The sequence below is a fragment of the Alligator mississippiensis genome, chromosome 1 (genome assembly GCF_030867095.1).
Source record: "Alligator mississippiensis isolate rAllMis1 chromosome 1, rAllMis1, whole genome shotgun sequence".
In the NCBI taxonomy this organism is placed as follows: Eukaryota; Metazoa; Chordata; order Crocodylia; family Alligatoridae; genus Alligator; species Alligator mississippiensis.
The window spans coordinates 408,725,541-408,869,719 of record NC_081824.1 but is presented as its reverse complement, the minus strand read 5'-3'; the positions used below and the strand labels follow the sequence as shown (position 1 = coordinate 408,869,719).

The window sequence follows — 144,179 nt, the reverse complement described above, 5'->3', positions numbered from 1 at the left end:
CTGCAAGTATCATAATAGTTGGTGTTTTTCCTGAAGTCCCTATTGCTTAAATCAGATTGCTATCTAAGACTCTCAGCTTTCATTTAAAATGGTATGTTATGTAGCCTTCACAAATGTAGAAGAGGTTGGAGGGGAAATAGCTGGCAAATGTGAATATTAAATGTTCCAATAAAGGAAAAATAAGTAAAAAATTAAAAAAAAATACAAACAAGTAAAAATACATTACTTTGTAAATCTCATCATTTTTATGAGTCTCCCAACTTGCCCAGGAATGACTCATGAGTTTCATATGCTTGGAATTGGCAAACTTACTACTATTTGTAACTAATAATTTTACTTATGAGCCTGGAAATTTGTGGTTTACAGTCCCATGATATGTCCTAAGATATGTGGCCCCTGTTACATACAGCTTGCTTTACCTCAAAAATGTGTCCTGGATATTGCTTTTTTAATATCATTGGGAACTTGTACACATGATGAAAAGTGCCCATTTTTGCGGTTTAATTGTGTCACACTTTACATGTACAGGGTTTTTTTTGCAATTTAAATGAGTTTGTTACATTGAAAATTAACCACATCCCCATGTAGTTTAGTTCACAATGTAGCTATTTATAACATTGCATCCTTTCATCTGACAGTTTGCACTGCGCTGCCCCCTTCCCCCCCCACACCCCCCCCCCGGGCTGTGGGAGAGGTGGGCAAAAGGCAGAAGTGGCAAGGGACCTGATCCTTTTATTTTTGTGGAGCCTACCCACTTCTCTTGAGGCTGGGAGGTGAGCTGCTGGCAGGCCGAGCAGCCCCTGAGCAGGGAGGTACCCCAGTCCTTCCCTTCTTGGTGGCTGTGCCCCCCAGGGCCATGTGGGTAGACAGCTAGCAGGCCAGGGGCTACCCCAGCTTGGAGGCAGCACCCACAGGATCCAACTCTTTCCTGAGCCCACCAGGGCTTCCAGCACATCATGCACCACCACTGTTGCCTTCTCCAGCTGCCAGCACACCCAGCCGCCCTTCTGTCATTTCCCTACACTGACCCAGGAGCAAGCAAGCCTGTTCCTGGGTGGTCCCAGGCACGGGCAACTGGTGCCTTCTGGGTCTTGGGAGGCACCAGATGACTGATGGGGGAGGGTCCCCCAGTGGCCAAAGTGTACTTATGGTTTCATGGCTGGTACTTCCAGGGGGTGCACATGCCAATGGTCCCAGGCAGCAGGAAGGTGGCAGGGGCAATGCATGAAGCACTGGAAGCCCTAGTGGGCTCAGGAAAGAGTTGGATCTGGCAGGTGCTGCCTCCAATCTGGGGCAGCCTCCAACCCACTAGCTGCCTACCCAAGTAGCCCCAGGGGGCGCTGCTGCTGCAGAGGAAAGGACCAGGGCTCCCCACCCCACCCCCCCCCCACCGCAGCTCAGGGGCTGCTCTGCCAGGGGAAAAGAAAAAAAAAAAAAAAAAAGAGCGGTAAGAGGCCCAAATCCTTGGTTTTGGTTTGGTTTTTCTTTGTGGAGCCTGCCCGTGGCCAGGAAGCAAGCTGCCAGAAGGCCCTGAGCTGTGGGGGGAGCCAAGTCCTTCCCGTCACAGCAGTGGTGCTCCCCAGAACCACCCGGCCAGGCTGCTAGAGGGCCAGGGGCTGCCCAGCTCAGAAGCAGCACCCAGCTTGATCCAACTGTTCCCTGAGCCCAAGCTGGGGCAGCTCCTGGCCCACTAGCAGCCCACCTGTGCAGCCTGGGCAGCTCCCCCCCAAGCTGCAGGAGAGGTGGGCAGGCTTTGTGGAAGGGGGGAAGGATTGGGACCCTTGCTGTAACAGTGATGGAAGCTCCTAAATTGAAACAGTGGGCTTTTAGTCACCACAGTTAAAAACCCACCATTTCAATTTAGAGGACTAAACCCCCATGATGTGTACAAGCACACAGATATTCCAACATTTAGACCATATTTGATATTCCTTATGATAAGTAATTCACCTTTGTTACCTATGGAAATTCTAACTTATATTTAATAAATACTTTAAAACAGAACCAGATACTCTGTCTCTTTCTTAAATTATATTTTTATATCTATGCGAGGGGTCAGAAACCTTTAAAAATATCAGGCTGTTACTTGTAACCAGGCCGCTGCCATATCCTCCATTAAGTGTCAACAGTGGCTGGCAGCAAAAGTAAGCAGAGGTTGTCAGGGTAAAGGATCAGCCCTCCGCAAAGAGCAGAGAGGGCTGGTGTGCTATAAAAGTAATCCGCAGCAATTGGCAGAGGAATGGCAAGATGTATGGCAGCTGCTGATACTCCCATTGTGGGCTACTGCAGACTAGATACATGGGCTGGATCTATAGCCGTACATTGCTGACCCCCATCTTATGCTAGCATTATAGACTCCTTGAATTGTTCTCTTGGGCCACATCTACACAATAAACTAGCAATATCCACCAGTAATAACCTCCAGCACTCTAAATTAACTGTGCAGCACTGCAGACAGGCTAATTAGCACTGTTCAGTGATATAGCAAGTTAGTCTTCATGCCAATTGGCTAAACATAGTTATACTGCTTCCAGTTTAAGAGACAAATGGAGCAGTGTAATTTGCTTGAAGGTATTGCTTCTTAGCACAGTAAATTTACTATGTAGTCAACTACCTATTTCCAGTAAAGCCAAGTAGTTAGTTACCTGATATCCAGATCCTTAAATGACTCAGAGCTGGGGGAGAAACCACACAGAATATGTCTGGTAACTATAGATACAATTTCAAAGCAGCCAAGTGATGCAGGTTCTCTGTTAAGAGCCTAAATTTCATTGATTTTCTATGCAACTTATAGCCACATTTTTAAACATTTTGGGGCAGCTAAGGATGCAGAGAAGAGCTTATGGGAATTTCCAAATTGCCTAGTCATTTAGGGCTTTTTTATACATGCAAGTGCTGCAGCACCAGGTACTTTGAAAAGCACCCAGCGCTATGGTGCATGCGGTTGTATAAGTGGCAAAATGCACGTCAGTATGAAGAAAATGGCAGGGGTGCACTTTTGAACTAAAACACCTCAAAGGTGCTTTTGTTCAAAAGCACACCACTGCCGTTTTCTGTGCGCTGATGCACATTTTGCCACTTACACAACTGCACATGGCATAGCGCAGTGCACGTCAGCTCACATGTGGAGCAGAGTCAATTAAGCGAGTCTGCTCCATAGCAGATCTCCGGCACATAGTGGGACAAAACGGTACATGTATAAATGCCCTTAACTTCCATTGGAATAAATGAACAAAGGACCTCTAGAAGCATTTAAATCCCCCAACAGACACTCATCTCCAACTTTAAGCATCCAGTTTTGTTTATGAAAACAAGCCTTATAAGCCTAAATCATTTTTCAAAATAGAACTTAGATACCAAATCAGTAAAGCATGTCTGAAAACTTTCACTCCAAAGATACAGAGCTGATTATCAACTGAATCAAGAAAGGGACTTTTGCTGTCGTCTAAGAGCAGCCAAAATGTTACAAAGGGAACAAGAGAGGAAGGGAAAAAAAAACTATCTTGGATGTGGTTCTAATAAAAGATATTGGATTCACCCAAAGAATCTTGCCTATTTTGGACATAGCATTTTCCCTCCTTGCTCAGAACTGAGCCAAAGAAATCAAAAGCCCATAGGAGAACCAGTCAAAACAGGTCCCATCTACATTGAAATTCACAGTATGAACTTCTGTCTGACCCCAGCTCCTCTCAGACAATCCTGCTGTGCTGTCTGGGGAAGATGAAGATCCACACATTCAGCTGGGGTGGGGTGGGGAGGGGACAAGGATCCTGGAGTGCTGTGTCTCCTCCCTCCTCTCCCCCATAAAGAGGTTTTATGCTATCTTCATCAGACAGCAGATTATTCTTAACACCAGATAGCACTAGAGCAAGTGTGGTAAATCTCTTACCATCTGTATGACTTCAGAAATTGCCCCCCTCCCCTGCCCTTCCCTAATATTATCAAATGCCTGCTCTGTATCACCCCAAAAATTCAGTAGAACCCCACTAATGGCCATTACTGACAGGGACACACATTACAGAATAGTAATTTAAAAAAAAAATTGACGAGTAAAAACAATATTGCAAAATTAACTTGTTTTGCATTTACTTTGACTTTTATAATTCTATAATATACAGGACATAATTCTATTTGCTTTAATTTTAGTGTAATTCCCCTTATAAAACATACAGGCTGCTTGTACACATGATGGGGGTTTAGTGCCCCTAAACCGAAACAGTGGGATTTGAATTGGTGGGTTTGTAATTGTGAAGGTTAAAAACCCACTGTTTCAGTTTAGGGGCTTCTGTCACTCTTATGACAAAGGGCCCAATCCTTTTTATATTTCTGGCAGTCTGCCTGCGACTGGGGTGAGGGGGAAGAGCAGACCCAGAGCTGCGGGGGGGCCTGGTCCTTCCCTCCACTGCGGCAGTACCCCTGGGCCTCCCAGGCAGGCTGCCAGTGGGTCTGGTGCTTCCCCACCCAGAGGGAAGGGCCAGGCCCCCCTGCAGCTCAAAAGCTGCTCGGCCCACTGGCAGCTTGCCCACCAGCTGCAGGCAGACTCCGCCAGGAAAAAAAAGGATCAGGCCCCTCACTGCTTTTTTTTTTTTTTCTTTGCTGGGGCTTCCACCACCCCATGCACCGTCCCCACCGTCTTCTCACCACCTGGGATCACCCAGGAACAGGGTGGCTTGCCCCTGGGGTGGGGCAGGAAGGTGGCAGGAGGGCAGCTGGGTGTGCTGGCAGCTGGAGGTGGTGGTGGGGATGGTGCACAGGGCACTGGAAGCCCACCAAGCCCGAGCTTCCTTCAGCCTGTCCATGCTTCCAGCACCTCATGCACCATCCCTGCCACCTTCTCCAGCTGCCAGCACACCTAGCTGCCCTCCTGCTGCCTCAGGGGCAAGTTGGGTGTGCTGACGGCTGGAGAAAGCAGGGGGGATGGTGCACAGGATGCTGGAATCCCGGGAGGGCTCAGGGATGGATGTATTGTTGCAATTTGTTAGGTAGCAAACTAAAACACATCGGGATGTGTTTTAGTTTGCTGCATTGCAAAGTCATTTACATCACAACATGCTGCCATATGTGTACAGTGTGATGAAATTAAATCATGATACACCGCCACTTGTGTAACATGTGATGCAATTAAACTGCTAAAAAGGGCGATTTTGGCACATTTACAAGTACCCATAGACCACTTCATGTTTAGCACCTTATACCTGATGGTTCTTGGTTTTTAATCCCTGTTTCAGTAATGAGAATTGATTACTAAGTATTTTTAGTGCAGACTGTACTATGCATGATAGGGTATAGGAGAGCCATTGAAACGAGAACTTGAACTTTGGTAGCTAGGTCAGCACAGGAGCCAAAATGGTCTTCAACTTAGCATTATGCAATGGGTGGAAGGATTTGACTGACTATGTCTGGGAATGTGCTAGGGGTACAAGTTGAAGCCGTGTTGGTCTAAGGCTATTCACTCTGCCTATACACGAATCAGAGAAATGTGAATGGATATCAAATTCTTTTGTACATTAGAAGAATCTTAGTCTTTTAAAATGAAAGTTTTCAGATTTGCTGCTGGAAAGAAGCAGAAATTGCTGGGACATTTGCCTGAAAGTTGTACTAATCTGCAAAAATGTTGCTGAACCCACTGTTTGTTAAGCAGAGTCCATCTGACTGACACCAGCAGTGCTGCAGAGATGGGACATAGCAATTGAAACTAAAATGTTTTCATAAGCTAGAGCTCTCCGAATTCATCATGTTACACCAACCTGTTGAAGTAACACAACTAAAAGTCTATTGGCTCAGAACTTCAAAGAAAATAATCCAGCACTTTTCTTTCTGTTCTAAAGCATTTCACTTACTGAACAGTCATTTATGTCCTGAAAGCACAATCCATTTTGATTTGTGTGATATATTGGCAGTTACCTCTCACAGCTATAGGCACAATTGTGGCAAGATTATTTTTGAAAAACTTGCCTGTTATCAGCTTTATGTTGATTGTTTTCAGAGAGGAGCCAAGAGACCTGTGTGACTGGGGCCTCTGCTTTTCTCTCCAAAAACAGTGATGTATATGGTTCTTTGGCTTCATATTCATGAGGTTACTGGCAGTTCAGATTTATTTAGTCAAAATATGCAGATATCTCTCTGCAGACTCAGCATTATATATCATTCATTTCACAGCAGAGCTGCCCGATTTCTTTTTGTTACACTTGGAATAAGCAGCAGTCTACTGTTTAGCACTTTCAACCATTTCCCTAGCTCCACTGTGTCCTGCTCTGGTAGACTGCCTTCTGATTGGACACTCACCAGAACCAGGATGCTCTTAAAGTTTACCTTGGCCTCGGGAAAGGATCCAGAAGTGTTGTGATGGTGCAGTTATGCCCCCCCCCACACACACACACACCCCTTGCAGGGTATGCTGTGGGAGCAGTGGGTGACTTTTTTAAATCCCTGAAGCAGATACGAATGCCCTCTACACCTGATTTCATCCCCTCCCCTTCTTTCACATTCCCCTCTCCCCCTGCCTGCTACTTCAGCTGCTGCCAGCTGCCCTAGAGTTTGGGAAGCTCCAGAGCTGCTCCTGCCACAGTCCAGAGAGGCTCCACTGTCTTTGCCTGGTCTCCCCCACTGGCCTGGACACAGGTGCAGGGAAGGGAAACCTGCTCATCACCACCAATGTTGCTGGCCAAGCCCAGCTGCTCATTGCAACCCCAGTAGTGGTGGTATTTGGGTTTCCTCTTGCTGCACCCAGAGGCATAAGTAGAGGGCAGGGATGAGGAAACGGTGGGGAGAGGAGGAGAAGGTGAGGATTGTTGGAATTCTTACCTGACTCAGGGACTTGTTTAAAGTCCCTGCTGCTGCTCCCACAGTATGGGCTGTCAGCTCCAGGAAGGAAGGGGAGGCTGGGAGCAAGTGATGCAGCCACCCTTGTAGCACCGATCACTGCTCGCGCACCCCCCCTTTTTTTTTTTTAATCCTGGATCTGTCTATGCTTGCTCTGATCAGGCTGAACCACGCTCCTTTCCCCCAGAGGTGCTTCTGGCATACTTCCTGGGTACAGGACCCCTGTCTGTTACCACTTCATAAGACATGACCCATTAGTCCAGATGTACCAAGTCGCAAGGACCCCATTCTGGCACCCTAAATTCCCTAAATTATTAATCAAAGCCAACATTGTTCAGAGCTCCAGTGATGTAGTCACTTGGGGCATGACAGTAAAGGCAAAGAAACATATAGACCATACCAAGATTTCTAAACCTAATTGTTTTTTGGATCTATGCATCTTGTGTATTACCTAAACACAAAGTAATAAAGCAGTTGCCTGCCTCAGTTTCCTCGCCATTCTAGAGCATTATCTGGTTTTTGCTAAAAGTCTTCTGAGATGTCCAGAATCCTCCACCTGAGTCACGTTCAGATGTGCTCTCTGTCTCTTTCTAGTCAGCTTCCTTTGATCTTTGCTGATCTCAAAGACAGACCAAAGCCCCTCTGCCAAGAAAGCACAGCCTTCCTTTTCTCTTGTGCCTAAGCTTCCTGAAAAATGGGAAATTTTAATCAGATTTTAGGAAGTCCTTTATCTACAAGAGCGGTCAAGCACTGCAACAGATTACCTAGAGAGGTTGTCCATCTTGTTGGAAGTTTGTAAATTGAGACTAACATTTGTGTGGTATGGTTCAGCATTTGCGATGGTTCAGGGCCTGGGACATGGGTTAGACTAGATAACATCTTGAGGTCCCTTTCAATCCTAGCTTTCTAGTAGAGGCATAGCAGGGCAACTCTGCACCCTGGGCAGCCACAGTGCCTGGGTGAGAGCTGGATGCTGTGATACTGATGATGGTGGTGAAATCAGCTTCCACTTCAGCCACTGCACCTTCCTCCCACAAATGTAGTGCCCAGGTCATCCCCCACCTCAGTTACACTACTGTTTTCTAGGATTCCTGTCTCAAAATTTTCCCTCCCCAGCCCTACAGACAAATGTGGTTGGTCAAATGGGTGTCTATATTGTCCTAATAAACTCACATTTGAAGGGGAGTCATCAAGATTTAATGATTTTCCAATGCTCCTACTCTACATTTAACACAGCCCAGACAGCAAATTGTGGATTTTGCACACTTTGAGGCATTCAACGTACAGTAATATCATTAACATCTATGAGTATTAATAAATTGTACGTACACAGATTCTTGGAATCATAACCTTCTGCTTCTCTGTTATTCCAGTAATATGGCCTCTTCTGTACCATACACCTACAAGCATACCAGACTATTTTTGCTGCTTGTGTTTGTAGATAAGATAATGGCCTTCCCTATACCTCATTTGCATGTTCTCTCTATTCTCTCCTCTAACATTAACCAGTAGAAGTCTCAGAAGATAAATGATACTCAGAACTGAAACTCACACCTGATTTACTTTGCGCATGTCAGAATTTTGTGCTCTCCTCTACATAGCTGGGTAAGCATGTGTTTTCTTTTGAATCTAGAATTGAGAGTCACATTCTTGGTCATAAAATGTATTACGAAACAAATGTGATATCCTTCTGTAATCAGGAACTGCTGGTCTTACTGAGATGGAGAGAAAGAGGGAGATGAATGGGTTTTAAGACAAAGCATGGGTTTCAGAGGTGTGCTTTGCATCCAGTAGTAAATTAAGTTTTACTATAATTGCTAAAAAGAGGATGGTAAAAGGAAGCACATAAGTATGTAGAGTCAAAAAGACAAGCACATGGATCATCTGTAGATCAAAGCTATACCATCTTTTCCCTAAACCCCGTTCATAAGAGTAGGATGGTCTCATCTGCACATCTTTGTGGGAAAAAAACAAAATGAAAACACTTGTAGCAGCACATGAAAAATAAGAGATATGACTGAAGCTATGAAAAACGTGCTCAGATAAAGGAATCCAACTAGGATCTTCCTTAAAAAGCCACCATTGTCTATCATACACAATCACTGTATCTTTAAGATACAAAAGAACTGTAGCAATTTTTCCTTGCATGTCCAAGAAAAGAAAGAGTATGCAAACTATTCTATACTTATACTGGAGCCTCTGGTCAAAGACAAGGCAGCACTGTTGCAAAGCCCACTGAAGCTGATGGGAAGGTGTTTGGGTCCTACATGTGCACCGAAGGAAGGTCAGACAATGTTCATACATTAACGAACTTCAGTCGCCTAGGGGCAAAAGCTGAAGTAAATGCTTCCAATTGGTCTTGTAAGAAGAATATGGGTTGCAAAAAGGGTTCCTGAACTTCTTGTCATGTACTCTGTACTGAGTGAAAGCTCTGGCCAGCATTGCAAGACAATCTGAAATGAAGTAAGGGAAATTGCTATTTGCAGAGCTGAGATGTTGGTGGAGGTCTGGGAAGCAGGGAGGCTTGGGGAACCTGTTAGCATTTTGTAATAGGAATAAAAGATGCATAACAATGAATATTCCTGTGGATCATGTTAGTGAAAGACTAAAGCGCTACTACTGTGTTATTTAGCTCATAGTTACTGTATATTCTGTCTGTGTTACAACTGCCAGCCTTATAACTAAAAACCAGAAAATAGTAAGTGCATTGCTGTTCTATGGTCCAGGAAGAGCACACACCAACTGCTGAAACTTCCTTAGCCTGACAAAGGGTTTTTGAACCTGAAAGCTTGCTTAATAACTATTCTCCAACCATTTGGGTTGGTCTAATAAAAGATATCAAATTCACCCAAGGAACCTTGTCTTGCTGTTCTATTAACATTTGTTTTGGGGCAATTATAATCTCCACTATATTTTAGAGACCTTATAATACAGTGTTCACTTCATTTCAGTTACAGCATGTCCTGAATCTTGACAGACATTTGACAGTGTTACAACTTCAGAGATCACCAGCAAACAAAGACAAATCAAGACAATGTGAAAAAGGGAAATTTTTTTGACATCAGCTTATGTTCCCTGACTGATATTTAGACCTTGCCAGCAATACTCAAACTGGGAGTAACAGGGTCTGTAGGCAGCAGCTTAATTATATGAGTTAAAAAGCAGCTTTCCCTCTGGTCTCCATCAGCAGCTGATGATAGCTCTGACAACACGACACAAGGGATTCAGCTTGAGCTTTAACTGTGCTGATGTGCAAGGCATTTTAAGCTTTCCTGCAAAAAGGAAAAAAAAGAAAAAAATCAGTTACAACTTGACAGGTGTTTTATACCTGTCAGCTGACCTGGATTAACACAATTTCCTCTCACTTTGTCCTACTGTGAAAACAGTCAGTCAAAATCAATTAAAAACATTTCATCTGCCCTAAAACTGCCAATGCCTCAAGATTCAATTCCCCTGAAACAGAAGGAAAACCATTTTTGAAAGAGCTCAGCTCCTATTTAAAAAGCTATTTGGGGGAGGGCAGGGCTTGTTTTTTTAAAACTACCCATTCATAAATTAAATAACCCTAAGTAGGCTTACGTAGCCCTGGTGTAAATAGATGCCTATATACGTCAGGGATTAATTTGTTCAAGCTACAATTCAGAAATTAGCAACAGATATTTCCTTCCAGCCAGTGCCTCAAGGTAACTGGCTTTGTCCATGTTTACACCACATTCTGGTGCAGCTGATGCTCTTCTTGGTGTTGTTTTGGGGTGGTTGGTTTTTTTTTTAAGGAAGAGATGTAAGCCATGAACTGCATGGTTTCAGAAAGAAAACACTGAACCAACTGCTTAGGACAACATGCTTGGAGTTGACAGGAGGTGATCTGTAGCATTTCCTTCTGACAAAATGCCAGATGACTGTGCATCAGAGGGCGGAAAATGGTAACAGGAGACATAGGGAGGATGTCATGTACCGCAGACAGGGCACAGAGTTCTAGTGGTTAAGATGACAGCAAAGGCACACCTCTGTCATCAATTCGTAGTACAAAATGACCAGCAAAGACCACTGAAAGCCATATCCATGAGGAAATTCAAAGAAACCAAAAAGGTCCTCAAAAATAACTGAGGTTTGTTTTTGAATAATGATATTGTACTAAGGAAAGCCATTATCCTATTTATGGTTTGTTGTTCAGTGACAGTGTCAACAGAGTATGGTATACTGTGGATATATACATTCTAATGATGTAACGGGTCGGGGCAGAGCTATTATGTATTATTTTGTCAGCCAGTCCTGCATGGCATATTTTAACCAGGGTTTATTCAAAAAGCATGAGAGGCATTTGCTACTTTAACAGATTCCAAGTCAATGCCCACAGGCATTGCAGTAACATTTCGTAAAATGGTCATAGGAAATGAATTCAGAATTTTAGAGAATTTGGGTTAAAGTTGTGTGGCGTTTTTGTTATGCTATCTTAAAGATGAAAGCAGAAAGTTGATTTTTTTTTTTACTCAGTGACTTGGGGTGAAAGAATCTGACCAAAAGGGGTGATTGAAGTGAGCTTTGCATGGTATCGCTACATTTTTCAACAACTATATCACTGGTGCAGGCAGTCAAACAACAATAATCCATAACATTGGTAAAATATTTCAAACCTTCAAAACAGAAATCCTGAGCGCCAGATGCATTTTATAGTCACCTGTTTCACATTATCTGCTGTTTGCTTGTTTTTATGGATCAGGAAACAGATGGGGGAGATTAAAACCCAGATTTTACAAGGTGGAACAGCATTTGGGTGGCTTAATTCTTGCAAGAGCCAGGAAAAGTTTACAGAAGTTGGAGTACCTGCATTGCCCTGCAATGCTGTTCAGAGTTGCTCAGCTCTCCTTTGAACATTCAGCCATTCATGAGCCCTCCCCACCACCCCCTCAAATATTTATGCACCGATTATAAACGTAATGTTTCAAAACAAGCCTAAGTGAATAGTCCAGGGCCGCATGGCTAAACATTGATACAGCTAGGATTAGAAAGGAGGTGTGAGGTTATAACTATATAAAGAGGTTTTCTATAAATAAAAGATGTATTTGTAGTATTTGGGGGCTAGTTCTATGAAGGGATTAGAGAGCTGCAACACCTAAATTGTAAGGATCCTGCTGTCCTGTGCAGCTCACAGCCCTGCATTAAGCTTCCATACAATACAAAAGGCAGTCCCAGGCCATCTAAACTTACCTTTTCTCCTCACCATTTCCTGAGAGATACTTCTCTCTACTAGAAATTTCAGCCAGGAACACTCTTCCGGAGCTAGGAACCCAAGGCAGGTCAATCTTTTTCCTGAACACAGAAAGAGTCCAAAGTACCTTGACTTGGAAGTGAGAGATCATTATCACTCAGTCTTATTTGGAGCAGAGATTTAACCCCAGGTCTTCCACATCCTAGGAAGGGTTTCTAACTAGCAAGCTACTAGATAATCTGGGGTAATAAATCTCATTCCCTCATGTTGGAGCTTTTCTACTTTTTAATAAATAGTGAAATATTAATTAGAACAGGGATTTGTACCTTGGTCTCCACAAATTCCAGGCAGGTGTCCTGACCAGCAGGCTACAGCAGTAGTGTCAAAGATATAGCCTGCAAGCCAGATCCAGCCCAGAGAGCCCTATCATCCAGCTTGCAGTGCTGCCTGAGGGCCTCGGACCAGCACACTGCCTACAAACCAGCCCCAAGTGCTGGAGGTAGAGCACAGGACTGGCCTAGTGCAGGACTGGCCCCAGGCACTGCATGCTGTGCTTTTGCAGCCAGGTTTTGGAGGAGGCAAGACCCCAACCTCAATGGGCTTGGAAAGGGGCGGTGAAAGGGCTACCAAACAATGTTGGCATTCTCTTCAATGCTGTCAGTTACAATACTGGACTGATTTCTTAGAATAATAGGCCTGAATGATGATACCAAGGATTATTAAATGTCAAATAATGGAGGCTTATTATTGATAAGCCACTTAGAATAAACAGGAAGAACAATAAGCAGTGAGACAAAACAGGAATGTTAAGGGATAATATGAACAATACATTACCAACTTTATATCACCCCACTGAAAGTCCGATGAGATGAAACAACTTTGGATGATTAGTCAGATAGGCAGATTGTGCCAATCCTAGTAAGATGAATTGCTCCTTAGCTCTCTTATCTTAGTTATTTTTACACAACTAAATTCTACACAAGACTCTGCTGAAGTCACAAACTCCACTAGGAAGGTTCTTCTGAGGGGTGCTCCTTCTCAAGGAGTCCTTCTCCTCCCTAAACCAAAGCTCACTAAGATCCACTCCTTGGATTCAGATCCCAATCCCCAGCGCTCCACATCCTTGGATCCCTTACAGGAGGTCACCACAATCCTGAACTCAGTGCACTGGAAACCCTAAGAAGCCTTTTTCACTCCCTTTTATTCTTCCCCATTGCACCACTTCTGCTTGTCCAATGATCTTCAGCCTTGTGTCCATCAGTCATACTTTCTTCCAATCATTTCTCACATATTTAACTACATTCTGTCATTCCAATCTGTCACTCACACATGTTATTCACCATCTGCTCAAAACTTTCTGCTCTTCTTAAGCTCTTTACTGAGTATGCTTGCCCAGGCCAAGGATCCAAAAGGTGAACCTTTCTGAAAGGTTCTTGAACTTAGTGGTTATTGTACATGTATCAGTACCAAACTGAAGTTTTCCCTCTACAGTGCCCAGCCATCACATGTTGCACACAGCACAGGAGGCTGCTGTGGGGCACATGCTGCACGTGGTGCCTATGCCAGACTGGCCATACAAGCTGGATCCAACACCAGTCCAGAGTGGGCCCATAGACCAGCCCCATGTGCCAATGCCTGTTTACTGGTCCAGCACAGGCAGCACACACAGCATGTACTCCAGACCAATCCCACACACCGTATGGTGCGTGCCCTGGAGAGGTCCCATGCCCAGTGAGCCGTGTACCCCAGAGAGGTCCCACATGCAGTGAGCCATGGATGGGGCTAGGGCCAGCATTTGCTGCAAGCAGCATGCAGTGCTGGAGCCAGTACATCCACTGCAGGCAGCACCCAGGGCCCACCCAGGCACATGCTGCATGCAGCACCTAATTTGGACCAGCCCTGCCAGCTGGCTTCAACATTGGAACTGGTCTGTGGGCCTAATCGAGCCCACAGATGGGCACCACACCCTTCATGGGTGTGGGGCAAAATGAGTTTGACGCATGAGCTACAGAATCACATTCTCAGTTTCTACAGAATTAAATGCTCCTTGGGCCCAAGTGGAACAGGTTCAACAGAGGAGACTGAAAGAAAGCAATTGCAAATAAGCCTTACAGCTTGGTACTTGGTGGTTAGCCTGTGGGAAGCCAGAAACTAAGAGCAAGTTTCCTGCTCCAAATCAGGCAGAGGAGGTCTCAAATGCAGCACTCTTATCTTAGCACCCTCATCATAATGACTGGCTTATTTGGCATAAAGGCACAGCAAACCTGCTCCAAAAGTCTTGATCCCCAGCTGTACAGGTGATACATGCTTCTTAGTGCATCTACAGAACCAGATTCCCTAAGGAGAATGAAAGAGCTTGAGAATCCTACCAGGGCTTGGACATGAGGTAAGGCAGACAGCTGCATCAGAATTTGGAGGTTTTCTACATGTCCAGCAGCAAATATCTAGGCGATGATGGAATAAAGGAACTTACATTGTCAGACAAGGGTTTTGCAAATGCCAGAGGTATCTAAATACTGGACTTCTGCCTCAGTCCCTTTATGGACCTAGCCCTTTGTGAATACAACCAGCTAGTTCAGATGATCTATGGGGTTTATTGATTTTTTTTCCCACACTATTCAATAGCCACTGCATATTCATGAAGATGATAAATAACATTAAACTCATTTGTGCCAGAATGGTTAAATCTGGAAATTTGTATCATCCTCAATGTATAGCTAAAATGTTTCCTATTTTTGGGGAGAGGGGAGAAACCCCATCATGCACGAACACACATGTACACACCCATGTGAGTTAAGTGACCAATATATGTCATTAATAGGCAACAGGAATCATTTTTAGACCATCCATAAAGGTGAGATCTCACAAATATGATTTAGTGAATACTACAAAGAGAGCTGATCAAAAATCAATTTTTCTGTCTTGTGGGAAGTTCTAAAGTCTGCTCAACCCCTGGCCCAAAGGCCAGATCTGGCCCAAAGTGCCATGTCATCCAGTCCTCAGGGACCTGGAAATTTGGCAGCAAAGAAGTGGTGGCAATTAACACTGCCACCACTCCCCCATCACCAAATTCCCTAGGCCTGCATGACTGCATCAGGCCTATGGACTGGATCTGGTCTGAGAACCAACCTGGCACTATTCATGTGGACCACAGAGTGAAAACGTTGGGCACCACTGTTTTTATGGAATGAAAATTTTCAAAAAGTTTGACTGACGAATGTTGTTAGATTATCTTTCAGGCAGGAAAATGCAGATTAAATTCAAACCCAAAGAACTCTGGTGCCTAACGTGAGTTCTAGTTCAGCAACATCCATCCTATATGTTCTCCCTTATTAGCCAGTTCTTCTGAACAGACTGCATCTCCCATGAAGCACTACAATATTGAAACTGCATGATGCAGCTCAACAGCTCAAAGTATAAACCACAATGCATTGTGGGAGGGACTGGACATATTCAAATCACTGGGACCAGAGGGACTACACCCACGGGTAATGAAGGAATTAGCGATGGTCATAGTTTATCCACTGGCAAGGATATATGAGCGTTCATGGTGCTCAGGTCAGGTCCTGGAGGATTGGGACAACATTAGCCCTCTTCCAATCTTTAAGAAGGGGAGGAAGGAGGACCTGGGGAACTATAGACCGGTCAGCCTTACCACTATCCCTGGGAAAATCCTAGAAAAAATTATCAAGGAACACATCTGTGGGAGCCCCCTGGTTAATGTGATGCGGAGGGGTAACCAACATGGGTTTTTAGCAGGCAGGTCCTGCCTGACTAACCTAGTTTCCTTTTACGACAAGGCCACCAAATGTTTAGATGCAGGAGTTGAGGTGGATGTTATCTATCTGGACTTCAAGAAGGCCTTTGACAAGGTATCCCATACCATCCTTATAAATAAACTGAGGGGATTTGCCTTGGATGATTACACAGTAGACTGGGTAGCGAATTGGCTCAAGGGTCACACTCAGAGGATGGTAGTGGATGGGTTGGTGTCAACCTGGAAAGATGTGGGCAGTGGAGTCCCTCAGGGCTCAGATCTGGGGCCGGTGCTGTTCAACATCTTCATCAGTGATCTGGATGAGGGGGTAAGAAGCACCCTTTCCAAATTCACAGACAACACAAAATTATGGGGTGCAGCTAACACCCTGGAGAGGAGGAACCACTGGTCAGATCACAGCTAGGGTACTGTGTCTAGTTCTGGATGCCGCAGTTCAAGCGGGATGCGGACAACCTGGAGAGGGTCCAAAGAAGAGCCACTCGTCTGATTGAAGGCCTGAAGGGAAGGCCCTATGAGGAAAGGCTAAGGGATCTTAACCTCTTCAGCCTCTCCAAGAGAAGGCTGAGAGGGGACCTTACGGCAGCGTACAAATTCATAAGGGGAGAGCAACATGAAGTAGGCGACGATCTGTTCACCAGGGCACCCCCTGGAACAACAAGGAACAATGGCCATAAGATACTGGAAAGAAGGTTCTTCACGGTCAAGGTTGCCAGAATCTGGAATGGGCTCCCAAGGGAGGTGGTGCTTGTCCCATCCTTGGGGGTCTTCAAGAAGAGACTGAACAGGCACCTGGCTGGGATCACATGACCCCAGGTTTGCTGTTTCTTTTCTTGCCTGCCAGGGGCAGGGGGTCAGACTAGATGGCCCACTGAGGTCCCTTCTGACTCTCTGAATCTATATCATAGGATCATTGGAAAGCAGGGCTGGTAGGGACCTCTGGAGATCATCTAGTCCAACCCTCTGCCTGAGGCAGGCTCATTTTTATCCAAACCATTCTATACAAATCCATAATATAACCTCTTAGTAAAACAGCATTTAACCGTGATATAAGACCTAACACCCTAATTTACCACAGGTAAAGCAAGGGGACCACAGTAGCCAGTGCCCTGTTTGTGTAAAAAGTTGTTAACATACTCAGGAGATCCCAGGTAGAGACAAACCCCCCAGAGTCCATACCAAAGGTCTGGAAACAGACAGAGACACAGAGAGAGACAGAGAGCGAGCCCAGACTTTAAAAAAATAGAAGGGCCTATTAAGCACACAATTATAACTCCCTTGAGTTTCTGCAGGTACTAAGGCAGTTTCTCTGATGGAAAATTTAAGATATTTGGTAAACACAACATTTTTTTGTGGCCAATCATGATGTTGACAGAAACCATAAAAAGAAGAAGTGTCCAAGCACTCCTAATTATGAACAATTTTATAGAATTAGACACTGTTCAAGTGTTACACTTAAACTATAATCAGGTTGATCTAAATATCCACTCATGCAGGCATTCAGAGGGTTTAATAATCGGCCAAAAAATGGCATGTCCGATCTAACCTAGTTCACCTGAGGAGGTGCACTTAGATCAAGAGTGTTAGCCCAGTCTAGGTAGATGTAAACCCAATCTAGCAAACACCTGCACACATTCACAGCACAGTTCCAGGGTTGGGAAACCCCAGGCACTTGCCCCAACCCCTGAGGTTAAGCTATTTTTATACCCCCTCCCCTCCACAACCCTGACTGGGCTATTTTTAGCCTCCTCATCTGCCTGGGGACCCACCAAACCCTTCCCATCATAGATCCACCAGCTCCTCTCTCCACCCCAAGTTACTTACCTTGGGTTGCCTATACTATTCCTGGCAGCAGCAAACATCTGCACACATTGCTCCTGGTCTTAGTTTATGCAGCTTAAAGTAACCTACCTAAACCTAGACCGGGTGCAGCAAACATTTGTTCTCACCTAATGATCTGCAAACCAAAAAAAAAAGTCAGATGCTCAAAATATTCTCTGATATGTTGCAAACTCTTATGGTATTTGGTGTTTTCCCTAAAGCTCCAATTGCTTGAACCAGGCAATTACTTCTGAAAAAGGAAAGGTTCATAACTACCCTTCAGGGCTGCCAGATGGGAAAAAGGGAGTTGGGGGTGAGTTTGAAAACGTGAACACTCAAACATCAGAAACCAACTACAAACATTCCAAAATGTATAACTTGGAGAACCTCAACAAAATGAAGCCAATTTCCTGGTTTGTTGGGGGCCCGACTTGTGAGCTCTGAATGTTTGGGGTTGGCAACGCTGCTGATGTTTGTAATTGATAATTTGATTGGTCACCCTGAGGAGGCTGCGGTATAGACACATGCTAAGCCTCCTAGGGTGGGTGGTCAATGTACCCCACAGCCTTTATATATGAAATAAAAAAGCCCTTTCACTGAAACCAGTGTCAATATTCTTGTCAAATAAAAAATCACTTCATTACCTCCAACAATTCTAAGCTGTATTTTGCAATACTTTAGAAATACCAACTATGTAGTTGGAAAAAAAAGAAAGGGGGGTTTTTTCTTTGTTTTTACAGACTGCTATTGCTAGAGAATATTTGTTCTCTCAGTGGAAGTCAAGTGAATTAGCTGGACTTCTCTGGTATCCGAACACTGATCTGATTCTCACAGTTAGGTTGGGGACCTATGGGTCTCCCCCACCCATCTCAACCTGTCTTGACATATCAGAGGAAAGGTTTTGTCCCATAGATATAACTGGAGGAGGGATGCCCTAGGCTGCAGTGTCTGTTTTTCCTCCCCCCTCAAAGGTGGTTTATGATGTCTTCACCACGAGGCAAACCAAATTACATGAGTGATAAATATCTACTATCATTAACTTCAGAAGGCATCTCCCCATGGTCTAATCCTCTTCTCAATCCCACCAAAATATGGGAGAATCCCACTAATTGACACTACTGACAGGAACACACATTGTGAACTATCAAGTGGAAAAACTAATTATATAAAAAGAACATCAGAAAATTAATGTGACTTGCATGTGATGACTTGAATGTATTTTCATAATTTTGTAGAATACTGCTGCTCAGCGGCAGAGGGGCCCGGTGCTTCATTCTAGCTCTGGCTTGCCTGCATATCTGTTTGAAATGCCTCGAGGATCTATAACAATACCACAATTATTCTGTCTGTCCAGAGCACTCTGATCAGTTGTTTCAGTAAGCATTGTGATTGGCTGCCGAGACAACCAATCAGAGTGCTCTGAACAGACAGAATAAGCCTATTATTAATTATTATTATTATTATTATAAATATTCATGTTTTAGTAGAACTTTAATCTGAGCTTCAGTGTCTCATCTAAATGAAACCATGGCTCCTTGCATTTTGACTGGCAAAATCCAGTCCCTCTCATTGATTTTACTGGATTCTACTGTATATAACATTTTCTGATATGTTGTCAGCTGCATGCCCTTGAAGTGTTTGTGTTTGGGATGTGCAGCCCCTGGCAAAATGGTTCCTCTTGTTACAATTAAAACAGCTTTCCAGAAGCAGCACAATGTTTTGGGCCATGCTGTCTTCCACACTTGCTGCATGTCAGCCTTTTTGCTTTCTCTCTATTAGCATTCTCCTTGTATAAACAATTCCACTTTGAGGTGGCTTTTTCTGGCCATGTTCTTTTATGCCTACTGCGTGGATCATCTCTTCACCAGTGCCTGTGTACATATTGGCTCTGAAAGATGTGGCAAACAATAAAACTTACCGGGTAAGTTGGCTAGAACGTTCAGGACAAATGGCCATTCTGTGGAAGAATTGATTAAGAATATAATGAGAAGTGGTAGATGGTTTGTTAAAAAAAAAAGTTCTTCAAAGTTCTGTGTCAGAAGTAGAGTTTCAATTTTGTAACTTCAACAGGCCCATTTATAATTTAATTGGAAACAACAGTTAGTAGATTAAGTGTTTCAAAGAGCTTGTTTATGTATTGAGTAAAACCTTATTTTTAATTCCTGTATATTACTTAACAACCAATGAGTTAAGTAAAACTTTTTTAGAGAAGAGTGTATCTGTGCACCTGAGTGCCACAGTGGATTGAATGACTTATGCTTAGATGTACTGGGCCAGATTCTGTCACCCACTACATAACATGAGGCCAACATGCAGCAAGTATAGAAGACAACATGGCCCAAAACATGTTTGTTTTTTTTCCCCTGAAGCCTGCCCACCTCTCCTGCGAGCAGGGGAAAGCGGGGGGGGGAGAACACTGCCAGGGGCCCCAGTGCTTCTCTCTACGGTGGCGGTGCCCCTGAGTGATGAACGTTATCCAGGGGGAGGGAAGCACTAGGATCCCCTGCAGCTCAGGGACTGCACGACCCACCAGGAGCTCGGTCTCCAGCCATGGGGAAGACAGGCAGGCTTCAGGAGGGAAAAAAAATATCAGGCCACTTGCCACTTTTTTCTTTTCCTTGGTGCAGCCTGCCTGCACAAGCTGCTGCTGGGTCACACAGCCCCTGAGCTGCAGGGGGGCCTGGTGCATCCCCCCACAACAACAGTGCATAGAACAGATTCATAGAAGCTAGGGTCAGAAGGGACCTCAACAGATCATCAAGTCCAACTCCCTGCCCTGGGCAGGAAAGAGTGCTGGGGTCAGATGACCCCAGCCAGATGCCTATCCAGCCTTCTCTTAAAGACCCCCAAGGTAGGGGAGAGCACCACCTCCCTTGGAAGCCCATTCCAAGTTTTGGCTATCTTTACCGTGAAGTTTTTCCTAATGTCTAGCTTAAATCTGCTCTCTGTCAATTTATGACCATTGCTCCTTGTTACCCTAAGAAGCACCCTGGTGAACAGAGCATCTCTGGTTCCTTTCTGCGCCCCCCTAATGAATTTGTAGGCGGCCACAAGATCACCTCTCAGCCTTCTCTTGTGGAGGCTGAAAAGGTCCAGGTACCTTAGTCTCTCCTCATAGGGCTTGGACTGTAAACCCTTAACTATATGAGTGGCCCTCCTCTGGACCCTCTCAAGGTTATCTACATCCTTCTTAAAGTACAGTGCCAGAACTGGACTCACTTTAAAGTAAAATGCTTGTAATCTCTCCTCTGTAGTTGGGTGTTAATGGAATTTTGTGTTAATTGATTTTTGTAATCATCATTAAGAGAAAAGATGTAGTGATAGAAGTTATAATTCAGAGAGACTCCCTTAGAACACCACAGAAGTTGGGAATTGGGACATGGTCCTTCAATTAGGGAAGTTTGAGAGAAAGCAAGGGTCTGCAGAGGTTGCCTACTGCTCCACAAGAAAAGTTCATTGTTTAGTTCTTTTCATTCACATATGCCTGTGTTTATTCTGTTTGGTGATCACTACACCAACATTAACCTGTGGGGAAGTAATCAAAGTATTTCCCATTGAGGCCCATTCTATAGGAATCCACACAGCATCCTTATTTGTCAAACTCAGTTTCTATCTTAAAATTGGATTTTAAGTGAGGCATCCACAAGGCTAACAAACTAACACCTTCATTCTAACACTGCTGTGCTTGGCTGACAGGTAAATTGGCAGCATTTGACAACAAAGAAATACCCCTTATGGAGAAGATAACCCCCAAAACAAAATAAAACCAAAATAAAACCCCATTGTGTACATTATCTGTAGTACCTACTGAAATTGATTTCTTTAGAGAAGTCAAAATTTTTGTAAAAGAAAAATACCTCCTTTCTTTGCACCTGAAATGGCATTAACATTTCAAAGGAAGTGACTTATGAACACAGCCTATCTGGAGTCTACTATAATGGCAGGCATGCAAGTTACAATACTACAAACAATGAACTAAAACCACAGAGCAAAATTATATACTTAATTCTTGCACACTACCACAGTGTCAATAACAAGCAGGTATTTATAGCCTGACTGAACAAGAACCTGTGGAAATAGCTTATTGAGAGTCTAAATAGATTGAATACATATACATAAGACAGGCTTACAGATGTAAGCAAAACTGTAAAAGACCATCTTTGAAACCCCATCCCCATATCTTCTTTATATTGACCATTTTTGTGAGGAATTGAATTCAGTTTTGTCTGGAGCTAAAAATAGTGATGTGCGTCATATATTTGCTTGTATGGTCCTTGTGTTACCGGAAGCTTATAGTTATTAGTCAAAATATGTGCACGTTTCTCTCTGAAAATTCATTATCCATCATTTAAATCACTTACAACATCATACCTTTACCTTTAAAACATTACCTTTTCTTTCATTATTCTTTGGCAGAGATGTATTATTTACTTGTGTGCAGTTGCATACATTTCCCAAATCCCACTGCCTTTGTTTTTCTAGTAATATTGGCCTTCTGTGTGAACCACATAAACCATATCTCTGCAATCATACTGAAGCATGCGTACTGCATGTGTTTGTAGATAAGATGATGCCTTTCCATACCCCTCATTTGTGTTCATTTCCCTACTTTCTACTGAAGCATTAACCAGTAGGGAAAGCCCAAGAAGATAAAGGATGGTCAAAACTGAACCTCTCACACAATTTATTTTACCCATGTGGAATTTTGTTCTCTCATCTATGCATCTGGGGAAATGTGTGTTTTCTCTCAGGAATCTAGCATTGAAATCGCACCTTTAGTCATTCAATTTATCACTAAATACCAAACAAATGTAAAAACTTATAATCAGGAACTGCTGCTGATGCAGGCAGAATGGGAGAAGCATGGGTTTTAAGACCAAAAAAGGATATTTCAGAGGTAGGCTTTATATTCAGTGGCAAACCAAAGTTTTCCTGTCATTTCTAAGAAGATGGTAAAAATGAAACATGTAAATACGTAAAGAGTCACACGCACACACACACAAAGCAAAGTCACATTCCCTAGTTCCTAAATCCTGCTTTTAGGAATAGATGTTGCTCAAGAGACTTGTACTAATTTCTTTTGTAAAAAACACCAGTTGCAGTGCAACTGATTAAAGGGCATGAACAAGGAGATTTCTAGAAGTCCTCAATGGAACAGATGTGGAACAGATGTAAGAGGAATATTCCTTAAAGATACAGACCTGTTCAGACTTGAGGAAAGGCACTAGATGCCTTATCCAACAGGTCTCCCAACTATACTGTTGGTCCAATAAAAGATAACACAAAAATCCTTGCCTTAAAGATATAATTAATGTATTTTTGATATTTGCTTCAACAATATACGGCAGGCTTGCCGGTGGCAGTCCATCATGCTGGCTTCAAAGAAGCTCCAAGCGATTGGTGGGCATTTCCCCCTACCCCAAGGCGAGACAAAGAGCTGGACCTGAAAGGGGACTAGCACCCCCCCTCTCTGATTCGTTTCCGATCCAGAGGCGGAGCCTCAGAAGGGAATAAAAAGGCAGTGTGCCCGGCACATGGGTGGCTTTGACGAGGGATGGCAAAGAGGCCTAAGAGCTGGCTGAGCTGACCAGTGGGGCGGAGCAGTTGCCCCAGAAAAGCCCAGAAGACGCCTCGCTGGACAGGGAGCAGCAACTTCTCCCCATGAAAGAACATGGTGATATTGCACCGATCAGCGCACAGAGGGTCCAGGAGGGACCAAGACCCAGGCCCAGTTGCATGCGGCAGCTCAGGTTCCCCAACCCCAGCACAAGGCCAGGTACGCGGTGCACAGATCAGTGCACGGAGGGTCTGAGAGCAGACCAAAACCCAGGAGCTGCACGCGGCAGCTCAAGTCTCTAACCCTGGCACAAGGCTGGGCACACGGTATACAGGTCAGGAGGGTCTAGGAGCAGACCAAAACCTCGGTGTTGCACAAGGCAGCTCGTGTCTCCAACCCCACCCATCACACAAGGCAGGGTTGTCAGTGCACGGGACAATGCACAAGGCCATGAGCAAGCCAGGAGGCTGAGAGCCCAACACAGCTGAGGCCCTCCACAGGAGGAGGAGGAGATGACTTGCACGGGAGATGGGTGCCATGTCATCAGTGCCCGGAGGAGTCATGAGCCACCCAGGGGATGGGGATTCCCACAGGGAAGGGAGGCCTACCCCTTCCCAGCATCCCCAGCTGGTGAGATGCCCCAAAGAGAAGGGCTCTCGGGTCAGGGCCTGACCAGCTTGGTGAGTTGGGCAGAGCTATGATAGCCCCTTAAGGCCTCAGGGTACCCATACTTTCTTTTTCTTGCCTTCCTTTATCTACAGGGGTAGTTTCTTTTGGGACTCCACAGTTACTCTAGGGCAGAGTGTTAACCTTGGTCTTAGGTATAACCTGTGCCCCAAGCTACATGTTGCTCTATGAACCCCTTGTTTTGACCTCCTCACCCCCCATCTGTATATAAAGTATTTTCTTAGATCTGTAAATATCTATCTCTATAGTTCCCCTATATGTATATATTTTTATATTTAGATTTAATATGATCGTTATATTTTATTAAATCTGTATATAGTGAAGTCTCAACAAGTGTTCTGGCTTTGCTCTATAGGGAGGGGAAGGAAAGCTGGACACAGCTGGGCAGCTTCTCTTCCCACATGTACAACCATTAACATCCCTTCATTTAAAGAGGGGGTATATACCCAAGTACCACCCAGGTTACAAATACAAAATAATCAGGTCTTTGATCTGCACTGTAATTATAGTTTGTTTTTTTATGGCAGATAGTGTGTCTAGGAAAAGCACATGTAAAATATCCTATATTTTATTGCTGTGCATTGGAAGTGGAAGCTGAGTACTGGGCAAATTTCCAAGTGTTTCTATAGCATTTTAGGGCTCCAAATTGTGATTAATCAATTCCCCCAAATACATCTTGAAATTATCAATTACTAGTCTAGTGAAACCAGACAACTGGTATAAAACCACACCCAAGTTAAGTTTCTAGAAAAAATGAAAAATGGAAAACACAGTAGTAGAAATTAGACCGGATGCAGTCAGTCATCACTAGATGTGGTAAATGATTAATCTCTTGTCCTCATTGTAAATATGAAGACAGGAAATCCACAAAAATCTCAGAAAGGTATGTAATGGTATAATGGTCAGAGTTGTAGCTAATAAATTATGACTAATTTATAACCATGTCCCTCTGCCCTCCCCCCCCCAATTCTGCCCCCAGAAAAAAACCCCCATCAACTACAGTAGCCATTCTGTATTTACATTTTGGCATATCCTAAGAAAATTGTTGTAATTTTCTAATTTATAAGTCTTTAGCAACAACAAAATAGGTATAACGAGTGATAGGAATTCTTACTTTCAGCAGTTGGATGAGAATTAACCAATTAGACCAACATGCTGAATCTGGCATTCAAAGACTGCGTCAGGGCAGGGGATTTTGAAAGGGCTGTTATATGAATAAAGTTATTCATCTTAAAGATGTTTATGAAATACAGAATAGACTGTCTATCTGGTGTAATTCTAACCACAAAAACAGAGCTGGTGTCACAAACAGGTTGTGGTGGCATTACCTGGAGTTAGAGCACAAGCCTGGCTGCATTTTAAATTAAACCAATTACCAGCACAACTACAGCTTGGGAAGTATGGCTGACATCCGATTGTGGGCCACCCACTGCTGTTTAGCAAACCACCATCAACAGAGTGGTTATGATATTTTTTAAAAATTATTTCTGTGGGACTTTAAGCAGGTAATATTTATAAGATGAGTAGCAAACCCCATGATGATCTGACCTACCTACCAAGATCGTTACTTATTTGTACTCCAAAGTTCTAATCAACAAGCAGGACTCGTTTTTTTTATCAGACATTATGTAAAAAGAGGAAGAGATAGTCTTTACCAGAGGAGCTGGCCTTTACAATCCTGTAGGGAAAAAAGTAAGTAAAAAATAACTAGATTACGAATCTGAAGTGCATAATACAGCGCTTCATACAATAGGCTACAGAATTTAATTCTGCGCATGTATTTTTCAAAAAAGTGTCTTGTGTTACTTCCATAATATAACTTAAGTAGCATTTTATATCCTCAGTCTATGCTGGATGATCCTTGATAGATAGAAGAGGACTGATACAAATTAACAAGGTAGACTCCTTGGGTTACTGGAAGGAAACTCAAATGGAAGTAACACAAGACACTTTTTTGAAAAATACATGCACAGAATTAAATTCTGTAGCCTATTTTATGAAGTGCTGTATTATGTACTTCAGATTCGTAATCTAGTTATTAGATCCCCAAAACAGACACCATCATAAATAGCAATACTATCCTACTTTACCAAACACTCATAAACTTGGTTACACTGGAAGTGACCTACAACAACAGCTGTGTTAATACAGTACATACTTTGCTGCAGAAAAAGTGAAGTAACTGGTGCTTATATATTAGACTACACATTATTACATTCTGAAAATGGGATGTTGTTCCAAGAAGGATTGCTAGGAAGAGATAGGATCCACCTGACGAAAGGGAAGAGCATCTTTGCAGACAGGCTCCCTAACCTAGTGAGGAGGGCTTTAAACTAGGTGCGCAGGAGGATGGAGAACAAAGCTCTGAGGTAAGTGGGGAAGCGGGAGACCTAGAGGAAGCAGAAGGTTACCTAGAAAGATGTTGGAATCCCCATCCTTGGAGGTTTTAAAGGCTCAGCTCAAATGATCTAGTTGGGGATGGTCCTGTTTTGAGCAGGGGTTTGGGACTAGATGACCTCCTGAGGTCTCTTCTGATCCTAATTTTCTATGACTCTATTATTCTATGTTTCACCCATACATGTGGGTGGGAGCGAGGTGGCCTTGGCTCTACCAACACATTGGACATGAGAAGCATGTCAACACTATGGGAAGGGGATTTACATTGAAGTCTGTCAATACCTGGCACAGCATCCTTCCCTTTGGGCAGCAGTGTACTGCCTGCTACTCATAACAAAGCCATGTGATAGCTCTACATCATCTGGGATGGCCAACCTCTGGCACACACGGCCTAAGTGGCACAGGCAGTCTATACATAGAGTATGTGGCACATCAGGGAAAAAACAGGGAATATAGCAGTTGATGGGGCAAAGAACAAAAAGCTGAGCAGCAAGTTAGGCAGGGAGCACAAAGCAAAACAACAGATCAGGCAAGAGAGGAGGTTCAGAGTGGCACTTGGGGAAGGTGCTGGGCTTAGTTTGTGGCGTGCCTGCCGAAAAAGCTGCCCCCACTGCTCGGTATGATCCCGTCACAAATATGTCTGTAAACCTCTAAGGGGTAAATAAGATTTATAAAATACAAAAAATTAAAATATGGTTATAAATGGATGAATTTAGCATTTTGAAAAGGGGGTGCACATGGTGAGGTGTATTATCATATATAAAACCACACATTTTTCTCCAGTTAAACATCAACAAGAGTTTTGCTAATATGCTTGGGGCCTCGGGATGTATTATTCAATTTAAGATGGAAGCAAATGCACCTATAACTTCATTGGAATGAGTTAAAAAACAATCTGCAGGGCTGTGAAATAGGAGCTTCATTGGCAGGAGCAGTTAACAGTAGAATTGCAGAACAAAGGAGAGCTTGACTGGTGAGACATCAAAGCCATTAGATAGAAGAAAGGGCCATTAACACCTGTGGAGTGAAGAATTTAAAATGAATCCAGTAGATTATAATAATGAACTATGAAGTCAATTGACTACTTCAGCACTGCCTAACTAGAAATGCTGCTGCCATTACCAGGCAGTTGGTTTTAAACTTTGGGTGGAACAGGAATTAAAGGGGGCTGCAAGTGCACCAATGGACTCCCCCACCCCCCGCCCAAACACACACACCAATACACCCCTGTGATTACAAACGTATTTTAAACTATGAAAATGAAATGTGCTATGCCCGCTTTATTACTGGGTAAGCAGTTGTCGCTGATTAAATTTCATTGATCTCATGCAATTGTAGGAACCAACACACAACCAAGACCATGTATATTTTGGCATAACAAGCATTAGCACTCACAATGCATGTCCAGGATTCTCTTCTGCATACCATTTCCATATATGAAAGTTGACAAGTGACTTTTATCTAACTCCTATTCCAAATAAATACCTGATGATCATAAAGCAGTGTACAGACATTAATCATGTCATCTTGAGAACTACTGTAAGCATTACCCAACTTCACAAATGGAGAAACTGTGGCTTAGCATATTGGTGAGACAGAACATTCAGGATGTAAGTAGCACAGCTGGGTATGAAGCTATGCTACTGGATACCAGGCCCGTGATTTAGATTACAGGAGGTTCTATTATCTGCCATGGACTGGATATAATGCAAAGAAATACTGTGCCCTTACAAGAATAATGCATGCTGGGGAAGGGTCGTATAAAAACTCAGCTTTTTCCAAAATTCCTTAGGACTTTAGAGTGTGCAGCAGCTGCTGGAGCTATGATAATGAAAACCACATACTGAATAGATTAAAGGAGGAAATACGTCTGCCCAGTACTGCCAAACAAGTGCCCCAAAATTATAGGTCAAGTCCCTTCTAAATGTCACAAGATTGGTTTTACAAACCATCAAATTTTACAAATAATAAATTTGGGGTTTTTCTTTCTTTGCTTCCTTGTTTTTAGATTTCTTGGTTCATGTTTTCAAGCTTTTCTTCGCATGGAGAAAACATGGATTTGTCTAGGATAACATAGATAGGGATGATCTGCTTTGAGCAGGGTATATGACTAGGTGACCTCCTGAAATCCATTCCAGCCCTAATTTTCTTTGATATATATATATATATTTTTTTATTTAAATGAGAGGTGTGGTTATCTTCTATTTATTTAAACACAAGAGTTAAGATCATAGAATAACATCAGATATTATATGGGTCTCAGAAAAGTTGACAACAACATGTCTACTTCCATGTATCATAATTCTCATCTTTAGATGTCAAAGCACTTCACAAGAAATCAGTAATATTTCCATTTTACAGATGGGAAGATGGAGGCATAGGAAAGAAGTGACTTGTCCAAGGCAAGCTATAAAGGCACTGACAGCACCCAGGCACACCAAAAATAAAGCATTTCTCAAGCCCCAAACACACCTTGCCCAAACACTACCCAGGAAAGCAGAGAGTTTCTATGCCTGAAGAAGGGTGACTGTGCCCAAAAGCTCGCTCAGAACCTTTTTCCAACTACTCAGTTGACCTAATAAAAGATATCACGTATGCTCAAAGAACCTTGCCTGCCTATGTCCTTAGACCAACACAACTACAACCAAAAACTGAGCAACTCAGTAATCCAGATTTTTATAGGGGTGCACCGATTTAAGATTTTTTTGGCCCATGCCAATGGCTGATTATGAACCAGCCATATCAGCTGATACTGATCCAAGAGCTGATATGCAGGCCAGCAGCTTGGAGAAGCGTCCAGTTGGTAAGTCTGTGGGCAGGAAGGGGCGTGTGGACAGATCAGGACCCCCACAGTGAGGAAGTGGGACTGGGGCAGGCGCTGCCCACTTGGGGCAGAGTGGGGCACAGGATGGAGCCGCAGGTGGCTTGTCGGGGGGGGGGGGGGGGGGAGCTCACTGCCAATGTGCACACTCCCAAGGGAGGCTTGGGGGTTTGTGCCCCCCCAGATTTGTGCACATGGCAGGGGCAGACTGCCCACTGCAAACTTGGGACTGGGTACTGCGACAGCCACTTCCTGGCAGGGGTCTGGGCCGGGGCTGTGCTCAGGGTGGGCAGCGGTGCTGGGTGAGGGGTTATGGGGTGGGGCTACGGGGTAGGCTACAGACACCGCAAAATTCCACCCTTGCCCCATGGACAAATCCAGGCGCACATGTCCCCATGCCTCCATCCAGGGTACGAAGATCTGTCCCACCTATGCCCCTTCTCTCCCCCATAGACTTACCAGCCCAACACTGCTCTCCAAGCTTCCAGGCTGCATTCCTGGCCACATGTATGCTGCAGCTTCATATTAGCTACACCGGCCAATTGCTGATAATGTCAATTTTCCTTTTATCAGTGCCAATCTAATATGGATCGATATACTGGTGCACCTCTGATTAAAATAAATTTATACTTCTCTCAAACCATTCTCCCCCATGCAATCCAAGTAAGGGAGGCCTATTACAAAAGTGTGAAAATGTTTTTTACCATATATTGAGAGAAACTCAGCCACGCTCTGAAGTGGGGGGCCCAACAGCTGAAAGAAAAATCTCTATTTTTGGGTACCCACCAGTAGTCAGCATCTTTAGAAAGCATGAAGGTACACAACACTCATTTCTTCCGTTTATGGAGATCCCTCACATTGCATATACCTGCTGAATTATTACATGACTACATGCTTGAGTATAGAAGTTGCAAGTATAATCCTTCCCTTTTTCGTGTCCCTGTGACAAGGTATTTAACAGAATTTCAAGATCGTCTTGGAATCTGACAGACTGCACCATGAGCATTTCTGCTATGACCTCAAATTCGCAACCTCTGTGCCATCAACCCTGCACCTTAGCATCCATACCACCCACACCTTGTTAGGAAACAAATGTACATCTAAAATCAACTGAGCTGCCAGGGTCATGAGGGTGTTATGAGTACATCTCTTTTTCTCACTCTCTATTAATTAGGTGTATATTATATACATTTTAAATATGCTAAGATTTTGATTAACCTAGCTATGAAAGCTGTTTTTAAGGTTTTGAGAGAATTAAAAAAAAAAAAAGATGTTTCCAAATAGCCCTAGCTTTGCTAACATTTAAGTATTCAAAACCATGAATTATTGCACATTTCATCTACAATACCAGAGCAGGATGTTTTCAAGTTAGCTAGGGTAGGACTCATTCCTTTCTTCACATTATTGGTATTGAGGGAAAATTTAAAGCAATTTGAATATTCAGGAACTACACGGTAAACAGGTACAACAAACAGTACATTCCAAGACTTTAAGGAGAGAAAAACACTTACAAAACCATCTTAGCCAAAAGTGATCATTAGTCCTTCTCTGAAGTGATCTAAGGAGCTTTACTGACAACTTCTCAAAAGCTCTTTGATCACACTGATGAGGCCCTCCAGACTCCTTAGGGAATTTCCAACACCCACCTCTATTTTCCCAGGCAGTCACAGGGAAAAAGAGGTTTTCTTGAAAATGCCAACATTTATTAGGCTAGTCAGGATGTCCCAGATTAACCCCTTCCACTCCTCCAACCACCCTGGAGCCAGAATAACTGAATACTGCACTGCAGATTACTTCTGAGAGATCTGGAGGAGTCAGCTCATGACTCCACATCTGAAATACAGTCTTTTGTTCCTACAATCTGAGATGTTCGTGCATTACAGTCCTGCAGCACCTAACTAAGAACTTGTGCTACAGAAAGGCATCTTTAAACTCAGCTGCATTTATTACATGAAAATTCACAGGTAACTGCTATACTCTATTTAAATAACTAATTCATAGAATGCAAAATACTACATTCAAAGAGTTCACTTTAACATGACAGATAACATGGGACCATATCTTTGAAAACATTTGCCTGAGTTATAAGACAATTCCTTTCCTCCTCAGTTTGTCATGGAGAATTTCTTGCTTGATCATTTGTATTATATTCCATCCTTCAAAGGAGACATTATTTATCTCCTGTGGATCTAGGGTTTCCAGTGACAAGATGGTCAGTTAGCTTTTTCCTGTATTACTGTTCATATTACACTAACATTCTTGAAGCAGCAGGAAAAGTATGACTGGTTTTGTGTGGTTAACCAACACGGGTGTAATGTCTGCTGAGAGCACAATATTATGAGGCGATAAACGTGAAAACAGATCCTTTTCAGAAACGGAAATCAAAAATCATGCCTACTGTTTGTTATTAAACAGTAGGGAGAGAACTGAGACCTGATGTAAGTGGGTGCAACTCTACCGCTTTCACTGGAGCTGAGCCTGCTTACACCGCCCTGTGGCCATACAGCATAGCAAATGTTTTGTCTGTGCAAACAACACAGTATGGTAAATTGACATTATTTGATATCAATAGTTTTTTGGTCAGCATAAAACATTAAATTTAAAAAATAATTAAATAGATTCCAAGCCTAAGCAACCACAGATGACTGAGTGAAATATCAAACCAAAATTAACCTTGGGTCTTCTGCTTTCTGCCTGATGATTTCTGGGAGGCAGCCCAGCCTCTACCCATTGCCTACTCTCCCAAATGTGTAGTCTTCCCTCTCCCCCATTTTTTTTTCTTTATACCACTTCTGCTGGTCAAAATCTGCAGGCCAGAAGCCACATCAGAACAACAGGCTGGGGCCAGGAAACAACCAGTGTGAAGACAGCAGTGCTATTAAAGGGCCAGTAGGAACCAGGACCTTTCCCTAGTAGATGAGAGGTGCTGCAACCACAAGGCAGTTGTAAGTCTGAAGAGATACAGCTCTGTGTGGTGGTGTGTGGCTTTTTTGATTTTTTTCTACCACCAAGAGGTAAACCTGTTTTGGAGATGGATGGAAGAAGCACCATACCCCATTAGCAATGCTCTATTCTACCTAGAGTATTTGTATGTCATAGGCATCACCATAGCCAGGCATTTTGGCATGCAGTGCAGGTCATGGGCAGAGCACCTCCCTATGTGCTACTAGGTAACATTACCGTAGTTTGATTTTAGTATCCCCCCCATGGGAGGCACCTGGTGCCAGTTCACTGCTGGCATTGCCCTTGCTATGGTACTGGTAAATCCAAGCACCTAAAACAAGTATATAGTCTGTATCAGGTGAGCTATATCTGGTGATCTCTACCCCCTTTTGAGAAACAAGTACAAGTATTTTTTTTTTAAACAGTGGTGAAAAGATTAGTTTATACTTTCATTTTCCCCCACAAAGACTCTGGTTCATAGATATTCTTAACTGCTATGGAAAGGCACTGTGTGGTCACAGACTAGTCACCAAAAAGCTCTCCTTATCACTCAGACTATTGTCACACTTGTCACTTGACAGTTCTCTTGTCCCTGAAGATAACACCCCTGGTGGCTTGCCTTGACTGTGAGGGAAGAGGTGAGATGACAGCCTTAAACTTAAATCAGGCATTTGATGGCCAGGGAAGGTAGTAATCAGGGCATTCTTCTTCAACCTCAGCATGAGTTTCCCTGGCCACCTCTCAATCTGATCCTCAGAGTGGTGATCAGTATGCCAGTCACTCGCAATTGAAAGCCTGGGCTGTAGACTAGGAAGAAGTTAGCTAGCAAAGAATATATAGCCTAAAAGGGATAAAGACAGGAAACAAGATATGCATTGTGAAAAAAAAGAGTAGGGAATAACTAAAAACACCCCACACCGGTGTTAAACAGACATTGCTAATGTGACAGGAAATACTTGCGAAGCTGAGCAAACTGAGGAAGAACCGGAATCTGCTATAAAAAAGAAACACCTGGAAGAAAGGAAAAAAAACTGCAAATAAATAGCTCCTCCTTTCCCTTCACCAAATTTACCATGGGGGGGGGGGGTTTGTTTTTGTTTTTTTTACCATGCAACATATACGACATATACTGAATTTTGAGTTTTCCACGAGACTGAATACTGAGATACTATTCACAGACATAAAGGTCCCCCCCACCAAACTGGATTTCTTAGTAAAGGCTGAGGGACTGCATCCTGTGTTCCTGTGCCCTCCCACAGCTGGGAGCTGGGATCCCATGTACTCCCATAGCTGGAAACTCCAGTCAGCTGACTGAGGATCCAAGCTGCAGGACTGTAGAGGAGCCAAGCTTATTTGCCGGTGCTGGAGGAGCCCAGGATCATGATCACAGGCTCCCCCTGCACTAGCAATACAGCACAGTTGGGATCTGATCTCTCATTGTGCCCCCTGTAATACACATGTGGCACGGCAAAGGGCACAATTGTTGGGATCACACATCAGATCTCACCATATGTTTAACATCTGTCAGCAGCCTGTTAGATTACATTGCCAAAGAAAGAAAAAATGAACAATTCATTTTCCAGTTTTAAGACCCATTCTCTATTTAGGAAGCCTTTGGAATCAGAACTGTTTAATTACTTTGATGTAATCCTGCTTGGCTTTAAACTAACACAGATAATTACTCACTGGGCATGTCTACATTGGACACTTAATGCACAGTAGCCTAATAACACTGCACAATACAATCCCAGGCAAAAACAGTGCTAATACCTTACTGCACAGTAGTATTAGGCTACTGCACAATAAGTGTTATTAAAAACCCATCTCCTGGCACTACTGCACAGTAACTTTAGTTACTGCGCATTTAGTTAGTACTTCATTAAGCAAGTACTAAATTAAATGTGCAGTAACTACTATGCATTAATGAATGTGTAGACAAGCCCTCTGTTCACAATAAAGCCATTAATTTTTATCTGGTAAGTTAAGTAGGCTAGATGTAGGTCATATAACACAAAATCAACTAATGATTTTAATAGACACATTTATATAATGCATGCATACATTTTGGCCAACCTACCTTTTAACATTTTTCCTGGAGACTCCACAGCTGCTTTTCAACTTGAACATTTCCCAAGCATTGCATCACATATACATGAATTCTCTCTCAAGATTGATATACCTACGCTTTGGAGAAAACACTAAGCACACAACTTTATGTAATCACTTAAGACAAGAGGCACAAAGTAGTCAGAAAGGCTGGATGTAATGTCCTTCTTAGAATTAAGAAGAAACCAGGACTAACTTCTATACTGTCCTCCAAAAAGCCATGGGACTTTTGAAATGGTCAGAACTTTGGTTTTTATGTTTCACACCAAGGTAACCACAATGGTTTTCTAACTCCTGCTAAGACAATGATTTGGTATTAGCTCTGGGTGCAGACAAACAACATTTGAGATGCTTCCAAGCGTAACAGGCTTGGAAATATTTAAAATGTTATAAGCCTTTAACCGCACATACGGTCCTTGAAAGCACTTCCCAGCTGGAGTGCATAAAAACTGGGGTGCTAAAAGATGCTGTGGTAACTTGTTCTCCCTGAGCGTGACAAATCTACGATACCTGGCCTATGCCATGCTCCTCCCTCCACCCTGCTGGCACTGGAGAGGTACCCAGGGATTGGAGTGCTAGGAGAAGCTGGGAGAAGTTGAGGGCCCCAGGAGCACTTCAACTGCTGGGAGTCCCAGCACTGTGGGCACTGCTGATCCTAGCACTGAGGGGAAAGGGGGGCTAGTAAGGGACATACTTGGCTCTGCAGGTCTGGGGACTACACCCCATGACTCTGGGCACTACTGCTCAGCATGGGGTAAGGGTTTACCCAGCTCTGGCCAGGAGAGTGCCCCGTCTGCTCCATTCTCTCTCCTTCTCCTTGGGTGTGTGGGGATGGGCGGAGACAGAAGAGGAGAGCACTGTTGGATGCTGGAGCACCCAGACATCCCCGTCATGCTTCCTACAGTATACACATATGCAAAAGAGTGAAGTGCTTCAAAAACAGCAGTGGTATTTTTCAGTATTTCAGCTGCTTTTGGGATGTTTCAAAGGGCACATAGGTTTGTGCAGCTGGCTCTCTGACACATTTCAAAGGCGTCTGAAATGTTTCAGTTGTTACTTCTGTCTTCACTGTCTGTTAACACCCATCTACTGTAAAGCAACAGCACTATTTACCATACCATCCTCCAAACTTTCACCCAAGGACTTAACAAAACCAACTCTACTTGTTGTGAGAGCTGTGGGGAAAAAAAGAAAAAGAAAATACAGAAAATATAGAACAAATGACAGTTTGCTTAAAACTATTACAACACATGGGATTTGTTTATTTGAAGCCACTGCTAAAACCAGGACAAATTTAGTGCAACCCAACTGGTAACCGAATATATTGTTAAATTACAAAAATGGCAAAAGATGTCACCATTATACAGTACAAGACCTTCATATAGAATTCACTTAGTACAGTTACATAAACATTTATAAACTGCTTTTGTTATACAGTTGAACCACTAACTGGGCTGTGAATTGCTATAACACTGCACAAGTAAGAAGCAGTTCCAGCTAATAATGTTTAGTCTTAATTATTCAGAAGCAACAACAGAACAATGACCCTCTAAAACTACAACTCCAGCTATACAATAGGAATGTACAAAGATGATACAAAATAAAGTGACTACAGTGGCCAGGCACTGTACTCTCAAAGCTCAAGTACAGTGCCGGCTTGACAGTAGTGGCTCTTTCTGAAAGGCTAGAATTCTGAAACTAAAAATAAATCATTTCCGAAACCTGAATTTTCCTCTGCAAATCATTTCAGTAAACAGCTATGCAAATACTAGCTCTTCTTGTTCTGGTGACAGTGTTTACTACTTAGTGCATTCGCACCTCCCATTGTACGAGTAGCTCTTTACAGAAAAGGTCCCATATAGTTATATTAGAAACATGTAACATTTAAAATCCAATACATTTTTGAGAGACACCATTAGTACCAGAACAGAAAGTTTCTGGGAACATATATTTTATGCAAATCACATTTAAATAAGGTTTAGGCGTGAGTTATTACTTCATGTTTTCACACTAAAATATTAGAACTTGCCTGTGGTTTAATTCTACCATATGGTTACATTAGACATTTAAAAAAAATACTTAGTCTTAAAAGCTGTTGATGATTTTTTTTTTTAAACAGATTTATAGAGGAATTTGTGTATTAAATATTCTCATATTTCACTTCTATTTTATTCAGGGGTCCTTCTCAAAAGTGCTTTATTTATAGAAACTTTAAAAATATATCAAAATATTAGTAACCAATTTCCAATATAACAAAAATCTATTTAAAGTTTGGTTGATAAAGCATGTTCTTCTGGAACACCTGAAGCCCATTGCACGTATTTCCCTCAACCTAAGACAAAGTCAGGTTTCCTTTCTTTTAGCATCCCACTATATATATATATATATATATATATACACATACACACACACACACACACACACACAATATGCCTAACGAAAAAAAATCCTGCTCTATTTCACTTGCCTAAAATCCAGATTTATTCTAATTTAAGAGATCAGAATTTGGCTCACTGTTATTCACAGTGAATTTGCATTTCCACACTTGCATTCAGGAGGGAATGGATTAAATAAGTTTGTTAGTGGCGTAAGTACAGATTCAATTCAGCACAGAACACAACTTTCTTCAGTAACACAATATGTCATTGAGATGTAATAAAGATCCCCACTAAATTTAATAATGATATATATCTTTAATATGATATATCTAAGTAAATCAGTAATTTGTATTTTATGATTAATATCCAACAGGTAACTCAAAACAGTCTTGAAGCCAGATGCCAATGCCTGAAGAAAATGAGTTGAAAGTCCATTTATAAAAAAACTACAAGTTTTAGTTAAAAATGAAGTATTTTTCAACAAAAACATTCTTTACATGTAGGACTTGGAAACTATGCTATATTACTGAGAGAAAAAAAATAGGTAAAACTAGTCTCTAATATAATGCCATTTAATGGAACTACATCAGAGATGTTCTTTCACCTAGAGTCTCCAAATAGAAGTCTATGTAAAAATTAAAAAACTATCACTTCAGTATAAATTGAGTTGAATGCCTGCTTAACTACTGTTTAGACCTTTATACATATCAGAGTTTGCACCTTCTATTTTTTGTAGGAAAGAACTTTATAAAAACAGAATAATCTGTTAACCAATTTTTTAATAATCAATCATATGATACAAGAATGTTAAAAATAGTTGAGCCTGCATGGAAATTTTTGAAAGTCTTCTATTAACAGATGTCTGTATATTTACATTTTGTTTTGTAAATGTACACTTTTTTTTGTAAATTTCTTAATTTGAGATTCAGATGGAGACATGTAAACCCTGAACCAGAATTCTACCTCTATGTTCAACCCTTGAAATGTTATTAAAGTGAATATAGTTTTAGGGGATTCAATCAGAAAAGAATTTAGCCAGATCTTGTTTTTAAGAGCCACTTGTTTCTGTTAATTATTTTTCACTTAAAATCAAATTGTTGTTTGTGATCATTTTACTGATTGCTCTGGGAAACAGGAGATCACAAATAGCCCTAATTTGAAACTGCACTAAGTAGAAAGAGTGTGTTCTTAAAAAAAAAAAAAAAAATACCCTAAAGATACATCGGGGGAGGGGGGGAGGGGAACCCCCTTAGTTATTTAGTTTTGGAACACTATACAAAAATGATTCATCACTTTAGTCCCATTTTAATGATGGAATCAGTTAAGCAGTTTCCTATAGACCACACAGAATCAGTAGCAAAACTAGGATTAGAACCAATGAGTTCCTACCTCCTAGTGTTAACTATTAAATCAACAGGACTACTTGACCCATATAAAAATCAAAAACTGTCACAATTAAAAAAAAAACCAAAACTTTGCCACAAGACATTATGGAATCTTTCAATTAATGAGGTAATACAGGAACACAATATTAAGATGAGGTAACAATATTTGACAATACTTAAGGAACTGTGGAATTTTGAAGTGGTGACAGATCTACATTATATACACTTGTATCTTGAAAACAGATCTTCCATAAAAATAAATAACTTTTCAATTTGTTTATTTTTTAAAAAAAGACCAATATCTTTACCCTGTCTTAAGGCAGGTGTGTATGTTTCCTTTTAAAATCCACGTTACTATATAAGCACAAGAAGATCCTTTAAGAAGAATGCCCTAATGAGTACTGGAATGCTCCTTTAAGGCACAATGGCACTACAAGGAGAAAGCAACTGGACTCACTGCTGTATACCGAGAATCTCTGTAACTAGGGGTGCTTACAGACGTGGAAACAAATAAACAAAACCCCAGTGCTTTACTTTCACCTCAGTGCGCCCCCACACTGAGCACAGCGCATGCCCAGAAGACGAATCGTGTCAGTTTTACCTGGCTCCCCAGCATCTGCATACCTCGTGTGTTTCACCAGAGCTTTCTGGCGCTTATCTAATAGCTGACTGAATGAGCTATTGGGTAAAAATGCCAAAAAAAACCCTCCTGAAGTGCATGAGCTATACAGATGCTGGGGAGCCAGGTCAAACTGATGTGATTCCTCTTCCAGTAAAGTGCTGTTTTGTTTTGTTCTGTTTTTCCATGGCTGTCAACACCCTAAGGCTAAAATCCTGAGAATGGCTCTGTACATGCAATTTCTGCTGAAACATTCAACCTCTCAGGACCTGGTCCCAAGTTTGGGAATATAAACACCACCACTATCTACAGTATTAGCAAGAGGACTATTTCAATGTCTATATCCCAGCAAAACAAATGAGCCCCCATGATTCTTTTGCAGTGATGTCAGTAAGGTGACAATCTCACATTCAGGGCCCCCTTCCCCTTACACACACAAAAGGATCTGTAGAACAAAACAAGAAACTAACAATACTTCCAAACCACTTGATATCTAAAGACAGAGGGACAAAAACCAAGTGCAGGACATGTTGACAGCACTGGAAAGTAACCTATGAGTTCCATCTGACAAAAGATTTGATTAAAAGGCTTCTTTTACAACAATCTAGTTAAGAAAAAAATGACAACTAAATTTGTAGCAACTTTCCTCCATATGTTTTAATTAATTTTATGATTTTAAAGTGCTCATTGTGGCACAAAATGATCTCCTGAATAAATAGACTTTTATGGAGAATGAGAGAGAATGCACTGTACTGGTCAAAAGATGGCAACACTGCATGAGGAAAACATTCAATTTTTTTGCTGTTGTTAAGAGGGAAGCATAAGGTGATTCTTCAAATCAAAGAATGTCTTTAAAAAGGTCAGAACTAAAAAGTTTGGTTTTGTGGGGTATTTTTTAGCAATTCAAACTTAAAATCATGCAATTAATAAGGTATCGATATAGGAGGAATCCTCTAACTCCCATTTTAGACTGTCATCTGTCAACTACTGTCATAGATCAGATTTTTCTTCAAATAATAATTCAATCATCTGAACATAGCAGTAATACAAGTGTGCATGGATGAAAAATACTCTGATACAGATTATGAAAATATGCACTGGATAAACATACTGGATACATGGTGTCACAAAGCACTTACAGCACAGCTATATTGACTTTCACCCCAAAAAGCCTCATAAAATGCTGACTACTAATGGAACATTCATCAGCTAAACTTTAAACTAAATATCTGGGTTCTCCTCTCCTTTTAAAAGAGGAATGAAGTGAAGAATAGTGAATCTTTGGATTTTTTCAGACATTTTCCCGAAGCCAACCAAACAAAGGTTTATTGAAACCTCTCTCTCCATCAGAAGCCTTCTCCATCATTTCACAGTATTTCTGCACTGCTTGCAAAAGATCTCCCACCTTCCAATCTCTTTCACGCAGTCTTTTTGAAAGCTAAAGGGGAAAAAAAAATTATTAGCTTAAAGAAGTAAATGGTTTGACTGATTGACATTTATAAAAATTCTCTGTGAAACATCAGGTCATATTAGAAGACCAGCTGTGAAGAGTTAAACATTAATCCACAGCTATAAAAACAAAACTTCCTCAATGATCATGCATTTTTCCCTAAGCTAGCTTCCATAAAAATTTCTTCTCCATGGAGTGAGAATTTTCAAGTGATACAGTCCCACAGCTATGTATTCTGTGGTTCAAAGCTGTAGGAAACAGGAAATTCTGAACGCAATATTAATACATTTGCCACCACCCCCAAAAATACACATGTAATAGACAAAAATCAGACTTAATAGAAGGATGTGGATTTTCCTTACACAATATATATAGTGTGGTTTGGTTGGTATATGCACTACTCTACCCTCAACGGAAATGCTGAACTCCATAGCTAGAAAATTTCAGTTTCTTAAAAAAAAGTATTCATTAAACCTCCACGTACAAGCAGAAGCTAGTGTGGTTGGAAGCAACTTTTTCCCTTAGTAGGTCACAGCAAGGAAATTTCCTCATCTATTACTCTGAGTTATATACAGTGGAGGCCCATCAGTACCCTGAGACAGTTAAAATTCATACCATTATCACCGAGTATAAGAACCTTTCAGTTTTACACCTTTTGATTCTATTCTTTCATTATGCCAGTTGTTTTCTGCCCATTTAGCACATCCATACTTGCTTGAGTATTGAAGGCTGTTGATTCCAGCTTGAATCCCCTACCCAACAAATATTCTAAGTTTGGATTAAGAGGACATTAATACAAAAGAAACACATCTAAGTAGGGAGAACATTCTTTAATGCACTGAAGTCAGTGAATTCTATTACGTAACATTTTTACAGAATTTCAAAAGAAACCAATCCAATAAGGTTCTATAGAAATTATTCTTAAAACCAAAAGAACTTTACCACTTTTATAGTCTTATTATAGCCTATCCTATAGATTTCCTACTGCTGGGATGTACCTTTCTATTTAATACTATAACATTGCCAGAGTTATTGTATTCAATTTTATTCCTATTAAAAACTCTGCAGGATATTTCTGTAAGGCATGTTGCACTTTTGAAAGTACTTTTGAAAATGAAGACTAGCATGCTGGAGGATGGTTTCACTGTTTTCAGTCAGAAAGGCATACAACCTGAAGCAAGGCAGTGATGGGGCTACTTGCTATGTAAGATAGCAATTTACATGTACGACTACATACAGAGTATGTACAGATAAACAGTAACCATATTGCTTCTCTTACGGAAGAATCCCGGAAGCGACTTCAGGTGGTCAACTAGTCCAAGCCCCACCCCTGTTTAGTCTAGGAATTTCTCTGTTTAAACTCAGTCAAATGTTTGCCTAACCTGAACTTGAAAACTTACAATGACGGTGACTGCACAGCCTAACTAGTTAATCTGTTCCAGTGCTTAACTGTCTTCACTATTAAAAAGTTCTTCTTAACCAAATTAAAATCTCCCTCACTGCTATTTAAGCCCATTATTTCTTGTTGTTCCCTGTGGACAGCAAATAACTACAATCCTCTTTTTGCAATCCCTTTTTTTATCTGATGACTTATCAAACCCTCCTCAGTCTTATTTTCTTTAAAGTAAATAACAATATTTCTTTCAATTTTAGGTCATCTTTTCTAGATCCATAATATTTTTTGTTTCTATCCTTTGGACTCTTTCCAGTTTGAGGTGCCCTAACCTGGACGCAATTCTCCAGCTGTGATTCTACCAGTGTGGAACTGTACTGTCACCACTCCCTGTGCTTCCATGTAACAACCTATTAATATATCCAAAGATGCTATTGGGTTTTGTTTTTTTTGCAAAATGCACTGTACACTCATATTCACTGTATACTCCACTATAACCCTCCGGTCCTTTCCTGCAGTACTATAGCCTAACCAATCATTGCTTAATTTGTATTTTGTATTTGATTTGGAATCATGATAATTTTGAACCCTAATACTGTCCTCCAAAGGGTCTTAGGCTTGGGTGACATCTGCAGATTTAACTGAACACAATTCTATTCTTGAAATCACTGCACAGTTATATGACAACCTAATACTAGGCTACTTTTCAGCAAAAAATACATGTGTTATGTTAGCACAAGCAGAAACACCCACAAATATGTGTCAGTAAACATAGACTGAGCTATACAAATTATTCAGGCATCAGCTATAAACAAACCCAGGTTTAAAACAATGTATAAACATTTCATAAAAATTCTAGAAATAAGGATGCTTATTTCTCTTAATCTAAATATGTTTTGCTGATGTCCTTTAACTCAAATATTTTTTACTGCTTAAATTAAATATACTCTAAACTCTTGTCAGTTTCTGTAAATCAGAAAGTGGAAAAAGTCAAAATATAATCATACAAAGATGTGCAACCATGGCATCTGGCTCTTTTGGTCTCATGTCAGTTCAGGGTTCAAAGACCAATCCCATAATTTCTTCATCAGACTAGTCCATTTCCTACTGCCAGAAGACTAATATTTGAGTTTACTCAAATAGAAACTTAAATGTTTTAAATGGCCAGATGGAAGCCAAGACGCCTACAGTAGCTAGTTGGCTCAGTTTTGTTCCTTTGAGTCAGCAGCTATAATTAATTTTCTCTTATAAAATACCTGTCATCTTTTAAGAACTATTTACATTGCTTTATTGCTGCTCATAACTCCAACTACGCTATTTTTTAAAAATCCTGTACTCTTCAGACATCTCATGCTTGTTTCTGCATTTGAAAAGAAAAATCAGCAGCAAGAAGACAGATTATTTACTGAGTTTACAGAAAAGGGAATATATAATAGTTGTATCAAGTGTGCATGAACAGGAAGAGGCAATCGTGTTAACATCAAGCGTTTCATTAGAGCTATGACAAGACATGGGTTTAGTGTCTTACCAGGCCTAAAGGCCTTTCCCATTTAAGTGCAAACAACGTCTTTGATAATTTTGACCAGTGATGAGAACTTTGACTTGAATGTCTGGTCTTCACTAGATGAACTAGCATTAAGTTAAGAAGGTGCATCTCTTGTGGACTAATGATAATTTCTAACACTAGTTCAAATTAAGACCTAATGTAATTTTTTTAATTAGTACTGTTTTTCTCCAACCATTCATATCCATCCAATCAGGCTTCATAATGGAGTTGTTCTGTCCTCTTGATGTCAAGAATTTTCAATTCCAATACCAATATACTGGCCTCAACTCCAATATATGTGGCTGTTATTTCACAGATATTTCATTTTATATACAAGGATTCAAATTACGGTCAGTTTGAGAGTACCGAGTGCTTTTCAAGATCAAAAAAATTATATGCCTGAATAATGATTTGGAAGCGTAATTTCATTAACTCATTTTTGAAAATTTGGGTTTGTATGCCTACAATATCAATCCCCTAAATAACAGCTTGTAAAAAACAAACTTACATTGCACATTGTCCTACTAAGAAAGTACATTTCAAATAATGTATTTTTAAGTAATTTTTTGAAAAAAAACCCACATTATCCAAAACAAACTCTTCGAGTGACTAGCAACTGTTTATTTTGTTTATACAGTATCTATGGGGTGGGGCCTGGTTCCTTGACAGGCCTACAAATTAGATAACTTAAATGCAAGTGAATTGTAACATTTTGTAAGTTAGATGGCTTTTTACTTTACTGAAACAATTGAGTTACTACAGGAGTGAATCAGGTCTTCCAGTAAGAATAATGGGGTCAATTCCAGAACCTGACTTGTATACCAGTTAGACACACACTCATTTTCTGAATTTATTCACAGCCAGTTTGCACCCACTTATTCTAGTGTCAACATTACCCTTATGTTTAAATATCTCATCTCCCTCCTCTTGATATATTTTTAGAACTATTATAATATACTAAACTTGTAGTTTATGAAGCTAAGCAAGCTCAGTTCTCTTACTCTCCTCTAAGACAAGTTCTCCATTGAGGAATTTCTCTATACCAGTTCTGGTCTGAATTCACTTTCTGGAACATGAGACAACAGAACTGTAAATAAAGTCCATGATGCTTTATCAGTGTAAAATGACATTCACACTATCACTACTGGTATTAGCGCACCTGATATACCCAAGATTTGTATTTGCCTTTTGCATAGCCACATTTTACTGGTCACACACCAGGTCTTTCTCCTTCGTCATATTTAGATTTCAGTTTCTGCTAAAAATTGTGTTATGACTTTGATCTTGTTAGACCTTGCACTTGTTAGTAGTAAAGACCATTTCATTTCTGTTATTTCAATCTTCAGTCATCCAATTCAAAACAAGCAAATTCTTAAGAGATTGGGAAAACTGTTGATTCTCTAAAATTTTACTCTGGTGATAATTTTCAATCCTAGTTCATGGATTACAAAATCTATAAACAGAAATATCTCTTGAGTACTTTCTGGTCTATACCATATTATTCAAACTGCAACAGAATACTCCGAAAATTATGCTACCTAGCTTCAGGCCACAGGAAAATGGGGAGTTCCTGAGCCTGATGACATAATTATTATAGCTGTGGTTTGATGATTAAGTATAAACCTCACAAGATACAGGAAAAAGGTTGCAAATTTATGACAGATGGTCCGCATTGCTTTTCTGTTTCTTCCCTGTATCTGACTTCCGTTTTTTACTTCATTTGATTTTACTCAACATGTTACTATACATATACAACATCTTTTTACCTTTCACAGTTCAAAAAGGAAGAAAAACAGTATTTCCACCCAATTCAAAATAATATACCAGAAAAGCTTAATCAATACACAATATCCCGTTTCATCAGTCAGTTCATATTTTAATGCTTTTTAGACTGTGATCACATGGATAAGTCAATGACTTTTTACTTTTTAGATTAAGACACTAATACAAAACAAACATTCTCCAATCTACCCAGGAATAATTCCTGTGTTCTGGACTCCTCTGAAATGGTACATATGGATTTATCCCACTAAAACTTTAGAAAATGTGTTCTTTCCCTCACTTGCATATTCTGGAATAATAGAGAACCGCTTTGACTATTTTAAAATTCCAAAATACTCAATGACTCACTATCTCATATTTCTCCTAGAAACTGAAAAGAGGCTTATGCTTTCTCAGATTATGATATGTACCCTCTCACAAACTATGTTGCCATTAACATTCGTCTTACCAAAATCTTAAAAGGCAATAACTTCTCTCTTATATGGCAAGATCTAAACTAGAACACATGGCAAACCATCCTTCTTACTAGCCTCACCACCTAGAAACAAAAACACCCACGCTTCTTTTTAATCAGCATCTTTTTAGCACAGTAATTTAAGATTGTAGTTGCACTTCCCAAACTTGATAAAAAGCACTATATCCCAAAGCAGTAAAAAGGTTATGCAAATGTATTTTAAAGTATAATCTGCTGTTTTATTCAGGAAGAGGAATGATTTTACTAATTTTTCTGAATGCAGGGATGGAAAGTTTTAATTCTTATTTTGACACCACCTCTCCATGCTGCAGCTCTGGCAGAAGAGGTTTTGCCAGCGTAATGATCAGGTGTTTCTAGTTTACAATTATATCTAAGTACTTACATCCTTTCAAACATATAGACTATTAATATAATATCCTTAGTTACCAAATATTCAAGAGAGAGTCTCTCATTTATTCTCTTCAAGGGTGACAAATACCAGTATCTGACAAGGCTCCTTCCCAATGTTTTACTTACTACTGGCTTTCCCCTTTGAAATAAAAACTGCAATTGTTTATGGGTGGGTCTCAGCTCATGCATGTGTGACACCCTCTTTGGTGTGATATACAGTCATTGCACAAACAAATTTTTAAAGATTACCTTCCTTCTAGCCAAGCAGCTTCTCTGAGATGTGAAATGTCTCTGTGGCTGTGTCCAGACAAGCGAGCACGTGCCTGTTGCAGCATCTCAAAGCAGTTTGAAATGCCGCAAGAGGCACACTAGGAATTTAAAAATGTTCCCCACACTGCGGCGCGGAGTCTAAATTTGATACCGGGAAATCTCGATATAAAAAAAAAAAAAAAACCACAGGAAAAAAGTGGCACAAGGCGCACTCCTGAAGCGTACCCAGAGGCAACTGGAGGCTGGGTCCTCCAAGGCGACACTGGCACCCATATGGCTGCCCCGTACTCCTGCTACTTCAGCATGCTGCCTCAGTGTGCTGGGGCAAATAGGAGCAAGGCAAGGCTGCAGCAGCGGCTTGGACCCCAGCTCTGTCCCCAGTAAGCGGGGACATGGGGGGGGAGGGGGAACGGAACTGTGGGGGTGGAAGGGACTGCTCAGGAGGGGTGGGCCCCCCACCCCACCCCCAGCAGCAGCAGCAGCCATTGTGGTGTTCTTGGCCCACTGTTGGCAGAGACCCCCAGCTGTGTCACGTGGTACTGGCCCAGCTGCTGGTGTGCACCGTCAAACACCACCAGGCTGGCCTGGCCCAAAGGCACGTGGGGCACAGGAGGCAGGATCCAACCTAGATCGAGGGCATGTGGCCCCTGCGTACAGTGCCAAGAGCCGCAGGTGATACATAGATTTCATAGACATTAGGGCTGGAAGGGACCTTGGAAGATCATCGAGTCCAGCCCCCTGCCCAAAGGGCAGGAAGTCAGCTGGGGTCATAGGATCTCAGCAAGATAAGCATCCAGTTTGATCTTGAAGGTGTTCAATGTAGGCACTTGAACCACCTCCGGTGGCAGGCTGTTCCAGACCTTGGGGGCTCGGACAGTAAAGAAATTCTTCCTTATGTCCAGCCTGAAACGGTTTTGTAGTAGTTTATGACCGTTCGACCTAGTCGTCATCCCTTGGGGCGCTCTGGTGAACAAACATTCCCCCAGATACTGGTGGTCACCCCTGATAAACTTATAGGTGGCCATCAGATCACCCCTGAGCCCCATGGCTCTCAGCCTGTCATCGTAGGGTCTGCTTCCCTGACTTCTGATCATGCGCGTGGCTCTTCTCTGGACTCTCAAGCTTCTCCACATCCTTTTTGAATTGTAGGGCCCAAAACTGGATGCAGTACTCCAGCTACGGCCTCACCAAGGCCGAGTACAAGGGGAGAATGACGTCACGGGATTTGCTTGAGAAGCATCTATGGATGCAAGCCAGCGTTTTGGTCGCTTTACTAGCCGCAGCATCGCTTTGCAGGCTCGTGTTCATCTTGTGGTCAATGATGACCCCCAAGTCTCTTTCTTCCATAGTGCTAGCCAGCATAGCACTGCCGAGCCTAGAAGGATGCTGCAGGTTTTTCTTTCCAAGGTGGAGAACCTTGCATTTATCAGCGTTGAACACCATCAGATTCTCATCCGCCCACTTGCTGAGCCTGTCCAGGTCAGCCTGGATCACCCGCCTGTCTTCTGGTGTGGATGCTTTGCCCCAAAGTTTGGTGTCATCGGCGAACTTGGCCAGTCTGCTTCTGACTCCAGTGTCCACATCATTAATGAAGATGTTGAACAATATGGGTCCAAGGACAGAGCCTTGGGGGACACCACTGGTCACAGGACACCATGAGTGACTTCCATCAATTACTACCCTCTGGGTCTGACCACGGAGCCAATTTTCCAGCCAGTGGATCGCGGTGGACCCAAGGCAACAATTGGCCAGTTTCACCAAGAGGTCATCATGGGATACCAGATCGAAGGCTTTTTTGAAGTCAAGATATATGACATCAATCTCTTCTCCCTTGTCCAGGTGACAGGTCACCTGGTCGTAGAAGGAAATGAGATTGGTCAAGCAAGACCTACCCGTGACAAACCCATGCTGGCTATCCCTTAAAATGTTGGCGCCGGCCAGTCCATTAAGGATGGCCTCTTTAATAAACTTTTCTAAGATCTTCCGCAGGATAGAAGTCAGGCTGATGGGCCTAGTTAGCCAGATCCATTTTCCTCCCTTTCTTGAAGATAGGCACCACATTGGCCTTCTTCCAGTCTTCGGGCAGTACACCAGAGCACCAAGAGTTTTCAAAGATCCATGCTAGAAGCTGGGATATGATGCTCGCCAGCTCCTTGAGTACCCTGGGGTGTAGATTGTCAGGGCCAGCTGACTTGAAGGTATCCAGCTTCTCAAGATGTTCCCTCATGAGGTCAGCATTAATGGAGGGCAGGGGATCACCTTCACCCGGACTTCCCCTGATACAAGAGCAGCCCGATTCTGCCCAAGCGGCCGGGCCAGTGCCATGTGCCGGTGCTAGGTGTGAGGCGGCACTGTGCTGCCAGGGGTCTCTATCAACAGCGGGCCACGAACGCCCTGACAGCCACTGCTGTTGCTGTGGGGGAGCTGTGTGCTGTGCAGGGGGTGTGCAGGGGACCCACCCTGCTTGAAGAGTTCCTCTACCCCAAGACAGTCCTTCTACACCCACAACTCCCCATCACAATCCACCCACAAACCACACCCCCCCAAAACCTCTGCACAAGTACCCCCTCCAAACCACTCACATCCCTTCTCCCCCAAACCACACATCCCACCCAAATCTCACACCATGCGTGCCCACCCACCAGATGGGACAGGACCTGCTGGCAGGAGCCACAGAAACAGGAGCAACTGCCACACTGCAGCCCTGCCCCGTGCCCACACCAGTGCTGGGATATGTGGCCCCAGCCTGGGGTGGCTCCTGGTCCCAGGAACCACTTGGTGGGTGTGATGGGCTGGGGGGAGGGAGGGTGGTGGCAGAAGGGATGTATGTGCGAGAGAGAGAGACAAGAGACAGAGACAGGGGTCAAGGATGGGGGAGCGCTCTGTGTAGGAGAGGCCACCAAAGCCAGGGTAAGAGCCCCCCTGCCCCCTAGAGCAGCCTGTGTAGGGGGAGGCTGGCCTGGAAGGGAAGGGGCTTGCCCAACCCAGTCCCTGGGCCCCGGAAATGGCACAGGGATTGCTGGGGCCTGGACACAGGCACAGGAAGCAGAACAGTAACGGCTGGCACTGCTCAGAGCCACAAAGAAACTGGTGGGAGAGCTGCAGTTTGACTCATGTCCTGGTGCTGGGACAGAGTTGCAGCTAAGAGCTAGTTGGGGCAGACAGGGGGTGCAGGTCAGGAGTGAAGGGCTGTGGGTCGAGAGTGAGGGGCAAGGGTAGGGGTAGGGTACCAGCAGATCAGTGCTGCTTAGCAACCCACATCCTAGTGAGAGAAGGGGGCAGGGGCAGCTCTGATTTTTCTATGATAAAAAAACCAAAAGCAAACACCAAAGTGTATAGATATTTAGAATTCATTTTATTATGATGATAGAGGCACTGGTAGGCTTCGAAATTGCTTTAAAATTCTAAATATATCAATAAAACATTGCCCAACTAATCTATCTATATATAGTGGCATTTCATTTTAAACATGGAAGAACACGTTACCAGGGCAAGTGACAGGACCCACGCAGAGAAGCCTACCCAGGGCCAACACTGGGGACCCAGCTGGAGGGCAGATGAAGTGGCTGACATCCTGGCCATTTGGGGCCAGGAGGACATGCTTTGACAGTTCAAAGCGGGCCACCGCAACAAGCACATCTTCTGGGCGATAGCTGCCCAGATGGCAGAGTAGAGACACCAGAAGACAACAGCAGTGCTGCCCAAAGGCCAACTGTGCAGCTACAGTCCACTAGCAGCTGGCCCAGAGGCTCTGCTGTAGTGCCCATACCACAGCCCCAGGCAGCTGTGTGGTCTCTACCTGGGTCTGGCAGGTACGCAGCCATGGCCCACAGGTTCAAGGGGGCGGATGCTGTCGCAAATGGCAGCAGGCCCCATTCAGCCAGCAGCCCCCACTGCCAGACTACTGCAATGGGTAGAGGGTACAAGAGCCATTCTAGGTTAGGGCTGCTTCAGTAGTCCAGCTGGCACAAGGGCTAGTGTCCCCAGATACCAACTAGCTCCTGAGGGCAAAGTAGCTCTGAGCTGCTTGCCAGAGCAGATTTTTATACTGCTGGGGACAGCACAGGTTTTTATACCGCTGGGACTAGCCTCTAGCTCCCCCTGACTGCAGATCCGGGAGGAGCCTGGCAGGGTCAGTTTGCCCCAAATGGCACAACTTGCCCCACACCAAAGTGCATGTTCAGGCACATGTGCCGAAGACAAATCTCCGGCACAAATTTGTGCTGCTGCTATTTTTGAGCTGCTGCAACTGCACGTGCACTGTCTGTCCAGATGACAAATTAGCAATTACTTGACTAGCTAATAGCAGTCTGATTATAAAATACAAACCTACATTCACATCAAGTATCAGGGGTTTTATAAACAAAAATGGTAAGACTGAATATAGCTTAATATTGTCTGTAAACAGAGACAAAACACTACAGTAATAAATCTAATACAGGCCATATCTATGTACAACACCCTACAAAACCCCAGCCCCATGCCTGCTTCTCCATGGATTCATAAGAGCTGTCCACAGTGGAAGGATCTCCAGAACAATCTCCATTACAATAATTTAACACAACCCAAAAAAAATATTAAAATCATCTAAAGTTACTTAGGCTCCTTTCCAATTTTTTTTTTTCATTCTTTGCAACTACCTAATGCATAATGTAAAAACACAGAATCAAAAAACAGTTTAGATCAGAATAATCTATTTCATTATTACTATTTCCTATTCAATCTATTTCCTTTATACTATTGTCTGCAATTCTGTCTGGAATGAAAATACACATAAATATCAAGTTTAATTATAAGTTTGTTTGTTTTTTACAGCAAATCTTCATATATTAGTGTAGTAAAACATGTAGAAGAATTACATTAACATAGGGGTTCTCAAACTGTGGTTTGTGACCCCCCCAGGGGGTCATGAGCAACTTAAAAGGGGGCTGCAAACTTTCCAGGGGGTATGTGTGGTGGTCTGGAGAAGCAGCATGTGGCAGCAGCTGCTGTGTGTGAGCTCCCCATTCCCCGCCGCCGCCATCCAGCACTCAGGGTTGTAGTATCCCGAAGTTTGAGAACCCCTGAATTAACTAGTTAAACTTATCATGTGAATAACTGCAATGCAAGTTTACTTGTGTGGCCAAGATATTGGTTATTATAATGGTTAATTTACTGTTAAGTGTGAAGAGTAAAACTTAAAATAGTTTCTTCACTGGAAGGTGTCAGCTTCTTTGATACAGCCTAAGAAAACAGCATGAGAAGAAGTCATTAAAATATATGGATAACTGGGTTTAGAACAGCCAGGCACATAGCATTTAATGCCATTATTTTTACGTTACATACAGAAACTAAGAGACTGTTTTGTTTTATTTTCTGTAGGGTTATAATAATGATGAAGTAACATTGCTCAATACCACATATTTTACCATTAATATATAAGGCAAACAGCAGAAATACCTGTTAGACATCAGAATGAATTTAATCACACTTTATAGCTTTATACTCACAAACATGAGCTCCTTCATAGCAGTATCATGAAAATGAAGTTCAGCCACCCCTGCTTCAGAAGCTGCCAGCCACTGAAGTGCCATTCTGAGCTGTGGGTCCACCACACTTGGTTCCATGTCAGTGTTCACTATTAGCAATGTCTTTCCTACATCCTCCAAACCTAATATTAAAAATTAAAATGTAAAACAATGGATTCCTAACTTTTTCAAAAGAATTATTGTAGCTCACTTAATATTTGAGAAAATTACACAATAATGAACATTATTCATTTTAAGAAAATTTAGGAATTAGAAAATACACTGTTCTGAAATCTTCTATCTTTCTATACAGGTCGAGGGAAAAGGGCACCAATAGCTAAACAGCTTGTGGCTGAACAGAAGCATATCTGAATAGAGGGATCTTTAATCTGAATTTAAAAATTCCAAGTGATAGAGAACTTACTACATCCCTTGTTAAATCCCTGAGTAATTAACCCTATTTAAAACTTTACATTTTATTTCCAGTGTGAATTAACTTCAATTTCCAACCACTAGCTATTGTTATAACTTTGTTTCATAAAATAACTCTGCTCATATAACCTCTGCCTGTTCAGGTTGAAGACTATGATCAAGCTTCCTCCTAATCTTTTATTCAAAATGGTAATTAGGTTAAGCCACTTTCATTTCTCTAAGGCATGCATTTCCAGACCTCAAATCATACTAGTAACTGATTTTCAATATTCTTTCTAAAGAACAGATACGAGAAGTGGGCAAAGTATGTCAAGCAATGGTTATACTAACACCAGTTGGAGAAACCAACATTTTTTTTTCCGCCCCCCCCTATGGATTTTATTTTCCCCCACATGGATTCCCCCCCAAGATTTTGCCCACAAAAGTGGGCAATGCCAGATTTCACAAAATCCATGAAATCTGCAAAACTGTGATTTTGGTTGGTCCCTACCTGTGCTAAGTATTCACTGAGGAAATTGCAGACCCAGAAATCCTGTTGCTGAAAGAGTGCCTAAGGCTAAATTAACTCAGACAAGACTAACAACATGATATACAGTGTTTAATGTAAGATAATGAATGGTCTGCAGGGCAGGGATAATGTCTACTGTGTCTGCACAGTGCTATTGCACAAAGTATCTCACCCCTGACCATGGCCTTTGGGTGGTAATGCAATGCAAGCAATAAACTAAGAAATAACAGTCCTCTGCACTGAATGAGTGGATGACGTGGCTAAATAGAAGTGGCGATACAAGAGTAAAAAAGGCCATGGTAAAGTAGAGAATAATATTTAAATTATGGGATATATTTTGTACCTGTGGAGGGTTAGGTGGCAATGTGGTGAGATTACTCATGGTGGGGCAGTTCCTATAAAATACCACAATGTTACAAGCTCCAGAGACAGGAGAGTATAGGGCACCTCAAAAGCCTAGCCCCCACTGCCTTGTGGGTACTCCTTAGTTGGAGGAAGGCTAAGGGACATCACCCTGCCAGAGAAACACTCTTACTGAGGTGTTAGGCAGTGGGCAGCAGCTCTAATCTGCTGCTGTCTGGCAGAAGCTACAACCATTGAAGCGCTGAATGTCTGAACTCGGTCTGGCCTTTGGATCGTCTCTTGATAGTCTAAAGCGGGGATGATATGTCTAAGGCAGCCTCCAATCCTCCATACTCTTGTCTAGGCATATGTGCTGAAGGTCTTGGTATTATGCTTGCATAACCTCTTGCACATACACCACGATCCAGAGGATCAACAGTTGTCAAGATGCGTTTCCCCACATCAATTCTGTCTGAAAACTTCCAGCTAAATCCCTGCTTTGGAGACAAACACTTAACTATGAGCTTCTCTTCTACACTTCCAAAACCTTCCGTCTACAAGCTCCTTTTGTCTCATCTAAAATTTTATCACAATACAAGGGAAAGTACAGTTGGCACAGAAATGTTATATATCAGCTCACATTCTTAGGGGTAGGGAGGGGTTATGGACATCTCAGTGTGTATTTTGGCCACCTTCATTCAATGTAAGCCTTTAGCAGCTCATACCTAAACCACAGTGACTCTAGTCACCCTGAGCTATAAAAAGACTCCCTTGCAGCCTTCATTCTAAGCTGCACTAAAAAGGAACAAAACACAGCAAGCAACTTAAGCCTATGTTTTTCATTTGTTTTTTCTGAAGAAAACTTGCACCAAGCCACAGTAAAATGAAAGAACTTCATAGTAATTTCTCCAGCATCCAACAGTTCTGTAGAAATCTGTACTAAAATGTTTTTTTTCACATTCATCTGATTTTTCATGTCCAGTGAAGTGACTTCAGTAGTTCATATTATTAAATGTTCATGTTGTCTGAACAACCAAAGTAATTGCTATTTCTCAAACACTGTAGATGAAAGGATGTCGAAAAGTATGCAAGTGGTTTTATCCTTTGACACTTACTTGATATGCATTAGGTAAACAACCTATGTATAATAGGAGTCTCACTTTGCTCTCTAACTTATGTAATTTAGAGACGACAGCTACAGCAACCCCTCCTGGAACAGTCATTACCTTCTACAGTATCCTTGGGCTCTTCCTCTTTATCTTCAGTTCCATCACTGGATTTTAAAAATAAGAGAGCAAAATATTAAACACAAACCCAGTAGGCTAATAATGGATGCATTCAAACTGATGACTGGGCGATGAAGGTTAAAGAGAAAAAAGAACAAATTTATAAAAGAATCAGGAAATGACCATGAAAAAGAAGCTTTGCTTCTCACACCATTTCATGTTATAAATTAATTTGTTAACAAATTACTATGTTTACAAAATAAAGAGATCCTAACTGAATATGAAAATGTGGTGGCAGTGTTTTTTTTGGTTTGTTCATTTGCTTGGTTTTTTTTAGGAGAAAACTTGTTTTGTTACCTTTAAGTAAGCAGGAAAGTTTTATTTTCAGTTTGATACAAGACATGAGGATTTAGCATTCTTTAATCATATATTATTTATGCAGAAGACCCCTCTATAAAGCAATTTAATAGTTTTCATAAGCTAAAGCAAAAGGAGAAAAACAGAAATCCTGTAGGAAGCAAGCTCTCTTGTTTGCATGAAAAAGTAATTGAAAGACTTATGGACTAGCAAGCAAACCATGCACAAAAGATCATTTTTATTTTGCGCCTAAAGGACATTCACAAATTTAGCACAGCAGAATTTATCCATTCAGTATGAATTCATTAAAGAAAATCAAATGATTAGGTGAGAAGCGTGTTGATAATATATCAGATTACAAAAATGCATTGTATCCCTCATCTGCAAAAAATGATTACTACATGCATTAATTATGAGGAACTCATCTCTTTATATTTCTGGACTCGACCAACCTGTCTGATGTTGGAAAGGATAAATTCTCCTCATATATATCTCCTTCTAAACCAAGACTGCTCCAGCTACTGCTGTTACCATTACTGCCAGGGGAAGAAGAGAACAGAGCACAACTAGAAAAAAAAAACAAACAGTAGCTCAACCTAGAACCTTCATTTTCCTCAGAGCTGATTTGTCAAAACATCTGATGCAAAACCAGTGCAACTTCTTAAAAAGGCTTGCCTGGACCAGAGTACAAAAGTGACAGTCTGTGCTGTTCAGAATAGTAAATAGCAAAATAATGCCAGATTTTGATATGCACTGTAAACAGGTAAAAAAAAAAAATTGTACTTGTATTATTTTTCTAAATCACTGCTTACAGTAATTCTGTTCTTGGACCCAAGGAGATATATATATCTCCACGGGTCCAAGAACAGATATAGACAGACAGACAGAGGAGATAGATAGATAGATCGATCCTTTTTGTGTCAGCAGTATCATTGGTTTCAACAGGACTATTCACAGGAGTATGGGTCCCAATTTGTTATTCATATTAATATTAGTCAAGACTTTATACAATTATGAACTTTATATTTTTCAGAGTGAAAAATCTTTCAGTAAATCTAATGCCAAAAACCCAGCAGTCAACTACTAGAGTTGGATTAGCAGGAAATGTTTGGAACTGAGAAAAAGACAGGTATGTATAAAATAATTTTAGAACATCAGATCCATTATTCTTTACAAGTGACTTTTTAAAAACTGCTCCTTGTAACTTTTCTAAATGTATAACTATTTATTCTGTAGCAAAATTTTAATTCCCTGGTAACTGGGATTCTGTTCCACAGATGAGCTGTATTTATTTCACATTCATATATAGGTCAAGATTTAAAGCAGGTAAAGTAACACAGCTCTGTAACAATAAAATGAACACTTAAAACACAAATACCTGGAGCCTGCAAGCATAAGACAAAACAAAGTTGCAGAGCTCCAATTTTGCCAGTTCATTTCAGTATAACACAGAATGTATGCATTTTAGTATGTCTATTCCTCTCTCAAATGAAGATATAAACAAAAAGTAGCAATTTGTAAAAAGTCTCCAGAGAAAGCAATTAAAATCTAAAATTGCAGCAAATCAACAAAATTGCCACAGCTTTAAAAAAAATTAAAAGCAGTTTCCCAAACATTTTGGACATGCAAACAACAGATAACTACTATGCTACACAGCTAAATATGCAGGCAGTTGTGAAAAATTTCTCAAGCAAAGCTGCACTATATAATATATGAAAATTTTAATGTTTACTTAATCTTAATTCAGAATTACAAATATATCATCTGACAGCACATCCATTAATTATAGTTTATTAGTACCATCATTGTGTACTTGCATATAGAATCTTTCATTTTGACATATTTTTGACACAATCAAACCTAAAGGGCAGAAGAAAGAAGTGCCCTGATTCTCAATCAGATTGTAAAAGGGAAAGAAAGACAAAAAGTATTGTGTTCAGAATCAAACCATACTTATAATGTGATTGTGCTTATATTTTATGGGAGAAGCTAACCATCATTAAGGTTTGAATTCATCACATGGCTAAACTGCATCGTGATAATAAGTCTAGGGGTTTTTTATAGTTAATTTTTGTCTGTTGACAACTTGGATCAGGATCACTGAAGACTGAAGTCCCCTACAGAACAGGCTGTGAATTGAAGGAGGCACTATTAGTTTCTTCAAAGCATTAAAAACGTGTACCCCCGGCAGCTGGGGGAGCACGGAAATGATGGGAGCATGGCAGCAATAAGCAGGGTTGCTCCCGCAGGCCTCTCTGGCCCTGTTGGTGGCTGGCGGGTGGGAGTGGGGTGGCAGCAAGCGCAGACCAGAGGTCGGCGACCACCCACAGATGGCACCAGCAGTGTCAGCAGCAGGGGTGGGAAATGGCAACCGTTTTTCATAGGGGGTACACTGCCATGCTCAGGGGGTGCACATGCACCCCCTACACATTGCCACTGCTTCAAAGTGCTCTGAAACACAATGGAGATGGAAGAGGTAGAAAAATAAATGTTGCTGCCCTATCAATAACTGAAACTGCTGTCTTGTGTAACATGTATGCGTGTCTGTTAGACCCTGAATTACCAAGCAACTTAATATAAGGTCATAAAAAAATAACTGCATTCAAATTATCATCCTTGAGATCACCTTCAGTACAATAAATTAGATATGAAGGATCTATAACTATTCTCTGAAGTAGCCTGTACTCTTAAGATGTGGTTCACTAATATAAAAAATAAGCAGAATCTTCCCTCCTGCACTTTCAGATTAGCTTAATACATAACATCTCTTCTTTATCCAAAACAAACCACTTCTAAAAGTTGATTAATTCAAGTACAAATGTTATCAGTAAAAGTTGATTTTACCATGAAACATATTCTCTTCTCATGGAACAAAAACAAGAACAGGGAAGCAAGTCACACAGGGTTAGACTGCAGCTGGTTGAACTGCACAAGTTTTTTTCCTGGGGAATTTATTTTATATTCCAGAATCTAAGCTAGTAAAAAAATCTTCATAACTAGAACAGCTAGTGCTATGATAATCTTCAAAATCTGAACTAAATGTGATCTGTGCATCGTTTGCCCAATTCTACAAACAGCTTTTTTCTTCCCCAACAAAGGGTAAATTTGATCTTCTAACTCCACTTTCAATTCATAACTAAGTAAGTGTATGTGTAACTGAAATCCAATCAGAAGTCATTAAATCAAACCTGTAAACCAGTCTGCTGAGTGGATAAAAACTTTTGGCAGTAGTGGACCATTTAGAAACCCCAGAAGAAAAACAACTGTAAGCACAGTAGTGGATAGATGGCCAAGCAGAACCATAAACAGAGACTTTCTAAAAAATGTTTATCATGCTCAGGTCTATCATTTCTTATTGAAACAAATTATAAAATCTCTTAGTTTAGTGTCCTTTTAAATTCTGAAGAGAACTAAGGCTACTAAACACCACTGTATCATAACTGCAGATAGAAATTTGTTTTTAAATACCCATAATGCTAAAGATGGTATCAACAAGATTCCCAGTTTCCTTAATGATGTGTAAACATACTGATTTAAGAAGTAACTATAAAGAAAATGGAGCTACTTAGCAGTAGACCTGAATACTCTTAACTGATGTGGTCTTTATATGACCAATAAAAAAAAGTGTTTTAATGAGTGATTTTGATAGCAAAACAGACAAAAGCTTAAATTGTTGAGCAGGTAAAATAGATCATGCTAGCCAAATTTCTATGTTATTAGTAAGAGTCAAGAACCTGGAAGACTGAAAAAGAGGACTACAGGATGCTGCTTTCAACAAGGGTGCTTATGATAGAGATTGTATAAAAATAATAATAGCCCTAGCCAACTCACCTGACTGCTCTAAGCGGAGAAAGAAAGGATGAATACATATAAGGAAACATATTCATATCAAGGAAAAGTTGCTTATACTTGAGACATTTAGAGATGATAGGACATGCTTTAGTTGACTGATTGAGGGATGTCTCCATACACATGAGCTTAGAAGCAAGACAGGAGTAGAACTGGAACAAAATCTGGTTAGTAAAACTAGCACTATTACTACAAAACCTATTATGCATGATGAAAGCACCCTCTACTGTTGAAAGTCATCTTTTCTGTTTTAATACAAAGAAATCAGGAGCAAAACAATAATATAAAGATGAAGCATTCAGTTTCATGTTAAGCTTCATGCTAAATAATTTAATTCCCTAGTCAGAACAATATGATAAACTATAAAAACATGGGCGTTATATACGTTTTGTCATCATGAGGTCAAATGACATTTCTCTACTTTTCAGTATTTTTTTTCACTTCTTATTCAGTGCTAAGGAGTATTAAAAGAAAAAAGGAAAATGAAGTAGCAGTTAAAGTACATGGTAAAAAATGAGAAAAATAAGTAATTCTACATTACCAATTCTTGAATTTGTTATGCAGGCTCTTAATAGCGTTTTAAAAATACATTAAGATATAAGCATGCCTATTTGAAAAGTGCATTAAAAATTCACATTGTAACTGCAACGACTAAGTGTCTCTGCTCATTTAAAATAATGAAGTTAAGCTCATTTCTATGCTATGAGAAATTATTAGAAATAACCATTCATCGATAGTTCAATAAAAAATATTGCCCCTCTGTTTCCATGCTAACTGAACACTGACTACAGAAAACAATTATAAATAATCAGTCATTGCAACTGTGGATTGCAGGCTACTAATTTCCTTAAAATATGCCTTAGCTTTTTATTTCCAACTTCTTGAATATTTCTGTGCATTTACTTCATACGCTTCCACTGAAGATCTGCTTTGCACTCCATCCAGTATTGCATTATTATAATCAATTCTGTAAGATTTCTACCCTTAATACTTTATCATTGATCCAGCTGCATAACTGTAAAATGTTTTATTGAATATATTTTCAGATTTAAATAAATGACATTTTTATTACAAAATTTGAATTACACATCAGTAGCAAATACTATTTATTAACAAACATATAAACATGGATCCCACAATTTCTTGATGTGTGTAATTTGCGTTATAACAAACGAGCACGTTACCAAAAATAAATCCAATTCTATTCTTCCATTATTTTTGAGTTGTAAGGAAAAAATATATTTCCTATTTTTCCTATATTTCAGCATATACAGGTACAAGCAGCATGATACCGAAGTCATTATACGATAGACAACTCAATCTTTTTGTTTGAAGAACCGTCTCCAAACTATTGTTTGCAAAAGTTAGAGTAACTAACACCAACACGATGATCACTAACAGGAAATCAATATTATCATGTAATGTTTTCTATTTCCTTCGACTTCTACTACCCTACAGTATGGTAAGGATAACAGCCAACAATGTACCCAGAAGGCCGCTTTCAATGTTATATGATCTTAGGAACCTTTTCAAAATACCAAAAAGTGGGAAACCACATCTCTAAGAAAACATAGTTACTTATATTTTTCTGGGAAGGATTTGGTAATTATCAGTTTGGTGTTCTAATGTGCTATAATTTTTAGACAAGTCTTTAAAACAAGTTATGAAAGCAATTATATTCATACTAGAAACTAATACAATGTGTGTACTGTAAATCCGCATCCGAGATCTGTCACAGTGAAAATTACAGCTAACTTTAAACAGTAACTTTAATTATAACCTGTTTTTCAAATGTTCACAACTTTCCAAAATATTTTTCCCCTGAGAATAGTCTCAATATGCTAACAGATTCTGTTTTAAAGGAAAATATGACAAAAAACTGTCCTTGGTCATAAGCTGGAAAGCTACAAAAAGCACACTTTCTTCCATTTTAAGTAGTCAGATATGTTTTTCCTTGGAAAACTCAATGTAAAAATACACTTTAAAATGTTTATGTTGACCATTCTTGGTAAGGATGATGGCCTTCTGTTATTTAAAAAAAAACCCTACATTTAAATAGTGCAAATTGTTTTACTAATGTTGGGTGCTAATTTACTTAACTGATGTTCAGCTGCTAACAAGCATGCATGCAAGTTTTATGAAGAACACTTATACTGCAGAAAACCTCTTAATAGGACAAAAATGGATTCTATACCAAAATCTAAAATTTTCCAGAGGAGTAAGTGCACTCTGCCTAAGGGAACCCATTTCCTGAAGAGCTTGATATATCACTATAAAGAAAAGCCTTACAGAGCTTATAAACTCTCCAAATTCAACTTCAGCTGAAAGGGCTTACAAATGTCAACCTGCAAATCCAGCTCCTTAAGTCTGATATGGTTCAATTTTTTCTGTTAAAAGTTTTTTGTAAAAACAGAAAAGTTAAAATAGAAAATCTGGATAAAATAACTTAAACCATAAACATTTTAAAAGTTACAATGTTCTTGTTCTTGCATATAAAGTCTTCAATTTTTAATTGGTAAATGTTGATAAACATTTATTTCACTTCCCCCTCACAGACAGATGAAAAAAGGGGACATAAGAAAAATGATGACTGATAGTGTTGGATGACAGGGAGCAGTCCTACAGAACCATGCTGACTGTAGTTTGGACTCCAACTCCCAAAAACCCCAAGCGACTGGGAACAAAGGGTGAGCAAAGCCAGGACTGATAGCGGCTCTGCTGCTCAGCTGGCAGCAGCCCTACAGTAGTTATGGGCATCATGGTGGGCAGTTAAACTGCACCAGAATAACAGTACAGTCATTAATAAATTGTCTACTAAATTAGAGTGCACCACTAATTTAAGGCAGACAAGGTTCCTTGGGTGAATTTGATATCTTTTATTAGACCAACCCAAATAGTTGGAGAATATTTATTAAGCAAGCTTTCAGGTTCAAAAACCCTTTGTCAGGCTAAGGAAGTTTCAGCAGTTGGTGTGTGCTCTTCCAGGAAGACCAACACAGCTACAACCTAAACCCTGCCACTAATTTAATGCACTCCAGGAAGATAAATAGATAAAAATTAAATAAATACTTAAAAAAAAAAATCAATGAATATTGATATTATCAGTCACAGTTATTAAAAACATGAATCAAATTCTGTCAAACCTATAATTTGCATTTTAGCACTGCTATTAAAGTGTGTTCATTAATATATTAAAATTTGTTGTTAAATATGCACATCAAAATATACAGATTTTTATGCATGAATGTGCTATGCTAACATACTGTGAAAACTAACTCATGCCAGGAAATTGTTAAAACCCATACCCTAATTTTTAATGCACATATTTGTGTGTGAATGTAAACATGCATGATAAAAATCCCCTTCTGAAGGGAAATGTTAATTTAAACATAATTCTAGAGCCAAATTTCACTGAAAACACTTTCCTGTTAAATGGGAAATAAAGCTCTTCTCCGAAAGAGAAAGCTAAACCACATCAATACATCATGAGGTTATTCTGTATCTATATTAGCATGTCTTCATAGTTACCTGTCACTGAGATGAAGAAAACTGCTGCTCTCATCAGCATGCTCATCTTCAAAACTTAAATTGGACCAGCTGCCGGTGCTATCCTCGCCAATACTCAGACTCATCTGTTGGCTAACAATAGATTCAGCAGAGTGGACTCCGTCTCTTCCCACAGAACTAAACAAAATTAAAAGTACAGAACACCTCTATAGTGTTGCATTTCATGCTGCTCCAAAAAAGTTCAGGTAGCCAGTTTAATGACACTGCAGAGAGATATTAAGTCTCATGCAAAGCACGGGACATGAGTGAAATCACACAACTACTCCAAAACTAGGTAATCAATCATTTTGAGGTGGTTTTTATAATACATACATACACAAATTAGACTTCTACAAAATGACTCAAGCCTGGGGGCACCATTCAGAATCTTCTTCCATCAAGCACAAAGCATCACTGGGAAGACTCATTCATAGCATACTGGTACTTGGTATTTAAGTCCTATAGACTTTATATTAATTAAAATGTATACAGCTACACAGGGGAGGTTCTAGCATATTTTGACTTATCCACAACGCAACATTTTGTAGGGGTGTGCGAAAAAGGCCGTATTCAATTCTGATTCGACCCAATTCAGGGGACAGTGATTCAATTCTGATTTGGAGAATCAGTGATTCAGCCATAGACACAGCTTTAAAATGTTTTTTCTACATACCTTGAGGTACAAGGCATGGCTTGTGAACACTGAGATGGTGGGGTGAATTAAGTGTCCTACAGGAACGCAGGGGAGGGCCCAGAAGTGCTTCCGGTCCACTTCAGAGTCCGCTGCCAAGCACACGGAGGACCCCCTCTGTGGCCGCCCCACGTGGAAGTGCTTCTGGTCCACTTCCGGGTCCACTGCCAAGTGTGCAGGGGACCCCCCTTCACTCTTGTGGGACACTCCATCCACCCCACCATCTCAGCATTCACTAGCAGCCTGGTACCTCAAGGTATGTAGAAAAAACATTTAAAGCTGTGTCTATGTCCAAATTGTTGAATCTCTCCGAATGGATTAGAGAAATTAAAGGGTCTCCTGATTCAATACGGATTCAGAGATTCGGCTGCCAAATCAGGCCAAATCTCCGCCAAATGGAATCAGCGACCGAAGCTTCATATAGCCCTAACATTTTGGCTAATTTTTCCTCACTTGCTATGGTCAGTCTTGCTCAACCAGTCATATGGTTAGTCTAGACAAAATGCTGACAGAAACAAGCATGTTTAGCACTCATACACATACAATTAGACAACAAACGATTTTTTAAAATAAAAAAGTAGATATAGGTTTATTTTTCCTGTTTCAAGGTGGTGAGACAACCAAGTTTACTTTATAGACTCTTCTCTTTTGTATAAGTAACATCAGAAACCTGAATTTGCATGAAAACCTTGAACAAAATGAGCTCATTTAATTTTTATACTGTATTTCCCCACATACCACACATCCCCAAATAAGATGTGCACCTTATTTTTAGGAAGACACAATGAAGAGACTTTTTCTGGAACTAATCACCAAGAATAAGAACAAAGCCTAACCTTCAGCTCACTCATTCTCTTTCTTACTCAGGAAAAAGCTAGTTTTAACTCTTTGACAGCTGAATGGTCAGTAGATCTTGGGTGCTCAGCCCAAAGCTTAAACTGTAGCTGCTGCTGAAGACTGAACTCCACTGACTAACTTAGGATTTTCAAAAGAGTTAAAAACAGGTCTGTAGAACTGTGAAATAGGATGACAGAGACCATTCTTCTATTCTGGGCAGAAAAAGGAAAGTCACTACCCTGCTTAAGCCATGCACCCTGATTTTGGAAGGCTAATTTTTAGGAGAAAGGTGCATGTGTGTTATACAAGTAAATATGGTAATAAAATTAGCTATAAATGCTTCATAACATTCAATTGATTAACTTTTTAAAAAACTGTAGTCATTTTTTTAAAAGGCTAAATTTGAAAACGTACAGGGTAGGAACAAATGAAACGTAACCTTAAAGGCAAACTCTGGCAGTCCATATACCAGTTGGTTAGAGCAGGGGCATAAATATTCAGGTCATGGAACTCCTAAAGGCACTGGGAATTCAGGGGCAGGGTGAGTAGAAACAGCATTAATCTGTGGCTCCCTGAATCACAGGTTAATGCTCTCCAACTCAGGCTCCTGTGGCAATTTCCACCACTGCGAGACAACCTGCCAGAAGTGGGTCTGAATCCAGCCAATGAGGAACCACATGGTCTGGATCCAGGGTGTACAGCAGGGAGGAGCAAAGATGTTTGACATCCCTGGGTTAGAGAATGTGTTTTCCTGTCCCCTCCACAACCTTGCAAAGAAACAGGTCACAAATATACCACACAGCAAGTGTAACTGCTAAACATGTTTTCCAGGCAACTTCCATATTCTCTGTCTTCTTAGAATCACAATACCTCCCTCTGTCATGCTAGGATAATGCACAGCTGTCCTTTTGTCCCCTGCCTAACATTTCATTGGCTCTTAGTACCATAATTTAGCTTGAAACTTTCATTAAAACCTCTTCTTGAAAAGTGACATCTACATAACAATTCAACATTAGCCTTTGTGAATCAAACACTTGCATTTAAAAAGTTACACATGCTCCGAATAAGGATTTCAAACAACATGTATACAGGGCCACAACATAAAAATGTAATAGTGTTCAATTTTATGTGTTCGAGGCCATCAAGATGAAGAGATGGAGTTCTGTACATTTTGCCTCCAACTGTTGTGTGAGAAAATGGAAGACCTATTGTCATGGCGGAGTCCTACAGGAGGGCCGTGGTCTCCTAAGGCCCTCTCTCCGTGCCAATTCGGCCCAAGGGCACCCTCTATTTCTCACCCACCACGTCTTTGATGTTCAGTAGGTTCGGGAGGCTGCCTTGCATCTCCTTGGGCACGTAAACTCCTGGACCCCTCATGGGTCTTATCCTGCAACCATGGGTGCCCTGGGGCACCCTAGCCTTATGGGCTACGCGTGGCTCCTACCACCCCTAATACCACGCCCCAAGCCTCGCAGATGGAATAGACGTTGTCCGGTCACAACACACCTATGCCTACTCTTGGGCCTTCTCTACAATGGGCTAGTCCCCTCTGGGACGTCCTCTCTGGCCACCGGTCTTTTGGGCCCACCGCACTACTACCCTCTCTGGTATGGGCTCACCGCGCTGCTATCCCCTTTTACCAGGGACAACCGCAGCACCTTGCCCTTCTCCTGGGGCGTCGTGCCACTAACCCCTTCCGTTGGGGCCCACCACGGCACCATGCCCCTGTCCTGGGTTTTCCTGCAGTGCAGGCCTATCACCGGGTCTGCCATGCCCGTCCTGGGCTTCTTAAATATCGCCCCTCTCGGGCTCCTCAATATCGCCCCGCTCTAGGGCTCAGTATGGCCCCTCTCAGGCTCCTCAGTAATCGCCCCTCCCTGGGGCTGGGGTCTATGCACCCCGCAAGTGATGCCCTTGCTGGTGTCTGCTGCGCCCATCCTGGGCTTCCTAATATGGCGCTCCCCCTCTTTGGGGCTCGCCGCACCCACCTTGGGCTTCTCAATGCTGCCCCGCTCTGGGGCTGGGTTCTACGTACCCCGCACACAACCGGGGTCTCTGTTCCCCGCCCGCAACCCACTGGTTGCGCTCCTGTGCCCTCCTCGGGCGCTGGGGCCCCCACACTCCCATGGGGCCCTTTATGAGGCCTCCTCCAACCCCTACAGCCTCACCCAAACCTCCGGTTGTAATACAAACACTAACCAAACAAAACACAAGCCTCCTGGCTGTAACTTAACTTAAGGCTGCCTGGCTGCAACAACACAGCTCCTGCGCCACAGAGCCACCATCCTTCAGCCTGCTCAAGCAGTACTCGCATCTTAGCCCCGTGAGCTCCTGCCTCTCCGGCTGCTGGCAGGGAACTGCCAGCCTGGCCTCAGCCCTGGGCTTTATAAGGGCCAGGCCCTGCCCCCTTCTGGCCAGCTGACTCTTATCAGTTGCCCTGGCAACCTGCAGCTATGCTCATTATCTCCGCTGGGGCTCCTTCTGTACTGTCAGAGCTTCTCCTCCGGCAGCTTTCCCATCTCTAGGAGCAGGAGCACCGAGGTGCCCTGCGACACCTATCTTTTAGGCTTTGAGTGCTTTTGAGCAGATATTGTCATCTATTAGCTATTTGGGACAGTATCTTGAAAAATCTGGACCAACCTCATTGTGGCTTTCAACTATTCACAAGGCCTTCAAGCACTACCCACAGTAAATATTAACAACATAACCAAATATTTTAATCTTACACATCACCATACTATTTAAGAGCCAAGGAAATAAAAATATATCATCTCTTGTCAAGTGGACCCACATCAAGCCAAGGTGTGGGAATGTACTTTGTAATTTAAATTTGTATTTACAAAATGCAATTCAAAATTGCCTTTGATCACAGAAGTTTTCATATTAACAATTTCCCTTTTGCTAAAACAAAAAGAAAAAAATAAGAAAGACAACAATTTAATATTACCTCATATTAACAGCATGACTAATATTAGTCATAGCTGACGTCATTATTTCTGTAGTAAGACTCTCAGCAAAACTGATTCCATCTTGACCAATACCACTATCAGCTGCCAAGCTTGTGTTGCTCAGTTCTCTCTCTGCTTTCTCAATAGCTGCAGTGACTACCTTCTCAGAAAATAATGTCTTCTGTTCCGTGTCAATATGAATTTTGGGAATATCAAGGTGTAAAACTCTGGATTTTTGACAGACACCGCCCAACCTTGAATTCGGTATTTGCCTGATACTAGTGTGGGGGTCTTGTCCAGGCAGGCATTGAGATGAACTTTCAGTACAATACTGATGTTCTTTCATACTGCAACATCTGCAGGCTGTTCCAGAAAAAGGGGACAACTTTTCCGTGTAAGTGCACCTATCCTCATTTTTCTTGTTTTCAGCAGCTTGGAGAACAGCAGACTCCAAACTCAATTCTAAAGTGTCATCCACCATTTTTCTGGCATACTGTTCTATCGCTTGAATTATGCCTTCACTGTAACCATTTTCATTTAGGCTGCCTGTACTATGATAAAGCTTGTGTTTTTCAGAGAAAGGAAGAAATGTTTTAGAAAATGTTGTTTTAAAGAGATCTTCTGTGACGTCATCATGTTCAGATTTTTGATACAGACAAGAATCTGTTAAAGATTTTGGTAAACATACTGCTGACATTTTCAGTTTTCTTCTGACATCACAAGTTATGCTGTGAGCCAGGGACTCTGAAAAATGGAGCAAGTCTGTGCATTCAGTTCTGTGTGTATTGGTATTCCTTTCACAAGTTTGGGCTTCACACTGATGAATGCTACTTCTCATTTGCTTTTGTGCATCATTGTTCGATATCTTGAACAGTTCGTGCTTACCATTTACCTCTGTGTTTCGTCCAGGAAATATACTTCTACTGTACTTCAGTTTGATTTTCCTGGCAGCTTGCTGTAAGCCTGATTTTATAGATCTGTAAACAAGTCTACTGGCGTACTGATCCATTAATAACTCACTGTTACCACCTTCCCTTTTCAGAACTTGAATGATGTGATCTGCATATTCATCAGTCACACTCTCACAGCTTGGATACTTGGAAGTCAGACCTGTTGAGCTTGAACTCTGAGGTAAAGAAAGCATGGATGAATCTACCTCTCTGGACCACTGGTCCACCCCTGGACCCCACCTCTCTTTTGAACTACAATCTTTATCCTTTCGTCTAAGATGAAGGCAGTCCACGTGACAACTGACCCGCTTTAACCTCAGTAGCTTGCAATGCCTCGATTTTACCATTTTCTTGGCCTCACTGATAACTTTTCCAGCCATATCACCTGCATAGTTCCACAGTGAATTTAAAGTTTCTTCTGGGATGTTTATAAACGCAGTATATGCACATCTTTTGCTTTGCACATTTAACTGGAGGCGTTTATCAGCTTCCCTTTGAGCTGTTTTGTCATCTAAGTGGGAAGCAGCCATTTCAGTTGCCATTGAAATGATACGGCTGGCTAAATGATCTGCATACTCTACTGTTCTCTCTGAATGTTCAACTTTCTCCTCCAGCATTTCAGAATGTTCTTCATCGTCACTGCTTTCAACTTCTTCAGAAAGTGATCGCATAAGCTTTAACATAAATTCTTCCTTTCCCAAGGAGTCATGTTCAGTTTCAGATAACCCAGCAGCAGCTGGGTTATAAGGTGTGGAGGGTGGTGTTGCAGGTGCAAACTGCTTTGCTAATTCTCCCTTCAGTTTCTTGGTTAGCTTCCGTAAGTTCCGTTCAGAACTTGTTTGTAAAGGTACTAAAGGAGTTGGTGGTGGTGTATCAGGAACTGCACAGATATTTACATCTCTAATACTTGATTTATCATCCACCTGCAAAGCATCTTCACTGCCAAATGTCATTGTGTGTAGTAAAGAACTTTCCTGCCCAAAAGCCATAGGAACCAACAGTGCATTTTGCATATCGTATTTTTTCAATGGTTTATTTAAGGACATTACTGAACAGCTTTTTGAATTAGTGAAGTCTTCTACAATGTGCCTAGTGACAGTCACAGGTAGACAAGGTGGCAGGACGCCTGAAGAAAACCTAGGTACTCCATATCCTTTTTGTTCCTGAGCATGATGTTTTGGTGGAGAAAGACAACAACACTGAGTAGAATGAGCTGGAGTAACAAGAATTTTAGATAGATTATTCACGGGCATCTGTTGTTGTTCCATAATCACAGGAACAATATTTTGTTTTTCAGACTCCTGTTTCTTTATTGTACTATACACTTCTTTTCTGCTATTATCTGTATTTGTCTGTGAGCCTCCATTATATACTTCAGTCTCATTTGTTTTGGATAATGCAGATATAGTTTTATCAGACTGTTTCACAATATGTTTGGCCAAATGATCAGCAAACATAATCTTAGGTACGTCATCACCAATACATTGTAGATGAGGTTCTCTCTCTACTATTTTTCTGGTTAAAAAACTGGTATAACCCTCCATGGCTTTGGTAACTCTAGATGAGGTTATTGCTTCGTAAGCTTCATTTACTATCATGTCTACCATTGTTCCAGAGAAACTGTTGATGCTTTTTGGCCCCTTAGTTAATTCTGAAATGTTATTCACTCCAGAATTGCTGTTTGTTTGTTTGTTATCACTCCGGTTACACAAAAACTGTGTGCAACTTCCAGTACTTTGACTGTGATCTGGAGTCAGGTAAATATTTCTAAGAGAAGCCACTTCCTCTTCTCTCATTTTAGCTGTAAAATATGGTTGTGTTGACTCTTTGCACATTTTCAGATTTCCATGTAAGACTGGACCAGTGCACACTTTTGCATTATAAACATCAGAAGAAACTTGATTTTGACAAAGTGCTCTTCCAGCTAAGGGTACTGGTATTGAACTAACAACACCAGAGGTGCAAAACAAAGCTTGTTGTACGGTATATGCTTTTCCACATTCTTGTACTGGATGCAAAGTTACAAGACTTCTTTCATGACAATTAGAAAAAGCAGTGGAAGTTTGTGTTGACTGCAACATACTTTCTGCACTTACATACTTTATGTTGTCCATGGAAACACTAATTGCTGCTTGTGTTGTGAAGGTCACATCAGCTTGGGATAATTCAATAAAAGCTTCCTGAATGACAGATTCAGACAAATCTTTGGCATATGATCTCACCACTTTGTCTTCAAATTCAAAGGACGAATAATGGGCAGCTGAGGGCGATGATGGATATGAAAACTGACAGACTTCCATTATTCCTTCAAAAACAAGCTCTTCAGCCAGGTCTGCTGCAAATCTTGCAACTGTGTTTGTAATTATTTGTTTCTTTACATATCGCAGTTCTTTCAAAGCACTTGTTATAGCTTCACTAACCAAAAGGTTTGCTAGGCCATTAATGGCACGTTCCTTCAGTGAAAAGGCTCGCTGCCTGCCAATCTCATAAAAAGCCATCTGAAAGACTGAAGAAGTCAATCTAGCAGCCAAGTGACACAGTGCATTGGTGCATGAAGAAACTCCTTTCTGTAGGTCTTTAAATGCACTGCCAAAACTTTTCTCAACCAATTCTGTTGCAAACTTTTGAATGCTGTCTTTAATCATTAGTGATTTGCATTTAGATTTAGCTTTCTTATCTTGCTCCGTAACTGATGTTTTCCCTTTGAACTCTAAAGGTTGACCTTTTTCCTCTCCTAAGGCAATCCTACTAAGGTTAGAATTGTTTTCTGCATGTATTTGTCCTGGTGAAGACTGAGGATGAAAAAGAGAACCTAGTATTTCAAATGAAACATTGTTTGCATAATCTGAATATGCACTGTAAAGTGTATCATAATTTTGATTATTCCCGTCTCCACTGAGATCCATCCGACAAAGACATTCAGTGGAAGTGCAGCTTCCTAGGGGACTAAAGGCTGATGATCTGATAGGACTGAACAAACCACCACTGTCTTCTCCTGATGCTTTTACTGGACGTGGGGAATCTGGAACATCAAAGAGGTTGCTATATGGTGATTCCGGTTTACGAGGTGTTGGTTTCCTTACATTGGCTGGAAGAATGGGACGATCAAACTTGAATCTTTGAGGATTCATAGTGGTGGTTGTTGAATGCAGTTGTTCATGGGAGACCTTTCTCTTCTGGGGTGGATTACCAAGGATGGGATCCCTAATAAGTTTACAAGTGCTTTCCAAAGTTTGCTCCTGTTCATCAAACTGATCAAAACTATCAAAAAATTCACTTACTTCTGAGTCTGAATCCTCTATACCATCTTTCACTACTGGAATTTTTGGTAGCTGAAGTTTTGCTTTCAAGCTTTTTTGATACCCCTCTTCATCTAAGAAAATGATCGGACTTGGGCTGGAGCAATTTGACTCAGATGATTCAACAGGAGAGGAGGAAAACAATGTTTTATGTAAAAAATTAACACTTTGATCAGAAGAACTGCATGGCTTGTAGAAACTCCTCTGTACCCAAGGATCAGAAATGGAGGTTGTGACTGAACTCTTTACAGAGGAGGTTAGTTCTTTAAGCTCCAAGATATTTATCAGAGAAGCAGAAGACTTGGCAGATGACTTCCGACGAAAAGAGCTAAAAATAATCTTGGAATCGATGGCTTCTAAACAATGAGAAGGGATCGTCTGTGAGGCAGCATCACAGTGGCTTCGAGGAGTAATATGGCTTATGCCTAAAATGGAAGAGAAAATGCTTTTAAAACCATTATGTAGGAGCAACTAATTTTGATAGCAATATTTGGGCAATAATTACAGCTCCCCTACCACTGCAAATGTATGAGACTATGAGCTCTGTGATAGGGCAGATTTTACTTTTTCTGGCTCTACCACTGAGGCCAGAAACTTTAATTTAAGATATCATTGTCTGTTTCTGTGATAATCCCTTTAAGAACAGATAATTAGTAAAAAAAATTACTGAATATAGGTCTCAAAAGTTTACCACATCATAGAAAGCACTCTTTAGCCCAGACTGCAGCTCTCATATGTTGAGAGAGACTGCAACAAATAATATAGTAACTAACCAGCATTCTGGGTCTTTGAAGGCTCTTCTTCATCTAGATGCTCAAAAGCAGTGACAAAATCATCCTCAATTGAAGATACTGATTGATTTGTGTCGTCATCCTCTGTATGGGATGTCTCTGGATGATGCTTCTGTACTGAGTTCGCTTCCATTGCATATCTTACACCAGTAGCGTATTTGTTTAGCAAGGTAAATATAGAATCAACCGTAGTCCTTGGAAATGAAGGAGACAATCTCATCACACAAAGCACTCCAGAAAGATGATTCTTGAAAAAGAGAAGAAGAACAAGAGAACAAAATTATACAGTTCTTAACAACATACTTTTTACTTATAACATGAACTTAGACTTATTTAAAGCAATGGGGGCTAACCTTTTTGGAAGGCGTGCCACAAGACAGACCCAACACCCTCCCCAAGTGTCACTCAGATCCACTTCCCCTGCCCAATCTGCAGCTGTACTACCTGCTCTCCCTGAGCTGCTGCATGTCACACAGAGGCTGCCTGTGCCCCTTGTGGCATGCATGCTGCAGGTTGGCCACTCCCAATTTAAAGTATCAGGAACAAGAGTGATCTTAAAGAAAAAAAAGCGTATCACAAACAATATTCCATTTTGTATGAGGAATCAGAGGTACAGCATGTAAGTAATTTACCCTAAACTCAGCAGAACTAAGGTGAAAGACTATCACCAGCCCAGAGAACACATCTCTCTTCTGAATGCAAAAATTCTTTAAAACAAATAAGCTGTTACACTGAAACACTACAGCTTATTGCCTGTGAGTTGTTTAATGCCTGCTAGTAATAAAATAACTTTATCATATATCATGAGTCAAAACAGTTTCAAATTCTAGTAACCCTAATGCTTGGAGAGGATGTAGGAAGTATCAAGTATCAACCCCTGACATTTCCCAAATCTTCTTTCCTCTTGCTACTTGACAGAGGAATTGGCAATGTACCTGAGAGGAGATGAGGAAACTAACTCATCCGGTTTCATCTTCCTTCCAATTGGCACCACAAAAAGAATGTCATGAGGGGAATAAAGGCAGGAGGCCAACTGGAATTTTTCAGAGGGCAGCTTAACATGCAGCCTGGCTGATTACATTACACTGTGCGGCTAGCCTGCTGATCCATTCAATTGAGTGCATTCAGCACTGCCTGTTCTGGTTGAAATAAAACTAATCTTCCAATGCCCATAGGCTTTTGAGGCAAAGAGAAGGGGAAGAGAAAAGGGCATTACAGGCATTGTCCCTACTATGTTTTAGGTTTCCACTTTACTGACATGTTTGAAACATACTCCTGCTGGGTGTAGTGCTTACAACATCAGCAGCAAAAAGAATATCTTAATAAAAAAGACAAGAGTACCCATGACAAAGTATCTTACATGCCCTACAATTTCGTGAATTGTCAAAAGAACCTCTTTAGGCAACAAAGCATGTACACAATTGTTATTAGTCTTATTCTTAATAATAATAATAATAATAATGCCTAGCATTGCACACACTACTTCATAAACTTCAAAACACAGGAAGTAGCACCCAAAAAGTTTATTGTGAGCACTTTGGTACCAAGTTTATTTGGTAATGCATTTTAAACACAAGAAAACTTAAAAAAAAATCCAAACGAACATACTTCTAGTGACATATAGAAAAGTCTGAGATTTTTTTACCTGATAACGTGGGACATCAGGTCTTTCCAAGGGTTTATTTGTATCCTTCAGAAATATAACTTCATTTTCATTTAGAGTGCACAACTGTAGCGATTTTAGAATATCTGGGAGTTCTGCAGAAACAGCAGCCAACTCCTAATTCAAATACAAAACCACACACCAAGTACAGAGTGAAAAACTAATATGCTAATGATGATGCTTGCTTATCTCAAGTACTGAAGGTTAAAGAAATATTAGCAGCCACCACTTTCTTCCTTTCCCTTTTCCATGTTCTCACAGTACATTAGAAACCTGCCTTAAAGCTAGTTTATAATAATGTTCTAACTCAAATCTCAAGATACCTCTAACAGAAGAAATAAATATCAGCATCTCCCATCGTTCACAGGAGCTTTAAAAAGCACACAGGAGAAACATGAGAGCAGTGAAAAGCAACTGCAAATACTGGGAGGTATGCAAACACATAGGAACATTTCAGCTAATGTTAAAGATTCTTCTGTTTGGTAATCCCCACATGCTCTATCAGGTCAGTGCCCAGGCAAAATTAAAAAAAAAATCCAATGTTAATCATTAATTATGATCTTGGACAATAAAAAATTAGTGTTAGCTAGAATAAGTATGCCTACAGAAGATAAGGTTAATATTATACTATGATTTTATGGCATAATTTTAATGAACAATGTTTTTATTCATTCAGTGTACATCCAAAACAACAAAGCGGGTTCCATTTTTTCTATATTCCATGCATCCTCATGTAGAGAACCCAAACAGTTTGGATCCACATTTAAAACAGAGATCAGATCCATATTTAAAAGAACATTTATAGGATTATTACTTTGACATCCCATCCCACAGAAGCATGCTATGCACTTTGACTGCAAGTCAGAGCAGAGACTCAGTTTAATCTTGTTGTCTTAATGCAAGTAAGTTATTACTATGAAAGCCTCTCTATTTAATGACTAACATCTTCCACAGTACAGGTTTCCCTTGCTTTATGCTGTACATGAGTTCCTGGAAAATGGTGCATAACTCGAATTTGCATAAAGGGAACCCACTTTACAATGTAACAAACAGGGATATGTTCCAAGACCTCAACTGTACTGACCCCCAGATCCATTCCTACCAGTTTTACAAGACAATTTTGGTACTCACCAACAGCAGACAGTACACACAAGCACAGGGAGAGGGGTAGGAGATAAGCTTGTGGGACACTTAGAAGCCATAATGGGGATGACAACTACGGAAACACGTTGCAGACAATGAGCAGGGAGCACAGATCCACACAGGAGACTATATTTTGGTGTGCATCACTCCCACAATGCACTGCACAAAGCAGCTGACTGCCGATTTCCACCACACCGATCACATAAAAGTGAATTTACTTCACAGATAACGAATTTTTGGTATAAAAAGGGTCATTGCATAAGAGCGAATTTGTTCATACAGAACCCACATAAAGCAAGGGAAACCTGCACACACAGAACTTTATTAGCTGTGGACAAGATGCGTCATTTCAAGGTTCCTGACCTAAACAGCAGTCTCTTTGGTGTGACTTAAACAAAACTATTTTCTCATACTGAAAGAAAAATAGAATGCTTGTGTATCAACACAGAAACTGAAAGATGTTTAAAAGATACAAGATAATTACAGCTCTGAAGCTTCCTTTGTATTTTATTGTAAACAAAGATCAAAATGGTTTAAAAATTAACCCTAATGTACTAATGAAATCAATAGTTTAGTAATTACTTGTCATGCTTGATGTGTCCCACATCACTCCCCAAATTACAGTATTTTATAATTATAGTTCTCACAGATTTACAGAATCTGAATGAAATGTAGTGCAAACATAAATTTTACCAGTACACGTGACATATAATATCCTGGGGATGAATGACAGAGGCAATTACAAACCAGTTGGAGTAGCTGTCTTTTCACAGATACTGCACTAATTAAAGAAATTTAGTTAAAAGACTAGAGATTTAGTTAAATAAATACAATTCTATAGATGTTCTTGCATTGTTTTTAAAATTGGCTTACATCATTTTCAGCTTGCATCTGAAACTTACAATAGGCAATTTACAGAGTTGTACTGGTTCAATTAAATTTGATATCACTTCTATAGTTCAACCAGACATCATTCACCTATAAAAATAATTATTTCTATATATAGGAACATAAAGGCCTGACACTACTAGACATGCAGAAACTTCACAAGTCTATACTTCCATAGACTATTTCAGATTATGTGGGAAATGGAGAGCCACGTTGTCAAAGGATTCAAACTCAGTCCTGCAGATCTTAGAGAATCGAGAAAAAATGCAGCTACCTATTCTTCTGTTATTCTGGCTTCTTGAGGGCTTAAATGGACACCTATTCCAGAAGCTGGACTGAGAGCCCTCTCCTGTTGCAGCATCCTCTGAGAAGCTACAATCTGCCAAAGGGGTAAGCAAATTTATGTTGCTTTGCTCTGTGGGCTTCTTCATAAGAGAAGATAGTTCAATAACTACCTTTTTACAGTTAAATGGGACTTCGTTAAAATTTGTTTTGTAAGCAGCTTTTGCTTTATCACCCAGACGAAAAATAGCTTAAAAGGTTTCAAAATATTTCACAGATATTTCAAAAAGCAAACTGTTTGGCCAGCACTCAAGTTGACTTAAAGTGGCATTTTTTCAGGTGGCGATAGAGATTTAAAAATGTCCAGTATCCTATATCCAGCTTAATACAAAGGATAGAAGTCTGTAGTAAAATAAAAGTTTTTAAACCTTAACAGCAATGTTTAGGTTTAAAACAGACTGTTTATTTTAAACAAGCTGATCCAAGACATGTTCTTCAAGAAAAGCTAAGATTTCCCCAGGAAAAAACAAACAAACCACGTTTTCTAATCATCTCAGACCTCACTGAAGAAATGAAATCATTATCTTGAATATGAATTACCTGCATATGACCTTCAGTCTCTTCAGTAAAACCTAGAAATGTGATCTGAAGAACAAACATACAAATAGTTTAGAAGTCAAGATCCAGAAACCACCTATTAGTTCTCTAATTACAGAGGAGGCTATTAAAATTCAACAGATTCTTTGCGTTAAAGCTTCATTCTGCTGTAGTCATGAGCCATTCTACCTAGAGTACCTTCACTTGCTAGAATTTATGTTGGTTCTGTTCCTGTAATAATAAGGAATGCATATATAACATGGCAAGCCTTTGTAATTTGATTTGAAGGGAAGTGTAAAATGAACTTAGACTAGATATAAATATAAATTTAGATTCTCTTTTCTCTAATGCTTTTTCCAAGTATTGAATAAAAATAATTCAGTTTCAAAAAGGCTGCCTGATAATCTCCATGGGCAAAGATCCCTAAAGGAAAGAAGAACAGATACCTCAAATCCACACAGACTTGCATGGAGATAAGCATTTTGTATACACAGAAAGTGTATGTACCTCCTAATCTTAGGAATGAAAAAAATGAAGAGATTATTCCAACACAGGCCTCTTGTTCTTATCTAACAACTGAGAGGCTGTCGGACTCAAAGATGAGAAAAACTGAAAGCAAGTCTTATTTACTGTCCTGGTATAACACAGAAGTTTAATATTAGAGTCCAAGTTATGATGAAGGCAGCAATTCTGCAACATTGCAAGAGCATATTTAATCGTCTTTAAATTTTGTAATTACTATACACAGACTACAATGTATTAGTACTCTGAGGTACATTTAATTACAGAACACTTAATATTAGAAGGTAGCAAAATAAGTGGCCAAAAGTTAGAAAATAGCAACATCAAGACGGTCTGTGAAGTCCTAATTCAGCCCTCTTGTATACATGAATTATGACACAGTCTTTGGTTATGTGATCACATACAATTTTTTCCATAGGAACCTTGCCTCATTCAGTGCACAGGGCAGATGGTGCTCACTTGAGTTACTATTCAATATTTTGTTTTATCCTTTGTTTCTTCAATATGTGACAATAGGCTTAATTTGCTGGATTTTCAGAGCAGAGTTTGAATAAAAGATGAGGCAGCATTATCCCCATTTTTAGATGGGTATGTGAGACACAGAGATTACAGTTAAAAATATTCACTAATTTGGACTTCTACAATTTGAGAAACTCAGAATGTACTTTTCTGAGTATTGTAGATTGTATAGCAGCACTCTGTATATTCAAAGCAAAATTCCCATTAATTTTAATTACACATACTCACTTCTTTTGCAAACCAGACCGGAAAAATAATCTGGTTCAAGATGGGATCTCAAGTTTCATAGAATCATAGATGTTAGGGTCGGAAGGGACCTCAATAGATCATCGAGTCCGACCCCCTGCATAAGCAGGAAAGAGTGCTGGGTCTAGATGACCGCAGCTAGATACTCATCTAACCTCCTCTTGAAGACCCCCAGGGTAGGGGAGAGCACCACCTCCCTTGGGAGCCCGTTCCAGAACTTGGCCACTCGAACTGTGAAGAAGTTCTTCCTAATGTCCAATCTAAATCTGCTCTCTGCTAGCTTGTGGCCATTGTTTCTTGTAACCCCCGGGGGCGCCTTGGTGAATACTCACCAATACCCTTCTGTGCCCCCGTGATGAACTTTCAGGCGGCCACAAGTACGCCTCTCAACCTTCTCTTGCGGAGGCTGAAAAGATCCAGTTTCTCTAGTCTCTCCTCGTAGGGCTTGGTCTGCAGGCCCTTAACCATACGAGTGGCCCTTCTCTGGACCCTCTCCAGGTTATCCGCATCCCTCTTGAATTGCGGCACCCAGAATTGCACGCAGTACTCCAACTGCGGTCTGACCAGCGCCCGATAGAGGGGAAGTATCACCTCCTTGGATCTATTCGTCATGCATCTGCTGATGCATGATAAAGTGCCATTGGCTTTTTTGATGGCTTCATCACACTGCCAACTCATGTTCATCTTGGAGTCCACTAGGACTCCAAGATCCCTTTCCACCTCTGTGCCACCCAGCAGGTCATTCCCTAGGCTGTAGGTGTGTTGGACATTTTTCCTCCCTAGGTGCAGCATTTTGCATTTCTCCTTGTTCAACTGCATTCTGTTGTTTTCTGCCCACTTGTCCAACCTGTCCAGATCTGCTTGCAGCTGTTCCCTGCCCTCCGGCGTGTCTACATCCCCCCATAGCTTTGTGTCATCTGCAAACTTGGACAGAGTACATTTGACTCCCTCGTCCAAGTCACTGATGAAGACATTAAAGAGTATCGGTCCAAGGACCGAACCCTGCGGGACCCCACTGCCCACACCCTTCCAGGTCGAAACCGACCCATCCACCACGACTCTCTGGGTGCAACCCTCCAGCCAATTCACCACCCACCGGACTGTGTAGTCATCCAAGTCACAGCCTCTTAACTTGTTCACCGTAACAAAGGCCTTCCTGAAGTCTAAGTACACGACATCTACCCCTCCTCCTGTGTCCAGGCGTTTCGTAACCTGGTCATAAAAAGAAACTAGATTGGTCAGGCACAATCTGCCTGCTACGAACCCGTGCTGATTTCCCCTCAGCATAATTTGTCCTGCCGGGCTCTCGCAAATGTGAGCCTTGATAATTTTTTCAAAGACTTTGCCAAGGATGGAGGTGAGACTGACTGGCCTATAGTTGCCCGGGTCCTCCTTCCTCCCCTTTTTGAAAATGGGGACCACGTTGGCCCTTTTCCAGTCCTCTGGGACTTGGCCCGGGCGCCACGAGCGTTCAAATATTCCCGCCAATGGCTCTGCAATGATGTCGGCCAGTGCCTTCAGCACCCTTGGATGGAGCTCATCCAGGCCTGCCGACTTAAAGGCATCCAGTTCTTCCAAGTGACTCTGCACCATCTCAGGGTCTACGCATGGAAGTCTGGCACCTTGCTGCTGCCTCTCTACAACCCCAGTGAGAGACTTGTCGTGCCCCTCACTTAGGAACACTGAGGCAAAGAACTCGTTGAGGAGTTCAGCCTTGTGCCCCCTGTCTGTCACCAAAGTTAAGCACTAAGAAAATGTGAAGCGCAATTACTGACCACAGGTGAAGATTCTGCTAACAATGTGCCTAACATCATACAGCACAGTGACAATGAGAGCTAGTCAGAGAATGACAACTGTTTCATGAAAAAATTTTGAGTTGTTAAAATTTTGAAAACAAAGCTTTTCAAAACTTTTCTGTAAAATAGAATCGTCTTGAAACACAATTGTGACAAAATCATATTTCAGTAAGAGAGAAAACGTCAAAAATGTTCTGACCAGCTCTAGAAAGAATCCAACCATCCAGCGCAGCATGCAACTGTCTTAACCGTGAGACCATCTTTTCTCTTCCTCCAGTCCCCTGCCTCATTCAATACATCTTCCAAGTTCTGCAACAAATGAGGCAGGCATCCTATAAAGAGCCATGTTTACTACAAGCCTGTAAACTGAATGAGGCAGGAGTCCTGTGGAAAAAAAAATAGTATGTGACTGTATATTTAAAGACTGTATCAATACACATTCACAAGAAAAGGATATTTTTTTAAACTGGGCAAACACACCTAATTTTTCTTACTTCAGAAACAAGTAAATTAGTTTGTTTTCAAATCTTACAAGAGACGTCTAGCATGGAAAGTTTCAGCTCACATGACTGAAGCCTGGCAAATTTTCAAACAGCTAAAAACAGTTATGATAAGTGTCATGCAATTTAACAGGTGGTGCTACTAATCCTACTAATAATATTAGACTGCTTTCAGAGGTCAGTTAGCAACTAATCTGAAAATAAGATCTCCTCGTCTATCAATTCAAAGCTTCTGTGACCGGAAATTCATTTTTAAAATGTCAGATACCTATTTAGAGATTAAAAACAGTCAAGACAAATGAAATTATAAACTAACTACTGAAAGAAAAAACAGCAAAACCACTTTTTAAAATGTATTTGTAACACACATGGAATCTGTAGGCAGTGCTGGTAACATACAAAGCTAATTTAGAAAAATGTCTATCTGTACATAATAAATGAATCAACCTGAGATATGAAACTCAAGTTCTGATTTCACGTAAAACACATGTAAAACAACTAAAAAGACGCACATTTTGCAAGAAAATTACGGAGAGATATACATGGGACATCATTTCAAGCATGATATTACTTATTGTAAACTAAATCATTTTTTCTGAATTTGCATTTACCTGACTTTTAGGAGTACAATAGAAGGAAATATGCACATAGTTTATTATTTTTGTCAACATACACGTGTTACTAAGCCACACACATTTCATGTGTTACTAAGCCAACTACAATAACAATTTAGAAATATACTAAACCAGAAGACCCTCACCTTTGATGGGATTCTGAGTAATCTGAAATAGGGCTCTCTTCCTGCAAGCCTCCCTGCTAGCTAGGTTTAAGGCCTGAGGGTAGTTCCATGTGGCAAGAGAGTATCAGACAGCATGACTACACCTTGAGTGTCTACACAGACCACATAATTGTTTTATTAAAGTTATAAAAGGGTCAACCATGATCTTACCTCTTTAATTTCCTAAAACAATGTAATTTAGTAATCTTAGTTAATCGGAGAAATGAAACAATTTAGTTCAGAATTATTTTAGAGAAAATAATTTATTCACTGTAGGAAATGTTTAATGTACATCAGGGCATGAAGCCCACAAGTGGTGAATCTGTGGCAATGGTGACAACGTTAACTTCTTTGTCGCTGGCAGTGACACTGCAGGACCAGCAAACATGGCAAGAACCCCAAAGTTCAGGTCCAGCCTGCAAGAAGCCCAGATCTTACCTGCAGGCCTGCTTGCCACAGCTGTCAGTGTTGCTGTGTCAGGATCAGCAGCAAAGGAATGCTGCCTGGATTTAGCCACACACAGCCTGGCAACTTATTTGAGTTGGACACCCCTGAATTGTACCTAAAGATGCATTAGGCTTTGAAATGTAAGAAAACTTCAGTAAATTAACAGAATTTATAAACCCCCAATACAAGGTTTCAACATCACAAGAAGTTTGTACCCATTTTAATTAATTACCAAATGCATCATTTATTCATAGATTTTTAGACTATACGTTATTTCTCAAAACAGCCAAAAGCAGAAAAAGTTTCCTCTTTTAGTCAACTTCACCATACCGCACCTTTTTAGCTACTCTCCAATTACTTAGAGATGACAACAGAGAATGAAGAATGTACTTGCAGGAAGCAAGTTTGCAATCTTGTTCTAATGAACTATCCTGCAGCTTCCAATTCCGCACCTGCAAACAAAAAGCGCTCGTTGTATCTGTAAAAAAATATAAATCGTCATGCAGAGCCAAACCTCAATAAAATTGTTGTGTTCCTTCTGGCTTAAACAGTCCTCTGTTGACAGGCTGCATAATTCTTTTCTGCTTTGTAGCAGTGACTTCACAGAGAGCAGTACACCTTCACCAAAACTCTGAAAGGAAATGGAAAAAAACAGTTCTAGAGCAGATGAAAACCTTCTGTGGTTTTTAATATGTTGCATTTTTTTTCACAAGCTGTTTCTTCCAACATTTTTCTAAACTACTGCCTGTAGAGGCCCCCAGGTATAAACAAGACCTAGCCATTTAAAAGAAAAAAATAGGTCTTTCCTAAAATGCCTACTCTTAGCTGAAATGGCCTATGAGACTAGCACTGAAAAATGATGAAAGAGTATTAACTCAAACATGGATTTTGCAAAGGTAAATACCATAATTCTCACATACAAAACACACTTTTCCCCAAAAAATCAGTTCCCCCAAACTGGGCTGTGTGTATAACAGGGAAGCTGATTTTCTGCCTGGGATAGGAGCTTTGATTCCTACTTCACAGTGCAGCAACTGTTGCATTACTATTCAGGCAGCCAACTGACTTAGTGGTTCAGATTGTTACTCCAGATATGTCAACAATTGTCTCTCCCTTTTAAATGCTCTTGATGTTCGACTAATCTGTTTAAACTTCCTTAGAGCAATTCTGTTAGCTGCTCCTGCTTTCTCTCCTCCTTTTTCACAGCCCTGGAGCCTCTTAAGTTCTTTTCAAAAGTACAGTTCCATCCATGGAGAACAATCTTCAGGAGCAGCTAGGTTTTCATCTTTAGCTAAGAAAAAGGAGGAGGATAAGTCATTTGAAGATTAAGTTCTGTTCCTGCTCTATACTGCCATAACTCCTGAAAAGTCTTTAGTTCATTTTGCCTTTCAAAAACAAGGTGTGTATTGCACTCCAGGGCATACTGTATCTGAGACAATTTGGTATTTAAATTTGTAGCAAGATATAAGTATGAGCTGACACCCGTTATAAAATTTTTAAAACATACAGCTTTGACAAACATTACATTTATGGTTTGATAACGTGTATACTGTGCCATTAATAGTAACCAAGCCACATGTTCAGGCAATTAATGACATAATAAAAGTGAGAAACAAGCCATTTGTGGCTATTCCACGTGAAATTTAAAACATTGTGGGGCTAGTTTTCATTGCACATTACATTGAATGTGTGGCACATCAAGCTGCCCTATGCTATGCTGACAGTCCCCAGGCTGACCATCAACTGATTGTCTGCACTGGGAGAAGACAGCAGCATACGTTGGGTTGCCAACGGTTCTGCAAGTAGAGGGACATACATAGGATCCCCCACTCCATGACAAGCTCAAGCCAGGTGCCTACAACCCCATATGCTTGTTGGCTTTGACCTTGCCATGCAGAGGGAGCTTAGGCCATGCAGGAGCTTAGGCTTCCAGCTTTGAACTTGCCAACACAGGTGGCGTCATGGATCATGATCCCAAAATGCATGTGTGGCATGGCAGGACACACAAGTATTGGGATTGGGAATCAGATTCCATCAGGCCATTAAATGAAAGTCTGCTATGGGCCACAGATCCTTAAAGCAGATAGGAGCTTCCAGAGTTCACCAATGTAATAATGATAAAACGCAGAAAAACAATGCCTTGTTTATTATACCTGACATTTATAATCTACAGACATTTTTTTTAAATCAAAACAAAACAAAATAAATAATGATAATATTATACTCTGTGTTGTAGAAAGGGATAAAATGCCATCTGAAAAAAGTCAACTGAGATTTCAGTAACAAAACTATTCAAATATCAGTACTAGAAACAAAAATGAAAAGTGAAAAATGAGTTGAACTGACTCAAACCTATGTACAAACGAACTTACTGAAATCTTGACTGACTCTTGAAATAAAAATAGAAATGCTAAAACAGTGGCTTTCAAGCTTTTTTAACAAGTGTACCCCTTCTGGTGGCAGCACCCAGACATGAGGAGGGGGGTTTGCATGCAATGGCATCCACTGCCACCCACCACCCCATGCTGCTGCCACCCACCGCCCCCATCACCACATCCGACTTTCCCAAAGGCAGTTGCATGTGCAGCTCCACAGCCTGCTGACAGGCCTCGTGCCTGGCCAATCACGAGCCACCCATCAGCAGCCTGCAGAGCCGTCAGCCTGACAGCACCCCTGCCAGCCCTGCTCCTGGGAGGTGGTGGCACAGGGTGGTGGGTGACAGTGGTGGCCACCGCGTGCAAGCCCCCCTGCCCCACGTCCATCGGCAGAGAGGCACCACTGCCCTCACCCTGCTCCATCTCTGCCTGCCCGCACATACCGCCTATCACCTTTCCAAGTACCCCTAGAGGTACACATACCCCTGGTTAACAATCCCTGTGCTATAAAATCAAATTCAGTCACGGAATCTTTGAGTTTCTATCAAAAAAACAAAAAAACAGTTGTTTCATGGTAAGAGCCCTCATGTTGTAGAATTACATTTGAAAAAAGATATAGCCTACAGGAAAATCACTTTGCTTGCTGCAACATAAGAAGCACAGTACTGGCAACTCTGGAATTATCATGCATTTCACATCCATCATATCAATATAATGCTAGTATCAATGGCATTAGAAAAATAGTTTTGCTTTCCTTTTTCATGTCTTTGTGACATGGAATTTAGCAGAATTTGCAGATTCACTGGCATCTGACAGGCTGCACTACAAGAGCTTCTGCTGTGGCCTTGAACTTGCTACCTCTGGCCCATCAACAATGCACCTTAGCACCTGCGCTACCCCAGCCCAAGAAAAATTGCTGAGGGACACCAAGTGAACTTACTCAAGGTCACAAAGAATGTCAGTAGGGCAAGAAATTGAACCTGAGCCTCTCAGTTTACAAGTTAGGACTTTTGCCACTATGTTATTCTCAGTCCAAGTGCAATCTTGTCCATGGCTCCAATATGTGGAATTGAAATGACATTTTAAATATATATATATATGTAAATTATTCGCAATTATCAAAACTATTCACTTTGTAGTACACATTTTGGTAAGGCGACTGTCTTCTGCACCACTCTCCCTCATATTAGAAATTGTAAAAGATCCCTCTAGCAACTAAAACAATTATATCACGGGTGTGAGATTGACCCTTTGCCCTGGGCCCCGTTCATAGTGCAGGGTTCCTCAGTGGGCCAAATTCACAGAGCCACTGCCAGCAGCAGCAACTGCGATGGCGGCAGTGTGGCAAGTGGCCACAGGCAGGTAGTCACTTGCTGTGACAAAGGCAGCACAAGTGGGGGCAAGCCAAATCTCCCACGTCAGCTGTGTCTTCACTCATGTGCACAGCCTTCACTCATGTGCCTGCCACTGAACGCCATGTCCACTAGGGTTCCAGAGCCCTGGACTGGGCAGTAGGCAGCACTGTGAGCCAGATGCAGCCCATGGGCCATATCTGACACCCTTAATTTATGCTGAAAAGTACCTGGTGGCAGACAGGATACATTAAATTGTATTAAATGTAATAAAAGTTTTGGCCTTTTGAAAGTAGTAAGTCAGACTGCCCTATTTAACTATTCATTTAATCTATTTCTACCAATTCTTCTCTCCTCACATATGCTGTGCAGTTTTTTTTTCGAGACATGTTACACGTCTGCACAGTCCTTCCTTCTTCCTCCCTCCTCCACAATCCAACCAGTTTTCTTCTTCCCAGCTTCCCCAGCTGTGGATGGGTCCAACATTAACAATTTTATAGATTCCCTAATGACACTAGGTAGGATTGTCAGAACATCTTCAAGTTAACAATGGTCTAATTTTACAGATACATTATTCAAATGAAAGCTTATGTAACTGGCTTCTTTTGTAAAGGAGATTCTCAAACCTTTGCTAGCTACTGAAAAAACTCCTTTGAAGCAACTCCTTTTCAATTTTTTTTTAAAAGTCAGACAAAAAAAACTGTAATCAGCAAATAATTTTTCCATTAGCCTATGCAATATGCTGCTTGCTTGCAAACTGTGCTTAGTAGGATTCTATCCCTCTATTCCGCACTCATGCAGCCACATCTGAAGTACTGTGTTCAGTTGTGGGTCCCCCATCACAGAAAAGTTGTGGACAAATTGGAGACAGTCCAGCAGAGGGCAATAAACATGGTTAGGGGGCTGAGGACATGACTTATGACGGGGCAGGCAATTATTTCAGATGGAGGGCTGCTTACCAAGTTTTGGCAAGCCGTCGAGGGCCACAAGACTACCCCTGCCCTTTGACCGCAAGCGTACCCCTGCCCCTTGACCCCCTAATCACCAACTTGGGTCCAGAAGTCCCACTCCCTAGCCCCTGACCTTTGCCAACAAAAGTCCCTCCCCTCGCCCTCCCAAAAGTACTCGTTTCAGCAAGGGGGGTTGCCATCTCCAAACCAGAAAAATAACAAATTATATTCTAAAAATCAAACATCTACTACAACATTCATTAATTTGATTTCAAATAATATTTTTGTCCTGATGTACATGTGTTTGTGTAGTGGTCTTAGAGGTGATTGCATAATAACTTAAAATGAAGTCTTACTTTTGTATACTGTGGCAGGGTGGGGGGTATGGGTGGGTAGGTGGGTGGGTATAGGTTTGTGAAGGGCTGAGGGTGTGCAGGTATATGGGGTGGAGGCAGAGGCTTCCAGCTAGGGATTGGGGGGGGTGGGGAGGGTGGAGCTGGGCAGGTCATGCTGCTGCAGCTGCTGGGTCCCACTGTCAGCTCCCCCTGGGTCCTACTACCCCTGGTGCCTTGCCATCTTTGACAGGCAGCCGGAGACAGATAAATATTAAATTTCTGACCCACAGTCAGATTCAGATATGACCCACAGTCTATATTTCGCTCGCCCCTAACTTCATAGATAGATTTCATAGATTTCTGAGGACAAGCTGAAGGAACTGGGCTTACTTAGTCTAGAAAAGAGAAGACAGAGGGATTTAACAGCAGCCTTCAACTACGTGAAGGGGGATTCAACAGATAGAAGAACAGTTTAGCTCTATCTGCCACCACTGAGAACAAGGAGCAACAGTCTTAAGTTGCAACAAGGGAAGTTCAGGTTAGATATCAGGAAGAATTTTCTCACTAAGGGGGTAGTAAAACACTGGAACAGGTTACCTAGAGAGTTGGTGCAATCTCAATCCTTAGATGTTTTCAAGACCCAACTAGACAAAATTTTGGCTGGAATAATCTAGTTGGGGATGGCCCTGCTTTAAGCAGGGGATTTGACTAGATTGTAAGGGAAGAGAAGAGACACTGGTGGCAGAGAGTAAGACACCAGAGTTGGAAGGGTGGTTACAAGCAGCCGCCCCATCAGCGAAGCTACACAGTCACACAGGAATCCTTCTTCTCACAGTGTTTCCAGAGGGGAGGAGGAAGGAACGTGAGCTCTGCTACAATAAGAGACTCCAAGCAGACAAAAGGGGAACAACCAGAATCGGAAGTTCCTGAATCTAACAGATTGAGAGCAGGAACGGCTGAGAGCATCCAGGAGGCTGCAAGGAAGGCTCTTGAGAAAGTCAGCTCTAGTGAGAGAGCTGACAGGGAAGAAGCCAAGACAAAGCAGCTTTTGGGTAACCTGAAGCCTCAGGGGGATAAGGACTGAGAAGGAGGTACCGTAAAGACCTGAAAAGAAGGACTGAGAAGGAGGTACCATAAAGACCTGAATAGAAGGACAGAGATAAGTTAACTTTGTTTTCTCCACCTGGGAAGAGGGGAAGAACCCTCCTAGACAGAGAGCAATAGTGAAGAGTAACTATCTGCACATAAGCCGGAAGGCTGTTTAAACATGAGTCAGTTCATTTTCTAAAGCCCTGGTGGAGGCTAACCAGGATTAAGTTGGTGGTGATTTATTTGAGTCAGAGGCATAGGAAGGACTCTGACAGACTGGCAGATTATATGGACTATAAGTTAACACCTGGTGGAACAGGAGAGGGTACAGAGGTTGGTGGAGCCATCACTATACTAAGGCAGACATAAGGACCAATTGTGCAAGAAGCTAAATGCCCAGACATTTCTTCTTTTCTCCCTTATCAGTAAGTCCTGGCAGGCAAGAGTGCGAGTATACAGAATACTGCATCAAGAAGGGTCCTGGCAGTCTTCAGCCCACTGAAGAGCAAAGACTGCCTTAGCAGAAAAAAAGAAAAAAAAAAAAAAAGAAAAGGTAAACTTTGCAAAGAAGGTGATAACCGTACAAGACTAATTGATTATTTAAATTGAGGCAAGACTGATGTCAATTATATTCTAGCGTTCATCAGGAACAGACATAGATAACCCCCTGAGGTCTCTTCTGACCCTAATTTTCTATGTAGCTGTTATCATTTTATACCAGAAATCTTTCAACTATGGCTAAGGAACACTTGGTGACTTACAGAAAACAAGCACCAGTAATATAATGCTGGATATTCTGATGGCTTCTAGCTGCGTCTACAAAATCTATTCTGTGGATAATTCTTAAGAGAAAAGATGCTCAATAGAACAGAGTATATTTTATGATGATTCCATAGGAAAAACAATATTTATCTTGCTCTGCTTTTCATGGTTCTCTGTAAGTGTGTAAGATAGTAATATTAATAAAAATACCACAGAAAAGTGCATTACTCTAAAGCAGTAAGATCTAAATATACTTGTATATAAAATAGATAAATCAATTCCTTTGTTATGACTTAAACTGCAATATTTTTAATCCAATTGAGGGTCTAAAGAAGTTGAAAAAAATTGAAGTATGTTATCCCCTAAGTCAGGGGTTTTCAACCTTTTTTAACAAGTGTACCCCGTCTGCCTCAAAGCTTCAGCTCACGTACACCATTATATTCTTTTCTTGTTTTTAGGGGGATGAGGTGCAGATCAAGGCTTCCATGGTGAGGGAGGGAGTGGGAATGGGGCAGGGGCATGGGCTGCAGCCAGGGCAGAGTGCAGGACACAGCCATGAGAGCGGCTTGTCTGGGGAGCCCAGGGATGGGAACATCAAAATCGGTTTGATGAAAAATAGACAACTGAAGAGAATTAAATTGATTAAACATCCTATTAAAATGGTTAAACATCATACCTAAAAGGGGGAGGGGGAGAGGGGAAGGGTTGAGAGGGCTTCAGGTTGTCAAAAGTACTCTCTCTAACACATGCAGGACTCATTTTTCACATGTATTGCTCAGCAGAAATCCATGGAAGTCTGAGCATAACTCAGTCAAGTAACTGGGATGGAATAGATTTTTATCAACATGTCTTTTTTTCTAAGATCATTAATGCTAACAGTAGTTTATTTACAGCTTGCACTAAAATGATCCAGGAGAACTAACAACAGGATTATATATTGTATAATAATAAATTTACAGGATATTTGGTTATTAGTAAAGACATACAATGAAATTACACATTCTACTAATTTAAACAAAAATAAAATTGAACAACTATAATAATACAAATCAATAAAAATGAAGCAATATAAATTTGAAGAACAAAAAATTAACAGGGAATTACATTTGATTTCGGCCCTTATTCTTTGTGCAAGTAGCGCAAATACACCTACAGAATATGGGACAGGTCATGCATCTTTAATACAAATTTCACAAAATAATATCCAAATGTAAGCAACATATATATACTTTCATTTGTGGTATGAAATTGTATACTGACTAATATATTATTAGTTGAGAATCAAATATTTAAGTCCATTAAATAGGGTAATATATTGATATACAATCATTAGAGGTTTGCTTAAATATCATTAATTTCTCTGAAAAACTGCTCCTTGATTTTATAGAAAATATACAAAACAGGAAATAAAATAAAATATGAGCCCACTATATCCTATACCTAAATCATTCAGTTTTCCAGCTTCAATATAGCGAACAGTGTTTCATTTGACTACAAATATAACAAAGCATTAAGTAACTTGATAGTTACTTGGTGCCAAAAATTTTTGGCAACTACTAAAGAAATTTTTTTTTAATTAAATTTATTACATCTGGTAGCTCACTCTGTTTAACATAACTCTCAAGATTAGGGATATACAAGGAGTTAAGCTTTACCTTTTTCACAAATACTCTAGGCTTCGTATGACTGCTCCGAGCTCTGGTATAAGTATCCATGGTTTTGTTGATCTTAGTTTTCAGTGAAAGAGATCAGCCCCAAAATACCTACATAAAAATATTTATCACATAATCACTTTACGCTTCAAATATACCTTGTATATACAGAACAATTCCACAATTTTGTGATAAGATAAGGTATGTTAAAACTGAACAAATATAAACAGTTAGCATCCCATTCATTTTTTTCTCTACAACACCACATTTTTTAAAAGTTTACAGTTAATGGACTGTGAAAACAGGGAGCCTGAAAAACATCATTTAAACCAAATATTTATCCTCTCTGGCTAACAGTAAGAAGGACAAGTGAAAGAAGTTTTACTTTTCTTGAATATTTCACTTTACTATTCTACTGCTTAACAGCAGTGAAATTTACTAGTCATTGCCAGGGATTCTGGTTCTCTGATTTAACAAAATCCCCATTTTTCGAATTTAAAAAAAAAAAAAAGTAACCCCCAATCCACATTTTTCCCCATGATTAAAATGAAACACCACTATATATATGTATATCTATATATTAGTCAGGTATCCAGGTTGTAGCCATATTGGCCTAGAGGAAAAGGCAATCAGGACTCGTAGTAGAGATGGTATCTTTTATTAGACCAACAAGATTTTTGCAAAAAAATCTTTAATTGCAAGCTTTCAGGCATGAACACCCTTCATCAGACATTGGAAAAATGATTGTAAAAGGTCTCCTAGGTAGAAAAGGAAGTTCATATTTCATAGAATTTCAGAGAGGAGTCAATAGACAGAAAACTCCTCTGGGCAGTCAGTTCATAGCTAGTATAAAGCCCCGCACAGGAGGTGTGAGAATCTGTGATGGTGCAAATTACCTTGAAACAAAGGCAGGAGCAGGATCTCAGGTTTCAGGTGATCACAGCTGCTTCCTGCTTGTGAAAATATGAAGATTTCATTTTTCTTTTAAATCAGCTAAAATGTGATATCTTCCATGCGTCAGGTATCCAGGTTGTAGCTTAATGGGATCTTGTAGACTGAGCACTGAGTCTCATTGGGTAGAGTGGTTTTTTTATATCTTTACTAATCTATAGAAGAGTCTCTGTGAACCCCATAAGATTGGGCCCCTAATAATAGTCCATGGCCAGTTGAAATCTATTTATAAAACTTTTTAAAAAAGGTTACATGAATACATTGTCTCAAAGAGTACATAAGTAGAAACTATAACCCCTATTCCATATCTTTGAGCTTTATTCGCACTCTAATTAGCTGTCTCAGCAGCCAATCACAATGCTTACTGAAACAACCAATCAAAGTGGTCTGCACATACAGAAGTGCCACAATGATGCTAGGGACTGAGGGGCTGGGGGGGCACTGCTGGCCTCGCCCCCCATTCCAGTCCCTCCCATAATGGCAGCGCTTCTGTCTGTGCAGAGCACGCCAATTGGCTGTTTTAGTAAGTATTGCGATTGGCTGCCGAGACTGCAGGTTCCCCCTGTAGGCTGGCAGAGTTCCAGCCTGCAAGTGACTGCTTGGAGCTGAGGAGAGCAGGGGGTGCCAAATGCACATATACTCAAGCACATACACGTGACCAGCAATACAGCCAGGCAGTGGTGGAGAGTAGCTCCCTGACCTACCTGCGCGTAAGTCTGTGGCGGGGAGGAGGGGAGATTGAGATTCGCACAGTGAGGGAGGGAACGGGACAGGGGTGGGGGCACTGCGTAGTCAGGGTGGAAATGCGTAGCCATGGGGCCTGCTGGGGGAGTGGAAAGGAGGCACAGGCATCTTGTCCAGGGTGGCGGGGGCTGGCTCCCCACCACTACAAGCACTCCTGGGGGGCAGGGGGATATGTGCCCCCTCATATTTGTGCATGGGGCAATGGAAGATGTAGACTGCCCACTGTGGGCTCGGGGCTCCCCACCCTGTTGCCCAAAATCAGGGGCCTCCATAGCCATGGCCCAGCAAGCAGGACCCAGTGCAAGAGGGCAAAGAGGCTTAGTACTCCCACCACCAGGAGTCCCACACCAGCCATGTCCCCATAGCAAGGCTTCCCCTACCCACTCAGCAGCAGTAGAGGGCACAACTCTGTGCTGCCGATCCCACTGCTGCCAGGTGGGCATAGGGCACCTCACCATGGCAGCGTGGTTGGTGCGGGGCTCCCAGCAGCAGAAGCCATAGCACAAAGCCCATCCACCCTCCCACACCAGGTCCTGCCTGCTGGGCAACAGAGGCCCCCAGGTGCAGTGCAGCAGGGCAGGGAGCCCCAAGCCCCACAGCAAGCAGCCCTCATCCATCCCTGTCCCCCACGAGCTCTGTTCAGCTCTGCTCCAGCCATGCCGCCTGCGATGGGGGGAGGCAAGCTCCTTAAGAAGGAGAACACTGGGAACCTTCAAGCCATGGGGCAGCCAGCACTACAGCAAAGGTAAGCAACGAGAAGGTAAGAAATAAGGGGCAGCAAAGGCATCAGTTGCAGGGCTCAAGTGCCTATATACTAATGCTAGGAGCACGGGGAACAAGCATGATGAACTAGCGCTCCTGCTTGCACTAAACACCTATGACTTCGTAGGGGTAACGGAAACCTGGTGGGATTCGTCCCATGACTGGGTGGTACATATTGAGGGTTACAGATTGTACAGAAAGGACAGGGTGGGGAAAAAATGGGGAGGGGTTGCACTCTATGTCAATGAGCAACATACATCAACCCTCATCAAGAAGGAATCAAAGGACGAAGAAGTAGAAGGATTGTGGGTAAGGCTACATGGGGGGCAAGGAGAAAGGGATTTGGTGGTAGGGGTCTGCTATAGACCCCCACACCAAGGGGAAGAAATAGATTCGGGGCTCCTGAGGCAGCTCTCGGAGACCATAAAAGCTAAAGAGGCGGTAGTCATGGGGGACCTAAACTACCCAGACATCTGCTGGGAGACGCAGACGGCAAAGTCACACCGTTCACGCAAGTTTCTAACCTGTGTACAGGACCTCCACCTGACACAGGAGATACGTGGTCCCACTAGGGGGAATGCCATACTGGATCTGGTATTGGCAACGGGGGATGACATGGTAGGGGGCCTACAGATTGGTAGCCATCTGGGGGACAGTGATCACCTAATACTAGAATTCTTTATAAAATGTCGAGTGAGTAAGGTAACTAGTAGGGTGAAAGTGCTAGACTTTAGGAAAGCTGATTTCAATGAACTCAGACGATTAGTCAAAGACGCACTGCAGAGTAGGAGTTTTGAAGTGATGGGAGCCCAAGAAGGGTGGCTGTGCCTTAAGGAAATGATTTTTCAGGCACAAAGCAAGACGATCCCGATGCGAGGGAAAAGAGGGAAAGGGGCCAGAAGGCTTCCTTGGCTGACCGGAGAAATCCAGGGCAGCCTAAGGGCCAAAAGGGGAGCACATAAAAAGTGGAAACAGGGAGAAATCACCAAAGACAAATATACCCCCTCTGCTCGCGCTTGTAGGGAGGCAGTTAGACAGGCCAAGCCACCATGGACCTGAGGATGGCATCCCAAGTAAAGGACAACAAGAAATTGTTTTTTAGATATATAGGGAGTAAAAGGAAGGCCCAGGGAGGAATAGGACCCCTGCTAAATGGGCAGAAACAATTGGTGACGGACAGGGGGGACAAGGCTGAACTCCTCAACGAGTTCTTTGCCTCAGTGTTCCTAAGCGAGGGGCACGACAAATCTCACACTGGGGTTGTAGAGAGGCAGCAGCAAGGTGCCAGACTTCCATGCGTAGACCCTGAGATGGCGCAGAGTCACTTGGAAGAACTGGATGCCTTTAAGTCAGCAGGCCCAGATGAGCTCTATCTGAGGGTGCTGAAGGCACTGGCCAACATCATAGCAGAGCCACTGGCGGGAATATTTGAATGCTCGTGGCGCACGGGCCAAGTCCCAGAGGACTGGAAAAGGGCCAATGTGGTCCCCATTTTCAAGAAGGAGAGGAAGGAGGACCCGGGCAACTATAGGCCAGTCAGTCTCACCTCCATCCTCGGCAAAATCTTTGAAAAAATTATCAAGGCTCACATTTGTGAGAGCCCGACAGGACAAATTATGCTGAGGGGAAACCAGCACAGGTTCATAGCAGGCAGATTGTGCCTGACTAATCTGGTCTCTTTTTATGACAAGGTTACGAAACGCCTGGATACAGGAGGAGGGGTGGATGTCGTGTACTCAGACTTCAGGAAGGCCTTCAATATAGTATCCCACCCCATACTGGTGAACAAGTTAAGAGGCTGTGACTTGGATGACTACACAGTCCGGTGGGTGGCGAATTGGCTAGAGGGTCATACCCAGAGAGTCGTGGTAGATGGGTCGGTTTCGACCTGGAAGGGTGTGGGCAGTGGGGTCCCGCAGGGCTCGGTCCTGGGACCGATACTCTTTAATGTCTTCATCAGTGACTTGGACGAGGGACTGAAATGTACTCTGTCCAATGTTGCAGATGACACAAAGCTATGGGGAGAAGTGGACACACCGGAGGGCAGGGAACAGCTGCAAGCAGACCTGGACAGGTTGGACAAGTGGGCAGAAAACAACAGAATGCAGTTCAACAAGGAGAAATGCAAAGTGCTGCACCTAGGAAGGAAAAATGTCCAGCACACCTACAGCCTAGGGAATGACCTGCTGGGTGGCACGGAAGTGGAAAGGGACCTTGGAGTCCTAGTGGACTCCAAGATGAACATGAGTCGGCAGTGTGACGAAGCCATCAGAAAAGCCAATAGCACTTTATCGTGCATCAGCAGATGCATGACGAATAGATCCAAGGAGATGATACTTCCCCTCTATCGGGCGCTGGTCAGACCGCAGTTGGAGTACTGCATGCAATTCTGGGTGCTGCACTTCAAGAGGGATGCGGATAACCTGGAGAGGGTCCAGAGAAGGTCCACTCGTATGGTTAAGGGCCTGCAGACCAAGCCCTACGAGGAGAGACTAGAGAACCTGGACCTTTTCAGCCTCCGCAAGAGAAGATTGAGAGGCGACCTTGTGGCTGCCTATAAGTTCATCACGGGGACACAGAAGGGAATTGGTGAGGATTTATTCACCAAGGCGCCCCCAGGGGTTACAAGAAATAATGGCCACAAGCTAGCAGAGAGCAGATTTAGATTGGACATTAGGAAGAACTTCTTCACAGTTCGAGTGGCCAAGGTCTGGAACAGGCTCCCAAGGGAGGTGGTGCTCTCCCCTACCCTGGGGGTCTTCAAGAGGAGGTTAAATAGGCATCTAGCTGGGGTCATCTAGACCCAGCACTCTTTCCTGCCTATGCAGGGGGTCGGACTCGATGATCTATTGAGGTCCCTTCCGACCCTAACATCTATGAATCTATAAGCTCCATGCTCTGCTCTGGCTGCAGCAGCCACTGCCTCTCACACACAGCAACTAGGGCTCAGGTGGGGAGGGGGCTGCAGAACCTGGCCCTGTAGCCCTGAGGGCTGGGGACCCCCTCTGGAAGGGCTGGGCAGGCCAGGGGGCTGCAGGTTGGGAGTAAGGAACACCAGAAGGGTTATGGGGGTGGGAGACTGTGGGTTGGGGGTGAGGGACACCAGCAGGGCCAAGGGGCTGTGGCTTGGGAAGGAGGGGCAATGGCAAGGGCAGGGCACTGGCATATCAGGGATACTCAGTGCCACAAAGCAGCAGGGGGGACAGCTGCAGCTGGACCCACATCCTGGTGAGCAAACGGGGCAGGTGGAGCTCCTATTTTCTATGATAAAAAAGAAAAAGAAATCTAACACCAAAATATGTAAGTATTTAGAATTTATTTTATGTATAGTGATTGAGGCACTGGTAGGCTTCCAAATTACTTTGAAATAGTAAATATATCAATAAAACATTGTGTTCAACTGATACCTATAGTGGCATTTCATTTTAATTGTGGAAAAATGCAAATTTTGGGTTCTTAATAAGAATTTTGGATTTTTTTCAGAGAATTTGCAATTTTTAAACAGAGAAAGCCAGGATCCCTTTTTATGGTTTTGTAGCAATACAGATGTAACAAAAGGGCTCCAACTTTTAACCATGCTTCATCCAGGATCAAAGTTAGGGCCATTTTGTTAACTTGTATTCAGCTACTGTGTTCCTGAGCAACAGAGCTTCTACTCCCTCAGCAGTATTTTCACAGTACTTTCAGGTAAACTGGGACTATAACAAAACTAGACCAAATGATTAATTTCAAATCTGCATATTAAGATCCTTTGTTGACATGGATGCTTAAAGGTTTTGCCTTTTTTAATATATTTAATAAAAATAAAGGAAAAATAAAAGCAGTGGTAATAATTCAAATCATGAAAACACAAAAACAGTTCAATTGAGCAATTTCATTTAATTTCTTTCCTCATACCTTCATACTCAATATTACTACCGAAACCCTTTCCCACTTGTAGATTTTTGTGGACGGGGTGAAGTGGGTGGGGGGGGAAGGTGGGAAGAAGGTGGAAAGAAAAATCTTGCAGATGTCAGGAGGAGAAATGCTGGCACTAAAGAATATGAACCAGGTAAAGGATGATATATTGAGTTGAAACAGGTCCTCAAGGAATCCATTTCTAAGCACTTGAAGAAGAAGCAGGTGGTTAGGAACAGCCACCATGGATTCAAACACAAGTCACATCCAACCCATCCGACTGCCTTCTATGATGAGATGACTGGCTCTGTGGATGTGGGGAGATCACTGGACATGATATACCTTTATAGCAAGGCTTTTGATATGGTCTGCAACAACATTCTCACAAGTAAGCTAAGAAGGTATGGTTACATGAAGGAACTGTAAGTAGACAGAAAACTGGCCGGATTGTCGGGCTCAAAGGGTAGTAATTAATGGCTCAATGTCTACTTGGCAGCTGGTATCAAGTGGAGTGCCCCATGAGTCAGGCTGGTTTTGTTCAATATCTTCATCAACAACCCGGAAAGTAGTATAGTGTGCACCCTCAGCAAGTTTTTGAATGGTACTAAGCTGGGCAGAGTAATAGATTTGCTAGAGAGTAGGGCTAGGATTCAGAGAGACCTTGACAAATGGGAGGATTGGACCAAAACAAGTCTCATGAAGTTCAATAAAGGACAAACGCAAAGTTCAGCACTTAGAATGAAAGAATCCCACGCACCTGTACAGGCTGGGGAGTGACAGGCTAAGCAGCAGCTCTACGGAAAAGGACAGTGGTTACAGTGAACAATAAGATAAATATGAGCCAACAGCCTGCCCCTGTTGCAATGAAGACTAACAGAATACTGGGTTGCATTAGTAGTAGTAGTGTTGCTAGCAAACCAAGGAAAGTGATTCTTCCCCTCTGTTCAGCACTGGGAAAGCCACATTAGGAGTACTGTGTCATTTGGGGCCCTCCCACTACAGAAAGGACGTGGACAAATTGGAGAGAGTCCAGCAGAGGGCACCAAAAATGGTAAGGGGGCTGGGAAATGTGGCTTATGAGGAAAGGCTGAGGGAACTGGGCTTATTTAGTCTGGAGAAGAGAAGACAGAGGGGTTTCCAAAGAGGATGGGGTTAGATTGTGTCATCTCCCACCACTGAGAACAACAAGAAGCAAAGGTCTCAACTTGCAGCAAAGAATGTTTAAGTTAGATATTAGGAAAACCTTGCTCACTAGGAGGGTGGTGAAGTATTGGAACATGTTACCCACAAAGGTTGTAGAATCTCCATCTTTGGAGATTTCTAAGTCCCGGCTAGACAAAGCCTTGGTTGGGATGATCTAGTTGGGGATGGTCCTGTTCTAAGCAGGGGGTTGGACCAGATGATGTCCTGAGGTCTTTTCCAACATTAATTTTCTATGATTCTATTTATGATATATAAACTTTACCTTTTATTTAACTTAGCTATAACTCAACTACATCCAACTAAGATCTTACATTGGGAAATTATCCTATTTTACATGTCTGTAAAATACAAGTGTGCTGAACAATAATCAGTGCAATTTAAATGAGCTATGCCCACATATACATATCTATGTTGAAATGCATAGCTCCAAGTGTAAGTCTTAAAATTACATATATTCTAAGCCGGTGGTTTTCAAACTTTTTTCATTTGCTGACCCCTAAAAAATTTTGAATGGAGATGTGGACCACTTTGAACTGCAAGTTGACTATGATCAATCAAAAGTATGTGAATACTCATCTTTTGCAAACACCTTGGACAGTCTAGAGACCTCCAGGGGTCCACAGACCACAGGTTGAAAGCCAGTTTTAAGCAGTTTAAGCAGCCTTCATACCTTTATTAAATCATATTTTCAAACCAAAAAAAAGGCACCAGTCATTGATGAGGGTAAAGTTAAGCCAACTGCAAGTTTCAAAGAGCAACCCCTTTAGCTATAGCACTGTCTAAAGTGCAGAAAGATTTTGTTTCAATAATTAAACTGTCTGCCTGGTCATTCATTGCCAAAACAACTGAAGAAGCTGCCTAAAAGTAAATTTCAGGGAAAGACCAATCATGGAAAATCTTCATTCAGATTCTCCACCTGTCAAAAAAGTTATGTAGAGAGATCATTCAAACTCTTCTGCAATCTTAGCAAAAATGGATATCATTAAGAACCTGTGTTCTTAATGATCCTATTCTGGCAATAGAGTGGACTAGATAATTCAGTGGGCTCTCTGTCCCCAGGTTTTAATGTTTTCTTCAATGTTTCATGTGACTTTTAAATCAATCATCATGGCCAACACAGTTAAGAGCCTTGAAAAATTGTTTTCACACCCTTCCCCCCTGACCTATAAGTTGCCTCCATAGTAACCAGAAACATGGTGAAGTGTGGGAAAGCACATCACCACAGCAGAGGTTTGATGTGTTATTCACATACCGCACATCCACAAATAAGACACATAGCTTGTTTCAGGGTGGCAGAAGGAAGGGAGAGAGATTTTTCTAGTCTTATCTGCCACAGCACAGGCTTACCCAGGGCTGAATGCTCCAGTAGTTCAATCAACTCTACTCTCCTTCCCCCAGCTCCTTGGCCAAAAACTAATGCCAGTTTGGCAGCAGGTGACAGAGGATTAAACCTGCAGCTCTTGGCCCTGCAGCAGGAGGAGGAGAAAGGGATGACAGGATTGCCACCCTGCTCCATGCCACCAATGTTCAGCCTTGGGTGACCTGGTACTGAGCATAGCCCCCTACCACCACTCCTTCATCCCTTTTTTTGCCATAATAGAAATAGCCATTTTGCTATTTGAAAAGTCCATTCTGGAATGAAAATCAGTTTGTTTTTTTTTTACTTATGCCAAATGGAGGCATTTGTCTTGACTATAAATTGTCAGAGGAATAGGTGTGCTTGAATAAATGACATTTATTGTATACCTCAGTTTTAAAAGGATACATTATTTTCCCCATGACAAAATTGATACCAAGAGAAATTTTTCCCCCACTGAACAGTAGATAGCCATTATACCATTATTTGTAATTGTAGATTCAGTAACTTCACCTTTTGAAATACTTTACAATGAACCTTGTAAAAATATATGCTCGTGTTGCATGTTTAAAGAAGGAGTTATTTTTGCAGATGTCATTATGCCTAGACCTGCTGGAAGATTTAAGTTCAAAGATTCTTCTCTCCAAACTGCTAACAAAAAAACCCAAGCAAACAGGAAAAAGTTTATCTTTTATTCACTGATGTATCGTCATGGAGTTGTCAAAAACACTGAATTGCAGCCTTTATTTTATACAAAAACAAAAAAGATTTTCTCAATGTGCAATTGACCAAATGTCAATACGGCTACAGAAAGAACAAACAAATACCTTAGAAAAAAACACCAACAGCAAATTAAAACATTGAATTAAATCCCTTAACACTTACACATCTTTAGTGTATAACCTGTACGTCACACCATTCTGCCATTTAAAAAGTTAGCAAGACTTTATTTCATAACAGTTTCCCCTAGAACTGCTAGCTACTTCTTCACGCTTTACTGCAATAGATAAAGGTTTTTTAGGAGGTGTTCTAGCTATATAATTACCTGATAGAGAAATAAAAATAAATTAGTTACTTGGCTTATACCTTATTCAAATGTTAAAAGCAAGCTTTTTTTGATTATGGCAAATGCCAAGTCCTCGGTTGCTGATAGCAACCAAGTCAAAATTAACATGGCTATTTTTATTTACTTTTTGATGGTGAACCATACGAACAAATATTCGTTACCCAAATTATGTTACAGAACTAGTACAGAAAGACATAAAACCACACAAAATATCTGATTTCTACCATTTTTTCCAGTTTCTCTTCACTTAATTCTTACTTTTCCCTCAACCATAATAAAAAACACACTTTCTAACCGATTGCAGAGTTATCAAATGTTTGCTTAAGATAAAGCATATGGGGATGATCCTGCTTCAGGCTGGGGGTTGGGCGACATAATCTCTGGAGATCCCTCCCAGCCTGACTCCTCTATGATGCTACGAACATGCTCAGAAACACGGCAGATTTATCATCTCAAATTCTCAGAGGCCTTGAAAACATGATCACAGCAGAACAGAAACAGTCCATGCCTTTTCTCCTTCGACTAAAGGATGCCAACTGCACAGGTGAACACAACATGGAAAACATGCGCTTGGCATCCCTGAAACAAAAGCATAATAATTGCACACGGACAAAGGTATCACTTAGTCTAAACCCTTTTTTCTTTTGCCTGGAGTAACATTTTCCACAGAAAACAAAAACAAAACAAGACACCGTTTTGAAACTTTAAAGAGTGGCAATGTCTCAAGCTAATCATTGGGGCACCGGATGACACCTGTCTTCTTCCTCTGAGGGGTCGGACCCAGTGGGAAGCTGACCCCATTTCCCCCCAGCACTGAGCAGGTTGCAGCCGATCCTACACTGGGCTCGGGAACCTGGCGAGAAACAAGGGCAGGGCGTAGGGCTGGAACAAGCCGGGTTAAAAGCTGGATCCCTCCAGCCCTATAGCCCACCCATGCTTCTCACCAGGTTCCCGCGCCTCGTTCAGGATCGGCTACAATCTGCTCAGTGCTGGGAAGAAATGAGGTCACCTTCCAACTGGGTCTGAACCCACAGAGAAAGAAAATAGCAACGTCCTGTCCCTGCCACCCCAACGATTTGCTTGAGACAAGTTTCAAAGAGACGTCTCTTTTATTTTCAGTTTTTGCTGCAAAATATGACTCGGGGCAACAACAAAAAAGAGAGGGCTCGGACCCAGCGGTACCTCCATCCACGTGCGAGGTCGATGCTCCGGCTGCAGGACACCGCGCAGGGGGACGCTTGGAAAACCGGGGCCGGGGGTAGGTCCAAGAGCCCCAGCGCCGCCGGGGCCGGGAGCGAGGTGGGGGGAGGACAATGCGGCTCTCGGCCGCCGCCCCCCCCGGGTCACAGACCAGGCGCACAGGAAGGGGCGCGGGCCCCGCCCCTACCTGGCTCCTCAGCCTCGGCCGCCCGCAGCCATGTCCTGTCTAGTCCCGTCGTCACCGCCGCCGCCCCGCCTCTCGCGAGGTTTGGCCGGGCGTACAGCCCCGGGGAGGACCACGTGCTCGTTTCCCTTGCCGCCTATTGGCTGGAGAATGGTGGGGCGGGGCGAAGCCCGGAGGGATCCACCGCGAGATGGGGCAGCGGCCCGCCCCCTGCGGGTGACGTAACGCGAGGGCCTCCAGCACCCCAGGACACCCTGCGCCCGCCCCTCCCCCCGCCGCTGCGCCACGTGCCCAGGGCCCGCCCCCTGCCCCGGGGGGCAGGTCCTTGCCCCAGCGAAGGTCTGATTGCCGGAGTGCGGGGGGAGAGATGCTATGGCACCCTGTTTGATTCGTGCTCCACCCAGTGCTAAAAACCAAGCTGCGGAGAGCGGCAGGCGTGTTGGGGTAAAGGACATGGACGGACAAGGGCCTTTGGCTGGATGTGATCTTTTGAGACCAGTCTGTGGTAGGGGTACCACCACTGGTACGCAGACAACCTATCCCGCTTAACAGATTTGTTATAATTATTTTATATGACAACAGTTTGCTGGTGGTACTTAAGATTGCATCATTTTAAACTGGTGGTGTGCAACCAGTCAGAGTTTGGGAATTGCTGTATTAGACCAACTAAATAGTTGGGGAAATTATTCTTTGCAAGTTATCATACAAATTTAGGGCTGGAAGGGACCTCAAGAGGTCTCGTGCATCCCCCTGCTCAAAGCAGGACCATCCCCAACTAGATCGTCCCAGCCAAAGCTTTGTCTAGCCAGCTCTTAAATACCTCCAATAAATGGAGTTTCCCCCACCTCTCTGGGTAACCTGTTCCAGTGTTTTACTACCCTTCTAGTGAGAAAATTCTTCCTCATATCTAACCCAAACTTCCATTCCTGCAACTTGAGACCATTGCTCCTTGTTCTGTTATCTGTCACCACTGAGAACAGTCTCCTGCCATCCTCTTTCAAACCTCCCTTCAGGTAGCTGAAGGCTGCAATTAAATCCCACTTCAAGTCTTCTCCAGACTAAATAAGCCCAGTTCCCTCAGCCTCTCCTCAGAAGTCACATGCTCCAGTCCCCATCACCATTGTTGTTGTCCTCCACTGGACTCCCCAATTTGTCCACATTCTTTCTGTAGTGAGGGGCTCAAACCTAACACAGTACTCCAGATGTGGCCTCACCCGTGCTGAATAGAGGGGAATAATCACTTCCCTTTGACCTGCTAGCAACTCTTACCAATACAAGCCATTAGCCTTCTTGGCAACAGGGGCACACTGCTGGCTCCTATTCAGCTTATTGTCCACTGTAACCCCCAGGTCCTTTTCTGCAGAGTTATTGGGAACAAATATCTTTCTTTATGCCCAGAAGCTTGCAAAGAATGTTTTTTCCAACTTAGTTGATCTAATAAAAGATACTACATCTACCCAAAAACCTTTGTCTGTCTGTGACATTGGCAGCAGGCAGCAGCTGAGGGGGAGTCACCTGACTTTATGGCTCATTATAATACACCTGATTCCTTCGACTCTGCCTTCTAGATGCATTAACTACCCTCTGTCTTATTTTTTAATGCTCTTGATGTCTCGGTAATCAAGCTGCTGCTTCTGCCACTAGGGTGACCACCCGTCCCCTAATTGGGCAGGACAGTCCCAGAATGGGATCATCATAGTCCCGGCCCCAGGCTGCACGACTCCAAGTCGCTGTTTGTCCCAGATTTGCAGCAGTGTCTCGGGATCCAGGTTTCTCCTTGCAGCTTGGCAGTGTTCCAGCTTGCAAGGGGCTGCTGGGAACAGGGTGCAGGGGGCGCCACGCACACCTGCACATGGACAGGAAACAGCCAGCCAGTGTGAGGAGCAACTCTCTGCAGGTAAGTATATGGGATTGGGGGGCGGCAGATCGAGGCGCCCATGGTGAGGGAGAGAGTGGGGCTTGGGACACTGCCCAGCCAGGGTGGTGCATGGGGCCCCTGGGCTGGAGCAGAGCCACAGGCGGCTCATCCAGGGGGAATGGGGGAGGGTATGCATTCCTTGAGGGGAGCATGGTGTGGGGATATACCTCCCAGATTTGTGCATGGGGCAGATGCTGCCCACAGCAGGTTCAGGGCTCCCCCCTGCTGCCCTTCCCCTGGGAGCCCCATGACACCATGGCAGCAACCAGGGTGGCAATAGTATGCAGTTGTTCCTCCCATTGCTGCTAGGTGGGCAGGGGATGTATGGCCAGTGCAGGGCTCCTAGGGAAAGGGTAGAAGGCTTGGGAGCCCCAAGGCCACAGCGGGCAGCCCACCCCTGCCCCGCTCACCTCTAGTCCAGCCATGCCTCCAGCAGGGGCAGGGGACAGGGTTGAGGGCATGTTTTCCACCTTCCAATTTGGAAAAGGCGGTCACTCAGTCTGCCACTGGGCTGTCTGATCATTGCTTCTCTCAGTGCAGATACTATTACACCATTTTTAACTCTAGTAAAAAACAGTAACTGAGGTGTGGCTATAACTTTCCATGAAGCACTGGATGCCTGGTTCAAGATGCTCAAGAAAGCTAGGTTGCATTTTAGGAATCTGGGGAAAAAAATCATAACATGATCATAAAACAAGTAGGGAGTAAGCTGAAAATTAACCAAAAAGAAGTTCTGTCTCACACAAGGTGCAATTAAAGTGTGGAACTCATTGCTAGCAGATGTTGTGGAAGCTGACTGTTTAGCCAGATTCAAAAAGAGGATTGAACAAATCCTTGGAGGAAACGGGCATCGGTAGCTATTGAGGACAGGAGTTAAGGATACAGCCTCTGAATTATGTCTCTAGTGGGTTATGGAATAGAGAAAATCCCACACAATTTACTGATTCGTTTTGATGCACTGGCTGGGGGAGTAGTTAGTTGATTGCACGATTTCACAATGATTACACACTTAATTCATACAACACAATTTTATTTTTAAATTCTTTGCTACGCATATAACACTGCTTAGCTTTAAGAAATACCACAAACATTAAGAACACAATAATTACATATATCAGAAACAATGCTCCGAATGCACTGCCTTCCCAAACAATGCTATAAGAATTAGTATTACAAAAACAACTACAATTACAATTAAAAGTTAAATTTGAATCAATACTATTATTTTTCATAATATACTTACAATCCTAGAATTCCAAGAAGCCAAACACCTAAATATGGTTTCATTCCTCAGCAATACGATTCAATGGGCTGGCCTCAGCAGTGATAGGACTAAGTCCCCTTCCTTCAGTCCCTTTCAGGTGCTCTGCGGCTTCAGCGTGAACTAAGAGATTCATGTTCACGGAGAGGGTGGTTCAGGTGATCAGTCTGATCCGGCCTACACTTGCGATTCTTCCTTCGTTGTTCTACAAGTATAGTGACCTCCAATTTGGGAGAGTAATTTACAGTTTTTATTGAGTGAGTTACCGTCTTGGGCTCCTCCTATTCAAACCTGTCATTACCCCCAAATTCGGGCTCGGATCTTACTCAACAGATTCTTTTGCTTAGTAATTAATTTCTTTTGTTGATCATTTTAATTACTTTTGGGGAACTTCCATATCACTGCAAGTGACCTTTTCTTACCAATCTGGTCAAAAGGCTCTAGGGTTTGATCTCTCGGAACTCAGGATATTTGCTTAAGGGTCAATTTTCAGGTTCTCTTTGTTAAAGACTTGTAAAGATAAAATTCAAGAGTTAAAACTTTAAGCAAAGTCTGGATCTTCCACATGTAGTCCAAAACAATGACCTAGATAAGGAGATAAATCTTATCTTCTTCCTGAAACTGGCTAATGGGCAACCATTACAAACATTCAAACTATTTCATTCAATATGACAAATTAGAACTTACTATACCTTAAATGTTGAAGGCTGCAAATTAGAGAAGAACAACGGTGGGGGTGGGGAGCCTTGGTCATACCCAGCCTACTCTCTTTCAGCCTCCACTCTCTGCCTGTGTGACACTGGGAGACTGGGCAACACGGACCTATGGTCTTACCAGTTAATGGCATTTGTTATGTTTTAGATGTACATTCAGTTCTAAGAACTACAGGCTTAGAGGAGCAACATGTTTTAATTATTCTTCTTAGTTACATTTTTTTTAAATACATGTTGTATGCTATAGCAAATGAACGCATGTTCCAGTAGAGTTATATTTGTATTTGCTTTGATCTTAACTGAATAATATAGCTCTAGGCCCTTAGCATATTAGGGTAAAGTTTCTCATTTCTATTAATCTGAAGAAAAATAAGTGCTGGTTGTATATAATAAAGGGACCACACCACATACACCCTCCTTTTTAAAATTGTAGATCCACCGATGGATATAACCCATCTTCACAAGCGACAGACTGCTTACTACCCATTTACATGAACCATGGGGCCCAGCCACAGCTGACGCACATGTACTCCACCACAACTATGAACAACACCTGCCCCAATGGACCACACATGGCCCAGCCCCTAGTTCCACAGTCCATGTTCAGCCCTGCCCTGGAGTTTGTAGGCAGCTAGTTCGGATTACTGTGGCTTACATACTGGCTTAAGGTCCCAAGTGGTCTGATGGGGTTATTTAATGAGTTGCATCTTGCCTGTTCAATTACCCTGGACTCTTATTCAACTTTTGCCTATACACACACACCCCCACACCCACCATTTATTACTCAATAGCAATATAGCTGGCAGAGTCCTTGGACCAAAATGCCTAGGCCAGTTCCCAGGCAGAGTCCCAATCAAGTAAACAGCCGTGGCTGTTCTCTCTCAAGTTTGTGTGTTTTTCTCACTCTACCTTCCCCTCTCTCTAACTACTTTTTCCGACCAGTCTGTTTACACTGGAGCTTCTTTAAAGTCCATCCCCGTCAGAGAAACAGCAGGGAGTCTTCAAGTGCTGGGGTTTGAATCTACTTGGCCCCAGATGTGTCAATATATCCAACTGGTTTCATCATTTACTTGATTACCCATTCCTTAGTGTACAAGATAGGGAAACTGACACACAACATTATTGTAGCAAGAGACATTTAACCTGGACATCTTGTAAATAGCATCTGTCATAACCTGGAAAATGAGCTAGGGTTGGAGTGATGCTGTGGTTATGATGGAATTTTTGGTGATATCTTTTATTAGACTAATGGTATAGTTGGAAAAGATACTAGACAGGCTTATGGACACATAATGCCTTTCCTCAGGTCTGAGAGAGGGACAGACAAGAAAGGCATTCTGTGCCTGAAAGCTTGTCTAACATCTCTCCCAGTTGGTCCAATAAAAGGTATCACCAAAAAAATCCTTGCCTCAAGTAAGGGCTGAAATCTACGGTCAGTGCACATGCTAAACCTTTTTTTTTTTTTTTAAAAGAAAAATCAAGGGATTGTTGATCCTCAAGTAAGTCCCAGTGAAACATAAAAGTGGACTCCCAATTTCAGAAGCTAAGGATGCTTTAGGAGAGGAAAGGGATGCATGCTAATTTGACCGAACATTTATTTTAGGCTAGGGACAGACATTCAAAAAGCTGGAGCCTGAACTGATTCACCCTTTGCAGGTTAGTCTATCCTGCCCAGGTTGAACCAGTTTGTAACCAGACAAACATGCTCTCTGAACTGAGGCAATGTGGGGAGATGCCTGCAGTTGCTCAGGCCAGACTCGGGGCGTGCTCGAGCTGGCCCTTGCCTGCAGGGAAGCTGTGCTGGGGGGGCATGGCCAACCCAGGCTGAACTGGCCAGAAAGGGTTTAAATTCCCCCTCCCTGTGCCACCAGCAGGGACCTGAGCCAGGTCTGCCTGCACTCCCCCCTTGCTGCTGCAGCAGGGGGGCAGGGAGCAGAGTCCCTGCTTGGGCTGCAGAGGAGAGGGTCAGGAACAGCCTGGCTGGGCTGGAGCAGAGAGCCCTGGCAAAAGAGCATGCCAGGATGCTGGGGGTCTCTGATTTAACTCAGACCAGCAAAGTTTCTGGGATGGACAGTGCATAAACAGGTTTGAGCCAAATCAGTTAAGTCTGATACATTCAACAAGGTTGGCCATTTGGAAACTGGTTTATGTGCACTGAATGTCTGTTCTGTTACAGGTTTAAACCAGTTTCTGATCACTTAAATCAGTTTATGTGTAATGTCTGTGCTTAGCCTTAAGGAAAAGCTCCTGGAGATCTTCACATTTTGTAAGTTTGTTTTCCTTATAGTAGGTATATTTTGAAAACACTACAGTTCCCTCTTTACCAGGCTGTCAAGAAAGGTGCTTCATTATTCTCATAGCTCTAAAGACCGTTCAGTTTTGAGAACGATTCATAATTCTATAAAACTCTTTTTTCTGTATGTTCAGACTTACCCCAAGTAAAAGCATTTCAGAATAAAACAAGAACAAAATATGTGAAGAGAGAATATTTAAAAATAAGTTCAGCCTTCTTTTTCCTTTGTTTTATAATTCCCTTTAGACTACTCAAAAGTAATGAATTCTTATGGCTTTCTGCCAGGTGTTTGAAATTCAGTTTACAACCATCAGGAAACATGGAAAACAACCCACAGCATACCATTGTTTGCTCAGGAAGTTGTTTTCATACATAATGCTAGAAATAGAAATGTGTATTGCAATATTGATATTTAACAATCTGATTTTTAAATATTACTTTTTGTGATTGCTAGAAATAAGCATTTGCATCTAAAACCTATTCTTTACCTGGGTGCACAAGCTATCAGAATTTTGACTAAAACATTATTTGTATTGATGCAGCTCCAGATATGCTTAGAGTACATATAAATGTGTATTTGAAGCATTAGTGCAAAATGATATTGCTGTGCATAAAAAGCATATATCACATTTACTCAAATACAGGATGACCCTGCATAAGACAATACCCAATAAGTAGATTCTATATATGGAAAAATTATTATAATTTTCCAGGTGTAGAATCTAATTATTGGTTTATTGTCTTGAAGTCATCCTCCTCCCACTGCTACAGCAGGGAAAATAATGGCTGGGGAGTCAGGTCCCTCTGCCCCCCTCCTCAGTTTCTTCTTGTCCTCCCTTACTGTCAGACCTCACACAGGCTCTGTTCTTGTTGAGCCCCAGCTCAAGTCTGGGATCGTGCCCGGTATGCAAAGGCCAATAAAGTTACCAGGGGTGAAAGTACAAAGAAGGTTTATTGCTAGCAATAAAAAGTGCAAGCGGAATAATTTCACGTAACAAGCACACCAGATCACTATATCTAAGCATCTTTTATACAGGAGTTTTTGAGCCTTCATAAGCATGCTTGTTTGCTGATTGGTTATAAGTGAGTGACGCAAGAAGTTCTTTACTGAGCATGTCTCTATACCTGTGTTTTAGCCATGTATCTCATTTACATACATGTATGTTTCATTAGCATACTTTTTCCCCACCTAGGGGTGTGATTTTTAGTATTTTAATGAGCCCTTTTAACCCAGTTCCCTGTTTTTTCTTTTTGTTTTCAAGCCCCCTTTATCTAAGACTGTCTCCTCCTTATCATTGCAGATGGGCATTCGTCACATAACATTCTCTTCTGCTTCGTCTTTGGGTAGTGCTTTCTAGGTCACTCCTTACATTCCCTCCCCAATGTGAAAGTGAGCTAGCTGCAAGGGGGGTTAGGAAGGGGGATGAGGGAAGCGGGGAACAGAAGACTGCTATGGGTCTGACTCTGAACCCAAACCTAACTGCTGAAAATTTCAGTGCAGGCACACCATAAGCACACCGTGAGTAGCACTTTTGTGCCTACTTGTATATAGTACAAACTGTGTATGAATTTAATTCAGAGGAATAAGGCTCATGACTTATCATATAATTCACTAGGCTGGGCCCACAGCCCAGCACTGCTCAGTATTCTAATATCATAAAAGTCATGATCTGCCTGCCTGTCCATCTGTCCATAATGCTTTATTCACACTCAGATTGGCTGGCTGAAACAGCCAATCAGAGTGCAAATAAGTGCTCAGCCAGGAAGTGGTGGTGCGACAGAGTGCCACCATGATGGCAGGGACATAGGGGATGGAGCGGGGGAATGGGGGGAGGGAGGCTGGCTTCCCCCGCCCCTGACCCCCCGCTCTGCTCCCTGGTGGTGGCAGCAACAGAGTGGATGGAACAGGGGAAGGCCAGGTCAGCAGTGCTGGCCTCGCCCCCATGCCCTACTCCCTGCAGGTGGCAATGATGGAGCAGGGGGGTGTGGGTAAGGCTGGCCAGAGCTGGCCTTGCCCCCCCCCACTTGCTCCTTGGAGGTGGCAGTGGCAGCACATGGGGGGAGCGTGGTCAGGATGCTGGGGGGGGCGTGGCCACCAGCGCTGGCATCAGCCTGCCCCTCCCTCCTCGTATCATTGCTGCCTGCAGGGCCGACACAGTGCCAGTGGGGGGAGGAGCAGGCCCAATGCAGTTGGGAGACGGAGCGGGCACACTGCAGCAGCGGTGGTGGAGGGGAAGGGGAAGAATAGGCCCAGGCCTGATGTGGGGGGGGGGGGGGGCGGAGGAGCAAGCCCAAGTTGGGGAGAAGCCAGCCCACCATGGTGAGGAGTGGGGGGAAGCAGCAGGCCCAGCCTGGCCTGATGCGGCATTGACAGGGGGAGTGGGCCTCCTCCTCCCCTCCCTCACCCTTCCCTCCCCCACGTCAGCCTTGAGCCTCCTCCTACCATCCGCCCCTCACATCCCCCCTGCCGTGGTGGGCTGGCTTCTCCACACCCTCGGGCCCGGTCCACCCTCGCATCGGGCCCGGGCCTGCTCTTCCCCTGCCCCCGCCTCTGTGGTGGGGAAAGGGGGAGTGGGCCTGGACCCCAAGCAGCAGGAGGAAAGGGGGGAGTGGGCCCAGATGTGGGGAGGTATGGGGCTCCGCCCCTGCCTGCTTCCCCCCGCCCGTCATTCTTGGCTGGCAGTTGGCTAGTGTATGTATAGTCACCAAAGCCAACCATGGTCCAAGCACTTAGGGACTAGCTATCTTGAGATTGAAGGATGGAAGAGACTTGATCAAGAAAAGCGAAGCCATCAACACCCTCTGAAAGGAGTATTTTAAACACCTTTTTGATTGAGACTGCTATTGACAAGAGTTTTCTCCCTCCATCCCACAACACCCACTCAAAGATGATCTTGGAATCTGTCCAACCCTTGATGAGCTAAAAGAAAGCTATCAAGTAGATGGAGAATGCCTGCCAAACATCTGTCCATTAAACAAACAATTAAGGCTGGTTAAGGAACAGGAATCACTGGAAATAGCAAAGACAGGCACTACACAGGCACAGCTGTGGGAGTAAAGAGGAAGTCAAAATGTATTTAATGTAGTAGTTCATCATGACTTGAAAAAGAGTTGGTGCTGATGGAGACTGGGCATAATCATAGGTAATTTGGGCTATAAGGAACCTCAGGAGGTCATCTAGTCTGGGAGTTCCCAATCCCCGGGCCACGGCCCAGTGGTGGACTGTGAAGGGTTGGCTGCTGGTCCGCAGGAGGGCTGCCTGCAGAACCGGATGCAACTGCAGCCTGGCAAACTGTGGACTGGAAGTGACCGGCATGCTGCGGACCGACAGCCAGCCCTGGGTTGGCTACCTGCCCACAGCATGCCAGTCACTTCCAGTCCACAGTTTGCTGGTCCTTGTGCAGGCCGGGAGCGGTCCGAGGCCCTCGAGGGCGCGCAGCGGGCTGTGGCCAGCAGCCCTGGCACGCGGGTCGGGGAATGCAGGCCGGTGGACTAGAATTAGGCACGGACGCGTAGCGGTTGATTAAAGATTATTTTACTTACACCGAAGATGGTCGCGGTGCAGGCAGGAAAACTTGCTTGAGTTGCAATTACAGACAGGAAAGAAGAGCGGACAAGAGTTCTAATCTCGCGAACTCTAGCCCAATCCGGCTGAAGGTTCTAAAACCGCGAGCCCGTCTTGTCAACCGTAGAAAACAACTCGGCGAAGAGCTCTGGATACACTCACACGAAGTTTTCTAGGCTTCGTGGAACTTGCGCGCAGGGAAGGGGTTCATCGAGGGATCGTTCGGTGACGGGGAGAGGCCAGAGGTTGATCAGACCCCTATAGCCTTCTTAAGGTACATGCTGGGTCCGTTAGGCTCTGCAGCGCTTAGAGTTCTTCACGAAACGTGAAGTCCTCCTCCTCCAGATGGTTGTGGAGTCCTCCAACTTGGGCGGAAACCGCTCAAGCCTCTTATACGGCTAGCAAGCCAATCTCTAGCCACCACATGGGAATAATTTAGAACTGGCCAATAGTGGGACACAAATTTGCATGCGGGTGGCGGGAACTTCTTTGCACCGGGGTTTTCTCTTTGCAACTGAGAAATGCACCTTGCAAAGAAAGCTCCTCGTGGCGGGAAATAATTTAGCAGTGCCGAAGCGCGCACACACAAAATCACACCCTTGGGTTGTGACAGTCCTCACCCTAAAAAGATTGGGAACCCCTGATCTAGTCCAACTCCCTGTACAAAGCAAGACCATCTCCAACTAGATCACCCAGGCAGGTCTTTGTGTAGGCTGGTCCTAAAAACCTTCAAAGATGGAGAATCCACCACCCTTCTAGATAACCTGTTCCAGTGCTTTGCTTCCCCCCTAGTGAGAAAGTTTTTCCTAACTTTTAACCTAAACTGCCCTTGCTGCAACTTGAGCCCATTGCTCCTTGTTCCGTCATCTGCCACCCCTGAAAACAGTCTAGCTCCTCCCTTCAGCTAGTTGAAGGCTGATATTAAATCCCCTCTCAGTCTTCTCATCTACAGGCTAAATAATCCCAGTTCCTTCAGCCTCTCTTCATAAATCATATTCCCCAGCCCCGTAACCATTTTTGTTGCCCTCCACTGGACTGTCTCTAATTTGTCCACATCCTCTCTAGTGGGAGGCCCAAAACTGGACATAATACTCCAGATGTGGCCTCACCAGTACCAAATAGAGGGAAAGAATCACTTCACTCAGTCTTCTGGCAATGCTTCTGCTAACGCTGTCCAGTATGCTGTTAGCCTTCTTTGCAGCAAGGGCATATGAAGAGAAGCCTGAGGAGGGATTTGATAACAAGTCTTGAAATACCTGAATGTTCTATTGCACTTATTTTATACTCCATGAATGTACAAGGGGGAAAAAGATACATTTCTACATAGGAACTTACTGAAAAATGTAAGAGTAACCTTAAATATATATTCTAGATTCTTCCTTCCCTATATGAATGAGAGCACACCACTCTCCATTGTAATGACAAGGTGGTGGTGAATAAATAATTGCCTTTTACATTCAGTGCAGCTCTCTCTTGCAAGTACAGGAGCATGAAGACAAAGCACAAACAAAAATTGTATATAACCTAATGTGAGTAAGAGACTGATCAGATCACAGTCTAGGTATTGGCCCATACTGCCCAAGTATGAAGTAACTCATTAAATACTACCAGAAAGTTTGTAAATCCATTTCAACAAAATTCAGATGTTGAGCATGAAGACTTCGGAAAGTTTCAGGTTTCATAAGGTTTGTGGGTTTTGCACTTTAAATAACAGGCAAGACCTAGCTACAAATATATACTGCTGTTTCAGTAGGTTTCTGAACAAAGAATACTCAGGACTATTAAGATGCTTGCAAAATATTTAAAAAGATACTGCCCAATTCCAATATAAGTAGACATGGCAAATAAGCCAATGGTAAGCAAAAGTTCAGCAGAACTGCCAGTGAAAATACCATGCATGTAATACAGCTGCAGCAACCAACTATCAGTACCAGCAAGTTACATAATCCTATTTGTACTGTAAGTCAGTGGTTCTCAACCTTTTTTGTACCAGAACCGATCTGTAAACATCAATGTCCACTCCTGACCCAGTGCCCCTCATTCCCGACCCACTGCCCCCAGGCCCCAGCCCCCCAGTGTGTGGGGCAGGGGGAGGCCCCAAGCAGCCCCTTGCAGGCTGGAGATGTGCCAGCTTGCAAAGGAAAAGCCACCATTTCCCACTTTTTCTCCTTTAAAGGAGTGTCCGTTTTTTAAAAGTTTGTTAAAACATTTTTAAAGTTTGTTCCCAACACTTTTCAGTTGCAACCCATGGGTTGAGAAATACTGCTGCAAGTGATCTTAACAATGAGGCATTCATGATCTACTCCTCTTACTCTAATGTAACAGGACAATTTTTTAAAAGTCACAAATGCACTATATCATTAAAGATACACCATATTAAAAATGAAAGCTGAAAAATGGATCGTGTTTTTCTCTGGAGATAATGTCTTGTAGCCGTCACCAAAGCATCTGGATCAGTGTTGTATTGTCTGGTGTTGCTGTATTAGCAACCTTTTCCTGTTCTGGAGCATCAGGATCACTTACTGTACAAACAGTATTATGAAACTCACTGGTACTGCCATAAGTGAGTTACTACAGTTGTATCAAATACTATTTTTACTAGAAGGACTGCTGAATTTCTGCTTTAAAGTGGCTTATATGTCATCTCCCTAACATGTTCACTATAAATTGCACTGGACAAGACCAAGAACTGTGTATGAATTAGTGTTCCAGGTTTCCCTGAAATATTTCAGTAGTTGTAGTAAGATTTTTTCTCTCTTATGAAAACGAACCAAAACAAAACAAAAACCCACAACATGACTATTTGTGACCATTGGATTGTGCTCTTTCTTAAGAATCTTTCTCTGTAGATAAGTTTAGGTTTGACTTGAAATTACAAACAACATTGCTGACATGATTTATAGTAGGGTGGACTGCTTCCCTAAAAGCTAATAGGCAATTTACAGTCCAAGATTTCAAGCTAGCTTTATTTGGAGCCAGAACATGAATTGTTGCTTGAGTGTCTGGAAAGCCTTTCCATCTTGCAGCAAGATGCTAAGGATACAACATGACTGATAATATTCCCTCTTTTGAAAAAGGCTAAAAATGTAGCTTATATGAGGGCATTTAGAATGGCTATCAATTACAATGACCCACAGTAGTCGAGCATAGTTTATGTTAAATTTTCTACCATAGAAAAGGGTTATTGGAGATGGAGCATGTTTAGGTACACGTTGTATTTACTAGTGTAACCTGGGCAGTACTCCAAAAGGTACCCCCTCTCCAATTGAAGGGATTAAAGCAGGTGCACAAGCGCTGTGGGAGGTGTAGGGACTCTCCTCCCCTTATAGAGCAGAGCCAGACCACCACTGGGGACTTAATGATATACCTTTTAATGAGAGAACAATACTGGGAACATAACAGGCATAATCAGGGGGTATAGTGGACACTACAATGCCTCAAGGGGGCAGGATTCAACAAAGGTTAGACACTCACAATCATTGACAAAAAACAGGGTTAACAAAATATAAAACACAACCAGCAGAGCAAACAATACTGGTTGGGGGAAATATAAAAAGGCACAAAATACAAAATGTCAAAGGACAAGAAAATATAGGACCTAGGTACCTGGAAGGGGAGAAAGGGGGAAAACACAACGGTCCCTTTCCACTGCAAGAGGAATTTCTCCTTGTTAGCTCACTCACCCCAAGTCACCAAAGCTGGGACTTAAACTCAGATTTCGCAGGTGGTAGGCAGGAACACTGCCACACAGCCACCAGTGCTGGCACTGCTCCAAACTGCTAGGGGTCTTGACCTTCCTGGAGCCCCAGCCTCACGTGGAGCTGCCTGGCCTCTGATTGGAGGAGCTGGAAGCTGAGCTGGGAACCTCTCAGGTCACTGCTCAGATCCTTGCTGGAGCGGGGAAGCCTGTCCTGCTGGCCACAGCCTCTCATAGGGGATCCTGGAGCCCAGCAGGAAGCCTCTCCTGCCGGCCACATGCCGTGTTGCTGAGGGTCCAACTGCTGCCTGCAGGTCCTGCTCCTCCAGGCTTTTCTGGGGCAACTGCTCCCATCCCGCTGGCTCAGCTCTTGCCAGCTCTTTGAACCTCCTTCCTCGTGGTCCCTCTCTGGTCTCTCCTGAGTCAGCTGCGCTGCCCCTTTTATCCCCTTCCAGGTGACCCAAGGGGCCAATCAGGGGACATGAGGAATGAGTCTCTGGGGCCTGATTGGTGAGGAAAGGGAATCCCAAGTCCTCCAATCATCTTTTGCCCTTTCAAAACCCCTGGGCTAAGTCACTGCCAGCTAGCCCGTCACACTAGCACAACCATAACATTGTTTTGCTTCTTCCCTTATTTGTGTTTCAATCCCTTCCCGTCACACTTTTCACAGGGTGTTTTCAAAAGCCTTATTATTCTCAGAGTATGCATGATCCAAGTTTCAAAGGAATAACCAGTCGTGCTCGTTACACTTGTCTTGTCAACCTTCACATACATTTAGGTTTGTTTGTTTTGGTTTGGGGTTTTTTTTTTTTGCCGGGGGGGGGGGGGTGGTAAGCACAGAAAGCTAGAAATTGTTTGCATGAATATATTCATCCACGCATCCTAATGTTGATACACTTTCACCAGCTCTATCATTTTTTTTCTGTTAGATCTTGGCATTTGTCACTTACAAGGGTTCTGTTTGTGTCATAAAATGCAATGATTATTTCTAGTTTCACTTCAGTAGTCCTACCTATTGCTTCCAGGGCCCAAACATCATTTCTTTGGGTCCAGTACAAACTTGTAAGGCGGCCCCCCTCCACCCCCCCACACACACACCATCCCACATGCATAAAATCTCATGAATCGTGAAAGAAAATTTTCTATTTTAATTCTGAAATTACATTCTACATTGCTGACTATTTTGTAACTTTTTGGTTGTTGGTCTTAATAATGGTATTATTTAGTTGATGTTTTGATTGTTTTGTTCTAGTAGACCAACATGGCTGCAAACATTTTAGAAATAGACCAATTCACTTTAAAGCTTTATTTTTCTGGCCTTTTTCATTGCAAAATCATGAATTCTCTCCCCAAAGTCAATTTCTCTTGGAAGTTCACACTCAATAAACAAAATAGCAAGGTGGCTTAACCACTCTTGTCCCATAGTCGAACATGTGCAGTTTTTGATGAGTGCTAGCTTGCTGAAACTTCTTTCAGCTTCTGCTACTGTCACTGGCAGTGTGCAAAAGAACCGTATGGCTATGCACACTTCACTGAAAATTAGTTGCAGTTGTTTTTCGTAAATCTCATTTAATAAGATAAGTGGGGGTAGTTCATACTCTTTTCCAAAAGTAGATTTGAAGATTTTTTTCAGATGCAACATTTCACAAGGAAAATTCTCAGAAAGATCTGTAGGATACCTGTGAAGTAGATACTTAGAAGCTTCGTCCAGTTCCTCAGGCTGTGGTGTCACATATTTTAGGATTGAACGGAATGTAAAACAAATATCATTGGTTGGCTTGAATCTGCGCTCCAATCCATAGATAATGTTGTCCAAAGTTGCATCAAGAACATTCCTTCTGAATAAAGATTCTGGATCATTTTCAGAGATGGTAGAACATGACTCCTCAGCTGTCATGAAATCTTTTCTACTTCTTGCCTCTCTTTTTTCGTAATTGTGGCAAAATTCCCATGCCTTCTGCTACAAGACATGCTCCCTGTAGAATTTTGGGCCACTGATCTCTAAGTTGTTTTACTTCTTCAATAATACCAGCAACGAGAGCTGCCTCTGATTCAAGAGAGATTCTCCTGGCTTGTAAAATCTTTTTTCTGTCATCAATACTTGAAAAAACCTTGTGCCAGAAGCTAGCCAACCATTGGCCATGCATAGGGGGTGCACATGGGTGCACGTGCACCCCCGGAGATCGGCCGGAGCTTCCAGGGGGTGCACAGTTGTGAAACTGGAAGTGCCGCTGGAAGTACACTTCTGGTTTTGCAGCTGGCTCGGTGATCGGCTGCTAGCCCCCCCCGGCAGTCTGATGTTCCCCCAAACTCGGGAAGCACCAGTCACTCGTATAGCCAACAAAAGGCATGAAAACAAGCTGAAGTACCTTTTCAGTGCTTCCAGTTGCAATTGAGCTTCATGTGGCAACTTTAATTCAAGAGCACATTCCAGCGCTTCCAAGAGTACCTGGAAGATGCTTTGTGAGTGGACAGATAGCATCAGCACATACACCCCAGCACGTGACTGACTGAGTGGAGTGAGCAGTATATCTTTTCTGTTATAATCTTCCACCTCACAGTGCTAGTACTGAAAAACACAAAAGTTGCTGCACAAATGTTAATGTTTCAGTACATGCTGCTGCAGCATTAACTCCTACAAGATTTAGTGAATAGGAAGCACAAGGAGATTTTCAATCACAATTTTCAATATTCATCAGTGACTTGGACGAGGGAGTGAAATGTACTCTGTCCAAGTTTGCAGATGACACAAAGCTATGGGGAGAAGTGGACATGCCGGAGGGCAGGGAACAGCTGCAGGCAGACCTGGATAGGTTGGACAAGTGGGCAGAAAACAACAGGATGCAGTTCAACAAGGAGAAATGCAAAGTGCTGCACCTAGGGAGGAAAAATGTCCAGCACACCTACAGCCTAGGGAATGACCTGCTGGGTGGCACAGAGGTGGAAAGGGATCTTGGAGTCCTAGTGGACTCCAAGATGAACATGAGCTGGCAGTGTGACGAAGCCATCAGAAAAGCCAATGGCACTTTATCATGCATCAGCAGATGCATGACGAATAGATCCAAGGAGGTGATACTTCCCCTCTATAGGGCGCTGGTCAGACCGCAGTTGGAGTACTGCGTGCAATTCTGGGCGCCACACTTCAAGAAGGATGCGGATAACCTGGAGAGGGTCCAGAGAAGGGCCACTCATATGGTTAAGGGCCTGCAGACCAAGCCCTATGAGGAGAGACTAGAGAAACTGGACCTTTTCAGCCTCCGCAAGAGAAGGTTGAGAGGCGACCTTGTGGCTGCCTTTAAGTTCATCACGGGGGCACAGAAGGGAATTGGTGAGGATTTATTCACCAAGGCGCCCCCGGGGGTTACAAGAAACAATGGCCACAAGCTAGCAGAGAGCAGATTTAGATTGGACATTAGGAAGAACTTCTTCACAGTTCGAGTGGCCAAGGTCTGGAACGGGCTCCCAAGGGAGGTGGTGCTCTCCCCTACCCTGGGGGTCTTCAAGAGGAGGTTAGATGAGTATCTAGCTGGGGTCATCTAGACCCAGCACTCTTTCCTGCTTATGCAGGGGGTCGGACTCGATGATCTGTTGAGGTCCCTTCCGACCCTAACATCTATGAATCTATGAGAATACACAGCAAGTTCATTTTTGGACATAATGCAGGTCTGAACACCTTTTATTTTCCCTGACATAATAAAGCTATTATCAAAACCTTGACCTCTACAGTCATCAAGAGGAATGTTATGATGCTTCAAGCTGGCAATTAGCATTTCAGCTATCTGTTCTCCATTTTTTAAATCAAAGTCGATAAACTCAAAAAAACCTCTCTTTAATGTTAAATGTACCAGCGTCTTTGTTGTGAACTACAAATTGGAATATCAACACATATTGTTCTTGGTGAGAGACATCAGGAGTAGAATCACATATAATAGAATAATAAATGACCTTTTCTCTCTCTGCAGTAGATGGCTTTCTGCACACTCTTACCACATAATTCATTAAACTCATTCTGACTCTTCCATGAGAAATAATAATGAGCCTGTCCTTGCATTGTTTCGCCCTCTGTTTGCTTCCGTTTGACTTTGGCCAAATAGTCACGAATGATGCTGTCATGATGAGCTATTCAAGAGTTCCAAGAAACTTGCCATTGTGTGGGCCACCTATCAGATTATTATCTCCTTGGAATGCTAAACCTCTTGAAGCAAGATATACGGTAACATCCAACAATCTTTCCAATATTTCTTTTCATCTTGCTGTTTCTGTTAATATTTGTTTTTGAACCCATGGGCGACTGGCATGTGCCCCCCCAGCAGCCAGTCAGCAACCATCCCCCTGGCTGGCGCTCACAGGGGGAAGCCAGTCACTTAAGTGGGGAGCGCTGGCTGTGAGGGGGTGCACCAGCACTCTAAGGGGGTGCACTTGCACCCCCTATGCATCGCCACTGTTTGAACCTCACTGTCCACTCCATGTCCACCTGACAATGACTGCTGTAATTCCTTCCACTGGCAGTAGCAAGTTTTATGTTCTATGCTCTTTTCATATTCAGGAAGTTTATTATATAGCTTTTGCCATTTTTTCCACATTTGGTGAATACCCTTCACTTTTTGCCAGCATACTGCATTGTTTTCATCTCCCTTCAGAAAGTAACCGACATGGAAAGCAATGCAGTGCTTGATTGGTAGGACTCCAAACAAGCCAGTCTCTTGGTAGCTGTTCTTCATTGCAAGTATTACATTTGAGAGGAAATTCAGGAAACTTATACCCATCAACAGCTTTTGGAATTGACTTTGCTAACTTCCACATTTCTTCAAAAGTGAGGACACCAGATAGAACAAATTTTTGACGGACAGAATCAGTTATCAGTTTAGGCTACATGCCTGGGTCTTTGAAAAAGCATGAATCAGATAGTGTAGTACTACATTCTCCTGGTTTTTGTAAGCCTTCTTCTGAATGTAGTGGTGAACTGCTAATGTTGATATTACCCGACTGTCTTTTGAAAGCATTAGATTGGAGTCATGTGATGCATCTGGCAGCTTTTCTTCATCATCAGTTGCCAGAGACACAGTCTCTATATTAAAATCATTTCCATCTTGCTTTTGTTCATCTACTTCCCTAGTTAGTATATTGCCTGAGCCAGACTGCAGAAAGGCCTTGTCTGTTTTGAAAAACCGGAGGATTGATTGGTGTCCTTTAGCTTTGTTTAGTTCCCTTTGTTTTACCTCCTTACGTTTCTGGCTGCCTGATTTGTATTTCTAGCCAGACATGGTGTCAGTGTTGGTGTGAGAAGGAAATGTCCTTTCCTTCCAGGCAGTAGCCCTGTCCCTGTTTCTGTTCTTCTCTGTGCAATGTTTAGACCACCAGGCCTAGCTCATTACTCACTTTTGGGCCTGTAAATCCTACCAGCAACACTGTGGTTTCCACTGTCCCTGGGATCAATGTCCCCGTTTATATGGTGCTTTGTCCCTCCCCTCCCCATCTATATGCACAAGGGACTTGTAGTTCCTGAGAGAGCATGTCACACAGGGAAGCATAAATCCCTCTCTCTAACTATAAGTCATTGGCAATGCATAGGGGGTGCACGCAGGTGCACGTGCACCCCCTGAGCTTGGCGGTGCACCCCCTGCAAAAAGTGCCACCGAAACTGCTGGCAGTGCCTGCAGGTGGTCGCTTGTCACCACCCCCACCCTGCCCGACACTGACGGCAGCATCTGCAGGCGGTGCCCAATTGTCACCGGCCATTGACAGTGTTGCCAGCGGCATCTGCAGGTGGTCGCCGACTGCCAGTCTGTGCTTGCAATCCCCCACCATCTGACCCCACCGCCAGGCTTGGTTCTTCCAGGCTGAGCACTCCCTGGTCCTCTGGAGGTCCCCTTGCGAGCTCCAGTTTGTCTGAGGGGATGGATCCGCCACTGCATGACTCCCTCTGCTGTCTTCCAATGCATGCCCTTCTCTCCCCTTTCCCCCCCCAGAGGCAGGAAATACCTCTGTTTAAAGGAACTCTCCCAGCCAGTCAGGAATCTGGGATTTTTTTCAGGCTTGCCGACGGATCATTTTGTTTGCAAGCCTCTTACCCATGGCTTCCCTCTTTCAAGATGTCCCCACTGAGGCAGGTTGTCTTTTGCCCTTAGTAGAGCATCCCCAGAGGGACAAAATGCACTGCTCTCTATCGTGCTTTAGAAGGGACAAATCTCTGCTGCTTCAATCTACACTGTGTCCAGCATGGAGCACTCCTCTCCAAGACGTGCACTTTAATGCTCATTACACCCATCTCAGACTAAACAAAATAGCAAAATACCAACAATGCCCCCTCTCCCCCTCCTCTTCTGTCCAGGGCAAGGGTTTCACCACAGTGCTTTATTGTTGCTTTTCTTCTTAACTTCCCTCCCTCCCTAGCATCATCTCTCTGGGAGCTTTTAACTTCCTCTTGATCTAGCCAGTCATCCACACCAGCTGGCCCAGAGCTCCACATCAGACTTGGTCCCACCCTGGGCTCTCTAGCCCCATCCATCTCAGCCTCTCCTTGGCACCTGGGCTCTTGAGCCCCTTCTATGCCTCTCTTTGGGCACTGTGCTCTGCAGCCCCATCCATCTTGGCCACTTCTAGGTCCTGGACCAGGGGTAGTCAAAATGCAGTCTGTGGGCCAGATGCAGTCTGCCAGGCCATTCTAACCAGCCCACGGGGCCCCTAAAAAAATTAGAAAATCAATATGCAGCTGTCCCTGGCTGCCTGGCATGTGGCTCTCGATGGCTTGCCAAAACTCAGTAAGAGGCCCTCTGCCCAAAGCAATTTCCCATCCCTGTCCTGGACTCTCTAAACCAGGGGTCAGCAACCCCCAGCATGCATGCCAAGCATAGCACGCAAGGCCATTTTGCTCGGCACACCACTACCAGCCCGGGCTCTAAGCAGCTGCTGCCAGCCATAGAGCCCAGGCTGCTCCCAGCAGGTGGCTAGGAGGCTGCAAGCCCTGCTGCAAGCAGACCAGGCTCCCTGGGCCACCTGCAGGTGGGAGACTGCAAACAGCTGCTCCGGGCTCCAGCATGTCAGCACTCCGGCACCTTTCAAGGTAGACATTGTGGTTTTTTGGCACTCTGGCCAAAAAATGTTGCCTACCCCTACTCTAACCCCTTCTTTGGCCTTACTCCCAGGCCTCTTGCTCTGCTCCTGGCCCTGCTGGGACCTCCTCCTCCCCATAGTTCCCCCTGAACCACCAATTTCTGAGATTTCCACCTCCCCTTTGTTGGGTAGCAGAGGCTTGTGGGCCCAGCTTAATAGTACCAGTGCTTGGCAAGACACCGATGTATGTATTTGCTGCACACATTCTTAACTGCAATCAGCTGCAACCCAGCAGAGATTTGACAGACAGTTCACCCTGACTGTGACCCATCCTTGGCAAAGGGAAAGATCTGGGAATACCCTGGATGGATGACCAAAATCAAAACAGGAATTGGGCCAACTAAAATAAGGAATTTGGCTTGGGAGAAAAGGGAAATTTAACAATAGCAAAACTAACCTAAGAATAAAAAGGTATCAGCTACTAGAAAATTCCAGTTACAGATAATCATATACGGCAAGCAGAAATAGGCTTATTAATATGTATTGTAAGAAAGAGCTTATGTTGGTGTATTAATGATAACACAGTAACGATAAGGTATATAAACGACAGGAATTGGAACCCCTACTCAGAACACTCTGAAGGAAGCCTGAAGAGATCCTGTCATCAGTCCAAGATCCTGTCTTAACATCAGACGTGGGAACCAGGAGACCCGGACAAGATTTCAAGGCCTGATCAACCAGTAAAGCTGCGTTTACAATATTTCGGGGTGGTGAGCATCTGCCTTGACTAGCTACAAACCTAACATTTTTAACTGCTACTCCAATTTTAATTAGAATTGTATCTGTTAGGGTTCAATAAACTTGCTTTTAGTTTAGGATAATCGTGTCTTAGTCTCTTTGCCTGGTATAAGACCCATTATAGCATCATAGGGATGCAAAACCTTAGTCCCACCCTAGACCACTGGTGTTACCCCAGCCCTAAGGCTGTATTACCCACAGGCTTTCTAGATGTCAGTCAGGAGTCTCTTTTTGCAGTCTGCTCAGGAGCTCTTCTCACATCAGCCTCCAGGACCAAACTCCCTGCCCAGATCAGGGCCTGGGCTTATATACAGCCTAAGCCTGGCCATTTGTGGTCAAGTGTCTCTCCTGACTGTGGACTGAGTTCTCCCTACAGCTTTTTTCCTCTGAAAGAAACAGGAGCATTAAGCTCACTTTTGCACCATGTAACATTGAATGCTGGGAATACCACTCTTATTTGGTCCATGGCTCACTGCCAAAGAGCAGGTACAGAGACTATTCCAAATGCTAGCTCATTACAATGAAACAAGCACTTCTGTGTGTTTTCAGGTATTTCTTGTCACTGTCTTCATTTGTAAAAAGCTAGGTTGGTATAATACTAAATTCTTTAACACTAGCTAATGAGGTAAATAGATCCTCCATTCTGGGTAACTGTAGCAGGTTAGCTCACAAAGTCTTTAAAACACAATAGTCCTTTATTCTAAGGGCATGCCTCTCCCACAGGCATCCTTCTACATCAGTCAGTCCTCAAACACTGACAAACACAGTCCATAAAGGATTAACTCTCAGGACCCCCCTGTGTTTACAAGTACTAACCTATAGCAAAGTTAATTAGTTTACTGTGTAGTGGGGCTGCATGTGTAAACAGACTTTACTGCAGAGCTAGTTAGGCAATGCTGCAGTAAATGTCTTGTGTAGATGTGTCCACGGCTTTGGAGATTACTCTCTCTTCAGACTTTTTGCTTCTTTGATTCAAGGTTCTGATAAAAGAGTTGAGTTAACTTTTCCAAAAGTATGGCTAATTTTCATTTTGGAACAGAAGTTTCTGGTTTTGGGTTTGTTTGTTTTTTAAAACAAAACATTTTTATCTTTTGCCAGTACAAATTAATGTCAGCCATTTTCTAACAGCTAGTTCACACACACTTGTTAAGCAATGCTTCCTCTAAGCTGTGCAGCCGCACAGGTGTGCTTATCGTGCGCTGCCAGGCACACCTGCGCAGCTGTGCACGCCATGCAGTTTAGAGGAAATGCTACTTATAAGTGCTTATGTTTAGTACATGCCATTTACCATTATGTATTATCTTCATTAAAATAACAGCTAGTATAGAATCATAGAAAATTAGGTTTGGAAGGGACTTCCGGAAGTAATCTAGTCCAACCCCCTACTTCAAGTAGGACCATTCCAATTAGATCATCCCAGCCAAGGCTTTGTCTACCTGGGTCTTAAAAACCTCCAAGAATGGAGACTCCACAACCTCTCTGGGTAACCTGTTCCAGTGTTTTACTACCCTCCTAGTGACAGTTTTTTCCCAACTTCTAACCTAAGCTTCCCTTGCAACTTGAGACCATTGCTCCTTGTTTTGTCATCTGCCACCACTGAGAACAGTCTAGCTCCATCCTCTTTGGAACCACCCTTCAGGTAATTGAAGGGTGCTATTAAATATGCAAGTATTTCCTCTCCATATATTTTAATACTGATGTTTTCTGCAACTTCACCTCTACCAGTAGCTGCCAATAGTCTTGCTGTGAAATTACAGAAGCAGCAAACCTTGTAACAAGCTCCATTTTAAGTTGTATTTCTTTCACTAGTAAAGAAATCCAAACTCAGCTTCGTTTATAGTTTTCTAAATTAAACAATTACAGGGGTACTATAACATTCCCAGCGGAGTCCAGGTTGTTAGGTACCAAGTAATAACTATGAAATCCTCTCTGTAGCCCTCTGGAAGTGATTGCTCTGTTTTTTGTAAGGACAAGTTTCCTCATTTACTACAATTCCTACAGGGGTTGCCCTTGAGTGAACAATAATTTGCATTCCAAAATTCTCCCACAAAGAGAACACCTAGGGCTGGATCCTACTCCACTTACTAGACATCTAAATGATACTTAGGCATCAAAGTCTCTTAAGTATGATCCTATTCCACTCTGCTCAAGTCACTGACAAGTTATTAATGTCAGTTAATATTAACTTTTATAGCATACCTTCATTTTAGCTTTAACATTAAGATACAAAAAAGATGGAGTAAGAGGGAGGAGGAGCTGCCCACTTTGAATCCCTGAAAAACTGTTAACCCCCAAACAGAATGGAACAGGACCTCTGTGTCTCTTGGGTGCCTAGACGTGGACTAGGATGGAACATCATGTCCATGTCATGCATTCTGCTCGACTCCCAGTTGATATGTAGCACAAGTTACATAATGCTGTTGCAGCTCCCTGACAACTTCAAAAGCTGTTTCCACCCGTGCAATAATTTCTACTGTACGTTGTGGGACCATATCAACCTCACTCAAGAGCTGTTTTAGGTTGTTTCATATTGCTTGCTACACCACAACCTGTCCTTTAATGCAACTTTTAAACTCAAGAGTTCATCGTTGATTTCCTCAAAAGATACTAGTGAAGATAAAAAGACTTAGAACACCTCAATCAAATTTCTCACTCTTTCACAATCTCCTTTGTGCCATCTGAAAAACTGGTGTAGTATGAAGAAGACCTAGAAATGCCATAAAGGAGGATTATTCAAGTGCAAGTCCTGGTTTAGAGACTGTATTAGGGAGAGGCTGTGGGTGGGGGAAAACATAATCATAGGATCACAGAAAATTAGGGTTGGAAGGGAGTTCAGGGGGTCATCTGTCCAACCCCCTGCTCAAAGCAGAGCCATCCCCAATTAGATCATCCCAGCCAAGGCTTTGTCTACCCAGGTCTTAAAAACCTTTAAGGATGGAGTTTCCACAACCTCTCTGGGTAGGCTGTTACAGTGCTTTACTACACTTCTGGTGAAAAAGTTTTTCTTCGTCTCTAACCTAAACTTCCCTTGTTGCAACTTGAAACCATTACTCCTTGTTCTGTCATCTGCCACCACTGAGAACAGTCTAGCTGCATCCTCTTTATAACCAGCCCTCAGTAGGAAGGCTGCAGCATGCAGCACTGTGGAAAGTCTCAGCAGTGCTGTGGTCCATATGGCAACCCAGGGGACTGATGAAATTTAGATGGGCCTCTAGGCTATATTACTCCAGGACTCCTTTCACTGGGGCAGCCCATAACCAGGAGGGCAAAAATGTAACTTAAAGCCACCACAGTCCACCATCTCCCCTACGACACTGCAAATTCTATGTTGTACTGTTTAGAATTCCATAACCTTAATTACAATCCTAAATTTGAACCCCAAATGGCATGACTACATGGTAACGATTTGATGATCCTGTCCCAACCAGTTACAGTGGGCTAAGAGAAGAAAAATAAAGTTCTCTTAATAAAGAGTCCCATACAGTACTTTCCAATAATCCCTAAACATTACTTTAAAATGTTATTGATTCACTAAAAAGAGAAACATTTAAAAATATACTAATACACACTACAAGACACAGGGGACACTGTGCTACTCTTTGGACTACATCCACTACATACAAATCCAGTTCTTCCATCTAAAATGACATAGGAATGATCAGACACATGCATTATTTCATCAATTTTAGATTATAGATAGTTCAAGATGACAAAGAAAAAGTGACACTAAGTCAAAAATAAAGTCCTGATGACAGGACAAGGTCGAGAGGTAGTACAGAATTTTTGTCCCTTTACATATAAATCTACATACAATCAAGAATCAGGTTTCTTTGTGACTTTGAAATAGTAAACTAAGAAGTTGTACAGAGCCAGCATGAGATAATCCATATGTGAATACAGATTGTCACTTCTCTATTAAATAATGCAAAGCTGACTTCGGAGACTTTAGCAAAGTTATTGCTGAAGAGCCTTATCCTGTCAGCCTCTCCAGCCTCTCCCTTCTTTCATTTTATCATAGGAACATGGGAATTACCTTGTTGGGGCTATCTATCTATATCTGTCTTGGACAGGAGAGTTCAAAGAAAAGTGCAAGAAAAACCCAAACAGACAGTTGTAGAATAACCAAAATATGGAGAAGATGCCTTCATAACCACTATCATAGAGCAGATATTTTACATCTGGAAGGCGTTTTGTTGTCTTAATACACTATCTAATGAAAACATGAAGGTTTTCATTCACAGAAGAAACTGATCCTTTACTCCCATTGACTTAAATAGGCATTGGATTAAGGTCCCAGTGTCTAATATCCAAGATTAGCGTGGGCTGAAAAAGAAAAAAAAGGAAAAAAAGAAAGAAAAAAAAAAGAGAAAAGAAAATCCTTTACTGGTTAGGAAGAGTAGCATAAAGATGACCAGGCGAGCAGGTCATGAGGCCAAGGTGTTGCCTAGGAGGTGGCGCTCCAGACTGGAGCGAAGGGCACATCAGCTTCCTGTCCTCCGCACTTTCTGGCTCAGAAACTGATCACAGACAGTGCCTCCCCTGACCCACACTACGGAGATGGAAATGCTTCTAAAATACATGGCTGTCCAACAGCAGCAACAAATTAAGGACCTAGTGGTTCAGAACCAGCAGCAGCACTGATACAGCAGATTAGCACCTTCTTGCAACCACCTGCTCCAACCGCATCCCCGACACCAGTTACCACAAGCCAGAACATTTCCATGCAACTCACCAAGTGTAGCAAGTTTCAGGGTCTGGGGTGGCCATGACCATGCTATCCCAGCCCTGGCTTAAGCTCCAGGGTGCCCTCTAAGGCTGTGCAAAATTTGAGCAGCCATTTTGTTTCAGAGGTGTTTTGGCCCATTTTCAGCACCCAAAACACCAAATCCAAAATGAAACGGAAGGCTCCAAAACATCTCTGAAATTAAATGAAACCATCCGAAACATTTCAGAATGCTTTGGGTGTTTTGGAATGTTCCAGAGCCGGGCTTTCAGGGAAACAGAAACTCAGAAGAGGGAGGGGGAAGAGGGCAGCAGAAGGACTACTCCGATATTGACATCTGTAGCTGGCCAGTGGCTGTGAGCTGTCCCTGAGATCCCTTCCAATCCCAGTGCTCTGGTAGAGGGACGGAGAAACAGCATATAAGGCTCTCTGTGAAGCCTTTCTCTGCCTTTTGTGAGCTGTTTGGAAACAACAGCATGTGAAAGGTACTGGCTGGCTGCAGAGATTGGCTTCCTAGTCAATCTCTTGTTCGTCTCTCTTTTTGGAAAGGATTGGATATACACCTTACCGATCTATTACAGATAGAAGATATAGTAAAATAAGCTGATAGAAGAAATGTATAGTAAAGGCAGAGAAGCATTGGTGACGTGTAGGGGGTACATGCAGGTACATGTGCATCCTCTGAGATTGGCTGACATTGCCAGCGGTGCTTGTGGATGGTCACTGTTCATCACCACCACCCCCCTTGCCACCGACACCTCTGCCGGCATCTGCAAGTGGTTGCCGATCACCAGTTGGTGCTTGCCACACCCCTCCCCTTGCCGCTGACACCACTGTGGCTGCCTGCAGAAACTCCCCACTCACCACCACCACGCCCCTGCCACCACCATCTGCAAGCAGTCGTTGTGCCCCCCCCAGCCTTGGGAGGCATGCAACATTCATGCATATAAGATATAATAAAATAAGCAGATAGAAGAAGATATAGTAACAGCATAGAAGCTATAGTAAAATAAATAGATAGAAGACGATATAGTAAACACATAGAAGATTGAATGTTATTAGTAGATGTTTAGGATTGCGAATCTAAAAAGATGGCGAAGCCAGTAGGGAAATACAGATCACTCAAGTGAGGGACTAACATTAGAGGGATGGGGGTGGGGAGGGGAATGCAACTAGGTTACAGAAAATATAAATGTTATCCAACTACGCCTGGGGGTAGGGGAAGGGGAGGGAAGGTTCGTGACGCTGAGAGAAAAAGATGATAGATACACGCAAGCCAGTACAATGGTGGAGGAAGTAGGTCAAAGAAAGTGTCTCAGTCCATATAGAGTCTCATCGCAGGGGTCCTCTTCGGGTGGAGCAGGGTGGTCTGTTGCTGAAGAATCCTCTCAAAGTGAAGTCCATCTGGTGCAGAGGGGGGTTCAGGCAGTCCCCTCTGGGTCTGGTCTGGCAGCAGTCCAACTGGTGGGGTCGGAGTACTGGTGGTGGCCCATGATGTGCTCCACGTAGATGTCATGGGACCAGCTATGGTGTCAGACACCATGAGTCAGCACATCAGCTTGGTGTAGCGGCGGGAGACGCGGCAGGCACGCAGGATGCTCTCTTTGCTGGAGTCCCAGGCTCCGAGCATTCCCACGACGAGCGCGTCGACTGTCACGTCATAGCCGCTACCCCTCAGGATGTTGGCCAGTGTGGTGTACTTCTCTTGCTTGTGAGCCTGGGTGTCGGTGAAGGCTTGGTGTCAGTTCTCGAAGGGGATGGTCACATCCATGAACTTCTTGGCCTCTTCGTCGGTGATCACGATGTCAGGTTGCATCTGGCTTTCGCAGCCCGGGACAGTGCAGTTGATGGAGATCTCCCCTGCTGCATCTGGGATGGCCCTCACCAGGCGGTCCTGGACAGCGTTGTGGCAGAGCTGCCAGGCTCTGTCGTGCAGCCTGCAACTGCACAGCACATGGAGGAGGGTCTCTACCGCATGGCCGCACCGTCGGCACCTCTTGTGCCAGTGGCTGAAGTGGACGGCCCTGTTCAGAGGCAGGCAGTTGAGACGGGCACAGTGGTGGAAGCGCCAGTCCACAAAGCATGTGAAGCTCCCACTGGGCATGAAGTGGTTGCTGGAGTCACACTTCGAGGTGACGTCAAAGACCTGGCCCTGGTTGGGTTTGGCCCTCAGGTTGCCAGCGTAATTGTTTTGGACGGCGTCCTTCAGCAACCACTCCAGGAAGGTCCTCGTGCGGGGCATCACGGTGACATGGTCGGCGTGCGGGGCTGGTTGCAGGGAGACTCCCAGCTCCCAGCGCTCCTCAGTCCAGGTCCAGGCACAGGCAATGTACTTCCCAAGGCAGCACATGGCATTGTGGGCATAGCTCCACAGCGAAGCAAAGTCCCCACTGTCTCTGCTGAACTCGCTCTCCAGCAAGCCGCTGAGGAAGGTGGCTAAGTCATGTCCAGTTGGCTGTCTCATGATCCTCTTGTGGGTGGTCTCCTCAAGGACACTGGCAGCAATGATACTTACCGTGGGGTCCAGGCAGGTCAAGAGGCAGAAGGCTTGGGTGACCACTGTGATGTTGCAGAGGTCCTCCCATGCAGGGGACTTGGGCACCTCCCTGCCAGCAGGGGATGTGCAGGATCTCGTTGCTGGCCCTTAGCGGCAGGTGTAGCCACTGGATCTTGGCGTCTGCCCTCTTGAGGGGGGTCTTGGGGACTGCTGAGCTTCTCAGGATGAACATGACATGGGGGATGAAGAAGGTGTTCCCTGCGTCTATCTTCTGACAGGGGGTCAGCAGGGACGAGTCCAGCTTGTGGGCATCCTGAACTCGTTGATGGTCTCTTCTAGTGTCTGCTTGGCCTGGTGGCCAGTGGGCGTTCCCAGGTGGCAATAGGCCCCGCCGTCGTGCAGGTGCTTCATTGCCTGGCCCTGGATCATGAGGGTGAAGTCCAGGACATGGCTCTTCTGCCTGCCATCGATGTGCAGGGTGGCGCACGTGGCCTCCCTTGATCTGGGCCTTCAAGAGGCCAAGAAGCGATGGCAGCTTGCCTTCCCTGTACCATTCACCATTGTGTTTGCCTCTGCCAGGATCAAACATTCATAGATTCATAGATGTTAGGGTCGGAAGGGACCTCAATAGATCATCGAGTCTGACCCCCTGCATAGGCAGGAAAGAGTGCTGGGTCTAGATGACCCCAGCTAGATGCATATCCAACCTCCTCTTGAAGACCCCCAGGGTAGGGGAGAGCACCACCTCCCTTGGGAGCCCGTTCCAGACCTTGGCCACTCGAACTGTGAAGAAGTTCTTCCTAATGTCCAACCTAAATCTGCTCTCTGCTAGCTTGTGGCCATTATTTCTTGTAACCCCCAGGGGCGCCTTGGTGAATAAAACCTCAGCAATTCCCTTCTGTGCCCCCGTGATGAACTTATAGGCAGCCACAAGGTCGCCTCTCAACCTTCTCTTGCGGAGGCTGAAAAGGTCCAGGTTCTCTAGTCTCTCCTCGTAGGGCTTGGCCTGCAAGCCCTTAACCATACGAGTGGCCCTTCTCTGGACCCTCTTCAGGTTATCCGCATCCGTCTTGAAGTGCGGTGCCCAGAATTGCCTGCAGTATTCCAACTGTGGTCTGACCAGCGCCCAATAGAGGGGAAGTATCACCTCCTTGGATCTATTCGTCATGCATCTGCTGATGCATGATAAAGTGCTATTGGCTTTTCTGATGGCTTCGTCACACTGCCGGCTCATGTTCATCTTGGAGTCCACTAGGACTCCAAGATCCCTTTTCCCTTAGGAGCCCATATTAAGCACCCATTTTAGAAAAATAATTCTTAACATTTTAAGTGCAAATGAAACACCTGTCTCTTGCAGGAGCTAGTCTGGCTATTGAAGCTGCAGACTTCAAAGAATGAATAAAAGCAAAATTGTTTTTTTAGCTCCCAGTGACCTAGAATGTTTCTAAGCTCACCCGGAGTCCCAACACAACTTGGCTATTCCTCACTTTGTTTTCCATGCCTTGATTACTACTTGACTTTAGGTAGTCAGGGGACACTAGAATGCATCCCACTGGGACAAAGGTGTCACTTAGCTTGTTAATATCTAGGTGGTCAAGACATTGAGATTTGTGGATATGCAGGCAGAGACTTCCCAAAGTCTACAAGCGTGACAGCTGAAAATTATGTCTGTGTGATAAAGGTGCTTGCTGAAGGCTCTATGAAGATTAGACTAAGTGTTTTTCTGTCATTTGTTCATATATTAAGCTATATGTTGTTGCTAAGAGCCCCACTAAAAATCAAAGATGTAGTAGGGCCTTGTATAAAGTAAGGCCTAGTAAATTTAACACAGCCTTGAAGTAGTAGGCCCTGTGGCGTACTAAAAATTAACCTGATCAGAAGAATGCAAGGTTTGTACTGCTATTGATCAGTCCTAAGGACAGTTTAAAGTAAGAAGAATCTGGATTGCTGTAAGTTATCAGCCTAGCTCAGAAGTTATAAATTGGCTGGCACATCTGGAAATCATTTAGAAGGAAGATGCAGCTCTGTAAAAGAAGCTCCCAATTTAAGATTAGCTGCTGGCCTGGATTCGGTGGGCCCATGGATCTCGAGGAGCCCGAGGACTGAATACCAGGGTCCTTCCCGGTACCCCTCAGACAATGCTGATCAGGGACGCCTGACTTCACTGAGCTTTGTGGAAAAGGAACTCGTCGTACATCAGGCATCAGAGGGGACTGCCGATAAGTTGCCGATGTGAATTATTATCATCTCTCATTGTAGCCTTATAACTACACATAGCCGTGTTTTTGTTAAGTCAATAAACCTTTCTTACCTTTCTACCCCTGACCACACTCTTAATCCCAAACCCCCTGCAGGCAGCTGGGACATACAAGAACTATAATTGTTAAGGCAACTGATTAGCAAAGCTCTTAATTTAAATGGCAGCAGAAACTCTTTTTGAGGATTTGAGCTTTGCCAAAATGACCAACTAAGAATTCCAGAGTTTGAATATCAACTTCTATATAAAACTGTTATATGATAGAGATAATGCTGTTCATCAGCTTTGGCAGAATATTATTTCTTCAGCTTCCATGGAAAAACAAAATACCATGAGATAATGCTAGTAGATGTGTCATCTTTAATTTATTCTAAAACTGAAGAGACTTGCTTTGATCTATAGCTCCTTGAAGTTTTAATCTTTAAAATTATTTCTTGTAAAGAAAAGGGCTGTGAGAAACAAAATCTTTGCAGTTTCAAAAGAGGACTCTTTTAACACTTGCATCTTCATAAGTTACTAAGCATATTTATATGCAACAAGAATTACTTTTTCACCATAACAGCAGGAGGGGGTGTGAATTTTGGTGATGAAACCTCTTTCATCTATAACAAAGGAATTTAAATTCCTGTCTTAAACAAAAAACCCAAACAAAACCTTAATCTTTAACAACCTGAAGGGTGGGTCCAAAGAGGATGGAGCTAAACTGTTCTCAGTGGTGAGAGATGACCAGGGATCTGGGTTTTCCGTTTTCCACAGAAAAATGGAGAGAATTTGGATTTTTCCCTTTATCTGAGGAAAATGCAGCTTTTTCATTTTAATGGAGAAACCTGTAGATTTTGCACTTTTGCAAAGAGATCTCTGGAGGCTGGCAGAGTTATAGCCTGCAAGGGTTTAAGAGGGAGCAAAAGGAGGGTGGTCAGGTAGGGGGCACCATATGCATGTATATGCACATGGAGGGAGCAGCAGCAGGGGCAGTGACGCAGGGTTGTGCTCCTCACTGCTGGTGAGTGGGCAGGGGATGCCTTGCCAGGGCTGCACAGAGCTTGCAGTAACACAGAGCATCCCCGCATGGCCCCACTCTGTTCTGTTGTGCTGGGTTGCAACTGCTAGGCAACAGAGGCCCTGGGGGAGGGCAGCAGGGCAGGGAGCCCGAGCCCACAGTGGACAGACCGCCTCTGCCCAGCACACAGATCTGGGGATCATGGGTTCCCCCTGTCCCCCCCAGGAATGAGTGCAGTGGTGGGGAGCTAGCCCCACCCCCTGGATGAGTCGTCCACAGCCCTGTCCCACTCCCTGCCCAGGCCCTGAGGCGACACACTCTGACCCCGAGCCCCAAGCCCCACACCTCCCAGCTAGGCAGCATCTCCAGCCCTGTCCAACTCCCTCCCTCTGAGGGTCTCAATTGTAATGGTCTCAAGCGCAACAAGGGAGGTTTAGATTAAATATTAGGGAAAACTCTTGTACTGGGAGGGTGGTAAAGCACTGAAACAAGTTACTTAAAGAAATGGAATCTCCGTCCTTTGGGAGGGTTTAAGGCCTGGCTTGACAAAGCCCTGGCTGGATTGATCTAGCTGAGGATGGTCCTGTTTTGAGCAGGGGGTTGGATTAGATGACCTCCTAAGGTCCCTTCCAACTCTAATTTTCTATGATTCTATGATTAACTGTGAATGTCACCAGGGCATGATAATGCAAAAAGAGTAGATTCACAGACGCTAGGGCTGGAAGTGACCTTGAAAGATCATCGAGTCTGGCCCCCTGCCCATGGGGCAGGAAGTCAGCAGGGATCATAGGATCCCAGCAAGATAAACATCCAAATGTCTCTTGAAGGTGTTCAAAGTAGGTGCTTGAACCACCCCCAGCGGCAGTCTATTCCAAACCTTGGGGGCTTGGACAGTAAAGAAGTTCTTCCTTATGTCTAGCCTGAAACGGTCATGGAGGAGTTTGTGACAGTTCGGCCTTGTCATCCCTTGGGGCGCCCCAGTGAACAGACGTTCCCCCAGATCCTGGTGAGCACCCCGATAAACTTATAGGTGGCCACCAGACCGCCTGTGAGCCTGCGCTTTTCCAACCTGAAGAGTCCCATGGTGCTCAGCCTCTCATCATAAGGTCTGTTTTCCTGACCTCTGATTATGCATGTGGCTGTCCTCTGCACTGTCTCAAGGTTCTTGTGGTAAAGTGGGGTTCCCCAACTAGCCACAGTGCTAGTTTCTCCACTTGCCTTTGGGCACACACCCCCCCCACCTGACTAGCTTGCCATGCCTTGTTGTTATTTAATTAAGTTGTTAATTAATTAAGGCGGGAGGCTGCCCATTCTTGCTCTGATGCCAGGGGGTACTATCTGTGGCTCCGTTCCTCCCCTACATCATAGCCCAAGCCTCGCAGATGGCATCCAGATGACAACGTTCCCAGACTACAGCTGGGCCAAGCTTAGGCCTCATTCACACACACATTCATACCGCCCTCCTCTTACTAGGGCCTCACACACTCCACCCTCTCTCATGCATCAACACCTCATACTGCCTTGCTTCCCCTTGGAATGGGCCCCTTAGACCATAGGCTTTACCTAGTTTGTACCTTGGGTGGCAGACGTACTGTCTTTTGGGCCTCTCCCACAACCCTCACTGGGGTAGTGGCCAGCCAATTACCCAACCAGGTCTAACCTTGCCCTGGTCCCATCTTGGGGCAACTCTGTACACTCCAACATACTGGGCTCCCAGCCCTCTGGTTCTTCTCCCCCACTGGTGTCCCTTCTCTCTGCCCCCTTTCTAGAGCCACCCCTCACCGGGGCGTTCTTAACTTACACCATGACTGGTGTTCCGGGGTCTCACAGGGACTCTCACTCCCTGCCTGCAGCAGCCGGTCATTGTTCTCAACTACAGGTCTTGCTTTCGACCCGCACTCAGCCTCCCAGCAGTGGAGGACTTACCAGGATCAGGACTTGCCCCTATCTCTTGGACTGAGCCTCCCTTACTCAGCCTCTGGCCCAAACTACAGCCTCAGGCATCCAGAGAGATACTTAGGCCTACTCCCCTTCACTGGGGCTCCACACTGTCCCCTTCAGGGGGCCTGCCCCCTCACTGGGGCTCTACATCTCCCACTGCCCCCCTTCACTGGGGCTTCACATTTCCACCCCCTCATTGGGGCCATCCCCTCACTGGGGTCGTTTCCACCCCCTCACTGGGGCCATGGGGCTTCCCTCCCTGGTGGGCTCAGGTGGCTGTAGCCATGCCTGGCCCCAACTACCTTTCCTTGGGGTCCTACACCCCACAGGGCTCATGTGGCCACAGCCATGCCTGGCCCCCAACTACCTCCAATGTTATGTAATCCAACCAAAGGTGAGGGCTGGGGTTAAGGCACGCCTACCTGCCTTTCACCAGCATGGTAACTTGCCTGGCATTTCCTGGGGACTCCTGCACCACTGAAAGCCCCACTAGACCACCCACTCCCGGCAGGGTGCATTTTTCGGTCATGCCCAGGACCAGGAGCCTCCAAACCACCCCCTACAGCTCCTCCCTTACCTCCAGGATGTTGCATCTTTTGAATTGTGGAGCCCAAAACTGGATGCAGTACTCCAGCTGCAGCCTCATCAAGGCCAAGTACAAGGGGAGAATGACGTCCTGGGATTTGCTTGAGAAGCATCTATGGACGCAAGCCAGCATTTTGCTCACTTTACTAGCTGCAGCATCACATTGAAGGCTCATGTTCATGAGTAAGCCTGCATGTGTGTATTTATCGTAGTATCATGGAAAAGGCAGCCTTGAAGGGAGGATTTCAGGAAGCCATTTAATCCAATCCTGTGCTCAAGGTAGGATCATTCCTGCCTAAACCATGGCTGTCCAAGTGGGGGCCCCTGAGTTGCATCCAGCCTGTGAGGAGTTAACATGTGGCCCTGGGGCTTGCACATTGCTGCCTCCCCCCTGCCCCAGTTGCTCTTGCTGCTTTGGTGGCTGGAGTCTCTGGGGTAAGGCAAAACAGCAGGAAGGAACCCAGTGAACTGGCTGGCCATATGGCAGCACAAACAAGTGGAGGTTCACACTGCCTGGGTACCGAATCAGAGCGGGAGAAACAAGTTTGTACTATCCATGCAGCAAGCAAGGGGGTTCATGCTTCCCACATAGTGGCAGAGGGAGGGGAACTCATGCTGCTTACATGGCAGGGGCAGGGAGGAGGGGGCTTTACGCTTATTAAGTGGGAGGGCGGGCTTTGCTGGCTGCAGGGGGTAGTGCTGTGGCCTACAACTAGTGCAGCATGTGGCTTGAAAGTTGAACCACTTTGATTTAAACCATCCTATGCAAGCATTAGACTACTCTGCTCTTAAACATTTCCAAGACGGTAGATTCCGCAACCTCTCTAAGTAACTTGTTTCAATGCTTAAGCTCCCAAATAGTGAGAACGTTCTTCCTAATACCCAACCAAAACTTTCCCTTGTTGCAAGTTAAAATTAGTGCTCCTTGTCTTGCCCCCTGTGGCCACAACAAACAGTCAATCATGCATTATAGCCACCCAGCAGGTATTTGATGACTATTAGTAATTCCCTCCCCAGTCTTCTCTTCTCCAAACTAAATCATCCCAGTTCTTTCAGCGTTTCTTTGTAAATCCAATTTCTCAGACCTTTGATCATTTTTTTGTTCTTCATTGGACTCGAGATTTGTCCATGTCTTTCTAGAAGTGGAGTGTCAAAAACTGGCCACAGTGACTTCATCAGTGCTGACTACAGTGAAAGAATCACTTCCCTTGAAAGTGATGCCTCTCATACATCTCATTATGCTGTTGGCTCGTTTGTTTTGGGGTTGGGTCTGTCTTTATTTTTTTTTGGAACAAGAGCTCACTGTTGGCTCATATTCAGCTCCAGGTCCTTTTCTGCAGTACTGAAGCCCAGCCAGGGCCAATATCTGTATTTTGGCATATTATTGTTCTATCCCAAGTATTGGATTTTATTCTTGTCTTTATTGTATTTCATCTGATTAATTTCAGACCATTCCTCCAGGTTATTCTAAATCCTATTCCTACTTTCCAGAGAGCCTACAACTCAAACCAACCTTGGTGTCTTCTGCAAATTTGCTAAGCATGCAGTCAATCCCATCCTCTAATCACTAATGAAGATACTGAATACTACTGAACCCAGGACAAGGACCCCACTTGACAGCTCCTCCCAGTTAGAGTAGTTACCAACGGCTTGGTGTCTGAATATGATGATCCAGCTAGTTATCTACCAACTTACAGTACTTTCATTTGGACTGTTAAAGAGAATGTGATGGGAGACTTGGCACAAGCCTTACTAAATCCAAGCTGTATTGCATTCACTGCTTTTCACCTATCCATAGGGCCATTCACCTTGTTACACAAGAAAATCAAGTTGGTCAGGCATTATTTGCTCTCGAATCCATCTTGGCTATATTGGATTTTTTTTTCTTTCCTCTAGATGTTTAGAAAGGAATTCCTTGATGACCTACTCCATGATCTTTCCAGGTATTAAGGTCAGATTGTATAGTCTAATTCCCCAGATTTTCTTCCCTCTCTTTTCTAAAAATGGGCACTGGTGCCAGGGGTATGACCAGGAACATAGGCAAGCAGGGTCAGGTGGGGTTAGTTAGTCCACAGGCAACCAAGCCAACTTGGTCAACTAGGGCCAGCTTTTGGCAATTTGGCTAACTTACTGCCCAGACCCTTGGCATCTGGGATCTCACCCAACCTCCACAAATTCTCAAAGATGATAGCCAATGTCTCTAAAATCACCTTTGCCAATTCCTTCAGTACTCTAAGGTGCATCCCACCAAGCCATGCTGTGCTGAAAACATCCAACTTCTCTAAGTAAACCTTAAGCTGCTCTTCCACTGCTCAAGGCTGCTTATCTACTCCCCTAGCCTTGCTTTCAGCTGTGCTTATCTTCTCGTGGCTGACCTTATTTATGAATACTGAAGGAGAAAGGCATACAATACTTCAGCCTTTTACATATCATTCATGATTAAAATGCATTTAGTAAGGAACCTATACTTTCTTTTGTCTTTCTCTTTCTTCCGACATATAAAATATTTTTGTTGTTTTTTCTATGTTCTTTGCTACTTGCATTGCAATTCATGCCTTGACCTTCCTGATTTTCTGCCTGCCTGGCTGTGCAACATTCTTAAACTCCTCCCCAATAATTTGGCTAAGTTTTTTTTTTCTATTTCAAAACATCTAAAGGAAAGAAAAGTGATCAAGTATAGCTGACATGGATTCAAGAAGTCTCAACTAGAGGTGCACCAATACACTGGTCTCATACCGGATTGGCACTGATATAAGGAAAATTGACAATTATTTTTAGTTGATGTGGCTGATAAAGCTGCTAATAAATGCCCTGTGCATGCCAACAGCAACATCATAGGCCACAGGCAGCCAGGACCATAGCCCAGAAGCATGGAGAGCAGCCTGGTTTGGCTGGTAAGTCTGTTGTGAGGGAAGGGGCATGGAGGGGCAGATCGAGGCCCCCAGTGAGGGAAGGAGGAAAGGAGGAATTGGGGCTAGGGGCTGGTGCTGCATAGCCAGGGCAGGGCATGGGATGAAGCCATGAGAGGATCATCTGGGGGGCGTGGGGAGGGCAGCTCCCACTGCTGAGTGCACCCCCGGGGGAGGCACGAGGGGTGTCTGCCCCCAAATCAGTGTGTGGGGCAAGGGCTGGCTGCCACTGCAAGCTGGGACTGGGCTCTTCCTGGTGGGGGTTGGGCCAGGCTGCACTGGGGATGGGCGGCAGCAGTGCTGGGAAGGAAGCTATGGCAAATTTTGGGGTGGCTGTAGCCCTCCCCCTGTAGCCCTGCTCTCAGCACCAACGCCACCTGCCCTGACCACAGATCAGCCCAGCCCAGCCCAGCTCCCCTCGCTGGGAAGAGCCTGGCACTGGCCCCAGCCCCAGCCTGCCCTCGCCCCATGCACAGATCCAGGTCATACACTCCCCCCATGCCTTCCCAGGATGCACATAGTGGCAGGAGCCACCCTCCCTGTGCCCCTGGATGAGGCACTTGTGACTCTGTCCTGTGCCCCAGACACTGCCCTCCAAGCTGCCTGGCTACATATTGACAATTGGATCAGCATCAGCCAATATGGCTCATTAAAAATCAGCCATCAGTATTGACCCAAAAAATCTCTACTGGTGCACCCCTGGTTTCATCTGATTGAGTTGACTGTTTAGCCAGTAAGCCACTGTTTAGTCTCTTGCAGGACTTCCTGTCATTTTTTTACATCAGGATAGCCTGTTCATGCACTGTTACTATGGCCTCCTGAAGATACAACCTAGTCTCATGATAGATCCCTTTTCCCCTCAGACCTGCATACCAATTCCCCTGAATTGTCCACTTTTGTCAAGTCCTGGGTCTTTATTCTATTCTCTCCTTCCTTCTTTTCTTTCCTTAAGATTTTGAATTTGTGGTTGCTGTCACCCAGGTTGCCTTTCACCTTCCCATTCTCTACTAATTGCTCTCCCTGAGAGCAAATAAAGAACAGCTTGCCCTTTCAACTATATGTATCATCAAGTTATCCTTAACACGCTCTAAGAACTTGATGGACTGTCTGTGCACTGCCCTATTACCCTCCCAACAGATGTCATGGTAATTAAAGTCTCCTATAACCATCAGGTCCTCCAATTCAGATATTTCTGCTATGAAAAACAGCCATAACCACCCCTTTTTCCTGGTTTGGTAGTCTATAGGAGACACCCACTATGGCATCATCCTTGCTGTTCTCTCCCACTTACCTTGATATGGAGGCTTTCTTTATCTGTAACCAGAAGGACTGATGAGAAGACAATCCGAGCTCCTACCCTTCCCTTCACCTGTACAGTGCCTTTGTTTCTAATGTAGCTGTGCCTGCATGTTGCAAATATTTAACCACTCACTATCTTTGAAATGGATGGAGAGTTTATAAGTGTTTCCCAACTAGTTTGCCATGGCACAGAAGTGTGCCATCAGAAATGAACAGGTGTGCCACATAATTTTGCCATGGCAATGAGCTACAATAGGCATGAGGATGGGGAATGCCTTAACAGGTGTGCTGCAGAAAATTTGTATTAATGTGCCTTGAACTAGAAAAGTTTGGGAAACACTAATACTTCTAGGAGTCACTTGCTGCTCACAGTCTCTTTACTCATTACTAAAATACAGCTCTTGTTTAGGTAGAAACTTGGTAGCTATTGAATAGTGCATAGTGACAAAATACAGGTTGCGGACAAAAAAGAAAGCAACATTTCATGCCTTTGAGACAGAGAGATTTTAGCTGTGTTTTTGCAGATGTACATCAGCTATTCTGGAGGATGTACTTCATTTAACTTGAAACTGAGCTGGGGTACTGAGTTTAGATACCCATGGAACTCGTAGATCAATGTTTCCCAACCAGCGTGCCATGGCACAAAAGTGTGCTGTCAGAAATGAACAAGTGTGCCACGGAATTTTATCATGGCAATGAGCTACAATAGGTATGAGGATGGGGAATATCTTAACAGGTGTGCCGTAGAAAATTTTTATGAATATAAGTGTGTCTTGGGCTGGAAAAGGTTGGGAAACACTGTCATAGATATCCATGGAACTAGTTATTAATATTGAATCTTTAATAATCATAACTGTCTATTCTTTGCAAAACAGTAGTGCTGGGGTACTAGTTTAATAAATCTGATGGCTATTAACTCAGCATCACAACTCCAAGCTGATTGTTTTCTTCTCTTTAGCTTGTGAATTCTGATAGCATTTCTTCCTATAGTTTTTTTCCCCAGGTGGTGCCTCAAGTTCCACTTGTTATTTACTGTTATTCTGGGGTAGTTAGAGTAGAAATTAATGTTCTTATAATTTTATATTCATTTTAATAAGGTGAGAGCTCTGTCCTGCATGTCTAATTATAGTACGAGTTGCAACATTATTTGAGAAATAATCCATTACTACATATTGTAATGGTGAACAAAAGGCAGTGAATAAATCTGTTTTCATTGTGGTTCAGCTGTGTACCCACTAGGTGGCCCATTTTTAAAAGAAATCAGATAAGTCATCTTCAGTATGCAAAAAAAGAGGGATGATTACAAGAGATAATTGTTGAAAATAATTCAATTATTTAATAAATCATATTATCAAGTTATATCAAGGAAATACAAGACGTAATATGCAACAGTTTTAGTGGACTTGTGGTATATCAAAAAATGTTATTTTTTTAAAGGCACTCATATAGTTATTAGTGGTTGTATTTGCAGATAAATATGTGAGGAAATAAAGAACTGTAGGAACTAAAGAAAACAGGCAAATGCCCAGTATAGAAACAATGTGGGCTGGAGCTTCATCCTTCTGAGAAAAAAGTGTATTGGCTGGTTTGACCTAACTCAAAAGATCTAAAAGGACAAAGGAATTGTAACCATACAAAATGATAGCCCAGACCTGGGAGGGGGCCCATTCAAGAACTGATGGTCCTAGATTGTGACCAACAGAAACAAGCACCTATAGACCTGAAGTAGATGTTGTGACCCTCGTCTTCAAGCTGTTCACTTTCTTCAGATAGTATTTATTCGGAACAAACACATTTCGAAGAAAACGTATGTTAGTTTATGCATGTTGGCTGGTCACTAGACAACCCAGTCATTGGCCATAAGAATACAGAACTGAAAATACTGCTGTTGAGATGTACTGTGGGGATCAGAGCAAACTCCAGGGGGATAAAGCTGCAGGATTCTACACTGAAACAGTTGATGGCTGGAGGCCTGAGATTTAACTGTGTGCCCTCAAAAAGGCAAAGTGCCTTCAATGTGCCCTTCCAGAGCCCTGGGAACCAGGACATTACCAACACCACTTGCATCAATTTTATCCCTTAGACTCGGTAGTCTAAGGGATGTTCGGATGTTCAGTACTGTATGTTCAGATAGTCTTGGAAAAGAAAAGATCTATTGATGTCTTTTAGGACAGCCCATAGATTAACTGCCAGTATAAGCCATCATTCACCAACCTTTAAAAAGTTATTTTAATTCTAGACAAATTAGTTTTAGGGACAATACAGTAAAAGCATTTGGTATGATGAAAAAAAAAGCATGAACTAGGTAAAAAAAAAAAAAAAAAAAAAAAAAAAAGCCTATTCATTTAATATTGAGCCTCTGATGAAATATCAAGTGAAACTATGACAACTTGTGCCAGAAGATATTTCAGAGTGCCATGACCACACTAACAGGCTAGGGACAGACATTAAAAAAGCCTGAGCCTGAATTCATTCAATCTTTGCAGGTTAGTCCAACTTGCCTAGGTTGAACCGGTTTGCAACTGCAGACTTTCCCTCTGGACTGAGAAAATGCCAGCACATGCCTGCAGTGCCTCAGGCTAGAAGCTGGAGGGGTGCTAGAGCAGCCTCTCCCTTCCCTTCCACAGTGCTGAGCTGAGGGGGGTGGGGGGAGTTTTGGCCAGGCCCTGGCAGGACGCTCCAATTAGGAAAGGGTGTAAACCCCCACCTTGCCTACACTGCCCCAGGCTTTTCCCCACTTGATGCCATAGTGGGTGGCATCTCTGCTTCCTAGCCAAAGCTCTGACGTAGACTGCAGGCACCTCCCCCTTGCTACTCATTGCTCAAGCAGGGATCCCTCCCTCCCATCTCCCACAGCATGGACCCCAGCCCCATGGACCCTAGGCATATGGTAAGCTAGCTAATGCTGAGAAGTGTCTGTGTGTGTGTGTCTGTGTCTCTCTCCCCAATTTCACTGGGACAGGCAGACAGAACAGTGTCCACTTAGGGCTTTTTGGAGTTAATCAACAGGTCATCTAGTAATGTCCCTCTGTTCCTTCCTTGGAAAAAGCTGTTTAAGAAGAGCATGAACTAATGAGAGGCTTTTGTTTTGTTGATAAGCTATAAATGCTGTGTTATCAGCCCCTTGCTGGCTCCCTCACCTGTCAGGTTTGCAGACAGTATGAAGAAGCAAGGAGAGGGAGGTTGAAAAGCTCAGTATCATCAATAGATGTATGCAGAGAGGTGCACTCACCAGTGGGAGCCACCCTACCCGTGCCCTGTGGATGAGCTACTCGTGGCTCCAACCTGTTCCCCACCCTGACTGTGCAGCACACCCACCCCCCACCCCTTTGCCTTAGAGTACTAGTCTGGGACCAAGCAACACTCCTGGTCCTTGATACTGTGCCTGCAGTCTCCGCTGGAGCTTTGGCTAGGGAGCAGAGGGGCATGGCCAGCCCTGTTCTCTGGAGCAGACAGCACAACCCAGGGTTGCAAAGCATCTGGGATGCTGGGGGACTCTGGTTTAACTTAAACCAGGAAGTGGTCTGGGACAGACATTGCATAAACCTGTTTGACAGAAATCAGTTAAGTCTGATACAACATTCAACCAGGTTTATCTTAAACCTGTTTCAGCCATTTTGAAATTGGTTTATGTGCACTGAATCTATGTTCTGTTACAGGTTTAAACCAGGTTCTGATCACTTAAACCAGTTTATGTGTAATGTTTGTCCCTATCCAACATGTTCAAAGACAGACTAAAGTTAACCAGGAACATGATATAGTAAAATGCTCCCTTTCCAATAAGGTCTCTCTCCCAACCAAGGAAAAAATCCTAGTATCAGATTCTCAGCTGACAGAAATCAGTGTAGTTCAACTGAGAATTCTAGCTCTATTTACATTAGTTTGTCTGCTTACTCCGATACTCTTTGATTAGGTTAATTTTGTGGACACGTTTGTGTACATGGTAGAAACCCACAATGCCAGTTATATGTAACCAAAGAAGGAGATGCCAGGCTTTATTTTTTAAACTGCTTCCTATTTATCCATCAGCAAGAAAAATCTCTATTAAAACATGGGACAGTGAATTTTCCTTGCAAACTCTATACATGTTTTCAGAAGGGATTCAACTGAATCAACTGTGACATATTGTTGATTCCCCTAGTCAATTGATATGGGTTAATAAGTCATGTTCTACTTAGAAGCAAGCACTTCATCACACCTTAATTGAATTCAGTCAGCCATTAAATATAGTTCATATTGAATGAGTAATAAATGGTGATTGATTGCCCTAGTGCAGTTAGTATTCATTGGATTTTCAGAAACTTAGGCCTGTGGCAGGGGGCCTAAATAATGGCTCAATAGGATCTGATCTCTAATGTCAGCAATCATGCATCCTGTCACACCACATGTACAATGCAGAACATGTGATTGTTGGAATCAGGAGCCAATCCCAACTGCACCGTTATTTGAACCTTGTAACCCAATAGGAGTTAGCAAGGCTCCTGGCCTCCCCCTGCCAAATTAACCCTCCCACACCTGTCAGCCCAGCTGGGTGCAAACAAGCCTGACTGGTTGGCTGCCTGGTCCCACAGCTCCCTAAGGACAAGGTACAATGTGCCAGGTTGCAGTAAGCCCTGTGGCTCACTAAGACCTGGTAACTCAGCCCAGGTGATAGGACTGCACCATGCAGCTGCCAGCCTGCTGAAACAGCCAGCTCTGCACCTAAAGCTATCAGCCCCATGTAAGGGGCTATCAACCAAGCCCCAAGTGGCTGTCAGCTGGCTACCCTACCAGCTGGTTCAATTTAACAGAAACCAGCCACAAAAACATTTCACACCTTGTATAGAACATTTTTGTGGCTGTTTTCTCATTTTGTCATGCCCTGAAAGTGCAGCAGGGTTACTATTTATAGTGCTATTAACAGGTTATTCACTCCTGAAGTACAACATTCGCTAGGACCTTATTTGAGTAACCTACTTTTTCTACAAGAATTGGAAGATTTAATTAATATTCCCATTGGTACATATTCTAATAAGCCCAAGCTTCTGGCAGTTTCATTACAAACATTTTCATGTTTGTGGTCACAGGGAAATATTATTATATGCAAAATATTAAACAAGTACGAAGTGTGATTTTGTTAAGCACTATATGCCTATTTGATATACAGCTCTCAGGAGGCTTTAGTCCACACTGACACAGTTTATTTTTAGATGAGCCACAATTCTGTGGTGGAACAGACGTGGCAATTTTTTTTTCATTCCCCACCTTTTTCAGCAACTTAATTTCTTTATAAGCTTAGAAGAATAAATCTCTGGTTTAATT

General features: G+C 43.0%; 1 protein-coding gene across 8 annotated transcripts; it reads right to left on the bottom strand.

Moving 5' to 3' along the window:
* Positions 1-35,379: 35,379 nt before the first annotated feature.
* On the bottom strand, positions 35,380-100,447 carry AKAP11 (A-kinase anchoring protein 11). Of its 8 annotated transcripts, none has more exons than XM_006266894.4 (12): positions 100,373-100,447; positions 89,009-89,116; positions 81,005-81,121; positions 75,686-75,730; positions 72,755-72,889; positions 71,092-71,356; positions 66,069-70,743; positions 61,576-61,731; positions 54,651-54,764; positions 53,842-53,888; positions 51,316-51,476; positions 35,380-39,958 (listed from the first exon to the last, which is right to left on the bottom strand). In XM_006266894.4, exons 2-12 carry the CDS (start codon positions 89,066-89,068, stop codon positions 39,812-39,814), a joined length of 5,922 nt encoding a protein of 1,973 aa, XP_006266956.1. In that variant the 5' UTR covers positions 89,069-89,116; positions 100,373-100,447; the 3' UTR covers positions 35,380-39,811. The 8 variants fall into 8 exon arrangements, with proteins under 8 accessions (XP_006266956.1, XP_014463855.1, XP_019355996.1 ...); XM_014608369.3 differs by having other exon boundaries at positions 100,168-100,427; XM_019500451.2 differs by having other exon boundaries at positions 54,651-54,734; positions 100,168-100,427.
* Between the last annotated feature and the right edge of the window lie 43,732 nt (positions 100,448-144,179).

Coding starts and splice junctions, on each gene's coding strand:
- AKAP11 (XM_006266894.4), bottom strand. CDS start 89,068: ATGGATACTTATACCAGAGCTCGGAGCAGTCATACGAAGCCTAGAGTA. Junction 61,732..66,068: donor AGTCATGCTGTTAATATGAG/GTAATATTAAAT, acceptor AATTTTGTTTAG/TTCTGTGGGAAGAGACGGAG. Junction 39,959..51,315: donor CTATGAAGGAGCTCATGTTT/GTGAGTATAAAG, acceptor TTTCCCCTTTAG/CTTTCAAAAAGACTGCGTGA.